Below are 144,179 nucleotides of genomic sequence, written 5' to 3' on the forward strand. Positions count from 1 at the left end.
TAAAACCACGACGGGATGACAGGCATGTATTTTTTAGGCACCCCAGAAGGCGCAATCAAGTGCTTTAGGAAAAAAAGCTACTATCCAAGGCAATGGGTCACATGGCAGGCCAGAGCTAACCCAAATAGATTAGCACCACTCTCCCTGCTGAAAAAGGAGCTTAGTCACAGTCTGTGTGTGCTAGAGGCAGAAAGCCAGAGAAGCAGGTGTGAGTGTGACTGTGAGAAGAAGTGGAGCAGACAGTGCACTTGGGATACACAAGAAGCAGAATGAGGGATTTCTGATGAAAATGAGCATGCATATGTTTGCACTGCTTTAGATCACTATTGAGCAGAACCCATCATCAGTATGGATGTATATTCTCTGAATGGTGTTTGACGCATGAAGGGGGACATTAATTTTTTAGTGCCTCTGGCATGTAAACATCTAGCAATGCCAGCTACAACAGTATTATGTTCTCACTTTCAGGTTGTATTGTAAACAAGAAGCAGGCCGCGTTATCTCCTGCAAATAACCAAAGTCGTTTGTCTTAGCAATTGGCAGAACAAGAAGTAGGACTGAATGGACTTGCAGGTGCTAAAATTTTACATTGTTTTGTTGGAACACGGCTATATAACAAAAAAAATCTACATTTGTAAGTTACACTTTCACGGTAAAGAGATTGCACTGCAGTTGTGTGGGATGAATTACTATTTCTTTTGTTTAGCATTTTGACAGTACATGTAATACAAAAGAATATAGAATGAGCACTACACATACTGTATTGTGTGTAACTGAATCAGTATTGAAAACATAGATAAACTTCCACAAATGTAATACATTTCAGTTGGTATTCTATTGTTTAAGAGTGCCTTTAATTGTGATTAATTTTTTGAGTTAATCTCATGAGTTAACTTATTAATTGACAGCCCTATCCCTTATGCATTAATTTTCTTGTATGTATTTATAATTTTGGTTTAGTTTCACAGACTTTCACAACTGCATCATAATAGGAGCATTCATGTGAAATTCCACTATTTTGACAAGACTCTTCTATTCTATTACAAAAGCCTGGTGAAGGGAAAAGTGGCATTTTAAACAAATGCCTGTTAAATTAATAAACTTTGTAAATTACAAAATCCCTGAGCACCAACTGCTGAAATACAATAACTCTGACCTGAACCTATTAAATGAATAAGTCTGCTGTACATAATTTACACTAGTATTGTGCATGAAAAATAGCTCCTGTAAAAAAAAGCACAAGATAACAAAATCTTTGTGGAAACAGAATTACTTCTACTATGGTTCACTTTGGCAGCATTGCCTTTTGCACTATCTCATCATTTTACCTTTGTTCACTTGCAGGAATTGTTCAATTTTCAGTAATTTAACAATATTTTTTCTCTTGATTATGATAAGGGATGCTTAATGTGTTACTGGTGAGCCTCTGGTGTTCCTCATTATAGTGAGTACACATGATGAGTGATAATAGCTAACATGCACCATATTAAGATACTGCAGTCCAACTCCTGGTCAGATTACTCATAAGGAGTCAATGGCACTACTCATATATAAAAGCGTATGTGTAGAGAATATACTACAGTACTTACACAGCACACAAAAGAACTGGTAATATAAAGTAGAGGACCAGATACTCAGCTGAGGTAAGAGATTGTAACTGTATTGACTCTGATGGAGCTATACTGTTTTCCCCACCTGAGGATCTCGTCCACAGTCTTTAGGGCCACTCCTGGGTACGTCTAGACTGCGTTGCTCTTTTGGGATACTGGAAATATCCTGAAATAGCAATGCTGTGTTTTTAAAAGCATCCATTATTTCCCGAAATAGTAGGCGTGCTATTCTGGAGTCCCTGTAACCCTTGTTCCACGAGGGTTAAGGGATTTGTCGGAGTAGTGCCTTATTTTGAAATTTGGTGCTGTGTAGACCAATTATGAGATTGTGTGACCAGATCTGATTGCTAGTATTGTACAACTGCATTATTATGGTATTTTCAATGCTTTTCATCCAATTATAATATACACTTTCATTTTATTTGCTTTTTAAAATCTCTCTTGCTCTTTGATCAGATATTTCATTGACCTGCCCACAAAGATGCCTAGAGCTTTTTCAGGAATCATTATTGTTTATTTAGAACCCACCTATGTGTATGAATAGTTCAATCAATCTGTTTCTTCCAATGTATATCATCATATTAGTCAACACTGAATTTCATCTGCTATTCTGCTAGCTTATTAGGTCCTTTAGAACTTTCTTAGTTTTTCCCAGTTCTGACAAAGCAAAATAATTTTTTGTCATTCACTCTTTCTGATCCTTGACGAATATATTAAACAATTCCAAGCTTAGCACAGTGAGTCTGCCCATGCTGCATGTGGCTAAATAAAAGCATATTTTTAACCTTCTGTACTAATCAGGTCCACAGTTGAATAGTGGGCCTGAGTGGTATATCAGGTTAAAATATAAATCTCTTGAAATAGAAGATTTGAACTGAAACCCACCTGAAGTTACAAATAAAACTAAGTTTAATTATCTTTATTTGTGCACATTTTCTAAGCATCATGAAGTTCAGCACAATTAGCAGTCTCGGCCCAACAATATGCACACAGTGGAAAACCATGTGGACTGCAGAAAGACTGGAGTGTGTAGCTAGAGCTTTGTGTGAAGCTGTCTAAACTAGTTTACATTCAAGTGTTTTGTTTCTCACTTTCACAAGTACTAAATTCACCCCCAAATTTTAAAATGTCACTGCATATGTTTGACTGTGCTGAGTTTGGGTTTGGGGCAGAAAAGCTAATTCAGCACAAAGGAGACACATTGCTTTATTCTCTTTTAGTTGCTCTCATTTCTTACATGTACTCAAGTATATATTTCCCACTTGAATTTTGAAACTCTCCTACTCCTCTGTTCTAGAAACTACACTTTTTTTTTGCTTCCTCCAGCAACCACATTTCAATTCTCTGACCCATCTAGTTAGCTAAAAATGTTTCAGTTGGAGAGCAGATGAACAGACGTTTTGAGGAGGATGCCTGTGCAGCTGTATGTATTAGCTAGCAGAAAGATGTACATTAAGAACCTGAGCCAAAGCTTACTGAAGTCAATGGAAAGCTTTCCACTGATTTTAATGGCCTTTGGATCAGGCCTAACAAAGCATCCCTCTCCATCTCATTAGAGCATGTCACCTCTGCAGCAATACCTGAACTCCTCTGACATAGGGCAGAGCAGCTCTTAGATATTGGCCTTCTGTTCTGTTGTCAAGCTAATGGACTAAACAAAAATAATCAAAAATAAGACACCAGTGGTGGGTGGCAGCATAACTTGCTCAAACAGAAATGGAAGGTAAATCTCCACACAAACCAGAGAAAAGTCTGATTAAAAAAGCTGTGGTAATTAATCTGAATAATTGTAATTATACAGATATTTGTAAGTAAAATCACAGTAAATATGATTCAACATAACACAGCAGAATACAACCAATCCCATATTGAATTATATATGTAATACTATTGTTTAGAGTTAAGAGGCCTGCAAGGAAGCCCATTTGCTCCCCCATATTAAAATATAACCTGCTGATATGCCTTCTAGCTCTAAATTGCAAGTTTCATAAGCACTGAAAACTGGCTGACCTACTTCTCGATAGTAATTGAAAGGGATTATTACTGACAATTAGCAAGCCAGCAATAAACTACAAAGGCTTCAATGAGTAATTTATTCCCAAATATTTTGCTAGCAAATGCAGATTTTTTTAAATTGAGCATTAGATATTTCTCATAATTACAGTATAGTCTTTGTTTGGTGACAAATATACAACAAAAACTGTTTCCCTTAAATCAGTATGAGACCCTTGATTTCATCCATGTCTAGACAAGTTTCTTATGGGTAAATATTCAATATGATGGCAGAGGACTTGGCTATATGATGATTATAATTAATAATACATCACTAGATTTCTGTGCATTGTATTGAAAAAGTAAATTCACAGGGACAAATTCTGTCTTCAGAATCAGGATTTCACTCTAAGTACATTTTCAGTGCAACATTGGGAATCTTCCGGATGAAGGGCTAATCCTGGAACTCTTATTCATGTGTATAACTGTCTTCAAGGAAATAGCTACCTTTGAAATCAGTGATTGTAAGACTGTGACAAGTAACAGCATCTGCAAAATAATTGCAAAGTATCTGGAACTAAAAGTAGGGGTACTTAAACATTGTCACTCTGAAGTCAACAAAAACTAAAGGCTTGAGCCTATACCTGTTGAAATCAATAGCAAATCTCCATGTACGATCATCTGAAGTTACAATCTTGATAAGCAGTACCTTATCTTCCACCATAAAGATAGATGTAGAACAATCAAGGTTAAAACCAGAAATTATTTTTGGGGGTAATCACTTTGAAGTCATGGTGTTTACAACCTTTTATACCAGGTCAGATTTTCCTACCACAAGAAATCAGTGAATTGTTTTGTGGAATAATTGGGATTTCAAAATAATATATTTGCTACATTTTTAAAGATTGGTCTTCATTTTTCTAATGGCATATTGTTGGGTTGAGACTTCATTGAGATCACATTCTGATTACAGAAATGAATAATTTCGTTGCACTTTGTTATTGATTGCTTGTTCCTATATGTGATGATACAAGGTATGAATAAACTGCAGCAGCTATTTCACACACACAAGATTCTACAAAACACCTCTAAGAAAAGAAATAGGAATGTTATGTTTAAGAAGTTCTACGGACCATTAGCAGTGACAGGTTTTCTTCCTCTTCCTCCCAATCTTCATGTGACATGATCACTGTCAACATCAACAACAAAGTACACAACCGTTCAAAAGAAAAAAGTCATAAATTATTTGTAGAATACGCTAGCACATGTATAAAACTAGCGTTGTTCATGAGCACTGTAGTAATCTATCTATATATTTGAGTTTGTGCATCTGTCTGTTTGTTTTTGTTTGTTCAAGAACTCCCCCTAAATAATAAGAGCTAGGATCATCAAATTCGATATGCAGCTTCTTTTTATCAACTTAAACCAAGGTAAGGGTTCGATTGTGCCAGGAGAATGGATATGCCTGCAGTTGGGATTGCTTCTCATAAAACAATACAGACAAGAGACAGAACCACCAAGCAGGTGAAAGGGGGTGCCTAGGGATGCACCCACCAGTCCGGGACTGCCCCACCCCTGACCTTTCCATCCCCCAGGCACTCTTGAGGGTGAGTGGGGAGGGGGAAGGCTGAAGCTCCCTCTTCCTCTTCACCCCAATTCAAACAGGGGCATTGCTGGCTGTTCCTCGTGGTCAGGGAGCAAGGAAAAAGAGCACAGTTTGTTACATTCCTTGTTCTGGCTGGGGAGCACAGGGGGGCAGATGAACCTGGACCTGCTTCAGCCAGGGGACATGCACTCCTCCCCCGCTGGAGCTGCAGTGGCCATAGAAGGGCACTTCTCACCTGTCCCAAAGCTGCAGCATTAAGAGAGGGCTGAGGTAGTCTTCTCTCTCCAGGGCAGCCTGCATACTGAACTCCTCAGACCCAGACCCACCATTTCCCCTCCAAAACACTAGAAATTGAGTTAAGGATCTGAGCAATGCAGGTAAATCTTCCTGTTCTTAAGTAAAGGTAAAGTTGACTTTATTAATGGCTTGACCTTCCCATCAAGGAGTATCATACTTTCCCACTTTACCCGAAAGTTCGAAATATGCTGTCCTGAGTTTAGTACACCGGTTATCTTTGTCTCTGGGAGAAAAGCTCTTACTAAATGTAATTACTTGAACCCTCTTGCATGCAGGTGGCTGTAACCAGCAGGGCCGGCCCCCACACCTAAGAGGGCCCCGCGCCCTAAAGCAGTGGTCACCAATGGTCGATCGCAATTGACTGGTCGATTGCAAGGCCTCAACCAGTCGATCGCTAGGCGTTTGGGCCCCCCACCCCCCATTTTCCCTGAGAATCCCCACTACCTATCTCCAGCATAGTTCCGGCTTACCATGGGGTGGACAGAAGTCCTGCGTGCAACTTTGCGCCTCTTCTGGGGGTTCCGTAAGTGAGCTGGCTGCTCCCCTCCCATCGCTCTGTGGCATGCCGGGCGCACTGTGGGAGGGGGCGATGGCCCCAGAGGAGGAGCACGGCGGCTTCCCTGCACCGCAGGAGGGGTGAATTGAGCGCAGTTGTTTCCCTGTGCTGTGGGGGGAGAGGGGTCAGCCCCGGGGTTTGGCTGCACTGCGGGAGGGCGGTTTGGCCCCGGGGCAGGTGTGCATGGGGGTTTGGCCCAGGGGCAGGTGCATGCAGGGGTTTGGCTGCGCTGCGGGAGGGGGATTTGGCCCTGGGGCAGGCTGGGTGGGAAGTTGAGACATGACTCTGCCCTGTAGCTGGGGATTTAAAGGAGCTGTGACTCTTTTTTTATGTGCGGTGTTGTTGTTTTTTTCTCAACAAAAGAATCCTGGCTGCTGGGGCCCCATTGAAACTGTTCGAATTGTGCCCCACACTTCCTAAAGCCAGCCCTGGTAACCAGTCCCCCTCCAAACCGAGCAGTATGCTCACACACCCAGTATGCTCTATGCCCAGACAGCTCTGCTGCCCCATTCAGTGACACACCAGGGCTACAGATTCCTGTGATTCTTTTCCTCCTCCTCCTGATTCCCTTCCCTTTTCCCATCCTGTGGAGCCTGAAACTGGCCCGGTTCTAAGGTTGAATACATTGACACCCACTATCAAACTGCTGACAAGCGACTGTTTGTTGGTCTCTGGCTATTGAGTGTAATGTGGCTAAGGAAACAATGCAAGGATCTTGATACTGTCTGGTGCCATGGTGCAGGCATTATGTGGTGAAACTTCTGGAGAACACTTATTTGGGTTGTAGTGCCTACTTGTATTCAGGTGAACATTCTTGGAAATTCATGCCTGGAGCTGTTTCCTGATAGCTGTCTCAATGCTTCCCTTTCTTTTGGCACCTCTAGTTCACCACAGCCCCGGTTCAGCCCTACTTTCAAAATGCCCAGTGTATACATAGACCATTTTCCCCGTTCCTGCAGACTCAAGTCCCTCTTAAAACGTGTCCATTTATGTCTGTAATACAGTTCTTACATATTCCTAAAGACGGTTAGGTACAGACCGTGCCAAATACAGATGACACAGTTCTCTTATTGCTGGGTTGTCAATCAAAACTGTCATACTTAGTCATGCATCCTACCCATATACAATGTCCAGGACACTCAATGTATGTTATGCATAGCTCCATTGTCAGTCTTAGGGATTTGGTTTAAAAACAGTGCTACCATATATGCCACATTTTATCAGAAGTGTTTTTAAATGTGAGGCTGTAACTATTACTTTCAACAGTACCATGCTCAAAGCTTTAATGACATGATTTTTCATTTGAGAAACTACATTTAGCAAAAGGGAAAGTAAACCCTTAGTTTAGTTTCCTTCTTAAATAATAAGGGGCACTCAGCCACAGCGTAGACTCTTGCTTTGCATACACTGTAGTTTACTTGTGTGGCTATTACGCACTAAGTAATGCTTTAGCACTACATGACACTTTCACATCTGGAAAGCACTTTGCAAATATATGCTAATTTTCACAATATTTAGATGAGAGGTCATTGTTATTACATATGGACCAATGACAAAATTTTAAAGTAATTTAGGCTCCTGAAAGTGCACAATGATACCTAATGGGGGTTTTAAAAACTATCTAGACACCCAATTCCCACTTATTTCACTGTGAATTAAACACCCAGGCTGTGTCTACACTGGGCCACTTATTCCAGAAAAGCAACCGCTTTTCCGGAATAACTTGCCAGCTGTCTACACTGGCCGCTTGCTTTTCTGGAAAAGCAATGACGATCTACTGTAAAATTGTCAGTGTTTTTCCAGAAAAACTATGCTGCTCCCATTCGGGCAAAAGTCCTTTTCCGGAAAAACTATTCCGGAAAAGGGCCAGTGTAGACAGCACAGTAGTCTTTTCCGCAAAAAAGCCCCGATCGCGAAAGTGCTTTTCCGGAAAAGCATCCTGCCAATATAGATGTGCTTTTTCCGGAAATACTTATAATGGAAAACTGTTCCGTTTTAAGCATTTCTGGAAAAGGGTGCCAGTGTAGACGTAGCCTTGGGTATGTCTACACTGCAGATGTTTTTTTTGAAAAACGGCTGTTTTTCTGAAAAAACTTCTCTTACGTTCCACACTACAATCGCGTTCTTTCAAAAGAAAATCAAAAGAACAGAGGGATTTTTCTGGCATTGATAATCCTCTTTCTATGAGGAAGAAGCCATTTTCCAAAAGAGCTCGTTCAGAAAAAGGCATGCGTGGACAGGGATGAGGGAGTTCTTTCAGAAGAAGAGGAAAAAGCACAGGTGCGTTGGTGGCCATTCCATCCATAGTAATCACAATTTAAATGCAAGATAGCATCCATTCAATGTGGACGCTATCTTTCGAAAAAGCAGATAACTTTTTTAATGAGCTTTGGCAGTGTGGACGCTCTCTTTCAGAAGAAGTTTTTTTGGAAGATTTATTCTGGAAAAGCTTCTACCATAAGAAGCCTGCAGTCTAGACTTAGCCCTAGATACTTCTGAATATCTCACTAGGTGCCTATTCACATTTTGGCCTTTTAATGTGCCAACATGGCTTTAAACTGTGGCTGAAACTGACAACTGCTATAGTATGTTTCAACTCCATTGACACCAGTGGAGTGGTACTAGCATATGTCAGCATTGATTGTTGGTTCAGATAAGCGACTTCCCCAGTAAGTAACAGATCTGGGATTAGCAAGATCTCAAGAGAGCCAATCTTCTATTCCAATCCTAGGTCCAGTAAAACACTTTTACTCTCAATTCACATGTGCAAAGGCAATCGCTTTATACACAGATGGGGCTATTAAGATTTGGCTGATTTGGTTCAATTGATTATTTTAATAAAAGCTGTGGCCAATTTGACTCCCTACTGTCTGTCTTTATTTGTGGCCTGTTACTTATGGTTTTCAACATATTGGTTCACAGAACATGTGTAATTTCATAATTAATCAAACTCAAACTACTAATTTTTTTTGATTCACTAATGCAGAGGTATGGAAGCCATGGAAACCACTTTGTAAAAAAGAAACAACAACCACACACACATACTTGAACAAATGGGGGGAAATGGTGTATTTAATTTTGAAGCAGGAGAAAGATTGGAGATCTACCCTCTCTCCCTTTATCACCTCAGGATCCTAAGAGAGAGATTCACATTGAGAGACAGATCCCTTTAGGGTGCAAGGGATACTGCATTAATTTTGGAGTTTGAGGTACTTCTCAAAGAGTGTGAAATGTTCCCTGGCTGCCCCCCCCCCCCGCCCCCCCTCCCCAGTGTCAAGTTCAGAGTGATACTGGACTTGGAGAAAACCACATATCATCTCTCCTCGTTAGCTAAAGTAAAATTTTAAGTTGGCAGTGAGTCAGAGACAGAGATGTTGAGGGAGAAGAAAAGGGCAAAAAAATAACCTGGGATAAAGGGATGAGCAGCAACCTGCTCCTGATGGCCTGAAGCTACCTGCCTCCAAAACAAAACAACCTAAACAAATAGGGTTGCCAGATGTCCGGTTTTGAATAGGACAGTCCAGTATTTGAGCTTTCTGTTTGGGAAACAAATTGAGGAAATATAAATGTCTGGTATTTTCTAAATAAGATGTAATGTAGATTGTGATGTAATATCAAGTGTGTCTGGTATTTTTGTTGAAAACATCTGGCGACCCTATAAACAAACTTATGCACATGACAACACTGAGGCGATTTCAGACCTGTTCAGAGTAGGGATGTTAAAATGCGTTTATTTTGGTAAATGTGTACCTGCTGAAATTTTCAGCGGGTACAAGATTACATGTGGGAAAAGGCAGCTGATACAAAGGTAGCAGCGCAGGTGTGGGGAAAAGGGGCAGGTAGCTTTGAGGGAGCTGGTTTATAAGACTAATACAGAGCCAGCAGCCCAGGGGCAGGAGACTGGGGGGAGAGTGGCTTGCATGTAACTGTGAAGGTTAATGGGTGAGCACAGGCTCATTGGTTAACTGTTTACTTGTGTACACTATCACATCCCTAATTCAGAGTTGAGAGCCTCTGCCAGAAACACAGCTTAATGCCTGGACAGGCCGTTGTACAGTCCTAGCAAAGTATGCTGCACTGTAGATCTTCCCAATCTCTGACAAAAGAGGAAATGTGCCTTAAATGGCCTCCTGCCTTGTGAATAGCAGCACTCAAACACTGAACAGCCAGAACATACAGTATTAAACTATGTAAGAATACACTGTATAAGAATATAAGAATATCTAGCATTAAGAAAATACATATTTTTAAAAGTCTTCTTGCCTTTAGATAGATTTATATAAGTCTCTAATCTTTACAAGAATATGTGATTATTGAAAGTAAGCTGGAATGGGATCAAGTGATTTTTGTGTATTGCCAGAACCCCAAAGCCTTTCTAGCAATTTTTCATCATTTTGTTAATTTTTGCTAATATGACAGTATGTTATTAATATAATTGTTCTATTAAAAAACTAATACACACTATTAATATATTATAGTGATGAATTACTAACAATAATCTATCGCCAAAGGGAAAAATTGACATAATTAATGCAGTGTTGTTCTTGTACATAGTAATTTGTTAATTCAGTACAAAACATTCAAAGAAAAACTTAAAAAAAAAAAATTTTTCTTGTATGTTTTTATCCTGTGTTTACAAAGACTAGACCAGTTTGAGGACAAGAAGCTGAACAACTGCGTTTTCTCTGATCAGTCCTGTAGACATTCTTGCTTTCGTGCTAATAATCTAATCTTGACTGCATGATAGGAACTGGATATTATCTTTTTGAGCAAAAGATTTTTTTGTTACTATTTTGGAGTATCACTTTATATTGGTCTGTGCAATGCTAGATCATACTGAATAAATACACTACAACATTGGCAACTATTTTATCATGAGAGAGTACATTGTCATACTGCATTCATTAAGGCAGTGTTAAGTGACATATGGATGTACTTTTTGTGTGCACTTTCCAAATACAAGCAAAGTGTCAAAGAAGCTAAAATAATATAGAAAACAGTGTTCAAGTGTACTGGCCATCTGAAATTGCACAGTGCTCAGATTTGGGGAAGAAGGGAAGTGTTGGAATTCTTTTCACGTAGGGTTCATGCTGAGGATAAAAAAGGTTGTGAAATTTTTCCTAACTCTACCCACAAAATAAAGTGCACTAAAGTATATTGCCAAAATGAGATGCCACACACAGTAGATTTGAAGTTGTTCAAAATGTGATCCCGTTTGACAAGCGCTTACATGCTTTTTCCTTACAAGAGGAGACAAAACTCCTAATCAACTCTGTAAAGCCACAAGTCCCTCCCTTAAACTCGCCTCTTTTGTAAAACATACAGTAAAGTACAACTTGATAATGGTTAGATAGGTGGAGAACTATGATCATTACTATTGACAGGCTAATTGAGCACAACCTAATATATATTTATTACCTCATCCTCCCCATCATGCTGGCCTACCTATCTGACTCAGACATCTGTTAAATCTTGTTAGTTGAATGTTAAGCTTCCTGGAGCTAGGAACTGCCATTTATTATTTTGTATTTGTTAATAATAATAATAATAATAATTATTATTATTATTATTATTTTATTTTGTTATTTTTTTTTAATTTATTATTTGAGTGCTGCCAAGCACAACCTGTAGGCTTAGGCGCTACCATAATATATGTTAGATAATAATTGTGCAATCATTTATAGGACATAGTGAACCCTGGTGAACTGAGAGAATTTTTTACTACTGAGCACAGGTGTAAATGACTACAGAAGAAGCAAGATGCTGAAGAATCTGGCCCAGCGTGTGAGAGCTCACACTGATTGTTCAACCTAGTATCACCATATATAGGCTACATCTATACCGCCCTCTCTTGCGCAAAAAAATATGCAAATGAGGTGAAGTGTGCAATATCTCTGCCCATCATTTGCATAATTAACGAGGCTCCGTTTTTGAGCAAGAGGCTTTTGCACAAAAAGGAGCCATATATACGACTCCTTTTTGCGCAAAAACCCCTCTTGTGCAAGAGCCGTTCTTCTGCTTTTTTTCAGAAAGAATGGCTCTTGCGCAAAAGGAGGGTTTTGTGCAAAAACAGAGCCTCATTAATTATGCAAATGTGGCACAGCAATATTCCACACTTGTCTCATTCGCATATTTTCACGAAGCATACTGGAGCAGTTGACAAAGGCTTCCCTTGTCGACCGTGATGCATCTAGACTGCCCCGGTGTGTCAGATCAGCTGATCATCGGCCATTTTTATTTTAATGAAGTGGGGATTATTTAAATCCCCGCTTCTTTGCCTATGCTGAATAAACTATTTTACATGGCTCCATTGATGGAGCTATGTAGTCTAGACATAGCCTAACTGTAGAAGTTTATGTTTGGAAAACAGTATATTTTGTTTTTAAATTTGGTACATAGAAAAAGGAGACTTAGATTATTTTAAACCAGAGGTATCCTGGGAAAACTCCGCCACGTCCAGGAAATGCATCTGCTCTTCCAACATTTTTTTGTGGAAGAGCAGACGCACTCTTTCGGAAGCCCTGTCTTCCTCATTTCATGATGAAGAAGGGCTCTTCCAAAAGAGGAGGCTTTTCCGAAATTTGGCCCAGTGTAGATAGGCCAAATTTTGGAAAAGCCTCTTCAGAAAAAACAATCGGAAAAAGGTACGCAAATAGTCCATAGTCTAGACATAGCCTGTGAGGTGGAGAGAGTCTGTTGGTTGACCTTAGAAGTTTTTTGGTCAGGTTAAAAATGTTAAGAACATTGTTGGTTCTGCGAACAAATTAAGCTGTTTCCTGCTATGTGATTCCTTCTGTGTTCAGAGACCCAGCACGTTTTTTTGTAAATAAACAAACAGTGTCAAAGAAATATTTCATTATCACCAATTGCTACTCCCAGCTAGAAAAACTTACGATACCCCACATTTTTGGCTAGCTGCTCAGGCACAAAGGGATAACAGCAGTAATACAAATGCAATTTAATTTGTAAATGCATTACATGTGGGAAGTGGGTATGGGCATCTTAGGGTGCATCTACACTGCAGGGCTTACCTCGAAACAAGTTACGCAAATTGAGCTACATCAATTGCGTATCTTATTTCTTACTAGTGCATTTTGAAATAGGGAGTGTCAACACAATACTTATTTTGAAATTCAGCACTCTTCCTCCAACTTCCCTTGTTCCTCGTACAATGAGGCTATGTCTAGACTGCATCCCTTTTCTGTAAAAAAGGAATAAGGGATCTTTCGGAAAAGGCTTTATTTTCCGAAAGATCCCCGTCTAGACTGGCGTTTTTTTCCGGCAAAGCTCCGAGCTGGAAAAAAGCGGCAGCCATGTTTATGCAAATGAAGCAGGGGGGATTTAAATCCCCGCTTCATTTGCAATTGCGATGTGTCTAATTTGCATCCCTTTTACGGAAAAGGGATGCAGTCTAGAGACAGCCTGAGGGTTACAGGAGTCAGAGTAAGAAGTCCTTCAGCTTGGCAGTATTTTGACACATTTTGGAAGCAACTGTCTGCTGTGTAGATGCGGACTAAATTATTTCAGAATAGTGTTGCTGTGTAAATGTACTCTTACACTTTCAAAGTTCAGGAGAAACTTGGTAGGACTATGGATGAGTAGAAGACAAAATGGAGTCTTTGTGAAAACATGAGGGGTAGTATTTGTTATGGGTATATGGTCAGTGAAGTGTTCTGAGAGCAGCGCCAATCAGAATAGATGGGTTGGCATAACAACTATAGAGTTATTTAGAAATAACTATACCATCTTCACAACAATCTCCCTGCTCTGTATGGCTAATCAGAGCCCCACTTTAAAGTTATTGAGCCATAAACTGTACCATTGCAGATTAATAACTTGTAAAACAGCCCTGTGTTCTCACTGGCTGAAAACATTCCAGATTCATATAATAAATATTCATATTCCTTGTTTGTTTATTGTGAATAGTTCTTGCCACGTCCCTGCATTCAGAACCTTATAATTAGGGCTCATATACTGTGACCTTTTATGCTAAGTACTAGCCGGCCAAAATGAATTTAAATGGCCACATTTATAAACCTCACAAAAGGGGATTATTATAAAATCACAGTCCATTTTGGTCAATTTCAGGGTCATAGGATTTTAAATATTGTAAATTTCATTATTTCAGTTATTTAAATCTGAATTTTCATGGTGTTGTAATTGTAGGGATCCTGACCCAAAAATGAACTGTCAGGAGGTCAGAAGGTGATTATAGAAGGGGGTGTAGTACTGCTACCCATGCTTCTGTGCTGCTGGTTTTGAGGTGCTGCCTTCAGAGTTAAGTATGCAACCAACAGTTGCCGCTTTCCAGAAACCCAGCTGTGAAGGCAGTGCAATAAGGGTGGCAATACCATAACCCCCCGGCAACTCCCTTTTGGGTCTAGACCTCCAGTTTGAGAAATGCTGATCTCCCCTGTGAAATCCTTATAGGATAAAAAGCACACTAAAAACCAGATTTCATAGGGAGTGGGAGACTAGATTTCACAGTCTGTGATGCATTTTTTATGGCTGTGAATTTGGTAGGTACAATTTGGTATAGTCTATGGTAGTGATGGACAAGCCAGGCTAGTGAGTGGGCCTCCTTGAGTGGCCCTCCTTCATCTCAGTTACTAGATTAGCAATTCCAAAACATAATGAATTGACAATAGAGCTGGGTGAAAGTTTTCAGCTGAATTGTTTTACTAGGAAAAAAAAATCAGAGGCAACAAAGTGTTTTGACATTTCAGTTTGAACTTTTTGAATATTTTGACATTTCAGTTTGAACTTTCTGTTTAAATAAAATTGAGAACATTTCTAAAAAATAAAAAAGTACAACTCTCAATCTAAATTAAATACTTTTCATATTGGGTCAAACAAAATTATTTAATATGATCCCAAATGATTTTTTCAACTTGTGAATTAGTTAATAATTTTTAAAAACTTAATTTTCATTTTGATTCTGGGACCAGATGGCATTCACCCATGAGTTCCGAAAGAACTCAAATGTGAAATTGCAGAACTATTAACTGTGGTTTGTAACCTATCCTTTAAATCAGATTCTGTACCTAGTGACTGGAAGATAGCTATTGTGATGCCAATATTTAAAAAGGGCTCTAGAGGTGATCCTGGCAATTACAGACCAGGAAGTCTAAGGTCAGTATCAGGCAAATTAGTTAAAACTACAGTTAAGAATAAAATAGTTAGACACATGAATGAACATAGTTCGTTGGGGAAAAGTCAACATAGATTCTGTAAAGGGAAATCATGCCTTACTAATTTACTAGAATTCTTTGAGGGGATCATCAAGCATGTGGACAAGGGGGATCCAGTGGACAAGGTCCCTCATCAAAGGCTCGTCAGTAAAATTAGTTGTCATGGGATAAGAGGGAAGGGCTTCTCATAGACCGATAACTAGTTAAAAGACAAGAAATAAAGTGTAGGAACAAATATTTAGTTTTCAGAATGGAGAGAGGTTACTACTGGTGACCCCCAAGGCTCCGTCCTGGGATCAATCCTGTTTAGCCTATTTAAAAATTATTTGAAGAAAGGGGTAAACAGTGAGGTGGCAAAATGTGCAGATGATACTAAATTGCTAAAGACAGTTAAGAACAAAACAGATTGTGAAGAGCTTCAAAAGGATCTCATAAAACTAGGTGACTAGGCAACAAAATGCCAAATGAATTTTAATGCTGATAAATGCAAAGTAATACACATTAGACAAAATAATCCCAACTACCCATACTAAATGATGGGGACTAATTTAGCTACAACCCCTTGTGACAGAGCACTTGCCCTGCACTGGTCCTTTAAGGGCAAAAACCCACCCCTGAATGAGGCAGTTGTTGCTAATGAGGGCCCAGCTGAGGCTCTATAAAGAAGGGCTCCTGGAAGGAAGGGAGAATTTACTGCTGCTCTGAATAGCGAGCAGGAGGGACCTGATTGCTAGGGAAGCAGAGCAGTGTTGAGGCAGGCAGGCAGAGCTGGGGAAGCTCTGACCAAGTTAGTATCCAGGCTGCAGGGCCTGAAGCTACTACGGCTGTAGAGAGGCAGCCATGGCAGGCAAAAGCAGCAGGTCCACACCCTTTTGCCAGCGATGAGTGGCCGTTACAGACTGCATTTTGCTCGGAGGCAGGGGTTAGATGAAGACTAGCAGTGGGTCACTGAGGCAAGGTGGGTACAGGGGAACTGGGTGTTCCCTGGGAGGAGAACTGGATGCCTCTTTGGAGGGGAGGACCTTGGCTTGCAAAGCTGGATAAACATTCTCCTCCCCACCTTCACCCCCCCCCCCCCCGAAGGGGGTGCAGAGACACTGGAGTGGGCACTGCTGGAGGGGAATGTCCTGAAGAGGATACTGTGGTCCAAGAATGACATGGGTCTGGACTAGAGAGGGAAGCAAGAACACAGGGAGACATCAGCTAGAGCAGTGGTTCCCAAACTTCTCGACATTGTGCCCCCTTTTTTATTTTTGAAAAACACCCCCCAGTTTGGGAACCTATGAGCTAGAGGGAGGTGTCCAGTGAGTTGACAAGCTAATTCCCAGGGCTACCAGCGGCAGGTGCTATGGTGGTGAGTGAGACCTGAGACATCCCTCAAGAGACAGATCTTGGAGTCATTGTGGATAGTTCTCTGAAAACATCCACTCTGTACAGCAGCAATCAAAAAAGAAAACAATATTTGGAATAATTAAAAAAGGGATAGAGACTAAGACAGAGAACATCTTATTGCCTGTATATTAATCCATGATAGGCCCACATTTTAAATACTGCATACAGATGTGGTTGCCTCATCTCCAAAAAGATATATTGGCATTGGAAAAGGTTCAGAAAAGGGCAACAAACATTATTAGGGGTTTGGAATGGATGCCATATGATGAGAGATTAAAATGACTCTTCATTTTAATAAAGAGGAGATTAATGGGGGATGATAGATATCTATAAAATCATGACAGGTATGGAAAAAGTGAATAAAGAAAAGTTATATACTTGTTTTATAGCACGAGAACTAGGGATTACCAAATGAAATTAATTGGTAGCAGGTTTAAAACAAACAAAAGGAAGTTTTTCTTCATGAAGCACACAGTCAACCTGTGGAACTCCTTGCTAGAGGATGTTGTGAAGACCAGGACTTTAACAGGGTTAAAAAAAGAACTAGATACCTTCATGGAGGTTAGGTCTATCAATACTTATTAACTAGAATGGGTAGGAATGGTGTCCCTAGCCTCTGTTTGTCAGGGGCTGGAAATGAATGACAGGAGAGGGATCACTTGAAGATCACGTTTCTCTTCACTCCCTCTGGGGCATATGGCATTGACCACTTTTGGAAGACAGGATACTGGGCTAGATGGACCTTTGGTCTGACCTAGTATGGCTGTTCTTATATTCTTATGACCATTTTAAAATGATTTTTCTTTTTCCAAATTGCCAGTGAACCAAAAAAATCTGTTATTCATGAGGCTCTAACTGAGAGATTGTTTGTTTGATAGCTGAAAATTGTATAGTGTATTTTTATTGTTCAGTGAAACTAAATCACAGTATGTTCTTCTATAATGTCTTTTGATTGGCTTGCAATTGTAGTATTGTTATGTATAAGCTCTCTCCATATCAGCAGTAAATGCAATTCTTGTAATATTTTATACTGCTACAAAGCCTTCCCTTTGAAAACATCCAGTTTAACAAACAATAATTAAGTCTCACAACACTTCTTTAAGCGAGGCAGGTCATTATTTCCCATTCTAAATCTGCAAGGAAGAAAAGTAGATGTGTGGCTAAACAGAATTTTGAGCCTGCTCCTAGCTCTTCCACATTGCTTTGGGTGTGAAACTGGTGAACTCATTTCTTGATCCTGAAAAAATATGAGCATCTTTTGTGGGCTGCTGAGTATTTTCAGGTCTTAGTGTGGTCAGTGGGAACAGTAAGTGCCCAACAAGCACCCTGGCCTGAAGGAAGCATTTAGCAGCCCTAATCTTCTCTGTCTCAGCTCCTTGCATGCTCTTTGTGAAAGACCCTTCCTAAAACATGGGAATAATACAAGTGCAGTGAAGTCTTAGAGGGGTAGCCTGTGTTAGTCTATAACTTTAAAAATGAGTAGTCTTGTAGCACCTTAGAGACTAACAAAACTATAGAGCGTATCATGAGCTTTCATGGTCAAAATCCACTTTTTAATAGGGTAGCCAGGTGTCCGGTTTTGAACTTAACAGTCCAGTATTTGAGCTTTCTGTTCGGGAAACAAATTGAAAAAATATAAATGAGGAAAATATAAATGTCCGGTATTTTCTAAATAATTTGTAATGTAGATTGTGATGTAATGTCAAGTGTGTCCAGTATTTTTGTTGAAACCATCTGAGAACCCTACTTTTCAATGAGATGATTGTGTGCATGAAAACTCATGATACTGTATGTATTTGTTAGTCTCTAGGTACATATCTATAATGTGGAGCTATTTCGGGATACTGGAATTATTCCAAAATAGCTACTATGTGTCTATTGAAGCAGCCCATTATTTCGTTCCACAAGGATTAAGGGGAATTTCAGAATAGTAAGTTATTTCAAAATGTGGTGCTTTGAAGACAGTGCCAAATTATGAAATAAGCTATTTTGAAATAAACTACGCAATTTGCGTAGCACAAATTGAGTATCTTATTTCGAGCTAAGGAAGGTTTGTAGATGCACCCTAAGGTGCCACAAGACTTACAAGTGCAGTGAGTAGGATACAAGTACTATTATTTGTAAAGCAGTTTAAACTCTTTGGTCAGTGTTTAAAGGCAAAGTAGTCATCTTTATAAGAATGATGGATGCAGCGGGGGTGAAGAAAACCATCTTTTCATAAAGTGCTAATATTGTCACTACTATCATTAAAAGTGTCGATACTGGGCTATTTCCAGTTCCCTCCCAATGAAAAGCAAATTGAACAGACTCAACTTCTCCTGGATGCTGGGCAAAGCAATAAGAAACTTTTCCTGTGCAAGTTTACCCCTCTACAGCCCCCCCACCCCAAGTCCCCAGCATGCAGCTATCTGGTAGCGGGAGAGGGTGGGGTATTTGCAAAATGTTTAAAAGAGTGGGAGACAGGTGCCGCTTAAATAAATGCCTTCCTCTCTCCTACTGTGTGCTTGCTAAGGACAGGGGATACTGGCCTGGAGACTTTCAGCAGCAGTTGACAAAAACTTTGCCCAGTTCTGAGATCAGAGAGTAGCCCAATGGCAAACTGGAGTATAGTGCAGCCCTGTAAGCTGCTCCTGGAAAAGGAAGGGACTGGGAAGCAGAATGAGGGCCCTGGGGAAACACCTGGAATTGTGAAAGCTTTTGGTGCTCACCAGAGGTGAAAGTAAGCGGGTGTGCCCTGCTGGCAGCTTTGGTACCAGCTGTGGAAAAAGCCAGCAGGGAGCTATTTAAAGAGCTGGCTGGGTCCTGGGTTGCAATAGGACTATGCCTGCAAAACATTCAAAATTACTTTCACTGCTGCTGCCCACCCCGGAGGACACTGTGATTGCAACAAGCAAAACTCCTTCTTCTCTGAGTCTCCACAGACTTTGGACATGTTGGGGGGGGGGGGGGGGGGGGGGGAGGAGGGGAGGTTGGAACTGGCATTAAAACGAACCCAAGAATTTGCCCCCTCCAACCCGCCCCCGGCAATACTTGCCAAAACCAGCTCTCAACACCCTGGTTTTTTTTAAAAAGCCCCACACGGACCCAGGGTGGTGTTGATGGGAAATAAATAAATAACTGGCTGCCTGAGTGTGTGTGCGAGAGAGAGGCAGGTTCAATTATCTAAACAAAGAAATCATGGCGGAGTGTTTACACTGGGCAGCCCCAAAGACTCTGGATTACGGGATTTTCCTTTTCAACCCAAAAGCAGCGGCGCAAAGGAGTTTGCAGCCACCTCGCCGTTTCCGGGGTAAGTGTGCAAGGCGCAAGGGGTGAGCCAGGGCCACCCTCCGGGAGCGGGACTGGGCCCCGGCCCCACCCCTCGCTCCCGCCGCCCCGCCTGCTGGCCCCGCCGGCTGCCGTGCCCGGGTTGCTCTGATGCAGCTGGACGCGGTGCGGGGGGTGCCCCCAGCGCACCGCCTGTAGCCTGGGGAGAGGCGGGCAGGCGGCCCCCTCCTCCCCGGCTCGCGGAGATCAAGGCGGCAGCAGCAGCCGCCGCGGCTGCTTCCCCTCGGAGCCCCCTTCCCGCCCCCCAGCCGGGGTCACACATGCCCAGCTCTGACTGGCGGCGGCTCCTCCCAGCTGAGCCCCGCTCCCCGCCCGCTGCAAAAGGGCTCTGGCGCGCTGCCTGGTGACCTGTATGGCGAGCGAGATCCCAGCGCGCCACCCCCAGCCGTGTGGGTCGGGGCGAGTTGTGCCTGAGCCAGTTGGCGGGGAAAGAGGAGTCTGCCCAAGGGCCAGTCCCGCCGGGAAATGTTAATTCGAGGGTCTGGGTCAGAGCAACATCTTGTCTGCTTTGCCTCCTCCCTCCCTTAAATGTCAGTGCCTCGAGAGGAAGTGAGGGCACTATTCGGAATGCTGCAACTCTGGATGCATCTGGGTGCAGCAGTTTTGCAAACGCTTGGAACCAGCGACTGGATCTAGCCAGGTTTTGGTCCCCTTCCAAGCACTCAAATGATGCCACCTAAGTAGAGAACATGTTTGCCCACTCCTACTACCCCGTAACAGTCTAAATACTGATGTGACCCAGTGCAAATGAGGCAGAAAAACTCAGATCTGGCAGCTCCACTCTGATACATTTTTGGCTACAACATCAGAATGATATTTTTCAAAGACATAACAAGTGCTACTAACTACCCTCTCCGCACTCTCCCAAAAATCTGAGTGCAAAGACTCTTAATTTGGCACCTGTATGCTCCTGGTTCTGGCTGACTAATGGATACCTACTCCCCAGTTTTATCATCTTCTAATTTAACACATATGCTGCTTATCTTAGTCCACAACAATCATCCTGATGTCAACATATGGTGGATTTGGCAGGATCCAGGTGTTGGAACTAGGATTTTCAGGCAGTGTTGCATCTGTATGTGTTGTGGGTCCAGATTTTTTTTAAGAGCTGCAAAAATACCTGTTTAGATAGTGGAATTTGGAGGACTGGAATGAAAAATGGGCTGGATCCTGGTTTTGTGGTGCTACTATGAACTTGTAAATGGAAGCAAAGTACCAACTTCAATAATATCTGTGAGTCTACTCCTCCAAGCCCCACCATGTAAGACTGGGCCCTGGTTCTGCTCTTTTTGGGAGAAGACCAAATGTAACTTGCTTTATCCTCCTTTGATGCTACTACTTTTGTAGAAATTTTGAAAGTCAAAAAGCCGAGTGATTTCAAAATAGTCTGGGTGTCTGGAGATACCATTCCTGCGTCATTATCAAGGTTCTTGGGGACTCTGGAACTTTTCAAACCTATGTGTATGTCTGCACTGTGGGCTAAAGTCGAGTTAAGGTATGCAACTTCAGCTATGTTAATTGTGTAGCTGAAATCGGAGTACCTTGACTCAGCTTTTGATGCCGTCTACACAGCAGGAAGTCGAAGAAGGATCACTCTTCCTTTGACTTCCCTCACTCCTCATGAAATGAGGGTTACAGAAGTTGGAGTAAGAAGTCCTTATTTCAAAATTATTTCAAAATAACAGGCTTGCAATGTAGATGCTCACTCTGTTATTCTGAAATAACTTAAGCTATTTCAAAATAAGCATGCAGTGTAGACAGAGCCTTTGAGACTTAAAACTACAATGCATTTGCTTTTCATACTCCTCTTGCCCTCCATATTTTCAGTTGTGTTAGCAGATAGCAAAGATGTTTGTGTTCAGTATCTTACTCGCAGTTCATGTTCTCCCATTTGAACCTGCAAGGAAGTCATAAAGTTGAACTGGTTTCATCATGTATTTTGATGGCTATTTCTATGATGCAAAGACTCCCAGTTATACAATTCTTTATTGTTGTTACAATTGAAATCCTTGTATTTGAATCAAAATGGCGATGATACACTAGAAGAATTGGAGACTATGTGAAAAATGGAAATAACAGGGCACATTTTAATGTGAGTTTTAAGAGATCTTGCATGAGGACTGAAGGCCTGAGTAGCACTCCTATTGACTTCAGTTGGAGTTGTGTGTGTAGCATCCTTGCTAGGCTGGACCCTTAGTGAGAACTGCAGAATTTGGTAACATGACAGTATGTGCAGTCTACATAGCAATCTTGATTCTCAGTTGCACAAAAGTGTAGACATGAAGATTAGAGTGAAAACTAAACCATGTAAAAACGAATGTTGTACAGTGAGATCACTGGAGAAAATGTGTTTTCATGAGTTTTGGAGGCCACTGCTTAAAACCCCAACAAAACAAATAACCCTCTGCCTCCCAAAATAAAGTTCTGCTGCATTTACTTTTTGGCTGGCTTTTTGTGAAAAAGACTGTTGAAGGGAGTGCTTGTACTCTTTCATGGGCCCATCTGTTGTCCCTTTACTTAGTACTTGACCTATTGGTCCTAAACTTCCTTCCTTGTCTAGGCTTTTAATGGAAGGACTTTTTAATGGAAACACATTGTTGGTTCTTAACTGCTATTTTTGCCTTAACTGCTATACTGTTGTGGCTGCTTACCAGAGTGTCCTGTAATTACAATGCTACTACTATGTCCTATAGCCTGGAGTGGTGGCTGTCTGATCTGGTCTGAACTGCTACTCTCCTGCCCTCTTATTTAAGATCAAGCAGCAGTAACTTTTTTCTTCATTCAAATCAGATTGAAAATTCAGATTTGTGTCAAGCAGCTGTCCTGCTATGAAGTTGCTCTTCCAAGTGACTCATGTTTGCTTTCAGCTAAAACAAACATTTGAGTTCTAATACTTAATAATCATAATCACATTGATATTCATGATTCCCCAATCTAGCTCTGCATAGATGGGGATAATTCTAAGAGGCTAACAAAACAATCACCACAGTTTCAGGCTTCAGGATCAGTATACTGGCTAGCAAGACAGCCAGGAATTGGGTATGCTGCGAGGTTGATATGGTGCTGGCATTTTTGGGAAATATTATGTTATCTCTAAGGTTGTCAAGAAGCTCTATTTAATTAGTGTACCTGTACCCTGAAAGAAAAGGCATCCAACCCTAACAACTGCTCTTTCCTCTTGATATGTCATGAAAACCATATATTGTTCTTTTTTTTTTTTAGGGTAACTGACTTTTTTTTTTTTTAAATTGATAACAGGCTTTGGCTACTTGACCAAAATATTCACCCCGAAATACAAACAAAATGTTAATATAACTACAGCTTTCTTCCATGTAAACTTATTGTTTGACATAGCTCGATAGAGAATTAATGGATGTATTTTCTTTTGTTGTGCATATTTGTAATTTTCAAGTTGATGAGAGTTAACATGTGTATTGAGGGAAGACTAGATCTCTCAAATGATGTTGAATCTGTCTCCATATATGCTGCATATACAATAGATTGGAACGCTCAGACTAGCACTGGACAGTAAGATGTTGTGACATGAATATATATTTTTGAGCTCTGCACAAAATGAGGATTTCATGCATCGGCAACGTAGTGTGACAAGTTGTATCCACTGTGACCTTGTACTTCCAGTGCAAAGTTGTGTAATAATATATCCTGCTAAATTAATGCACACAGTAAACAGGCCCTATCTCATTTTTATGTTAATAATAATACTTTTCAGTTCCCTAATGCCTTTTATGCTAAGAACTCAAAGTAAAATATAAAGCTCAAGTTGCTCATACTTGTAACACCTGTGAATTTTTTATCATTCAGAAGGCAGCTGGAAAATGTATTAATTATTGATTATTGTTGATTCATCACAGTGATGATAATCTGATTTCCTCCCTGTCTCACGTTCAATCATTGCTTGTTCCAGCTTTTAAGATTATAAAATGTTACTTTATCTTAAGGAAAATAAATGCTTAGGCTCAGCCATAAGGGTTAGGTCTTTGTCCCTAGATTCTGTTTTCTGGAAGCAAGGAATTGGTGACTGGGAATGGATCACTTGATGATTACCTGTTCTCTTCATTCCCTCTGGGGCACCTGGCATTGGCCACTGTTAGAAGACGGGCTACTGGGCTAGATGGCTATTCTTATGGACTATATGGAAAATAGGTGATGAGATGATTATGTGGCTGATGCATATGATACAGGAAAAATGAATAGGAAAATGGTCTGGGGGCAGGGTAGGTAAATCGTGTGTGGCTGGTGTATACCTCATTGTATTGAGTATGGATCAGCATGTGTACCCAGGGTCATGTTATCAAGGCTGATAGTGTACTCTGTGCAGGTAAAAGCTGTGAAGGTTAGACAAGGGGACAAAAACAGATTTAAGGTTGTTCCCCTTACCATGAAACACAGAGAGTCAGATTTTAAAAAGGGCTGAGTCTCTGCCTAGCTCTGCCCTCCATAAGGTTAAAGCTTAATTAACTTCAGCTGACTTCAGTGGGAGCAAAGTCAGGCCAATGATAAGAGCTTTTGAAAATCCCACTCCCTTGAGTGTCTTTTAAAGTATGAGTGTACCTTTGAATTTCCTGACTTTCTGACATTTTTTTTTCTTTTAAACTACAGGACAAGATTAATATTTCAGTACTACCATTGTAAATGGAGATGAGATGAGAATCCACCCCAGTGTTCTTAAGAGCTTTTGCTCCACTGAGGTCAATGAGGTAGCATGGGCTGTAAATTTATCACAGAATTTTGGCTTTAAGTTATTAATACATGTTTACAACCTTAATTCCATTTTAACAAAATGTTTTGTGTAGGAACATTTGGAGCCGTAGCATCCAGCTAAATTATCACTGCATTTATTAAGCACAAACAAAGCATCCTCGTAATGTTGTGCAGAAACAACTGACAGAACAGAACGCATTACAAGAAACTATCTTTTTCATTAAGTCTGCAGAAAATGAGGATTTAATGCATGGGCAGCACAGCCACTCCCCAGAGGTTTACTGCCCATAATCCCACCTTGAAAATGGCTCCACAGTAATTATTATTACAAAATGGACACAATTTCCAGTTTTGGCATGTATATTTCATACATAACTAATTGCACTGATAGGAGGCGAAGTATTCTTCTTCTTTCTGCAGGATCTCCTCGTTCCAGCCATGTAACTATCTTAACTGTCCCGTATGATTTCCAGTCTCAAACCGACAACTCTCCCCATTGGCCTATTTTGTCACAATAATGTGGAGCATGCATGGCAACTGCTCTCACTTCGATGTGTTCAAACTATCCCTGGACATTAAGATATTATGACATGAATATATATTTGTGAGCTTTGCACAAAATGAGGATTTCACGCATAGGCAACATAGTGTGACGAGCAGTATCCGGCATGACCTTGCAAATGCCGGCAGGGCTCCAGAATAAACAGCTCAAAAGTGCAAGGAATACAGCAGACTCTCCAGTCCTGAAAAGAATCCCACAGTTTTGATACAGTCCCACAGGAAGGTGGGCAGAATTGTTCTTGAAGGTTACTTTACTGAGTTGTACCTGCAGATGGCTACATTTCACAGGCCTGGGCACTTCATATTCCACATATCTTTTAGTAAGGGAAGGTCCCTTTTACAGAAAGTCCATGTTAATGAATGGACCATGGAGAACAGAAAATCCCCTGCATAGTTAGAGGATTTTTATAGACCCTTTTTGTTCTCCAAACTGAAGTTAGCATGGACATTTCCACCCCCTCCCCCCATGTTGTACTTTAAGTACTGCATGGGATCTTTTTTGGGGGAAAAGGAAAAACATCACATTTATTGGTAATACTGTACATATAGCAATGAACACTTATCATCTGCATATGATATATTACAGTCACACACTCACCTACACACACAAGCACACTCTGTCTTCTTGTTACCACATACTTGCTCCCCACAACTGCACTGGCCAGATGAGTTTGACGGGGGGTGGGGGTGGGGTGGGGATGGAGCCCGGCTTCTGTGGATCTATATCTGTGCTCCCCTATTGAAAAGATGAAACCTGGCGTCCTCCTGCAAGATACCTTTGATTTACAGTAGCTCCCCTCTCATGCAAATCTATCATCTTATGCATATGCAAAATCTGTTTTATCATATGCATATGCAGTTAGTCTTCCATGGCACCTTCTTCTGGGTGTTGTTTTAATGCTGCCACGTTCATCTTAAAAGAAGGTGCTTCCAAAAGCAGGCACTTGTTGCTGACTCCCAAGGTCCAATCTTCTTTCAATGAGTCCACTTAACAGGTCTTCTTGTCCTTGGATCTGGCTTTGGACCCCTCTCCAACCTTTGCAACTGTCTGGAGCTCCTTGCCTTTGATGCCTTATCCATTCACACCCCCTTTATTCAATTGGACAATAAGTTAAGTAAAAGGAGAGAGATCTATTCAGGTATAAAGGCATTCTCTTTACCTTACAGTACTTATTTTTAGAGGCTATTCTACCAAGACTTAATACCAAAGACATAATACCTGTACAAAGTTTCTGTATAAAAGAACTTGATACAAATTTTAAAGACTTAATACAGAGATTATATGAAGTTGATCCCCCACACATATGAAAATGTTCAATACAGAGATTTATGAATAATACAGACATTTATCTACACCGTCCCCTTCTTCCTTCACTACTTGTCCCTAACTTTAGGCCTAGAGTCTTCCTTCTGTCTTTGAATACCTTCTGATGTGGCACTACAGTCCTAGCATCCTTTCTCCTGAATTTTGGTGACTGTGGAATTAAAATAGTGAGTCCCAAAGCACAATTAGGTTAGGTTTGAGCAAACCAGAATGAAGACAGAGATGCTCCAGAATCTCTTGGTCACATGAGATATGGCTATTCAGAGACTGAGAGTCACCTAGAAAGACTTATGAAAAAGTTACGAGGGCAGAGGAACTTCTGGTGTGTTTAAGAGGGTTTTTGGGAACCTCATTATTAACATTTTTGCCATCCTGATTGATGGAAAGTTCGGGATGATTCCTTTCTCTCTGATAATGAAAAGGCCCTTTCAGGATACACTGAGTCCATCTGCAACAAAGGTGATTTATCTTTGCAGGTCATGAAAATACTTCTATAAAGCAATTTGTTTGTTTGGTTTTTGTATGCACAAGAATGTAACAATGGGGTCAGTATTTTGAAAAATCTTCCAACTAGTTAATACCCTCAATTCCTATGCAATCTTTTTTGAGGAAGACTTTTCAAAATATTGATCCTATTTGATGTACTCCCCATTCTGCTTGGGTCTTTAGAGACTGGCAGTAAAAGGACAGTCCCTACTCTAGAGGGTTTATTATCTAGGTTATGACAAAATGCTAAGGGTGAACAGGACACATAAATACGGTTAAAAGAGTAGAGAGAAATAAGTTATTGTATGCTAAGCAGAAGCATCAGATCAACACATGCCCTAGCCAATGTCAACTGGTGGTTCTTGGTAGATATTTTGGCCACGGTTCAGGTTGAGTCATTTTGCTCTATGTGTATTGGCATTATTTTGCACCACAGCCTTGTTCTACAGAATCTCATCTTTCAACATAACAGAAAAATAAAAAGCAACATGTAGCTGTTAGGTTAGCTGAGAGCACCTTGAAAGCACGCACCAAAGTAACTATCTGAGCGCATTTGTGGAAACCTAAAACATTAGCTCTCCGAGGTATGGTCTGTGCCATTCATCTCAATAGCTGCCAGCTCAGTTGCCCAATTATAAGACTTCAATGTCAACATTGTTAGCTGTTTCGCTGCCCATCAAAGTATGTAAGAAAGGAAAGGGCAAATCACATAATTAAGATTTGCATAATTCACTTTGGGTGTCGGATCATTTTGGTATCATGAGTGAAAGAGCCAAGTTCAAGGAGTTTGACAAAGCCCAGTATGGTATCCGAGCATGTTGAAGGAGGAGCCAATCCCAGAAGTCTGTTATATTAATGCACTATATATATTGATGGAATATAATTGGCCCAGACAGTCAAAGGTGTTACCATAACCCGGTTACTATCCAACTTTAAACACTGTTAAACCAGGTAAGGGTTTTGGAATACAGAGACCTTGTCCTGCTTAGTACTAGGACAACTATGCCATTGCAAATTCTTTTATTTTTTTATCAAAGAAACAGAAAAACAAGAGAAAACAATTACAGTATTTGGAATGTAAAGTATTAAGTAAGACTTTCATTTGAACAATATTCCTTGTTCCCTTTTTTCTTCATCTGTTGAGGTTTTAGATGGGAAAAACACCCTGACACTCTCTTAGACAGTATTTAAATAAGGCAATAACTGACTTTTGGGGCAAAAGAGAAACAGTTGAGTAGGTTTGGAGCTGTTGCCTTAGAGTCTGCTCCCTTTGTCTAGAACAGTGGTCACCAACCAGTAGATTGGGATCTACTGGTAGATCTAGGAATCTCCGATAGGTGATCTTGTCGGGTTTGGCCACATGGCTATCAAGTGCCAGCACTTCAGCTGCTCCTCCTCCCCCCACTACTGAACATCTCTGGCCCTTTTCTTAGAGGTGTTCCCCCAGGAGCCTCCTGTTTGCCAGGCAGAGCTGGGAAGGGAGAGGATGGGTGCTGATGTCAAAGTGCCCCCTTCTCCCACCCTGAATTGTATCTCCACAGAGCAGAGAGGGGGCACAACAGGACTAGGGATAGAGCAAATTTGTTAGTTGCTTTTGGGAGTGGTGCAGGGCCAAGCCAGGGGTGAGCCTGCCTTTGACCCACTGTACTACTACCAAGGAGCCATCCGAGCTGAGCAGTATCTAGCTGGAGCAAGCTCCAAACCCCTGCCCCAGTCATGAACCCCTTCCTGCACCCCAACCCCCGATACACCCTCCCAGAGCCTGCACCTAGAAACCCCTGCATCACACCAACTGCCTGCCCCAAGCTCAGCTCAGAGCCCTTCCCACACTCCGAATCCCTTACTCCCAGACCAGAGCCTGCACCCCAACCTGCTGCCCCAGCCTGGTGAAAGTGAGTGAGGATGGAGTGAGCAGGAGTGTGGGGCTTCAGAGAGAGGCAGGACAAGGAGCACAAAGGAAGTGGGGCAAGGATTGGGTTTGAGGTAGATCTTGGATTGCACTTAAATTAAAAAAGTGAACTCGTGTGTAAAAAGGATGGAGATTACTGGTCTAGAAGCCAAGGGGAAAAAAAAAGAGCGAGACACAAATGCATACAAAAGGGGAAAGATAGAAAATGCAGGTTGTGTCTCTGCTGTAGACTTTCCATAGAGGGACAAGGCTCTGGGTTGATTTCAGCCTGCAGCACCTTCCTGTAGGCTCACAGCCTATCTGGGGCCTGGCCATGGTTCCTGGCCCTAACCTCTCTTGGGAGGAAGACTCTTGGGTGGTGCCAGAGGTCCTGGGCATGGAGGACTGGAGTTAGGAGGGGCTTCTGGTTTTCATGGCACAACTAAACCCTGATCCTGTTTTAAGTTAAGGTAAGAGGAAGCTGCATACCAGATTTGGTGTCCTAGCTCTTGCCATGTAGGAGGAGTTCTTGAACAAATAGACTCTTAGACACACAGACAGATGCACAAATCTCTAAAATTTATCAAACTAGATTTAATGGTGATGCTGATTACGCTTTTCAGGATAACCTTTGATGCTCCTTCTTTGATAAGTGGCATCCATTGTAGGTTTTTCTTGCCACTGTGAAGGTTGTTCATACCCAACTGTAAGTGGAAGTGTTTCTGAAGTATGTAGAGCTTTGTATATAGCAGAAATATCAGAAAGTTTAAATTACAGAGCCAGATACTGCAGCCTGTGTCCCCACTAATTTGAGATCCATGTGGTACAGCTGAAGGTTAACACTTGTACACCAAAGGAGGGAGGCCTATTTGGGTATGTCCATACTGCTATTAGACACCCACAGGTGATCCAGGCTCGCTGACTCTGGCTCGTGAGGTTCAGGCTAAGGGGCTGTTCCACTGCAGTGTTGATATTTGGGCTCAGGCTACAGCTTGAGCTCTGGGACCCTCCTTTTTTGCTGGGTCCCAGAGCCTGGGCTCCACCTTAAGCCCAAACATCAAGGCTGTGTCTACACTGGCCCCAACTAAAGCTCACAGGACTTGGGCAAAGAGGCTGTTTCACTGCAATGTTGGGCTACGTCTACACTGGCCCCTTCTTCGGAAGAGTCATGCTAATTTCTAACTTTGGAATAGGGAAATCCGCGGGGGATTTAAATATCCCCTGCGGGATTTAAATAAACATGGCCACCGCTTTTTTTCCGGCTTGGGGAAAAGCCGGAAAAGAGCGTCCAGACTGGTGCGATCCTCTGGAATAAAGCCCTTTTCCGGAGGATCTCTTATTCCTACTTCAGGAAAAGGGCTTTATTCCGGAGGATCGTGCCAGTCTGGACGCTCTTTTCCGGCTTTTCCCCAAGCCGGAAAAAAAGCGGCGGCCATGTTTATTTAAATCCCGCGGGGGATATTTAAATCCCCCGCGGATTTCCCTATTCCAAAGTTAGAAATTAGCATGACTCTTCCGAAGAAGGGGCCAGTGTAGACGTAGCCCAACATTGCAGTGAAACAGCCTCTTTGCCCAAGTCCTGTGAGCTTTAGTTGGTTGTATGGACAAACTACATTTTCTAATTGCAGTGTACACATGCCCTTACAGAGATACTAAACCACAGATTACATGCCATTAATACCAGTGCCTTACAGAAACAGGAAAATCACCTACAAAGATTAGTCTGTGAATGGGGCTCTACTAAACTCATGGTCCATTTTGGTTAATCTTATGGTCATAGGATTTTTAAAATGATAAATGTCATGATTTCTGTATTTAAATCTGAAATTTCATGATGTTGAAATTGTAGGGGTCCTAACTCAAGAAGGACTTTTTTTGGGGGGGAGGTAGGTGTGTGGCAAGTTTATTGTAGTGCTACCCTTACTGCTACTCTTACTTCTGTGCTGTTGCTTGTGGCAGTGCTACCTTCAGAGCTGAGCAGCTGGAGAGTGGCAGCTGCTGTCCAGGAGCCTAGCTCTGAAGGGAGAGCTGCCACGAGTACCAGTGCAAAAGTAAAGATGACATAATATGGTGCTGCCACCCTTACTTCTGCTCTGCTACCTTCAGAGCTGGGATCTTAGTGAGCAGACACCACTGACTGGCTGCCCAGCTCTAAAGGCAGCAGCACAGAAGTAAGGGTGGCATAGTATGTTTTTTCCACCCTTACTTCTGTTCTGCTGCTGGCAGGGTGCTGTCTTTAGACCTGGGTGCTCAGCCAACAGCCGTTGCTCCCCAGCAACTCTGAGGTCAGTGCGGAAGGGTGACAATACCATGATTCCTCTGCCTCTCCCTTTTGGTTCAGGACCCCAGTTTGAGAAACTCTGGTCTCCCCTGTGAAATCTGTATAGCAGGAGTGGGGAACCTCCAGTGTGCCGGCTGCACGCAGTTTGTCAGAGAGAGTCTGGTGGGCTGCCAGTGGCTATTTGTTTAGCTGAGCATCTTCTGGCATGGCCATTCACAGTGGCTGCTGTTTGCTATTCCTGGCTGATGGGAGCTGTAGGAAGTGGCGCAGGTCAGGCCACCACTTACTACACCTGCCATTGGCTGGGAATGTTGAACTGCTGCCACAGGGAGCTGCAGGGCTCTGTGTGTGCCGATGCTTGGTACACAAACCATGTGCAGCCTGTGGGCGGGAGGTTCCTCACCCCTTGATGTATAGCATAGGGTAAAGGCACACAAAAGGCCAAATATTTCATGGCCTGTGATGTGTTTTTCCTGGCCATGAATTAGGTAGGGCTCTATCTATGAAACACCAACTCCTTATTTCAGTGACAGTATATTGTAGATGCTGGTTCCAAAACCTGTGAGATGGAGACTCTCTTTTCAGGGGTACGGAGGCACCCATCTGTCGCCCTGACATGGCCTCTTGGGAGGTATGCTGCCTGCCAGGGGCCCGTATCTGGGACGTTATGGAGGCACTGTCAAGGATTTATCCAGCCCTATAACTACTACTCCATGCTACTCATCCATATGGGCACTAATGATACTGCAAGGTGTGATGCTGAGTAGATCAAGAGTGACTACAGAGCTCTGTGAGTATGGGTGAAGGAGTTTGGAACACAGGTAATATTCTCCTCAGTCCTTCCTGTCAAAGGTAGGGGCCCAGGCAGAGACAGGTGCACCCTGGAGGTGAATGCCTTGCTGCAAAGATGATGTTGCCAGGAGGGCTTTGGCTTCCTCAACCATGGGATGCTATTCCAAGAAGGACTGCTAAGCAGGGATGGGGTTCACCTTTCAAGGATGGGGAAGACCACATTTGGATGCAGACTGGCAAACCTCGTTAGAAGGGCTTGAAACTAGGTTCGACAAGGGTAGGTGACCAAAAACACAAGTGAGTGAAGAACATAGAGAGCTGGGAGATGGGTCGGAAAGAGGAGAGAGCATGGGTTATAATAGCAGAGAAAAAGGAGGGGCAAGGAAGAACTGGGAGGCAAGGTCAAATCAGTATCTTAGATGCCTATATACAAATGCAAGAAGCATGGGTAATAAGCAGGAAGTGCTAATAAATAAACACAACTATGATGTTGGATCACAAAGACTTAGTGAGATAATACACTTGATTGGAATATTGGAATAGAAGGGTACAGCTTACCGAGGAAGGATAGGTGGAGAAAAAAGGGACACATTTGGACTGAGGTGGAGATGGATGTAGGAACCAGATGTGTTGAGAGTCTCTGGGTAAGGTTAAAAGGGGTAAAAAACAAGAGTGATGTTATACTAGGGGTCAACTACAGACCATCTACCCAGGTAGATGAGGTGGATGAGGCTTTTTTTAAACAACTAACAAGATCATCCAAAGTGCAGGATTGGGTAGTGATGGGGCACTTAAACTATCCAGGCATCTGTTGGGAAACTAACACAGTGGGGCACAGACTATCCATTAAGTTCTTATACTGCATTGGAGACAACTTTTTATTTCAGACAGTTGAAAAAACTACTGGGGGTAGGCAGCTTGGGTGAAAGTGATCATGAAATCACAGAGTTCATGATTCTAAGGAATGGTAGAAGGGAAAACAGCAAAATAGAGACAATGGATTTCAGGAAGGCAGATTTTGGTAAGCTCAGAGAGCTGGTAGGTAAGGTCCCATAGGAAGAAAGACTAAGGGGAAAAATAACTGAAGAGAGTTGAGAGTTTTTCAAAGGGACACTATTAAGGGCCCAAAAACAAGCTATTCCACTGAGTAGGAAAGAGAAAGTATGGCAAAAGAACACTTTGACTTAACCAAGAGATCTTGCATGATCTAAAAATAAAAAAGGAGTCATTTAAAAAGTGGAAACTAGGGCAAATTACAAAGGATGAATAAAAGCGAATAATACAAGTATGCAGGGGAAAGATTAGAAAGGCATAGGCACAAAACAAGCTCTAACTAGCTACAGACATAAAGGCTACGTCTACACTGGCCCCTTTTCCAGAAGGGGCATGTAAATTTCATGAGTCGTAGTAGGGAAATGCGCGGGGGATTTAAATATCCCCCGCGGCATTTAAATAAAAATGTCCGCCGCTTTTTTCCGGCTTTTAAAAAAGCCGGAAAAGAGCGTCTACACTGGCCCCGATCCTCCGGAAAAAGCGCCCTTTTCCGGAGGCTCTTATTCCTACTTCAAAGGAATAAGAGCCTCCGGAAAAGGGCGCTTTATCCGGAGGATCGGGGCCAGTGTAGACGCTCTTTTCCGGCTTTTTTAAAAGCCGGAAAAAAGCGGCGGACATTTTTATTTAAATGCCGCGGGGGATATTTAAATCCCCCGCGCATTTCCCTACTACGACTCATGAAATTTACATGCCCCTTCCGGAAAAGGGGCCAGTGTAGACATAGCCAAAGGGTTACAAGAAGACTTTCTATTAATATAGTAGAAGCAAGAGGAAGAACAAGGAGAGGGTAGGTCTATTGCTCAGTGATGAGGGAGAAATTTGGCAATGGCAGAGGTGCTTAATGACTTCTTTGTTTCGGTCTTCACCAAGAAGTCTGATGATGAAGGAATGCCTAACACAGTGAATGCTAGTGGGAATGGGATAGGTTTACAAGATAAAATAAAAAAACAAGTTAAAAATCACTTGGAAAAGTTAGATGTCTGCAAGTCACCAGGGCCTGATGAAATTCATCCTAGAATACTCAAGGAGCTGCTAGAGGGGGTATCGAGCCTTTAGCTACCATCTTTGAAAAATCATGGAAGATGGGAGAGATTCCAGAACACTGGAAAAGGGCAAATATAGTGCCGTCTATAAAAAGGGAAATAAGAACAACCCAGGAAACTACAGACCAGTGAGTTTAACTTCTGTGCCAGGAAAGATAATGGAGCAGGTAATTAAGGAATTCATCTGCATACACCTGGAAGATAATAGGGTGATAGGTAACAGTCAGCATGGATTTGTCAACAACAGGTCATGTCAAACCAATCGGGTAGCTTTCTTTGTTAGGATAATGAGTGTTGTGGATAAGGGAGAAGCTGTTGACATAGTATACCTAGACTTGAGTAAGGCATTTGACATGGTCTAGCATGAGCTTTTCAATAAATTAGGCAAATACAATTTAGATGGGGCAACTATAAAGTGGGTTCATAACTGGCTGGATAACCATTCTCAGAGAGTAGTTATTAACGGTTCACAATCTTGCTGGAAAGGCATAGTAAGTGGATTCCACAGGGGTCTGTTTTCGGACTGGTTCTGTTCAATATCTTTATCAACAATTTAGATATTGACATAGAGAGTACGCTTATTAAGTTTTCAGATGATATCAATCTGGAAGGGGTTGCAATTGCTTTGGAGGATAGAGTCATTATTCAAAATGATCTGGACAAACTGGAGAAATGGTCTGAGGTATATAGAATGAAGTTTAATAAAGACAAATGTAAAGTGCTCCACTTAGGAAGGAACAATCTATTTCACACATACAAAATGGGAAGCGACTTTTTAGGAAGGAGTATTGCAGAAAGGGATCTAAGGGTCATAGTGGACACTGTTTCCAAAAAACCAAATATGATTCTGGGATGCATTAACGGGTGTGTTGTGAGCAAGACACAGGAAGTCATTCTTCTGCTGTACTCTGAGCTGGTTTGGCCTCAGTTGGAGTATTGTGTCCAACTGAGGCATCACATTTTAAGAAAGATGTGGAGAACTTGGAGAAGGTCCAGAGAAGAGCAACAAGAATGATTTAAAGGTCTAGAGAACATGACCTATGAAGGAATACTGAAAGAATTGAGCTTATTTAGTTTGGAAAGGAGAAGACTAACAGGGAACATTATAGCAATTTTCAGGTATCTAAAAGGGTGTCACGAGAAGGAGGGGAAAAAAATTGTTCTCTTTGACCTCTGATGATAGGACAAGAAGCAATAGGCTTAAACTGCAGCAAGGGAGGTTTAGACTGGACATTAGGAAAAACTTCCTAACTCTCAGGGTGGTTAAACACTGGAATAAATTTTGCCTAGGGAGGTTGTGGAATTTCCATCTCTGGAGAGATTTAAGAGCAGGTTGGTTAGACATCTATCAGGGATGGTCTAGATGGTACTGGGTCCTGCTGTGAGGGCAGGGGACTAGACTCTATGACCTTTTGAGGTCCTTCCAGTTCTAGTGTTCTATGATTCTAAGTAAGGAAATGAGTATTTTTCTGATTTCCTATATTGACAACATCTTTACAGTAGACAACACAGATTATAGTAAGACAACCAGCTACCCAAAGGCTTCGCTACACTGCATCAGAATATATTGACCCATGCGCAAACAGCCTCTTAACGTGACCTATGGAACCTCGATAGAGTATTGAGTACATGCTACCCATTTTAAAATGGTTGTGATTATGTACTGACAGTAGCACTATCAAATAAATAAATTATACATATTTTTAAAATTTCCGTAATTACATGTTTACCCAGTAGGCCAGCAAAACTCTGTCCCAAGGAGCTGTTGCAAACTGAGTAAATAATACATGTTTTAAAGTCCATAATTACATATTTAAACGATAGACTATCGAGGAAATAATGCACATTTTAAAAAGTCCATAATTACATATTTACATGATAGTCTGTAAATTCTGTAATTACTTATTTACACAATAGACCATAACAGCTGTTACAGTCTATTATAGTAAATCTCATAGAACTATATTATGGATTTTTTAATTTAAGGAAAGTAAGTAAATTTAAATAGAAAATTATATTGTAAGTTTTAAATATTTACCATAAACCTGCAACATATAAAATAAATAATAATAAAGGTAAAAGACAAGAGTGACAATCGGTTATTCACATTCTTATCCTTTCAATTATGTACAGCTTGTGCTGGAGGCTGGGAAGTTTGGACTGGATTTATTCACTAATTTCAGAAGTTCTTGATTCAGATGGCTGAAATCAAGCATGCAACATTATTTTAACATACCTTTTGCTTTATGAGCATCACATGGACAGTCAGCTTGGTTAGGCATTTAGTATCCTAAATATTCTTGCAGCCCAGTTGTACTCCTATTAAAGTCAATGGAAAACGTCCATCAATCCCAGTCAGGAAAGCATTCCTATAAAGGATAACATTTAAGTATTAAGATCTGTTGAAGCTAATTTGACTTGAGCATATTCTTAAAAATAAGCATATATTTAAGTACTTTCCTGAATACAAATGAACTCAAGAATGTGATTAAACGCTTTCCTGAATCAGGGTTGCTATCTTCAATGAGGGCAGGATTAGCACTTTAGTCATATATGGCTTATGCATGGACCATGTGTTCTTTATTTTTCATTCTGTGACACTCTCTGGAGAAAAGCTTATGATAAAGTATATATCAAATATTACTGCTTCTTTGAAGAGTTTCATGGATTGTGAATTCATCTAATGTGTTCCATAGTTCAGCTGCTGAATTTATTCCTCATGTTAAAGACTGGATCAATACACCTAAATGAGACTTCTGTCCATAATTACTACTAAATAGCAAGGCTAAATCAAGTAAGTGTGAATCTGACATTTAACTGTGCTGGACTTTATACATTGAGTAACAAAACAGAGTATGAGGGAAGCCTTTGATCTTTTTTGTTAGATGGTTTCATTAAGATATTTGAATTAAGAGAAGTGAAGCAGTTTACATTCAGACATATTTTTACTTTAATGACATATCCCCATACATTGCAAAGAAAGTGCAATCTCAGACGTGTTTATTGATATCACCTGAAATATGCATTTGCACCTTCACAGCAGAGTTGTGTATAGTGTTTCCCATAAGCAGAGTGCTTGTTGACTGCCCAGGAGAGATTCAAATGCTGCCCAGCTTATTAGAGAACGCCCACAGCTGGCAGCATGTGTTTCTACTAGGGATGAAAAGGATTAATTGATTAAACTGTTATGTGGTAAGTATCCCCTTACCAGGTGATGCTTACCAGGTAACCTGTTAACCAGTAGCCCAGCTGGGCTGGAGTAGCTCACCACCCATGGGATCCCAGTTAACTGGTTAAACTAACGTTTAACTGGTTAACCTTTTAAATGGGAACTCACATCCCTAGATTTTTATAGTGATGCACATCCACACATACCTCGGAGCACATAACATTTATTCCATATAGGGACCATTGGTTGTCTAGTCATGTACGTGACTAAAAATATCAGATAAGGGCTGAAGGAGTTCATTCTCCTTGACCCTAAAAAGGAACAAAACAAGCTTTGACAAAGAGAGATCTCTTTATACGCTAATCAAAAATAAAGAGCTTCCATCAACAGGTGATAGATTTTGTTGACATCACCACATTCCATTTATCTCTGCTACTCTTGGTAAGTGTCATCACCACCCTTCCTATTGACACCATTGTACACTCTTGAGCAAAAAGCCAGGAATTTCAAAAACAGTATCAACATGAATCCATTTTAAAAGGCCGAAATACTAGTGTTCTAGGCAACTAAACACTCTAGGCCCCAAATCTCCACTACTGTATCTCCTTGTATAGCTATTCACAGCTGTGCAAAGTGGGTGTACAACACTTCCATTGTGATTTGGTAGCATTTTATGTGTGCTTTTCACAGCTGGAAATGATGACATGGGGAGGAAGGCTGGGGAGAACCAGGTGTACAACCAGCAGCATATGATAATATAAGAGGCAAATTCATGTATATTCAGAGCTTGATGTCTTTTGCAATCTCCATGGTAAATATTTTTAGCCCATAAATAAAAAAGCACAAAGGGAAGAGAAACATGAAGTCCACTGATGCCTAGTACAATGGAAAAATGTTAAACAACTTAATCTTTATACAATATTGCCACTGTAAAGTTGACAGAGGCCAAGTCTACACTGGCAAATGACAATGCAGTGAACCAGTTCCCCAGCGCTGAAACTCTAAAGGTGTCCTGTCTGGTAAGGCAGTTAGAGTATGTCTACACTTGCATTCCTCTTTCTAGAGAGGAATGCAAATGCAGCCGAGTGAAATTGCAAATGAAGCACGGATTTGAATTTCCCAGGCTGCATTTGCATAATCGTGTCCGGGTGCTATTTCGAAATACCCTTTTTCGAAAAAAGAAATACAGTCTAGACGCAGTTATTTCGAAAGAAAACCCTTCTTTCGAAATTACCCTTAAACCTAATTTTATAAGGAGTAAGGGTAATTTTAAAAAGCGTTTTCTTTCAAAATAACCAGCTCTAGACTGTGTTTCTTTTTTCAAAATAGCACCCGGATGCGATTATGCAAATGAAATGCGGGAAGTTCAAATCTGCTCTTAATTTGCAATTTCGCTCAGCTGCATTTGCATTCCTCTCTAGAAAGAGGAATGTAGTGTAGACATACCCTTAGTGTGCATTATGGGCTAGCCTATACTAACTCCTACCGTTGAACTAATCTACATGCTTACCGCAGTGTCTTATATGCAGTAAGGTCAGCTGGGGCTGCTCTCCCATCAACACCAGCTGCTCTTCTCATCCTGGTGAAGTACTGGCATTGAAGGCAGAGTGCTTTGTGATCAATTTATCGTAGCTAAGCAGATGTTATAAATCGATGGCTTTTGGATTGATTGCTGCAGCATTGATCCCTGGCTTAGCAGAGACAAGCCCTAACTCTGCAGTGCTGCGCTCTAGGTAAAGCACCTCGATGAGAAATGTAGAGCATGCTGTGCTCTGGATACAACCCTGGGTTGCCAGTGTGGACACTTTAATTGTTTGCTGTGTTGTGATTGGCCTCCAGAAATGGCCCATAATTCCTCAAGTCCCCCCTGCTCTTTGTTTTGAACTCTGTTGGGTATCCTACAGACATATGCATATCTCCTTTCAAAGCTCTGTTTTGGGACAGCCTGCATGCTGTGCTGATCTGCTCTGCTCTGGGACAAAGAGCAAACCATTTCAGTGGAATGCTCTTGCTGTTGAACACAGAAGCAGGCAACTCTGTGTGTGCATGAGTGAGAGATGGCTGTGCAAAGAGCCGGGGTGGGAGCCGTGGGTGAGGGGAGCTGAAATGTTGGGTTTCCCTCCTTCTCCTGACTAAGAAGGGGGTTGTTTCCTGCCACTGTCTGAACTTAAAAGACAGCATGCTGACATCCCCAAAATACACTGTATCCCCCCCACCCTGCATATTGTGACTGCATGTCAGGGAGCCCCCGACCCTGCACCCTCATCCGCAGCCAGATGTGACTCTCCACTAGCCAGTGGAATAGAAGGTTTTATTGCTTCTCAGAGATACAGTGCAGCATAGGCTCGATGTTGAAATTCGAGCCAGGGCAGACAGCCTTAGTCCTCTTGGGGGGAAGCACCTTCACCCCCTTCCTTGGTCTAAAAACATCTTCCTTTCCTCTAGCCCAGCAGAGACTGGCCCAGCTCCCAGGCCTTACCACCCAGCCAGGTGGCCATCCCTGCCTTTCTTCCTTTGTCTCCCTCTGCCTTCTTATCTGCTCAGGCTGGGACTGGATGTCTGGGCCAATACATATGTGGAGTGAATCAAACAACACAGACAGGAGAGAGCACTGGGTTACAAGACAGACAGCACCCCCATTACATCACAGGGAATGTGTATGTGTGTGTGTGTGTGTGTGTGTGTGTGTGTGTGTGTGTGTGTGTGTCACGCTCTCCTCCTTCCCCTGCACTTCTGTTGAAAAGCACTTATCAATGTAGTAGGATGATCATGGAGCAATGGGATTGGGAAACTAGCATCATGTGATGCTGACTGCCCCATGCAACATTGCAAACCCTTCCCAAAGCCCCCTGCAGCCAGTTGCACAGTGAGATAGGTACCAAAATGGACTGCAGTGCAAAAGCTGCTAATGTGGACATGCTCCCCCATCACAAGGAACACAGTGTGAATACTCAACAGCAGTTACCCTGCAGCGCTCTGTGAGCAGCACTGTAACTATGCATGCTTTACATCTGTGTAGAGATAGCCAGAGTCAGTGTCTGTGTTTTGTCAGTCCCTTAAGTGATGAATGTTTGAGTTAAAACTGTCCTGTGGTCTGGTTCAATATAAACATACACCTGTTGTTTTTGAAATATTTCTTAGCTTTGCACTTGATTTGGCAGTCTTGACTTATTTGCACCTATCCCTTTAGGATCAGAGCCAATGAGGTGAGCCCTCAACTTCCATGGATCTCAGCATATCACAGAATTGGGTACTTATGGTTGTTCCACCTTTGTGTCCCTCTTAATTTATAGAATACCCAGCTTCCTCAGGCAGGCATATTACGTACTAAAAACTCACCTATTGCTAAATACAGATTTTGCATGAATGTATTTGATGCAGTTTTCTAATGTCACTTTCACTGTTATTCTGACCTGAGGTTTATGTCATCCAGAAATAGAGGCCTTCTGCAATGAAAGTTATCTTGAAGGACAGGGCTGGATTAAGACATGTGAGGCCCTAAAATATGTCATGTTTAAGAGGCCCCACAATATTACCAAAAAGTAATTCTAACAGAAAGGACAATGAAAATAGAAACAATAAAGTTTTACATTTGCATATATATGGTTACATAGGCAAAGATGCAACTAAAAACTAGTATTTTTTTTTTTTTTTTATAATTTAGAGGTACCTCGTAATCTGAGGCCTGAAACTGTAGTTTACTTAGCTTGTGCATAAATCTGGCACTGGTGATAGATAGTTTTTCTTTTGCTCACATATTGGGCAAAAGCCAAATATTGAAAAATCTCCACTAGGAGGCAGTGCAGGGAATATTGCATGTACAAAGCAATCAAGAATTGGTATTTTATATTGTCCAATAAGCAATATTTTCAAACATTTAATTTTTGTGAATTTTCTGTACCGAATTTAACTTGTCAACTATCAATGAGTAATTCTATCAGGAACTTTCCAGAAGTTCGGATCCCAGCAGGGATGAGGCAGCCCTTCCTCTTGAGGTAGATAAAATTAGTATCAGCCAATTTACTGTGTGTGTGTGTGTGTGTGTGTGTGTGTGTGTGTGTGTGTGTGTGTGTGAGAGAGAGTGTGAGAGTGAGAGAGAGAGAGAGAGAGAGAGAGAGAGAGAGAAAATGAATGAGAATTTTGGAACAGATTAAAAAAATTAAGTTCTTTTTGCTTTCCAAGGACATTAGTGGTTCTTTAAAAACAACAAGGAGTCCTGTGGCACCTTAAAGACTAACATATATTTGGGCATAAGCTTTTGTGGGTAAAAACCACTTCGCCAGATACATCTGATGAAGTGATTTTTTTAACCACAAAGCCTATGCCCAAATATATTTGTTAGTCTTTAAGGTGACACAGGACTCCTTGTTGTTTTTTTTCAGACACAGACTAACACAGTATCAGAGGGGTAGCCGTGTTAGTCTGAATCTGCAAAAGCAGACTCCTCGTCGCTTAGACTAACACAGATAATCCTTTGAGATTAGAGGTTCTTTGATGCTTTTTTTTTCCCACAAGAAAAGGGGTTTGTCCTGCAATCCTTTGAGAGAATTTCCTTTCTTCTGACTGATATGCAGTGTGATGTGTTTGGGTTGTTTATAGCCTTCCATCATAGCTCAGGGCAGCTGCAACTGTTTCACCTCTCAATAGTCCAGTAAGGGCACTCACTCTCAGACTCCCAGCTCCCCAGCTGTGGCCTCTCCTGGATGGAGATACACCTCCCTCTCCCTGTTAGATTGGGATACAGTGTTTCCAGGCTTCACAGTCTGCTGCCCACACAGTGTTCCCTCTAGCACAGTGGTTCCCAATCTTTTTTTATATTGCAGTGGCAAACTCATTCAAAAACTTGGTGGACCAGTATAGAAACATTTGCATATTCATTATTGTAATTCAGTTGTTTGCATATTTTTGCATGTTCATTGTGATAATTAATTTTAAGGAGTCATATGTTATTTTGCATGGCATCTGTACACACACAATAAAGGGGGAAAATTTGAGGATCTGAAAACAGACCCTCATGTTTCCTGCACAAAAACTATCCTGGTAGCACAGTATGTTGATTCATGACAATAGCAATGAGTTAAAACCATAAGTTAGCTCTGGTTTAAACCATTCACATAGAGGTTTTAGGCTTAAAAATGCAATCACTTGGAAACAGACACGCTGACATAAGTTACCTTGATAACTATTATTCTGTGTTACTTGATCATTTTCCACTCTTATAATTCAAACATTTCTGAATAGGAGAACATTGCATATGGGAACATTAACAAGCAACTGCCCGCCCACCCGCCATGCAGTCATGGTTGCAGTCCCTGTCGGCCAGAGCAGCCACCCACTTGCCACACTGCTGTGCAACTCTACTTAGGAGGTGGGTAGGATATAAATTTTCTTTGCGTGCACCAGCATGCCGCTCAGCCCCGTGCTGTCACTTACTGGCCTGGGTGTCTGAGTGCTCTGAGCTCCACTGGAAGGGGAAGCAGAAAAGCAGCTCATTGTCATGGCTGCCTGAGCTTGGCAGGATCGTTGATGGGGCCAATGCTCTCTCCCATCCACCCTGCCATCCTACAAGGGCCCCTAAGAAGCAAGGACTGCTAGATTCCTGTTCCACGCATGTGCTCTATGGCTGGTTAGCACCACTGCTCTGGATCTCCTGGAGCGCCTTGTCCAGGGCTGTGAGGCATGAGACATGCCCCCGCATTCCCTGTGCTGCATGCTACTCTGGCCCGCACACACAATCCGTCCTAACACAGATCCCCAAAGCACCCACCCGCTGCACCCCTCACCGTGCACTTCTCCAGTGGGCTGTGTTGAGGCAGTGGGGTGTGGCCTGGCAGCGTGCCACAGCCCGGCAAGCAGCAGTTCATGGCCCACTGCCGGTCCGTGGACTGGTGGTTGGGAACCTCTGCTCTAGCATAGAGAGGCTGCCCAAGCAGAACTTGCTTGGTTTCTTTTCAGAGATGGGTAATCAGTGCAGTTGCTATAGTTATAAGGTACAACGTAGTACTTCCTGTGCAAACCTACTTTATTCTTAGTGACAAAGCATTACAGAGAAAATCTATTAGAAACAATAAACCTACGCACATGCTAGCAAACTTACCAGACATCATCCTAAAGTGGACTCTGTAGTTCAACTCCTCTTTCCCCCCAGGACATTTAGGGGGATCACAAATTCATGACAGCTTCAGCTCAGAACAAGCACACAGTCTTCTATCCCAGGCATGGCTGTATTTAAGTGGTAGTGCATGCAAGGCTGTTTCTCATAGTTGCCAAGCACTTGCGAGGCCTGTTATCTTCACTAGGCATTTGAAGTACTCTCAGTATCTCTGAGGGACAGGCCCATATTTTGTAAAGGACTTCGGGATTGAAATGTGCTGTGTGTAAAATATTATTATTGTTATTACTGTTTTGTGTTGGTCCTGATTTGTGATTGAAGAGCAAATGGTGGCATCACTTGGCAGCTGTAGTGTCAAATGTACTTTTTGTCAAAGATAATTATTTATTTTATATTCACTTGTTAGTTTTCTTTTATTGCTTTTTTATTATAATGGAACTTGAAGACTGAGACAGATTTCCTCCCCGCAGTGTTAACTGCAGTAAGAGGTAACATTGTGGAATGTAATCTATTGCTTCTTATAATGATAAATATTTCCAGGATAATACACAGTGGAACCTATATGTATAAACTCGTCTACCCTGACTATTAGGATAAAGAGGTGAAACTAGAGCTTATTAGTAGGGATACATCAGCAACTAAATGACTCCTTACTGGAAAAGGATATCCCTCCTGCCCCACAATTCTTCTATTATTTACACACCTTTCTCATACAAATTAGGGTAAACTAGTATTCTGTCTTCAACAAGATCATACACAGCTGAGATGTAACACTTTCGTTTAGGCAAGAGAAAATTAATCATAAATATCTTTCCACTCCATGCTTTTTCCTTGTATATTTCATTTAAAAATCCTGTAACTGCTTTACAAACTTTAATTATGTCGGCCTAGTAAGTATGCAAGCATGGTATCACAATGGGTCAACATTCACCAGTTTTACAGATGCATATGGTGAAGTACAAAGAAACTAAGGGTATGTCTATACTACACAGTTTTTAGTGACACGGTTATGTTGACACAGCCCTGTCCTTAAAAATCAGGCAGTGTAAACAGGGTTTGTTAGAACTTTTGCTGACAAAAAGCTTCCACCCCTTAGGAGTAGCATTTGCTTCGTGGGCAGGAACGTTTAGCCTAGATCGTTGGGAGGAGGAGGGTTTAAGCACCTCTGAACGACAAAAGCTCTGTTGCTCTATTGCCAATGTAGAGAAAGCCTAAGGACTTGTTTCCACTATGCCAGAGAGGGACGCTGCAGCTCTTAATCCACTGGCCATCAATTTATCACATCTGCTTAGATGTAATAAATTAATCTCTGAGCACTCTCCTGTTGATGCTGGTACTACTCCAGGATAAGAAAAATAGACATCATTGATGGGAGAGCACCCCCACTGATCTTACCATGGTGTCTTGTGTACAGTATGTTGACTTTAGCTATGTTCTTTGTGTAGCTGAAGTCACATAGATTAGATTGACCATGGGGACTAGTGTAGACAAGACTAAGTGACTTCCTGAAGGTGGTACAGTGGGCAGGCGGAATGGCCAGTCCAGAATCTAGGCGTATCTTAGCTCTCAGCCCAGTGCTCAGATCAATCATGCATGTTCACACTTTGAAAAAGCTAGCAACTTTTTCCTTTCTTAAATGTATACTGAGCGATTGATTTGATGGATTTCAGAGCTTAGGAAAAAAATGGAACTTTTACTGTAGTGTTGACTAGCATCAGAGGCAGTATGGAGAGGTGTTTGAAAGCAGCCTCTAACAACTATGCTAATGGACTTCAAACCTGACCTGCAAAACTTCTTCAATGAAAGTTTGGACCTCCCTAGTTCAAGGACAAAAAGGGGAATTAGGCTGTGGTTAACAAGTTCAACTGCTTTTCTATTGCATGGAGTTTTAAAAAGTATGAGGAAAAAGTCCTGAGGAGGGGTAATTTGAAAGCTAATATGAGGAACAGAAGGAATATCATATGAGGGGAAATGACTGCATCTAAGCATTTTCCATATCAGCAGAGCGGAATACCAATGGAGTGCACACCTGTCAAGTCACACAGGTTATCCAGTCAACTAAAGGTTATATATGTTTAAGAAAGAAAAATTAGACTAGGAAAGAAGTGTGAAGATTTTTAGGAAAAAAAATATTGTAATTGTAAATAATGGACATCTTCATTTCTTTCAGGGCTATCCAATTTCTTGTGTAATAATTCAAATAAATTTAAATGAAATTCAATGCAAGTATAATGCTGAAATTGTTCTCTCTTTTGGAATTATTGTGGAATCATAACATAGGTCAGTGGTCTCCAACCTTTTTACACCCAAGATCACTTTTTAAATGATAGACTAAGCCAAGATCTACCGCCCCGCCCCTTCCTCGAAGCCCAGCCCCTTCCTCGAAGCCCCGCCCTTTCTATTCTCCTCCTCTCCATCACTTGCTATCCCCAATCCTTATACTGCTGCTTTTTTTTTTCTTTTTTTTAATTCTTCTGTAGGAAGAGGTTTTTCCAACATTTGGCCTGTCTAGACTAGACCAAATGTCAGAAAAAAAACCTTCTTTTGGAAGCCACCTTATTCCTTGTGGAAAGAGGAATATAGGGGTGACCAAAAGAGCCTGTTTGCTCTTCCACTAAAAAAGCAGAAGAACAAACGTAACCCTGGATGCAGAAGAGTTTTTCTGGGATATCTCCAGAATCCTGAAAAACTCCTGCAGTCTAGCTGGACCCTTGCTGTGTTGAGACAGGATGTGTAGTCTCTGGGGTGGGAATGAGGGATTTGAGTGTGTGAGGGGTGAGAGGTGCAAGCTCTGGGAGGAAATCTGGATGCAGGAGGAGGTGGAGAAGGGGACGCAGGCTCGGGGAGGGGGCTCCAGGCTGGGAAGTGTTGGGATACTAAGCAAGCCACAGGCTTGCGGATGTGAGGGTGCAGGAATTTGGGTTGAGATATGTGAGGGGCTGAGGACAGGAGGTTCCAGTGTTTGATAGGCTCAGATCTAAGGTCTGAGGAAGGGGGAATGCAGGAGTGGTTGTGGCCAGATGGGGGCTTGGCCCCAGTTGGGGGTTTGTTGACCAGGCTTCATTTTTAAATAAAATACTATGTTAAACACAAAAACTTTCTGCATTGTCTTTGTTTATGAGAATGGCAGGGAACCTGCCTTGAGTCAGGGGTCACTGACCCATAGAAAAGTCATTTGGGAGCACTGGGACACAGTACTAGGGAGGGGTGCTAGTGGGTTCTGGGGCAGGGAACAGGGTGCCAGTGAGGGCAGGTGAGAGGGAACAGGGGGCCAGGAGGGCGGGGGACAAGTTTGCTTTTGAAACAGTGGGTGTGCTATTCCGATGTCCCTGTAAACCTCATTCCATGAGGATTAAAGGACATTTTGGAATAGCACTCTATTTCAAAATTATAAGCTATTTCAAAATTAATTCAAAATAAACTACGCAATTTGTGTAGCTCAAATTGAGTAGCTTGTTTCGAGGTAAGGGTGCAGTGTAGAGTCCAAACGTTGTCCATTGTGAGCAAATGTGAGTAATTGGTCACCAACATGAGGAAGGGCTTCCTAGTTTGGTCCTTAATTTAAGTTTAGAGCACTAGCTTAATTGGAAAGCCATAGGAAAAATGGGCAGTTTAGTATAGTAATATCTATGATGAACAAGATCACATTTTTCTGAACTTGAGCCTACAGTTTTTACAGATGTAGCCATTTGCACATTAAAACATAAATTTTATCTCATACATTGATGTCTGGCAGATTTGCATACTCAAAAACAAGCGTTTTTGCATGAAAATTGTTGTACATCCCTAACCTGCAGGTAATGGGTTGATAACTGATTTAAGGCTGACTGAAAATTTGGCACAGTTACAGTCTGTTGACATCACTAAATTTTGTGATTGCATTTGCATTCAGTGAATGGAGTTACCTCTATCACTTCCGTGATAGCTCCTGTAATTCTTCTGAATGCCATTATAATAACTCCTCTATCATTGGCACCTTTTAATGATTCATAAATTCCTTGAATCCTATGAACAGACTCATGGAAAATTATAATAATGCTATAATCAGGACACCAAGCTAGAGTATAGCAGAAACTTCTGCTGCCTGACTACCTCTAGCCTTCCTTCATTGCTTAGCTAAATTGTTCAAAATGAGGTTTTCACTACAATTTGAAGAAAGGAACTCTCAAGATCAGCGCCAATGCCAGTAAAGGAGACCATGCTGAAAATTAAAAAGCAAAATAGACAATAACATGTAACAGATTTCAAATAGAGTACATGCAAGAGCATTCACTGTGTAACAGATACATTATTATCCACACTGTAATTTCTTTTTCCTTTTCCAGTTGTTTGTTCATTTTAGCTGGTAATTCCCCCCCCACCACATTGCATCTCCTACACAGCACACATATTGCACATGCACACTCTATGACAATGGCATTTTGCATGTACTCTTTAGTGGAGTGGTTAAATAGCTTTATTTGAAACACAAATGGTCTTGTGTGAATCTGGTCATGTGGCAAATGTTGGCTTTTTCAGCACTCCTCATGCCCTCATTTACCAAGACTAAACCAGTACTATATAACTGGATCCAGTGAAAAGTCATAGACATGACAAGAATCAATGATGCTGAAATATTAGGGAGCAGGGTCTGTAATTCTTACTATTTTTCTAAGTAATCTTTTGAGGAACTAGATCACTGAGGAAATTGGTAACTGGCTATGAAGTCTCTCACCTCAGCATGTTTAAATCCATCCCAGGCAAGTAGTGAGTAAAAACTTGTTACCATCTGGCAGATGTTGGATGCCATGTGTGATATAAAAATTAGTGGTATCCTTTACAGGTAGCAAACAGTGTTTGCTGGAAACTGAGCAGTTGGGCGGTCACCCAGAAGAGATTCAAATGCCACCTAGCTGATTAGCAGAGCACCCACAATTGGCAGCATGTGTTTCTTTTGGTGGTGCACATCTGCACATGCCTTTGTGCACATAACACAATTTATTCTGCACATGGATGGAAAAATGAGAGGGAATATTGTACTGCCAACATCACAAAAATCATTATCGTCCATGGAACCTTGGTAGCACTTTAAGCACAGACATCAGTGATTGGGTGGACATGAAGAGTTGACTCCCCTCTCACCTGTTAAAATGGACCCTTGGGAACAGAGATAAGGAACATTATTTTGTAGGGAAGTTTGCACTGCCAGTGCTCCTGGTGAATCTGCTCTTAGATAAGAGAGCTGTCAACATTGCATAATTCATAGACTGCGAAGGCATTGATAAAAAAAGCTTTCATTGAAAAAAAAAAAGTTTAGCTTTTAATTATTTCAAAAGCACTCAACATTGGCCTAACCTTGTACCCAATAGAGTTTTACCATCAGTTTCAGTGGGAACAGCTATCCTAAATAAGCACTTTTGAAAATAACACCTTTAGTTTATTCTCTCTATGCACATATAACTCTTGTTCTTTTATACCAATTTATGTAAAACTTCTTTAGCCAACAGCAGCTGCAACGGCTACGAATGCCATCATCTGTTCATCCAAGGTGTTAGCTTTATCAAAGAATGTTTAAGAGTACAGGTTTTTAAAGGCCAATGCTGATCCCCAACAGATCCCGGGCTCCACTAATGCAGCACTGCACAGCTGATCCCAGGCTCAGCTGTGCGGTGCTGCCACTTTGAAATGCTGAGGTGGCATTTCAAAGTGGCAGCACAGCATGGAGCCCGGGGTCAGCGGAGGACTTTGAGTCCCCTGCTGACCCTGGGCTCTATGCTGAGCTGCTGCTTTGAAATGCACAAGAGCCCCCTCCAGGGACTCTTATCCATTTCAAAGGTAGCACATGCGAGTAGCTTGGAGTCAGCGGGACCTCCCGCTGGCTCTGGGCTGCACCCAGAGTTCCGCATTGCTCCTTTGAAATGTACAAGAGCCTCAGCAGGTGGCTATCAAATAGGAAGAAGGAGTGGGGATGGGGAAGCCAGTCTTCAGCGCTGCTTGGAGGCACCAAGTCATCCCCCCAGCTTTTAGAGCTGCCAGTCGGTAATCCTGATTCTTATACGTGTATCTGAACATCCTATGTTAGGAACAAAGAAACGTGGATTCTTTAAAATCATACCTCTCTAATCTAATAATTGAGTGCATCAATAAAACTGGATAAAAAATCCCAGCTGACAAGGGTTCCCTAAGGTTCTGTCTTAGGAATGGTGTTGTTTACTGTATTGATATTCAGTAATGTGGAGAGAAATGTGAACAGCATTTATAGATAAAGTACAACTATTCAGATTCATTAAGATTTTTATAAGTCTGTGAGGAACCTAACAATGCTAGATGAATGAGCAGCATCATGGAAGATAAAAATGCAGGCAAAACACAGAAGAGAGTATATAAATTTCTCTTACACGTTGTTGAGTTCTAAACTAACTGTTATCATTTGGAGAAAAAACAATGTGAATCAGCTCAGTGAAAACCTCTATTTGATATGCAATGGCAGTCAAAATAGGGCTTGATTTGACCTCCATTGAAATCAATACTAAAACTCTCTCCAGTTTTGGTGGGGAATGATCAATCTCTTAGGAGGATAACAGAGAGAGCATTTGAATACTGAAAATATTATGATGCTATGGGTATAAAGTGGCTAGTTTGAGCTCATTCTGTGCCTTTGCCTTTCTAATCTTGCCCCTGCATTCCTGTGCTGTTTGCCTATATTCATCCTTTGTAATTTGTCCTACTTTCCATTTTTTATATGACTCCTTTTTTATTTTTAGATCATGCAAGATCCTGTGGTTAAGCCAAGGTGGTCTTTTGCCATATTTTCTATCTTTCTGACACATCGGAATAGCTTGCTTTTGTGCCCTTAACAATGTCCCTTTGAAAAACTGCCAACTCTCCTCAGTTGTTTTTCCCTTCAGTCTCGATTCCCATGGAAACTTACCTTCAGCTCTCTGAGCTTACCAAAATCTGCCTTCCTGAAATCCATTGTCTCTATTTTGCTGTTCTCCCTTCTACCCTTCCTTAGAATTATGAACTCTATGATTTCATGATCACTTTCACCCAAGCTGCCTTCCACTTTCAAATTCTCAACCAGTTCCTCCCTATTTGTTAGGATCAAATCTAGAACAGCTTCCCCCCTGGTAGCTTTTTCAACCTTCTGAAATAAAAAGTTGTCTCCAATGCAGTCCAATAACTTATTGGATAGTCTGTGCCCCGCAGTGTTATTTTCCCAACATATATCTGGATAGTTGAAGTCCCTCATCACCACTAAATCTTGGGCTTTGGATGATTTTGTTAGTTGTGTAAAAAAGCTTCATCAACCTGGGTAGGTGGCCTGTAGTAGACTGCTAGCATGACATCAGCTTTGTTTCTAATCCTTTTTAGCCTAACCCAGAGACTCTCAACAGTTCCGTCTCCTATGTCCATCTCCACCTCACTCCAAGTGTGTTTATTTTTAATGTATAAGGCAGCAACACCTCCTCTCTTTTTTCCTGTCTATCCTTCCTGAGCAAGCTGTACCCTTCCATACAAACATTCCAATCATGTGTATTATCCCACCAAGTTTCTGTGATGCCAACAATGTCATAATTGTACTTATTTATTAGCACTTCCAGTTCTTCCTGCTTATTTCCCATACTTCTCACATTTGTATATAGGCATCTAAGATCCTGATTTGACCTTGCCTTCCAGTTTTGCCCTGACCCTCCTTTCTCCCTCCCATTTCCGACCCATCTCCCAGGTCTCCATGATCTCCACTTACCTGTGGGCTTTGCTCACCTGTCTCCGTCGAACCTAGTTTAAAGCCCTCCTCACTAGGTTAGCCATTTTGTATCCGAATAGGATCTTCCCCCTCCTCGAAAGGTGAACGCTATCCCTGCTTAGTAGTCCTTCCTGGAATAGCATCCCATGGTCGAGGAAGCCAAAGCCCTCCTGGCAACACCATCTTTGCAGCTAGGCATTCACCTCCAGGATGCACCTGTCTCTGCCCGGACCCCTACCTTCGACAGGAAGGATCGAAGAGAATACCACCTGTGCTCCAAACTCCTTCACCCATACTCCCAGTGCCCTCTAGTTGCTCTTGATCCACTCAGTGTCACACCCATAGGCATGCACACAGGGTGTGCCGGGTGTGCCCAGGCACACCCTAATGTCTCGGACTGGCTAGCAGCTGCTGGAGGAGGAGGGGGATTTGACACTGAGTACCAGAGCCCATCACTATCCCTGTGGCCATCTATGGGGCACTTTGGGGGCAGAGAGCGCGCATGCGCGGCGGAAGCAGCTGGGGCCAGACCAAAGACGCCAACCCGAGCCACTTTTTCACCCCAAGCCCCGCCTGGCCCAGCAGCACCGCGTGGCACTCTTTCTGTGGCTGGGGGTGCCTCTGCCCGGCCCGGCAGCACTGCGCATCGCCCCGTCCCCGTCCTCAACTCCTCCCATCCCGGCAGCACCACTTAGCGCCCCTTCTGCGCCCGGGGCCGGGGTTCCAGCCTTGGCCCTGACCCAGGCCCAGCAGCACTGCGCGGTGTCCCTTCTATCCCTGGGGCCGCAGCCCCAACTCCAGTCCCGGCCCTGTCCTCGGCTCCGACCCCGGCCCCAGCCCCAGCTCCAGCCCCATCCCGGCAGGAACGCGCGGCGCCCTTTCTGTACCTGGGGGTGCCCCTTCCTGGCACAGCCTAGCTGCACCGCGCAGCGCCCCTTCTGCACCTGGGGCCTCGTCCTTGGCCCCACCCAGCCTAGCCCGGCAGCACCACGTGGTGCCCCTTAAAGTGATGAACCCCAGACTAGGGCCCGGCCGGCCTGTAGCTTAGGCTGGCTCTGACTCCAGCCTGGCAAGCTGGAAGGCAGAAGTCGGTTTAGCCTAAGGTAAGGGAAAGGGAAAGGGAGAGGGGGAAATAGGCAGGGGTGGGAGAGGAAAGAGGCCTGTGCTGAGGGGAGGAGGGCAGGTCAGGAGAAGAAAGGGGAAGGCACTAAGGAACAGGGTCAAGGAGAGACAAATGCCAGGGGGCCAAGTGAAGACAATAAGGAAAAGGGCAGGAGGGGAGGTGTCAGTGGGAGGGAGGACAGGGTGATGCTGGGATAGGAGAGGGGAAGGGCATTGGGGATTTGAGGGGGAGGTGGATGGGGAGGTGCTGGGAGAAGGCTTGAAAGAAGGGGTTGGCATGAGGAAGGCTGAGATGGAGCAAGACGTGTGAGGGCACAGGGACATGAGGGGAACGGGGGTAGAGGGTGGTGAGGGGATGGGCATCAGGAAAAAAGAGGGCAAAGGGGAAAGAGGCAATGAGGGAAGGGGGAGCAGCAGAAGGGTGCAGGGCTAAGGGACGTTGCAGGTGCAAGGGGATTCTGGGGGTAAAGGAGAAGGGCAGACCTGTGGTGCTGGTCCCTCCCCTGCAGGTGAGAGAGGCAGGGCAGGTGTGTAGAGGGAGTTGTTAGGAGAGGGGATGAGGAGGGGTAGCTCACATGATCAGAGTGGGGCTACTGGAGGAGTGGGCACAGGGGGGAGAGAAGGGCTGGTGGAGGGGGGTAGGTCTCAGGAAGGCTGAGGACAGTGAGAAGAGCAGGAGTCAGGAGAGCAGAGGAGGCCAAGGGGTTGTGGGGCAGCAGGCACGAGAGGAGCTGATGGAGCAAGGGGAGATTTGGCAGCAGAAGGAAAAGGTAGCGGTTTATAAGATATTTATTAATAACAGTGGCACATCCAAACAAACCACCTGAACTCGGTACTGGTTCACAACACAAAATTCATTCTGCTCATGGGAGGAAACTCTTAGAGGGAACACTTCAGCCTCTCTGTCCCTGAGTTAATGTCACACACATTGAGTTAATGCAACTGCAGGATAGTTGCATAAGGGGGGTTTGGTGGGGTCCAAACTAATTCCTATTGGTAGGAGGATAGTGGGAAAAGTCCTTAGAGGGGGGTCACATGACACCTTTTACTTCTGGTCATGTGTCCATCTTGCCCCGAGAGTGTTACCTCTAGAGGTGTGGCCAATGGGAGTCAGGGTGTGGCCAATTGGGGTTAGGGGCATGGCTAATGGGGGTCAAAGTACATTTAAAAAAAATTATTCAGGTGCACACCCTAATGAAATGTGCTGCACACACCTATAGTCACACCTTACAGTATCATTAGTGCCCACGTGGGGTAGTAGTCAGAGGGCGGGATAATCCTCGACAATGTTTCCGTAACATCTCAGATATGGGCCCCCTGCAGACAGCATACCTCCCGAGATGAAATGTCAGGGCAACATATGGGTGCCTCTGTCCCCCTCAGAAGAGAGTCTCCGACTGCCACTACCCTACATTTCCTATTCACAGTGGTGGCAGCAGACCTCCCAGCCTTGGGGATATGGAGCTTCTCCTCTTCCGGTGTAGGGGGTGTAAAAAGAAGAGCATAACGGTTTCCTAGTACCACGGAGGGAGGGTTCGGAGCAGGGGTGGAGCAGTGTCTGCTGCCAGAAGTAACCAGCTGCCACTGTCCACCCTGAGCGTCTCCTCCTCCACTAGTGGTATGTCCACAGTCCTGTGTACTGGGATAGCTACCTCAGCTGTCTCTTCATGAACACGGTCCAGGAATTTCTCATGGATGCGGGTGCTCCTCAACCAAGCCACCTCCTCCTGTAGCTCTGCCACCTGCTGCCTGAGAGATTCCACCAGCAGGCACCTTTCGCTTTGGATGATCTCCCCAGCCTGAATATCAATAAGTGGGAATTGCAATCCACAGTCCCTGCAAAACCACACCAGGGTCTGGGTAGAGGCATCCATGCTCAGGTGCTCTGTCTGGCTACAGGGGCCGGGGAGGAGACAGAAGCAGTGCTGGCACAGGTGTTGCGGGTCTTCCTGACCATCGTAGACCTCCCTCTGCCAAACTTCCTCTCAAACTCCCCTGTCTGCAGCTCCTGTCTGCTTTGCTCCTTGGTCGTTCTGCCATTATCAATACATCGATAATGTATCGATCTCTGGATTATGTGATAGCAATTTTTTGTCTCCATTATTCCCAACATATTTATCTTATTTCAGTGAAAACAGGCCTGATCCAAAGCCAATTAAAGTTAATGGAAAAACTGCCATTGAGTTCAGTGGGCTTTGCAATAGACCCTAAGATTTGAGTGCCTTCATTATGCCAACAGAACAACATATTACCCTAAGACAGAACAAAATGAAATGTAATAGGCTTAAGTGTGATGCTTCTTTTCACGTGTCCCACAATTTGGGGTGCTTTATAAAGAATTGTTCATTCTTCTTAATTTTTCTTATTCCCAATTCTCCTCTCCCTGACTCATGTGAAAGCCAGGAATAAGTCATTTAGAGTCAATGGAGTCCTACAGTTTTTACTCTAGTGTAAATGAGAGTAGGATCTGGGCTGGTATATTTAGTGATTATGCATTTCAAAGGCAGATTCTTTTTTCTTATTGTTTGCCACTTGGTTCATTAGCATAAATTTGTCTACTGTGAATGTCTTTTCTACGCCCAGGCTTTTACTTTGTCTTAGTTAAGTTGTGTTGAATTTTATTATTTTCTTTTTCATTGACTGCTCTACCAGTTTTTATCTCTTCAATGTATTCTATCACCTTACTGATTGTTCCCACATTTACTGACCTTGTAGGTTAGTCTTTTATGTGGAAATCTATCAGAAGCTTTTCTGAAGACGGTAGAAATTACGTCTATAACTTCCACTGTGATCAATAATTTTTAATTCTTTTTAAAAAGGGCTGAGGGCATTCTTAGATATGATCTTCCCTTGTGAGGCCAACCTAGCAATTCCTTTTGCAGTTACAGCAGCTGTTTCCTTATTCTCCTTTGGAAGAATAGTGTTTCAAGGATACTACACAGATGTGAAGTCAATCTTAGTGGTTAGTAGCTTCTAAGATGGATTTAATCTTAATGACGTTGTAAGAATCACGGTCCTCTTTTCAGTCCAGCTCATATTTCCAAACAGGTTTTAAATATATTTGTTTTTCTTGTCACTTCTGACATACCCATCTGAGTTAATTCTGTCTGTCCCCAGAGTTATGTCAGCCTTCAGACTTTCTAATTTCTTAATGACAATTCCAGTGTATTACTGTCTTTTTTTCAGTATTCTTCCTCCCTCAGGAAATTTACATTTGTGTCATCTATTTCCGCCCTGGTTTCTGGACAATAGACAGTTCATTGTACAAGCCATGTCTACTTCTTTTCCGAAAACTATCATTACCATTTTTAGGTGCTCCTCTTTCTCCTTTTGTGACCTTAAGTTCCTTATGTAATTGAACAGAAATAATCCTGCCTCACAATATCCTAACTTCATGTGAGCTTTTCCTTTCATTTTGTACCTTACTTTCCTTATCACTTTGTTACATTCTCATAACTTCATGCTACAATCCTTCCAGTTTTCCTATCTGACTTTTTTTTATTCCTTAAATATGCCTTTTCCTTACTATATTACAAACTGTTCTCATTGCTGGATGGCACACATAACCTTTGGGCATATGATAGCTGATTTCATCACTTGTTCATTTTCTTTCTCTTTCCTTTTCATCCTGTGCTGCTTCCCATTCAGTTTTATCCAGCATTTCCTGAGATTCCTTTTGCTGAGAATCAGAGTTTTTTAATTTGCATTTTGGGTTCATTGTAATCTTGGTTAGAACCCTGACTAGACTATGAACAGTGCTGCCTTTAGATGATTCCCAGCTCTCTGATGCCTGCTGAGTTTTCTTTCATTAAAATCATAGGTAAAGGATTGATTCCTATTGTCACTCTGAGGTATAGGTGGTGCAATCTAGTACTTGAAACAGGACTCTGTCCTGCTGGTAAGAGCAGAGTCCTGGTGCAAAACTGGAGGCATGGTCAAGAGACCAGCCAAGTGTTGGAGCCAAAACAGAACCAAAGGTTAGAACCAGAATCAGGGTCAAGATGCCAGCCAATGTTCAGGACCAGGGGTTAGGAATCAGGAGTTTGGAAGCAGGCAAAGCCTAGAGCTGCCATGGAGTAGGCAAGAGTGAAGGAACACTATCCCTGATAACGCCACTGCACACCTGGTGACTGAACTTTGTGACTGTCCTTACCCACAACTATTTTCAATTTGGGGACAGTTTATGTCTTCAAGTCAGCAGTATAGCTATGGGTATCTTCATGGCCCTACAATATGCCAACGTATTTATGGCTGACTTGAACAATGTATCTTCAGCTCTCGCCCCCTAGTACCTTTACTCTACTTACGCTACACTGATGACATCTTCATCGTATGGACCCATGAGAAGGAGACCATTGAAGAATTCCAGAGGGATTTGAACAACTTCCACCCCACCATCAATGTTAGCCTGGACCAGTCCAGATAAGAGATTAACTTCTTTGACACTACTGTACAATTACATTATGGCCACCATCATATACTGGAAACCTGCAGACTGTTACACTTACATACGTGCCTTTAGCTTCCATCCAGGACACATTACCAATCCACTGTATACAGCCAGGCCCTCAGATACAACCGGATTTGCTCACGGACAGAGACAAACACCTACAGCCGTGGTCACCAACCAGTAGATCGCGAGCTACCGGTAGATCTCAGGGGCTCTAAGAGTAGCTCTTGAGCCCTCTCTGAACTGCGTGCCTGTGCAATACATTTACATTAGATTTCCTCATTGGAGGAGCAGCTACTCACCAAGCAACAACACTGGTGAGTAGCTGTGAGGAATGGTGGGAGCTGGAAGGTCAGGAGGGCTGAAACACCCCAGCCAGCTGACTAGCTTTCACAGCTGGAGCTAGGCGCAGCCTCCCTGGGCTGAGAGCAGGGCAGCCGGGAAGGAGGGAAGAGAAGCAGCTGCCCGGCGAGCTGGCCATGGCGCTCAGCCAGGGTGCACCACGCTTCACGTGGGCTGGCACAGAGGAGAAGCTGCCTGGCCTGCTGGTTGTGACGTTCAGCCCAGAAGAGGCTGAACCGTGCTCCAGCTGATCGGGCGGCTTCCCCTCTGCGCCTGCCCACGTGGAGCTTGTTGGCACCCTTGCTGAGCACCATGGCCAGCTGGCCGGGCAGCCGCTTTTCTTCGCTCCAGCCCGGCTGCCCTGCGGTCAGTCCGGAGGAAGTGCAGGTTGGAGGCTGGTGTAGGGAATTCCCTGCCCCCAACCTTGTTCCCTCTCCTCTGCCCCAAACTTGTCCCCTGCCTTCCTGGCCCCCCGTTCCCTCTCACCTGCCCCCCCCTGCAGAAACTTGTCCCTCAGCACCCTGCCCCCCCTGCAGAAACCAGTTCCTTCTAGAGCATGTCTCCTACTACAGAAACCTGTCCCCCTGCTCCCCTCTGCAGAAACCTGTCGTCCCCCCGCAGCACCCTGTCCCCTGCTGCAGAAACCTGTCCTGGCACCCTGCCCCCTCTCCCCTGCCCTCACTGGCACCCTGTTCCCTGCCCCAGAACCCACTAGCACCCCTCCCTAGTACTGTGTCCCGGTGCTCCCAAATGACTTTTCTATGGGTCAGTGACCCCTGACTCAAGGCAGGTTCCCTGCCATTCTCATAAACAAAGACAATGCAGAAAGTTTTTGTGTTTAACATAGTATTTTATTTAAAAATGAAGCCTGGTCAACAAACCTCCAACTGGGGCCAAACCCCCATCTGGCCACAACCACTCCTGCATTCCCCATTCCTCAGACCCTAGATTTGAGCCTATCAAACACTGGAACCTCCTGCCCTCAGCCCCTCACATATCTCAACCCAAATTCCTGCACCCTCACATCCGCAAGCCTGTGGCTTGCTTAGTATCCCAACACTGCCCAGCCTGGAGCCCCCTCCCCGAGCCTGTGTCCCCTTCTCCACCTCCTCCTGCATCCAGATTTCCTCCCAGAGCTTGTACCTCTCACCCCTCACACACCCAAATCCCTCATTCCCACCCCAGAGACTACACTTCCTGTCTCAACACAGCAAGGGTCCAGCTAGACTGCAGGAGTTTTTCAGGATTCTGGAGATATCCCAGAAAAACTCTTCTGCATCCAGGGTTACGTTTGTTCTTCCGCTTTTTTAGTGGAAGAGCAAACAGGCTCTTTTGGTCACCCCTATATTCCTCTTTCCACAAGGAATAAGGTGGCTTCCAAAAGAAGGTTTTTTTTTTTCTGACATTTGGTCCAGTCTAGACAGGCCAAATCTTGGAAAAACCTCTTCCTACAGAAGAATTTAAAAAAAAAGAAAAAAAAGCAGCAGTATAAGGATTGGGGATAGCAAGTGATGGAGAGGAGGAGAATAGAGAGGGCGGGGCTTCGAGGAAGGGGTGGGGCAGTAGATCTTGGCTTAGTCTGTCATTTAAAAAGTGATCTTGGGTGTAAAAACGTTGGAGACCACTGACCTACAGGATCTCCCTCAGGCATTCTTAAAACTTAAATATCCATCTGGGGAAGTGAAAAAACAGATTGACAAAGCCACACAAGTACTCAGGCATCAGATTCTTCAAGATAGGCCCAACAAACAAAATAACAGAACACCAATAGTCATCACCTACAGCCACCACCTTAAACCCCTCCAGTGCATAATTAACAATCTACAGTCTATCCCAGAAAATGATTAATCACTCTCACAGGCCTTGGGAGACAGGCTAATCCTTGCCTACAGACAACCCCCGAACCCGAAACAAATTCTTTCCAGCAATCACACAGCACACCTTCATCATACTCTGCCCCTGCAAATAAACTCCAGTGCCAACTCTGTCCACACATCTACACATGCGACATCATCACAGAACTTAACCACATAAGCCACCACATCAGAGGCTCATACAACTGCACATCCACTAATGTGGTATATGCCTGTGCAGAGTCGAGTGCCATCAATGCCTTTCTGCCATGTATATTGGCCAAACTGGAGTCTCTACAACAAAGGATTAACGGACACAAATCAGGTATTCGAAATGGTAACACACAGAAACCTGTTGGGAGAACATTTTAACTTGCCCAGTCATTCATTAATTTACTTAAAAGTGGCTATCCTCTTGCAGAGTAATTTCAGGAACCAACTAGAGAGTGAGTCTGTGGATCTGGCCTACATATGCAAAATTGGCACATTTCCACAGGGACTAAACAAAGACATTTTTTGGATAGGACATTATATTCAACACCCAAATAACATCAAAAGCTAAATATTGGGCACTTATAGCCCTCTCTATTAGCCTCACTTACCACGGACACTTTAATTGACAGGTTTTTTTTTTCCCATCTCCCCTTGTTTTTTGCTATATATTTTGTACTTCTGGCCCTTTGCTGCACTCATCTGACTGTCGGTCAGTGGGTTGTGTCCATGAAAGCTCATAATACTGTATTTTTTTGTTAGTCTCTAAAATGCTACAGGATCTTTCTTTTTTTTTTTTTTTTTTTTCATTAGGAAGTAGGTGTGTGGTACAGCTGCAGGCATGGAATGCAGTGAGTGAAAAAGAAAAAAAACCTAATGCTAAAGCTTAATATACTAGGTTTGGCTCAAGATCCTCACCACGTGCTCCCAGCAACAGGGCTGACCAAATTTCATGTCGGGATGTCAGAAAAGTCAAATGACTGTTTCTTTTGTTGCCTTAGGTGAAAGAAAGAGAAATGGCTAAGGAGTGATAACTTGGAATGTTTTTGCCCTCACTTTTATAGTTCAGCCACCCTTTGCTAAGGTGCTAATATGCTTTGTTCCTGCCCTCCTCTTCTGCCAAAGGAATGGCCATTTTGATGACATAAGAGCAACAGGCATCACCTTATGCCTTAGCTTTGAGAAACAGGATTACCCACACCCCAAACTTGTCTGGTAACACATTTTAGTTATGATTTCTGCTTATATTCATATCTTTACATATAATGTTGCTATGTACATTTCATCATGATATTATTGACCAGTGAGCTGTGATGTATCATTTGAAAACTAATAATCTTTGCACAAAATATGCCTTATTTCAGTAGTGCATCGAGTGTGTAAATGGTTCTGTTTGGTCACAATGGAGAATGGAAGTTTGATAATAGAGGACTTCAGCATAGGAGACAAAGATAAGATCCAGTGGCTGGAAGCTGAATCTAGCTAGACCGAGATTAGAAATAATTGACAATTTTATTAATTGTATGGATATTCAATCACTGGAACAAATTAGCAAAGGTTGTGGTGACTTTTTTTCTACTGGAAATTTTAAAATGAAGATTGGATTTCGTTTCTAAGAGATCAGCTGTAGTTCATACAGGAATGTTATGGTTTGTGTTTATGCAGGAGGTCAGACTAGATGATCTCAATGTTCTTCCCAATTTTATAATCCATGAATTGTTTAAGGAAAATCCCGTATCTAGTTTACAGACATCACTGACTGATTACATCCTATTGAAACAAACTTAATGTTTGTGAAAGGTGTCGGATTGCAAGGACTGGAAGTTTGTTTATCCACAGAAAAGGAAAACACAATAATAGCAACATGACTTTATACCTGGCAGTTGTGTTACCATACTGACCTTCAGCAACTGCCTTGCCTGTAAGGGGAAAAAGTAGTTTAATTTCTATACTCATGCAACCCTATATCACTCTGCTGAAATCATCAATAATATTTATTATTGTTGTAATGTTGGTTTTTCCAGTGATGTTGTCATCTGTTAACTTGGTACAGGAAATTACTCTGCCAAGAAGCAGTTACAGAAGCAAATTCATGCTGACTAATGACACTCTGTACAGTCAAAGGGATGTAAAGTACCAGTACTGTACTTGTTTTTAGTTACCAGAGCTATGTCAAAACTCAGGAGAAGTTCATAGAAATATTAAAGTTAAAATGTAATGATTTTTTTCTAAACAGATCTCAAAGCTTGCTGAATGAAAAAAATAATTTCAGTATATTCACATATAATAACACAATCATATACAGTAGGTTCTCTTTCTGCACTTTGCTATACAATGTTAATGACTGGCACTTAAATACTTTACAAATTGAATTGCACTTGTGTGAAAAACTGGATTGATAAAATAAATTACTATAACTTGTAGGTTAAAGTTTTGGTTCTGCAATTGTAGCTGTTACAAATTACCTAAAACCCTTTTTATATTGCATTTCGCATGGCTATATTTTACAACTACTCTAATAAAAAATTCTATACAAAAGTTGTTTGATATTAATAGCAATCATTAACAACTAGATAGATTCTTGTTAAGTATATTTGCAATACATTTAATCTTATTAAACTCAGCTCTGAGTTGTTTCTTCCAGATATTGTAGGTCTTTATGAAGGTAGCAATATAAAGTAGGGATTTCAACCATTTTCGGCCAAGAATTAGGTTTAGCTTAATGGATCAATTCTTTTCTTATTAAACTGAATTTGACCAGTGCCAAGTAATACATTCAGCATTGATCTTTGTCTCGCCCTGCTGTAGCTTGCGTTCTCTTTATGTACATGAAAAATAAGGTGCCAAGAATGAAAACAATGCCTGTATAATACAAATATAGAATTTTTCACAGACTTACATCCTGCTTATCATTTCACTTTGTTATTAATGTCTTGTTCAATGCTTTTCAGAAACTTATTAAGAAGCACTTTTATTTCCATACGGGCTCTTTTCCCTCTTATTAAAAAACAAAAACAAAGAAAACTCATACAAAGTACATCACATATTTTAAGGTTTTGCCTAAGTATGTTGGGCCCCTTTCTACAAGCACTCAATTTCTCAACCCATTAAGGAAGGGAACCACTAATACAATCTGAAGAGGTTGTCTTTGGGGCTTTCTTTAGAAAAATTGTTGATATGTGAACATTGGCAATAAAGTGAAATTGGCAGTAAGTTATAAAATAGTGCCTTCCAATGTTCCCTCTAACTTTTTCCATCCATATGCAGAATAAATTTTATGTGCACCAAGATATGTGCAGATGTGCACCATCAATAGATAAACATGCAGGTGGCTGTGGGTATTCTGCTAATCATCTGGGTGGCACCTGAATCTCTTCAGTGGGGCCACCCAAGTGTTCAGCTTACAGGGAACACTGGTGCCTGGTAATGATTGTACGTGGAGATTACCAGGGTGCCAATTTCTCATTTAAAATCACTGTTGATCACTTATAAATCAGACATGCATATTATTTCTAGGCTAAAATTTGTCGTGAAATTATGACTCCATTATCCTTTTTGCAATCAGATAGATGTCCATAAAGCCCCATTTAGCTGCCCCTTTAGAAGTTAATGTGTCAAATGTACATTCAGTACTATGCTATGTGCTATGCTTTCTTGTTCTGGCTCATGGTATCTAGGTCATAGACATGACATAAGTGCCCAAACCAATTCTCAGTGAATTTAAATCAGGTATAAATACACTCTGAATTCATAGACTCATAGACTTTAAGGTCAGAAGGGACCATTATGATCATCTAGTCTGACCCCCTGCACAGTGCAGGCCACAAAATCTCACCCATCCCTCCTAGAATAATCCTCTCACCTATATCTCAGATATTGAAGCCTTCAAATACTTTGAAGACCCCAAGATGCAGAGAATCCTCCAGCTGTGATCTGTGCCCCATGCTACAGAGGAAGGCGAAAAATCTCCAGGGTCTCTGTCAATCTACCCTGGAGGAAAATTCCTTCCTGACCCCAAATATGGTGATCAGCTAAACCCTGAGCATGTGGGCAAGACTCATCAGCTAGACACCCAGAAAGTTCTCTATAGTAACTCCTATCATCCCTCTATTGACCTATTTCCCACTGATAATGAATGGTCAATTAGTTACCAAGATCATGTTATCTCATCAAACCATCCCCTTCATAAACCCATCTAGTTTAATCTTGAAACCAGATAGATCTTTTGCCCCCACTGCTTCCCTTGGAAGGCCGTTCCAGAACTTCACTCCTCTAATGGTTAGATACCTTCGTCTAATTTCAAGTCTAAACTTCCTACTAGCCAGCTTATATCCATTTGTTCTTGTGTCCACATTGGTATTAAACTTAAATAATTCCTCGAGGAAGGTGCCAAGGGGTCATGAAGGAAGCACTGAAACACAAGGAGCCTGTGCCTTGCCTCTGAAAGAGCCGCCCTGATTGCTCCTTGCAGGGATGTTGCAATAATTTGTACAATTGGGGTGCCGAGAGCCACTGTATCAAATTGCAAACCTGGTATGTGTTGGAAACAATTTCAAGCCACAGGACTTGGCAGCAGCCCCAGGACCCCTTGTTTCAGTACTTGTGTCTCCGGGTGCTATGTCTGCAGGAGGTGAAGTCTGGAGGTTTACAGTGACCAAGGGACATGGGGTAATAGTTATTTTCTGCTACTGGTTGAATTTCTCTGGTCCAGCAACATCTGTGGTCTGGCATCCTCAGAGACCCCCATGGGAGCTTTGGGGTTGGAGCACTCGGGGGAGAGGGGGAAAAATGGCAGCAGAATCATCTCAGATCTCTGGACATGACAGCCCTAACAGTCAGGAGTCCAGAGTCTGTTGGCTGGGAGCCCAGTGGCATGGGGGCTGGTGGCTGGGACCCCAGTGGCACGGGGGCTGGTGGCTGGAAGCAGTGCCTGGCATGGTACAGGGGCCAGCCAGCAGCCTGGTGACAGTGGGGCCACCAGGAGTGAAGCTGGGATGGCAGCTCAGACCCTGGCAGCCAGTAGTGGAGTCAGGTTGGCATCTGGAAGCAGAGCCCATCATTCGGGAGCTAGTGGCAGGAAGGGAGCCTAGAGGCTGGCAGCAGAGGGCTGGCATTGACCTCCCCTGATCTGGCAAATGCCCTGGTTCAGGACCACGCAGGCCCTGACGGTGTCGCTGTGGCTATCCTGGAGTTACTCAATTGCATAGCCCAGAAAGATGATTGGGCCCTAGATGACTGTTTTGAATATTTAAATAAATAGGTTTCTTTAGCCTGCTTCCCTTCATCTGTTAAATTTAAGAACCTTTTCTTGGTATTTTTTTAAAGTTCATATTAGTATAAATGTAAACACAGGAAGCTTTAACACACACAGGATTCCAGATTTAGATTCACTTGCCTCAAAATAAGTGTACATAATATGTCTACAGATGGGGAAAGATGGTGGCATGAGCAAAAGTCTACAGAGTTGCTGAAACATGACACATGCTACAGAAACCCTACTTTGAAAACTGGTAAAAGTCTAATTGAGATGCAGATTCTCGTGTTTAATTGACATTGTTAAATATCTCCTCAGTACTCTGCAATGCAGAGCTTTGCACTTTTCCTTTTTTGCATTTGTGCAAGGCACATCCCTTTAAGAACATTCCAGTCTGTCAAATTCACAGTATGCATGGCTTAAAACTGAGGATCAATTTTAGATCCAGACTTTTTCAAGCAAATGAATGAGCTACTATAAATCGATAATGCATTTGTATGTAAACAAAGGACGTGCATTGCCTAGACTTTTAACCCAATAAATGTCAGGCCCACACCTCTTCAGACAAAATATTTAATTTGTTAACATGCATTTTTATGGGGTTTGATATCCTATTTCTAGAATCTTTCCAATTTATACATCTACAAAGGTAGACATACAACATTGAAGGTTATGTCAACAGAGACCTAATTCATGTGACTGTATATAGAAGCTGTTTGCTGTAAAGGGGTTTATAGTGATACAATTAGACCAATCTTTTCAACTTTCTTCTAGGCTTCTAATTCTGCCACAGATATCCATCCTCCTCAGTCACTTCTTATGCTTTTCCCCTTTGACAGTGAATATATTATCACCATCCTCTTGAATAATGGTAGTGCCCATGACCTAAAGAGGAAAACTTAACCATGGTCTCTAAATCAACTGTATACTAGTGTACATATCTGTGTACTTAAAATAGAACAGAAACTTTGGGGGACATGATAGGGAAGATTTCATTAATTTCGTTAATTAATCCATGAGCCGGGTTAGAAATAGTAGCTTGCTATCAATCCAAATCAAACAATGGTTATTAACTATTATTTAGGCATTTCAGATTAATTGCAAAGATTCAGTGATGTTTTAATTTTAATAAAATTTCAGCTAAATTTTCCTTCAGTTTCCCCTTGCTTTTCATCAGCAACAGTACAGATGATCTATTTCAATATACAGTATTGAATTTTGTTAAGGGAAGATATTTGTTAACATTGGACACATCAACCTTACCCACCACAACAACTCCACAAGATGCATGAGGTAGCCAGGCATCTGGGTTTCAACTGGAACAACCAATAGAAAAGGGATCCAGTCAGCACTGCTGACCAGGCTGCTAAAGTCCAGTTGGCTGTGCTGCGGGGCTCATGCAGGCTAGTTTCTGTCTTTCTGCTCTGTCCTGTGGCCATCAGGTCCAGCTCCTAGGTGAGGGGACAATGTTCTCTATGCTTTGCCCCTGCCCTGAGCACCGCTTTGCATGCTCTTTAACTGGGAATGGCAGCCATGGGAGCTGTGCAGTGGCTCTTGCAGGTGAGAGCAGTGCACAGAGCCTCTTGTTCCTCCTGCCTAGGAGCTGGATCTGCAGGGTCTGGATGGAAGTTAGGATGCAGGAGGGGCTCAAGACTAGGGCTCTGGGTTAGACGGTGGGGTCTGAGAGGGAGTTAGGGACTTAGGATGTGGGAGGGAGCTCAGTGCTTGGGCCAGGCGTTGGGATAGGGGACACTTATCTGCAGGAGCTCCCATTTGGTGGTAATGTGGGAAATAGGTGACTTTGTTCTGCCTTGTGCTCAGCTGCAGGTGCTGCCACCCACAACTCCCATTGACCATGAATCATGGCCAATGGGAACTGCAGGGGCGGAGCCTCCAGGCAAGGGTAATGCATGGACAGAGCTCTCTGTCACTTGCGGCTCCAGAAGGGAAGTGAGGGGGAAGAACAGCAATTCATGGAGCTGCCTTCTTCCCACTCCAGCCAGAACACAGGTTTTATGGGTGGGGCAGAGATGTAAAGAGGAGCAGGTTGCTGCTGTGGCTGTTGCTGCTTATAGGTATATTTCAGCTGAGCAGCTTAGAGTGAACCCTGGCTGCACCATAGCCGGAGCCCTCACCCTCCTCTTATAGATGAATCCCCTGCCTAAATCCATAGCCTCCTCACACACTCTAAATCCCTCAGCCCTACATCAAGCCTAGAGCCAGCTCGTGCATTCTAAACCCCTCATCCCTGGTCCCACTCCAGAACCTGCACCCTGATATGGAGCCCCTTCCTAAATTCTGACCCCATTTCAGAGCCTGCACCCCCAGCTGAAGCCCTCACCAGCTCCTGCACTCCAACCCTCTGAGGGTGAAGGTGGTAGATAGTGAGCCACTGAAAGAGGGGGAATGAATGTAGTGAGCGGGGTGGCAGGGGGAGTGAGGTCTCAAAAGGAGTGAGGTCTTCAGGGAAGGGACAGAGCAAGGGTGTTTGGGGTTGCCAATTTTTTAATCTCACAAATCCAAAGATGCCACTCTTCTCTGTAAGAAGACACATGCTTCTTGTTTTACACACAAATGAAAGAGACAAGATAAACTGAACAGGAGGAAAACAGTCATGTTTCTCTACTCCTGCGAGAAACCTGAACCAAAAAATTAAAAATTCTTTGCACAATATTTTAAAATTCTGCATATTTTATTTCTTAAAATAAAGCAATATAATCACATTGGTTTCAAATTTTTTGGTAATTTTATGTAAACTGAAGTATAATGGATTGAACATGGAATTGGGGAGCATTGAAGGAAATCCCCTCTGATGGTAATGTAGTTAGTATTGCCCTTTTACTTCTAGTTGTAGCAGCCATATGCAGCCATATGCTCAGAGTTACACCAGGGGCAAGTGAGGGGACTCAAACTCACAATTTATATTGACTATCGACCATCTCCAGATAGGCTGGTAGCAAACAGTTCTTGGACTACATTTTGATAGGAAATTTTTTCAGTCCAAAAATGTAGACCAGTTCTAATCACTAAAGTACTACAAGCATTTATAAAGCCATACAATTTTTTTTTATCAATAGGCTTCTCTGTACCACTCTGGCAATGTAAAAGATCCTTAAAAAATTCACACCTGCTTTATACTCCTGAGGGAATTCACTAAGAGCAATGGGAACAATTCACTAAGCAGGCAGACTACCACATTCTGCTCTGCCTGAGAGAACAGAGCCTGCCCCACACCCACCTCTTCAGAAATACCCCAAAGCCCTGCCCTACCACGTTGAACATTCCACAAGCATAGTGTCTCTCTCTTTCTTTCTCAGACATGCATGACTGCCCTGGTCCCCCTACTCCGGCAATGATTTTACGTCTCTAATAGCTGCTCTGGGTGCTCAAACCAACCTGCCTGCACTACTGAGAAGGGACTCATGACCACTTTTGCGACTTCCCTTTACTTCCCCTTCAGAAGTCATTTTCCCATGGGGGGCTATGAATTCTGTGCATGTGCAATGACATAGAATTTCCTCAGGAGAAGTGTACATATCACACCAGGGCATGTGCGCTACCTAGATAATGGAATAAGTCCCGGCCTGGCTAGCTCAATTATGTAGGGGAGAACAGAGTCTGTTTTCAGCTTGGTGTGACATTACCCTACTTCTGAAGTACAAAGTTAGAATTTTGCCCTTTTGCAAATTCAGAGGCTTAGCTACCAGCCAAGGGATAATAACAACATTTTTGTTCCTGAATAAATTGACAGATCATTGGATCAACCCAGACAAATGTTAGTTGTCTCTCAATAGGCAAAGACTGAGAACATAAAAACACGAGCCGCCACACTGTTCGGTTTCCAGCTTCAAGGCTCGTGGGTAGTGGCCTTTATTGTTACTGCTGTAGTCTCTGATTGATTGGTTCCTTATAAGCCAAATTATACTAAGAGGGCTATGGCTGGAGTTGGGTACAAAGTACAGGTGCACAAAAGAGAATGTGCTCTGAGAGCAGCATGTTCTCCCAAGCTAAGTTTAGGGAGCATGAATGTTTTTGGAACTGTGTGGGGTTCCTAAGAGGAAAAGAATCCTTATGCCCTAAGAGATGTGAATGATTAAATGGTTACCCAGTGAGCATCACCCTTAACTGGAAGCACTTGGGCAGGAGCAGCCCCTGCCCATGGCACAGGGTTTGGCAGAGAAGGGGTGCTCCTGTTCCCTGCCCACCCCCATTTAATCAGTTAACCAGTTAAACGTTAAGTTTAACTGGTTAACTAATTAAATAAGATTTTACATCCCTATACCGTAATGCATATGCATGCAAAGGCCAGCCATAGTAACTGTGTATATTAGACAATGTTTGACATAAGTTGTCTGCCAGCTGTTAAATTATTCTTTTCTTGTGTGTTTTTTTATCTCAAGTTGATACTTTACATTATCATAATTCTGAGGTATTTATTGCCTAAATGAATGACCTTTAGGGTGACTTCATTATCTCAACATCCTCCTTGGAATCTTGCATAAGGTTATATCTGAATTCAGTGTTAAGATCAAGTTTATGCAGATGAGTAGCACAGTATGCTAAGGAACAGATGTAAACATATAGACAAAGAAAGACAGGCAATACTACACAGATAATGATTGCAGAGCTAACGAACGACATATATCAAGGTAAATGTGAGAATAAAACTTGACTGATGTATGATGTCATCAGTATCTTCTGACATGTGTACAGCCTTAATCAATCTGCATGTATATGTCAAGATGTTTTAAGCAAATGTTCATCGGAAGATAGGGCTCTTGCAAAATGCCAAATTGATGTTCCTAGAGACTGGAGTCCAAGACTGGCAATCCAGTACAGGCAATGTGCCTCATCCCTGAGCAGAAAGATCTTTCCAGTAATGCGAGTAGGTGTTTGTGAGTAAAACATTGTCACACTTTGAATACTTGCTTCTGAACAGTTGCTGACCGGCAGTTAGGGCTAAATTTTCAAAACATCCTCTATTTGTGTAGGGCTCAGCAGTCTAGTGTACAAATCCTCTTCTACCTGTGAGATAAAATTTGCATTTCCAAAGTCTATTCACACTTGATTTGTGCTCGGTTTCCATGGACAAATGAGTTTTGTTTATGTAAATGTTGTCTTTTGCACACATTAGCTATGGTTTGCAAAAACTGCTTGTGTAGGTAAATGCGTATCATACAAAGGGTGGTGTTTTGCCCTTTTAGGATTACTCTGTGAAAAATATGTATACTAAGAGGACTATCACATGAGATATGATATTAATAATACACTTATTAATGGGACAATGAATACAACCAGTACTAGGAGCTGCACCAATATGAATTGGGACAGTTACAACTTCCTTAAATAATGACCTCTCTCAATTTTCTTGGGCCTCTTAGATATACTTGCCTAAAGGAAGATAAAGCCAATAGAGCAGCCTTAAAAGAGGTAGGGGTGTGTGTGTGTCTGTGTCTGTGTCTGTGTGTACTGTGCATAGATGCAAATGCTTGTATGTATAGAGTTTTCCCACTATAGTTTTACCATGTTGCCTTTGCAAATACATAAACGTGACTGTAATATTTTATTCTTGATTAACACTACTGCATTGTTAATCAGTTGTAAAGGCATTATACATTTGATCACTATACACACACACACACACGTGTGTGTGTGTGTGTGTGTGTATGTACATATGCATGTGCACACACACTCTCATATGTAGGGTGGGCTCTGAATTAAGGATGTAAGCGACTAGTAGACTATCTGATAAGCAAAAGCTTATTGGATAGTTGACTAGTCACTTCTCTCCCCCAGCCCCCCCCCCCCCCCACTGCCTCTGCTAGGCAGCAAGGGGGGGAGTAGGAACTGGTGCTGGAGGGAGCCAGCTAAAAAGCTGGTTCCCCCCAGCACTGTTTCTGCGGGGTGCAGGGAAGGCACAGAGGTAGTGGGGACCAGGCACAAAGTGGGAATCAGCTGATGCTTTTAAAATGTATTAAGAGCTCACCGGCTCTTAAAATATTTAAAAATCAGAAGAATAGCAGGAGGGATCCGGCAGAAGCTGGGACAGCTGATTCCTGGCTCTTGCCAGGTCCTTCTGCTGCGCTCCAGTTTTTGTACATTTAAGGATGCTGCACAGTGGGTGGACCTGGTGCCAGCCAGGAATCAGCTGTCCGGGCTCGCGTTGGGTCATCCCCCCCCCCCCCCCCCCACTGTGCTTCAGCCTTTTAAATGTATTAAGAGCCTACCAGCTCTTAATACATTTAAAAGGCAAAGCTGTAGCACGGTTAGCTTCTGGGGCTGGGAGCTAACCCCACTGTGGCTCCCACTCTTATCAACTAATCAACTAGTCTATGGAAATCCATCGACTAGTCAATTAGTTGATTAAACTAAATTTAACATCCCTACTCTGAACTCTCTTTAGTTAAGGAGGATGGTAAAACACTGGAATGAATTACCTAGGGATGTGGTGGTTTTTAAGTCCCGGCTTGACAAAGCCCTGGATGGGATGATTTAGTCAGGGTTGGTCCTGCTTTGGGTATGGGATTGGACTCAATGACCTCCTGAAATCTCTTCCAACCCTATGAGTCTAAGGTTGAAGTTAGCGCTCAGTTAAATACATCCATAAACTTAAAACAAATCCAAATATATTACCTAGGGTTGCCATACGGTTTCAACAAAAATACCAGACACACTTGACAATACATCACAATCTACATTACATCTTATTTAGAAAATACCAGACATTTCTATTTTCTCAATTTGTTTCCCAAACAGAAAACTCAAATTCTGGACTGTCCGGTTCAAAACCGAACACCTGGCAACCCTAACAGTACCTGAAATGGTAAATGTCCAATATAATCCAATAGTGCCCCCCCCCCCCATATTGTAGCTAGGGAGGAAAAAGTCTCCCTTGCACAGTTCTAGATCCAAAGGATTACTGTGAGGAGGAGAGGCCTTGGCTGGGCCAAATGTGATTTCCTCCCTCCCGCTGCCGCAGTCCGTGCTGTGAATGCTGCTGGGTTTACCAGGTGGAGGCTCTCACTGGCTCTTATTTACATTCCTGTTTTGATTGTAAGCTCTACAAGGCAGCCAGTGTCTCTTTTTTATGTTTGTACAGTGCCTAGGACTATGGTGTCCCCAACTCAGTTGGGGCCCTTTAGGCATTACTGTGGTATATAATACTAGAAGACTTACCTCGTGTTTCTTGGTTCCTGCAAGGCAGGGGGCTGGTGGTGTGGGGGGTTCAGGAGTCAGGGTAAGGCCTTGGATTGGGGAGGGGGGCAGGGCAGGAGGCTTGAACATGGGGGGTGCAGGAGTCAGGGTGGAAGGTTGAGGAAGGGCTCAGAGCAGGAAGTTGCAGATGTGGGGGGGGGGTGCAAGATGAGGTTTGGAGGGTGATGAAGGACTCATGAAAGGCAGTCCCATCTGGCAGGGCCTCCCATTTCCAGCCAGTGGGGCCTTTTCTCCCCCCCAAGTTCCTCCCAGTCAGCAGGGGCCTTTCCTTCTGCTCTAGCCCCTCCAACCCCCAGCCAGCAGGGACCTTCCCCTCCTCAGACCCCTCTGCCTTTCCCCCCCCCCCCCTCCAGTCTCCCTCAGCTGGTAGGACTCTTTTCTCCCTCCCTCCCCTTTCCAGCACTGTAGCCAAGGGCTGGGGTGAGATGGGTTTGAGGCAGAGGGGCTACTTACCAGTCTGACGGAAAGCAAGATGGTGAGTCCCAGCCTAATGATCACTCTCTCTTGCTGGTGCAGCTGGCTCCAGTGGTCACTGTGTAGAATAGCTTTCCCCTGTGCTCACTGCCCCCAGTGATCACTCTCTGTATCACAGTCCCTTTGAACAGCCCTGTCCCTTTCCATGTTATGGAAAACAGTCCTATTCCAGGCACTTACTATTTTCCTGGAACAACTGAACACTGACCTTACTTTAAGTTAGGATAAGAAGAAGTTGCATACCAAATTTGGTAGTCCTAGCTCTTACTATTTAGAAGGAATTCTTGAACAAATGGACTCACAGACAGATCTTTCTAAAAAATATAGATAGATTGTTATATGATGACAATAGTAGAGTTTTTTTAATAATCAGATCAAAATAATAGCACTTCATGCAGTTGTTTAACTGAACTGGTTTAATAATCATGCCTTTAGTAAAACCAGTGCAGTCTATATTTAGATAAGCCCTATGTTCATCAGAGGAGCTGTCATGTTTAGAAATAGGATGGGGTTAGAGTCTTCACTAGTCTTTATTCTTGACAAATTTTTCTGGAAATCCTGTTTTGAACAATCTAGGTTCCAAACCAGAATCTGCTGAATTCAATGATAATTTTGTGTTTGACTTCAGTAGAAACAGGATTGGATCCCTGAACTTTTTATAACTTTTCATGTTTGAGGCTTTTTAAATTTAAATTACTGCTTCTGTGGGATATTTTAATAAGTAAACAATACATCTCTAATAAGTGCATATTACTTTTCATGTTTCACTTTTCACTTTTTACCTTTCACCTTTTCTGAAAATCAAGAGATGAATGATTTGTGTCAATCAAACTTGCTTATAAAATGGCCATTTAAATAACTATATAGCATCAAGCACTGTATTAAAGTATGTTCAACAATTTTAAAACAATTACATATCACTTACAATAATCATCAAACATAGTCTTAAGGGCAAATATACATTGTATATTTTTCACATAGATGAATAAACTATTCTAACCACTGGGTGTCTGACAAGGAAGTGACTGATTGCTTTTACGGTAGTAAACAATAGGACTGCAAACATTAAAAAAATCACTAGACCTTGAATTATATCAAAATATAATTGGAATAAAATAATTCAGAAGATAATTGTCTTGCTACTAATGTCGTTTACATGGATAGCTGTGCTAATATTGTTTCCTTTGTTGCAGAATTAGCCAGTTTAACCCTGTAAATGCCAATATGACCCCAGCACCAAGAATGGTTTCTGTTTAAGAGGTCAGGGTTTTTTGTTTTTGTTTTTAATGTATTCCTTCTAAAACATCATACATAACAGTTTATCTCCATTATGACCTACACTAATATCCTGTTGCACTAATTAGAGCATATCCTGCAACACTTAAGGTGAAGTGCTTTTGAAAATTCCATTAGGTACCTATCTCCAGCTTTAAATGCCTAAATACCTTTGAGAATCTGACCCTTGCTCACTTGAATCATCCTTGAGTAGTTCCATTGGAGTCACAAAAGTAGTAAGGTTTGCAATATTTGGTTCACCACTCTCTTTTGGACATATACTGGTTCTAAGAAAAATGTTCATTTTTAAACATGAAAGTGTTTCTGTATCCCGTCTTTTAGATTTAAAAAAGCCTTACCATGGGCTAATCTGTCAAAATTCTAGATTGTTTACTCATGAGCTGATAACTAAGCACATAAAGTTAAGTGTTGCCAGCAAAACATAATGCCCATAATGCCCTTTTCAAAGGTGATTCATTATTTTCAGTTCCCAGACCCCTTGAAGAGGCATGATTTTCAGGAAGTGTTTAGTAGCTACCCTCTGAAAATCAGACCCCTTCCTAATATTCAATATACAGATATGTTGGATACTTGAGATATTCTGGAGGTTCACAACTTTCATGACAAGTTATTCATTTAATTGAATCTCATGATATTTGGTATTTTTTCTTAAAACTGCAACTTCTGAAGCAGAATGTCCACTTTCAGTTACAATCAGAAGTAAGTTTCTTGTTCTCATGACTGTGGAAAAATAAGGATAATAGATTTGAAGGCAAGGAGACTTAGAGTTTATTATTTTTAAAAAACTCATGATGCGGGCCCAATTTTATGTTTGTGTTGGGAGATCTGACTCATGATTTTTAAATGCTTGGCATTGACACACATTATGGACATCATGCAGAGGACTAATGTATATTGTAACTACATTTTTCTCTGGCATTACTAGTTGAATGATTAATAGGTTCACGCTAAGGCCAGATCTATACTAGACCTGAAAGGTTGGCTTAAGGCACACAACTCCAGATATGTAAATAACGTAGCTGGAGACGACAGACCTTAAGCCAAGTTTGGCACCATCTTACAGTGGGAGGTCAACAAGAGCAAACATTCCAGTTAGCTTCCCTTATTCATTGCGACTGCGAGGAGGACCAGTGCTGACCAGAGGTGCCCTCACTGTTCGATTTAGCTAACTCAAACGCCAGAACTGCGATCTCTGGTGTGTAAGTATAGATGTGGCCTAACTCTGCTATCAGAAGAGGGTAGCGCTGAGCAGAAACAGAAAGGGAATGAGAAGAGTGATGAGCCCTGGAATTCAGGCCTGCTAATCCTCGTGCCATTTCTCTAAGGGCTATCACTGGAAGTTTTATAAACTACTATCTTAAAAATCAATTTTCAAAACATTACAGCCAAAATGACATTTTGAAGTAGTGCTTGTTGACCTGTTTAGACAATATGCCTTATCCTCAGGAGATTAGCTTTTGTAGATCATGCTTAAATTAGCTAATTAATATCAAAAGCTATGTGGAATTGACTAACAGGTAATTTAATCAAAAGATAATTAAAACTATTGAAATTAATAAATTATTATTTAATTATTAGTTAATATTGTAATTTTCAGACTCTAAATTATTCTGATTAAAGGTTTCTCTCATAAATACCAGTGAAAATTAATTACAAATTAATTTAATTTACTGAAACATTTCCATAATGGACTTCCAGCTATTCTTGTGTTTTGCAATAAATAAGCAGAAGACCTAACACATGATTGTATCTTCTTGCAATCTTCTTGAGATATTTAAACCTAATATGCTTGTGTTGCAAATGGAGGGAATTTCTATGAAAATGTACATGTTTAATGTTATGGGAGTCCAACTATTAAAAGAAAAAAAAAACAGAGGAGTTCAGCTGTAGCCTTTCTAGCTGGCTCCATGGTTTGATTAAGCAAAATCCATTCCTGATCAGTATCAGTTGAATGTCCAGAAAACGTTGAAGGTTTGCCAATATGGAATGTTGCCCTAGGCTTTGGCTTTCTTTTCTCTCATCTACCTATAACACATGGCATTATATACGACACTCCAGATTAACTTTTGGGATTGTTCTAAATCAGCCACATTGGGATTACTAATGGGTATACAGATTTTGCAGCCTATGATAAAGTCATAATGTCTTTTCAAATAATACAAAAAGAGAAAAAAGAATTGAGGTTAGTTAGTCCTTGAATAAAGAAAGACGACTAAGGAGGTCCATTGTGGTTTCTGAGGAAGACTAAACATGCCTTGTAATTGTTATACACCTCACTGCAAGGGTGAGATTCCCCACTAATTTGTATTTTATCTAGCTTTGTACACATGTGCTTAGTGAGAGTAATAGTCTATCTGATTAGAACACGAGCATTTAACACCCATTTAGCATTCACGTGTCACAGTGGAAACAACTGCACTGAATACAAGGCATTGGAGAATCCGATCCTGACCAGTAAGATCCTGACAAGGGCAGTTAGGACTAAGGGTCAGAGCAGCGTCAACCTGAGGCTGGGAGATTCTAAATCAGGTTTCAAGGCCTGGCTCAGAAGGTGAGTTCTAAATAGAGGTAAGATTGAAGTCAGGAATTCAAATGCAAGGAGCAGGAATGGTCATGACAGCTTTAGAAGATCAACACTTGTCACTTCTTGGAATGCACCTTTCAGTATTTATTGGGTGGTGGGACAATCCAGAGCCCTGAGGCTGCTGCCTGTTAGACCCTGTAAGGTGGGACTTTGCGTGATCTGTAACCACATCAAGCCTTGGATGTGACACGGTCCCTGGGATACAACCTATAACCATGAGACTGCTGTGCCCCCTTAGTTCTCTATCCTTGACTGTCTCTCAAGTGCTATGTCAGTGATAAACAGCAAACCCCTCCAGGCACTGTTATCACTCAGCCATCAGCATGTGGAGACCCACCTGTATAAAGAGAGGCACCAGCAAATCACCCCAAACTTCAACCTGGCCTCCCCCCTTCCAGGAAACATACCATCTTAGACTGCTCAAGACTCCGTTAGACAGTACAAGCTCATTAATTAGTTTGCTGTTTCTCAGCTTAATAGATGTTACAGTTCTTAATATGCAGACTGAATTCCCTTTCCTCCTGGGACCAATCTCCCCAGTTCAAAGTCTTTGTCTCACAGGTGATCCTCCAGGTGTGGAGATGGGTGGGGAGAAGAGAGAGGCCAAGTGATGATGTCACTGTCTCTCTCTTATGCTTTTTTCCAGTTGTTAGAAAGAGCCTTGCTGTGACATGTGGGTTAGGCAGCCCCCATTACACACATACCCTCTCTGTGGAGACTCTGGGAGGGCCAGAGTGGATTCTCCTTAATGGGCCATCAGAGCCTATTTGTCCAGTATTAGTTGCTGCCAACCTCACAACAAATTTCAGTAACACGCCCACAGCAATATGTCATGTCAGATACAGTGGCAACACACATACCTGAACAGAGTAGTGCTGTTCAACAGATCATGACTTCTCAAGTGATACCTCACAAGGCACACTTTGTACAAAATATATGATCACATCATAGTGATGAATATTGGGGCTCCAGGGTGCTGCGTTGAGGTACAGAGTGTCACAATGGGGAATGAAGTACAAGCTGGTTATAGCTGCCACTGGATAGCTGCATGAAGGCACCTGTTGCCTGGCAACTCACGTGGCCTGAATTTGCTACCCATGGGGCTTACTCTAATGTTCTTTCCTTGGTCTCTTGCTTTGTAGGCTGTAGCAGTAGCACTTAGGAATGATACCTTGCTCTTAAATAGTGCTATTGATCAGTAGATTGCTAAGCACTTTAAGAGAAGCTCAGTATTGTTATCCTCATTTCCCAAATAGGGAAACTAGTGCAGGGAGCACAGAAGTGATTTCACGTGGTTAGCCAGTAGGCCCGTAGCAGAGTCAGGAATAGAATATAGGACTCCTGAATCTCATTCTAGTTCCCTAGTTGATAATTCACACTAAGGAGAATCTCATGTTGTTCAATAGTTAGTCCTGTGCTCAGTTACAGAGCAGCACTGAGAAGCTCCAGAAGAAGCTCTGTGCAACCTTCCACAGCTAACTTCATCTCCATAATTATTGCTTAGCATTATGCCTACTGTTTGGTTTCACATAATCATTTAGGACTAGAGTCTGATGGATCCTTCTGTAGGGGTGTTGGGAAGCATGCACCAGAGGTTTTTTCCTCACTGTGTGCCCTTTCTCTTAGGTCTTTGGCAGGAGATGGAACCATAACACCTCACCCTTTCTGTACCAGCCAGTCTTTTTGGTCAAAACAAAATAATTTCACCTTCTTGAATAAATAGTATATCACTCTGAACCAATTCAGCATTAAACTTTACCTTGATACATTGTTGCATGGGGAGTTGTAGTTTAAGTTGCCCCCTTTCTCTCCTAGGAGTCAGGCGGTCTGGACTGACTGCATTTCCCATGATGCACCTGCAATCATGATGGTGTTGCATTATGGGAGATGTAGTCCAGCCCATAGGAAAGAATGGGGGCATGAGACACCACAGCATCATCTTCAACTGGATGCAATGTAATGCCACACTGATTCAAAACAAAACATTTTGGTTCAGTTCAAGGACCTTAAATAATTTCACTGTAGGTCAAACCAACCGAAAATGAAATATTTTATTTCATTTTTTCTAGAAATCAAATATTCATTGAAAAAATTTGATTTTTGCCCAAGCTACATTTTCATTTAAAAAGTAATTTTGATGGGATAATACCTGACCAGCTCTAACTCACAGCTGCTCTGCTTGCATAATTCTCACCAATATTACTGGCAGAGATACTTAGTGCACTACACTGAGTACAAGTTATGCTTTCTATTGGTTCTCCTTCACTGGATTTGGGCTTGCGGTCTCAATACTCTCAAGAGGTCACTTCGCTAATGAAATTTAAGAGAAAGTATTGTGCATTTAATTTTGATTATATTCTTTATTTTATCTAAAATACGTTTTTAATTGCACTATTTCTGGGAAACTAATGAGGGAAAAAACTTGTTTCTGAAAAATTGAATCACAGCTGTAGTAGTAGATAAGACTGACATTCAGTTCTTAGAAAGAAGCAATCAATGTTGAATGTATCAGGTGAGTTCATTTCTCTTGCTCTACTTTAATAGCTTATAAAGAAGATTGATTAAGTTCTTGTCTGATAGATCAATAATGAAATGAAACTGAGCTTCCCTCCTTCAGCATAGATTCGTCAGATGCTAGGGATGGAAAAGGAGCAGAAAAATGGTGCCAACTTGAATAAAATAAAGGTTTTATAAAGAGATGCATGAATATCATACTCTTTATAGAGCACATAACGTATATTCACCATAGACAATTCAGACCTGGTTTGTTCTTCCATACCAAAGGGCTTGTTTCCCTGTCTTCCTTGCACCTTAAGTAGCTTTTTACTTCTGTGTAAAGTGGGTGTAAAATATTACTACTCAGAATACACCCTTTTTGCATGTGTTTCAGTAATGAAACAGGCAACAGTGCAATGAAGAATGAGGTCTCTAGGTCTCAACCAAGTATAAGATTGGTAATTTAAAAAAAAAAATCACAAATTTTGGATAGACTTGTAATCTTTAAATCATGGCTATAAGTAATGAAGGAACAGGAATTTTTTTTACAAGATTCTTGTTTTTTTCCTGCCTGATCAGGATGCAATATCAAGAGAACTGCAGTATGGTATTCTATTGCTTCTGCTTTATGTCCAGGCAGGAAGTGCAGAAGCGCACACACAACTGAAATGAAAAACTAAACTAAACCTTTTCAATCATCAGAAGACATTTGAATAAAATCCAAAGGACAGGCAATGGAGAGGGCCCATACTTATTTTGTCAGAATCCATTCATTTATCCATGACCGTAAACCAATTATTTTGATTTTTCTACAGGATATCACTCTTCATAGCAACACTTTTTAGTGTTGAGAATAATACACAGATTGTCTACTTGTGTCATGAGAAGGGGGCGAGAAATGGATTATAGAAACATGGAACAATGGGAGGAGGTAGGGAAATTGCTAGCATATGTTACATGTGTGACGTTAGCAATGCCACAGCATATGTTAAATATAAAGTCAGCTTTTACTCCTGTTTTATATGGGTATTTAAAAGTTTACTGTTGAAATAACAGTATCTTGTGTGTTTGGCCATGTTTCTCATTTCCTTCTGTCCTTGATGCCTTTTTATGAATATTTCCCACCCCTGTGCGGAAGCTGCAGGTTTTGAGATGTGAGCTAATTTTACAAAGGAGACTACTTTGCTTAACATAATTTGAGCATTTATCTAATTTAAATAACAAGCAAAACCCAGACAGTACATGTAAGATAGAGTAAAATATGTGTGTGTTACAAAGATATTCAAGATGCTAATTATCTGTAGACATTTCTAATTGAATAAATAATTGTCCATGTTTCTTCTTTATATGTTGTTGGTCCTCCCCAGCATAACTACAAAAGACCTCTTTGATATAGGTTTATACTTTGCATAGTACCCAAAGTTGACAAGAACATTTTGCTTTACTCTAGAATTCCTGATACACTGCCACTTGCATGCATAGTTAACTTAAATCCTATTGAATTATTATTGATTTTCATTAATAGTGGAGGTTTCTAATACAATTTAATAGTCTGCTTGTACCAGCAATTTCAATTAGATCATTGATAACAGATCAAATAGATGAGCTGCTTTACTTTTATGTTTTGTCTTTTCAAATTAACTTTCATAACCATAGTCGTTAGCAGTTGGGTGGGTGAGTCACTTTGGACCAAACTCCGTCCAGCTTTGTAATGATATACAAGCACTGGGAGAAGAAAGAGCAAACCCATCCTTTTTTCACCCTTAAGCCCCTCTCCATTTGCGCTCAGCATTCAGAAAGCACAAAGCCTGTTGAAGTTTAGTACCTCCACTAGCACTTGATTCTCTGAAGTGGAAAGGGAGGGATGGACATGTGGCTACTTGCTAGCGGCATTGGCCCCCGTGGGAGGGCATGCAGTACTCTTAAACAGTGTGGCAATGCTCTGTGCTCTGTTATTGGCTGTGTTTGAAATCCTCACTTGGGTGGTATGTGGATTCTTGACACAGTCGTAAATAGTCCTGCATATCTGCAGGGAAAGGATGCAACAAGCTCTGTCCTAAATCTCCTTGCAGGAGGGGCCAAGTGTTGGCTCTGTCCAGTGCCCCCCCTCCCCCATCTGATGAGCACAGACCTGAGGAGCCTCAGCCCCAGGTCCCTGCTGCCCATTACTCCAAGTCCTTGCTGCCTGCCTCTTCCCTACACAACCCCGCCTTCTCCTCGCTTCCACCTCTGCCCCCAGATGGTTTGCTGTGCGGATGCAAGTAAAATCCAGATCGCAGATTGTAGATCAGATGATGAGTTGAGCCTGGCAGATGTAGATGGGATGCAGATCCATATTTTTTTATCCACACAGGATTCTAATCATAAAATTGTTAAAATCTTTCTTTTTGAGTGTATACATAATGCTTTATTTTTCACCAAAGTATTTGAACTCAGAAAAAAAAATTAGGAATCTGTTGTGTAGAAATTCAGTTTTCACAGGTACTTCCATTTTCACCCATACAATCAGATACTGATTCAGAGGAGAAAAATCTTTTTTTCTCTTTCCTCTGAACATAACCACCTGTGGGTCAGATGAAATAATTACCTATGTAATAAACTTTGCTAAATGTATATAAAAGTCACAGAAATCCTAAATGTGTATGTTTGCTGAAATTTCTGTAGGCATGGATACAATCAATTTCTAACTTCTGGTAGTGATAGAGATTTTATTTCTCAGTGCCAATTGTTAATTTTTTTCTTTCTTTGTCCCTCATTTGTTCAAAAGCAATATAACCTCTACTCAGGAATTAGGAGCATCTCAAGATTCTGGGAATGTTTAATATCCATCCATTTCTTCTGCAGCTTCTTAAAGATAATGGATTTAGGTTCACCCGTTACTGGCAGGCTGTACTGTACATCTTTCATATACTATTGTGAAATTAACTAGTCTCATAACCTAAAACTTAAATACAGGTAGTCAGGCAGCCTCGAGATCTGAGTAGTCCTAAACCAGTGATCACCAACCAGTAGATCAGGATCTGCTGGTAGATCTAGGAATCTCCGATAGGTGATCTTGTCGGGTTTGGCCACATGGCTATCAAGTGCCAACACTTCAGCTGCTCCTCCTCCCCCCACTACTGAGCATCTCTGGCCCTTTCCTTAGAGGTGTTCCCCCAGGAGCCTCCTGTTTGCCAGACAGAGCTGGGAAGGGAGAGGATGGGTGCTGATGTCAAAGTGCCCCCTTCTCCCACCCTGAATTGTATCTCCACAGAGCAGAGAGGGGGCACAACAGGACTAGGGATAGAGCAAAGTTGTTAGTTGCTTTTGGGAGTGGTGCAGGGCCAGGGCAGGGGTGAGCCTGCCTTTGACCCACTGTACTATTACCAAGGAGCCATCTGAGCTAAGCAGTACCCAGCTGGAGCAAGCTCCAAACCCCTGCCCCAGTCATGAACCCCTCCTGCACCCCAAGCCCCTGAGAGACCCTCCCAGAGCCTGCACCTAGAAACCCCTGCATCACACCAACTGCCTGCCCCAAGCTCAGCTTAGAGTCCTTCCCACACTCCAAATCCCTTACTCCCAGACCAGAGCCTGTACCCCAACCTGCTGTCCCAGCCTGGTGAAAGTGAATGAGGATGGAGGGAGGAGGGAGTGAGCAGGGGTGTGGGGCCTCAGAGAGGCAGGACAAGGAGCACAAAGGAGGTGGGCAAGGATTGGGTTTGAGGTAGATCTTGGATTGCACTTAAATTCAAAAAGTGATCTCGTGTGTAAAAAGGATGGAGACTACTGTCCTAAACCATGGAGTTCACTGGATCGGGGGGTCAAGGCTTCTCTGGTCCCAGTGCTTAATATTATCTTGTGCTCTGAGCTTTTTCTCCCTGTAAAATATACTTGGGCTTATCTGTTGCAAGTAGTCTTCCACCCCCAAAGCATTCTTGTGTTGTTACTTTGTCCTCATTCTCTTGTTTGTTAGTAGTACAACTGTCAGGGTTACTATCGTTAAGGTTAAATATTGAAATAACATGGTGCAAATTCCCCTTTCTTGGGTAGTGTAGCATCCTAAATTTCCATTCGACTGAATGAAGTCATTCACAGGACTCTAAAGTTGTCATTTGCAATGGTTACTTAAAGTGTTGCCACACTCTCAGCTACAAGAATTGCATTTCTGAAAGAAAAGTGATGGCATGCAATCTTTATGCCATCATGAAAGCCAGTTTATTTCTTTGGCATGTTTGCTCCTCTGTACCTGTTTTTCAGTCTTATTTTCCAGCAGCACTGAATATTTATCCCGATGAAAAACTAATCCTGATGTATAAACATTAATTTCATAGGAATTAGATGGGAAAACTGTAGTCTATACTTTCCCCTTCTAAATTATTTGCAAACCAAATTTACAAAGGGGCTATAAATCCAATTCAAATAGAACCTGAGAGTAAATGTTTCTCTAGTTAGGGATTTTCTTACTATAGGGTTGTGATAATTCTTTACAAATCATAAAACAAAAACAATAGTATTTTTTGATAATGCATCACTCTGTCTCTGAGACTCTAAGGCTACGTCTACACTGGCCCCTTTTCCGGAAGGGGCATGTAAATTTCACTAGTCGTCGTAGGGAAATCCGCGGGGGATTTAAATATCCCCCGCGGCATTTAAATAAAAATGTCCGCCGCTTTTTTCCGGCTTTTAAAAAAGCCGGAAAAGAGCGTCTAGACTGGCCCCGATCCTCCGGAAAAGGGCACTTTTTCCGGAGGATCGGGGCCAGTCTAGACGCTCTTTTCCGGCTTTTTTAAAAGCCGGAAAAAAGCGGCGGACATTTTTATTTAAATGCCGCGGGGGATATTTAAATCCCCCGCGGATTTCCCTACGACGACTAGTGAAATTTACATGCCCCTTCCGGAAAAGGGGCCAGTGTAGACGTAGCCTAAGAGATTTGTTTGAGCTGTAGAAATGTAGAATGGTTCAGAATTCTGTGAAAGGTATAGCAGGATTGCTATTACAAGGTTGTATACTCATAGAATCAATACTTTTCTAATTAAAACTAATGGGCTAAATCCAGAAATGTGCTCTGTGATAGGAGCACCCCTCAGGATTTGACCAGTGATTTTTATTGCAAAGTGATTATACTTTCATGCTATCAGTATTAAAATAAACCTTATCTCTATCTTAAATATAGAACCATTTAAAATAATTTGATAAAACCAGTAGTTGACATGAGTTAATTTTGGACCAGATCTAAGTGGAGCTGAATTCTTGCTAAGTGTTTGCAACTTCCTATAGGAGTTTCACATGCTCAGTGCCTCTATTCCAATATAACCATGATAATGTGTATAGTATTATCATACCCAATGCTTTATTGCAATAATTTTACATTTTTGTTCTGTAGAAGAGTTGCTTATAGAACCATAGAAATGTAGGCCTGGAAGGTACCTTTCAGTCATATAGTCCATCCCTCTGTGCTGAGGCAAGATGGACCTTCGTTGCCTAGGAAACATTTTTGTGGTTACAATTACTTCAGACTAAGAAGGACAGTGAAAATGTTTGGCTTACCTGAACTACACTTCAAATGCTTGCTCATGCCCATTCCAGTTAGGTGTACACATACCACATGCACCATTGTCTGAAGGTTTTTCCCTAGTGGTATCTATCAGGTCAGCTGTGGAGCCCCTTGGAGTGTCACCTTCATGGCAGCATATATAGGACCCTGCCAACCTGTGATGGTAGTTAGAGCAGCTCAGTCTCTTGCTTCCTGCAAGTGCACATCTAGTAGTCTTTCCTTACGGTCAGTAAATAGGTGTAATAGTTTCTTATTAGTGTTTAGCAATGTAGCCAGTGAATTGTTGGATCCCCCTTTTCTATCCCAGACCAGAACATGCCTTGGTCCTAGGGATTTAAGCTCTGCAAGAAGTGCCTTAATCCTATGCCACGTGGTGATCCACATGCCTCCTGCCTTAAGTACCTTGGGGAGAGTTGTTAAGTGGAGAAGTGCAGGACCAGCAGGGGATTTAATTCCAGAAGAAAGAAGAGAGACTCTCACCTGAAGCTCCTCCTAATGGAATCAGCAGCCTCCGTTTACAGCACATTGGCGTTGGTGGGAGCATCATCACCAAGGCCCAGATCCAATATGGGGCACTGATCATAATCACCAGTGTCACATAAGAGACAAAAGGCAGAAAGGGGCTGCTCACCTGTGAGACTGCCAGGACGTCTGAAAGTTTGTCAACAAGCATCGCAGCTATGAACTCCAGCTCCAATTACTCCTCAGAGTTGGAGGCAGAATTCTATGCCTCCAGGTGGAGCTGGTACTGATCCAGATCCTGGCACCACTCCCAGCACCGCCTGTGAGGTGACACAGCCCAACAAGTGCCACCTATATCATGGCCACCCCAGTGGCAGGGGCTTTACCATCAGGCTCATGGCCAAGGCTGAAAGATGACTTCAGAGGCTTCAGGACCCTGTGGAACCCCGTCTGCTACATAAGTCTCCTGAGATCTAGGGGTACAGCTTGAGTCTAGGGATAAGGACCTGCAGCAGTCCAACCCACAGATTGGGACTGTTATTGTGCCACCCTCGGTAAAAGAAGTAACACTGCCGGTGGACATACATGAAACTGCCCCAGTGACCACCAGGGAACAGAAAGGGTAGGAGGACCTGATTCCTCCCCAATCATCTTCCTCATCCTTAGCAATGAGGCAATGATGGGTACAACTGCCTCTCTGCCTGCAGTGGACATCAGGGCCCATTGAGGCCTTCTTAGAAGGATGCATCAGCACTTGAATTTACAGACTGAGGAGGTCAGGGAGGACTCGGACCTGAAGATGGACCAAAGGACCCCCTAGAGTGGCCTTGCCTCTTATTAAAACCATTATAAACACCTCTAAGATGCTCTGGCAGACTCCGGCCCCTGTTCCACCAATGGCAAAAGGGGCAGAATTCTAGTATTTTGTGCCACAGAAGGGGTACAAGCACCTCTTTCCCCCTTCCCCAGCACATTGGTGGTGGATGCCATCAGTCATAAAGAAGAGCAAGGACAAGCGGATCCCACACCAAAGTCCAAGGAGCTAGACCTCTTCAATCAAAAGGTGTGTCCAGCTGCGGGGGCTCCAGTTTTGCATTGCCAACCAGTTCCCTGGCAGTATGCTTCCCTGTCCAAGTTCCAGGAGTTGTTGCCTATGGACTTCTGCTAAAAGTTCACTGCGATACTGGAGGAGGGGGAGGCAGTAGCCCAGACCTCTTCCCAGGTGGCCCTGGATTCTGCAGACTTGGCAACATGTACCATGGCCACTGCAATTGCTATGAAGAGAAGCTCGTGGCTTTGGGATGTCAGGGCTTCTGGCAGAGGTCCACAATACCATCCAGGACCTACCTTTTAACTGTGCTGGCCTTTCCACCAAGCAGATATTCTCATGATTATGCTGTCTAAAGGATTCTGGGCAACCCTTAAATCCCTACGAATCCACACTCTAGCACCACAGAGAAAGCCCTTCAAGCCTCAGCCTACTCCTCGCTTCTACTTTGGGAGCATGAGGCAGGACTTCAAATAGATGGTGGAGCAAAAACAACGGGAAGTAGCCATCACAATCCTCAGCCCCGGGCCAGTGCTCGTCTAAGCATTCCCGGTCTCTAAACCAAGGTATGCATGGGGATGGAGCCCAGCCCAACTCCCAGCTCCCTTTCCCCCCTTTATGCCCCACCTTTGCAATCCTGGGTCCAGATTTCCTCTGATCGCTGGGTCCTGAGCACAGTAGAGACCTTCACCGCATCCAGGTCTGTTCTTTCCAGCCCTCTCATCCTTTTTTTCCCATTTCTCTTTAAGGACCCTTTTCATCCTTCTCACTTTAGGGTGAAGTTCCTCAGGAGTTCCGGGGCAAGGGGTTCTTCTCCCAATATTTCCTCATTATCAAGGCCAAGGATGGGCCGAGGCCTATCCTAGGTCTGTGAGACCTCAATGCTTTCATAAAGAAAGTGAAGTTCTGCATGGTCTCCTTGGCCTCCATCATTCCATCCCTCGGAGGACTGTTACGCCACCTTTGACTTGAAGGCTATGTATTTCCATATCTCCATTATCCCAGCCCACAGATGGTTTCTTTGGTTTGTGGTCAGGAACCACAACTACCAGTTTATAGTGCCCCCATTCAGGTTCTCTGTTGCCCATTGGATATTCACAAAGTGCCTGGCAGTTGTAGCAGCCTTCCTCTGCAATCATCAAGTTCAAGTTTTCCCATACCTGGACAACCTGCTCATCAAGACCAACTTGTAAGCATAAGGGGAGGAACACTTGGTCCTTGCTCACACCACCTCTCTCATGTTAGGCCTTATCCTGAATATGCCCAAGTCCACACTGGCCCTTACGCAGAGATCAGAATTCATAAGGGCTCTCTTGTATTCTACTCAAGCCAGGGCATCACTGCCAAGTCCCATTTCCAAGCCCTCATCGTGAGCCTCTACCAGTTCCCCAGAACCACAACGCAGACAGCTGGTCACAGACACCTCAGAACTGGGCACTGTCAGAAAACAAGACAAGTGGTCCCAGGCAAAGCTATCACTGCATATCAGCATCAGGGAGTTGAGGGCAGTCTGTCTGGGGTGCCAGATAGTCCAAACTCACTTTGACGACAGATTTGTGTCAGTACTGATGGACAACACCACAATGATTTTCTATATAAACAGGGTGGTGCTCGTTCCTTTGCCCTGTGCCAAGAAGCCCTTAAGCTGTGAGATTCTGCCTCCCCCATTCAATCCACCTCCAGGTATCATATCAGCGGGGAGCTTAGAATGAGCTTCCTTGCATTGTGTTCCACAAAAACAAGATGTAACTGAGCCTGCACCTTGCATGTCTCCGTAAGAGATTCTCCTGGTTTCGTATGAATCAGGACATTTTCCTATTGTGTTCTTTCCTAAGCTGCATCCAATAACAAAGAATGCATGCTCCATTTCCTGGACATTCCGTGTGCTCTGGCCTTCTGTATCAAGTGCACAAAGTCAGTCTGGAAGTCTCCACAGCTCTTTATCATTATAGCAGACAGTATGAAGAGGCTTCCTGTCTCTTCCCAATGCATCTCATCCTGGTCATGTCGTCCATGAGGATGTGCTACAATTTGGTCAAGACTTCAGCCCCGGCATTGATGGTATAATCTACAGGAGCTCAAGTGCCTTCTGCTGCATTCCTAGCACAAGTGCCCATTCAGAACATATAAGAACATAAGAATGGTCATACTGGGTCAGACCAAAGGTCCATCTAGCCCAGTATCCTGTCTGCCGACAGTGGCCAATACCAGGTGCCCTAGAGGGAGGGATCATGACAGGTAATCCTCACGTGATCCCTCTCCTGTCACTCTCCTCCAGAGAAACAGAGGCCAGGGACACCATTCCTACCCATCCTGGCTAATAGCCATTGATGGACCTAACCACCATGAATCTATCTAGCACTTTTCTGAACCCTATTAAAGTATTAGCTTTCACCGCATCCTCTGGCAAGGAGTTCCACAGGTTGACTGTGCGCTGAGTGAAAAAAAAACTTCCTTTTGTTTGTTTTAAACCTGCTGCCTATTATTTTCAGGGCAGCTGTGTGGTCTTCCATCCATACCTTCACCTCACATTGTGCAATCACTTAGTAGACTGGAGATGACAGGGCCAATACCAGATGCCCCAGAAGGAGGGAACACAACAGGTAATCCTCACATGATTCCTCCCCTGTCACCCATTTCAAGACAGAGGGTAGGGACACCATTCCTACCCATCATGGCGTGTGGCTCGCACATACCTAATTAGAATGGACACAAGCAACATCTCAAAGAACAACAGTTACAAAAGGTAGGTAACTTTTTTCTTTTCATCTTGAAGTGTACCTTTCTAGTCCAATTAATTAATATTAATGTTGGGCCAGATGTTATTCTAGGAGGGAGAGAAAGTCCTGTGTGGGGGCAGCTGTGGGAATGGGCAAAGATTTTAGCTCTATAGTAGATTTCCAATGTATGTACGTACCTCAGCATATCCTCAGATGCCCAGTATCTCCATATAGATCCTTGATGTGCCTTCTGGCCAAAGGAACAATCGCTCCTGCAGAGTTGCACTCTTGATGGCCACCGATCTGTGTCTGCATAATACCTCCCTCCCTGATGTGCGTTGCAGTCTTGAAACAGATACTAGTGGACTTCATAGATAATGTCAATGCTAAAGCATTAGCTTTCCCTGGAAGCCCTATAGAGCCCAGACCTGTGACATTTCCAGCAGAAGAGCTTCTGCAGGATTCCAGGAATAGGGATCCATGCCCCACTGTGTGTGATACTGTTCACATCCCCTGTCAGGCAAGCCCAGGAATTTAAATTTGCTAATTCCACATCTGTGGCTGCATTGAGGAAATGTAGGAACAAAATGACAAATTAACCTAACAAAGTGTCTTAACAAATGTAATACTAGTATGCCATAGCTGTAATGAATAATTGTCATGCTTTTAATTTAAGTCGCTTATTCCAGAGAACTCTGATCACTGTACAGAAAATAATCTAACAGCAGCCATAACCGGCACATCTATTGTTCTGTTCAAATAATCGCAATAAGATGATGGCAATAATGATGCTATTCAGTTGAGCTTTGCAAGCCAGAGAAATACTATGCTTAAACTTACTGCTGAATAGAGTGCCTGGAACAATAAATAGTCATTCAAACAAGTAGAAACAAAAACTGTGGAGAGAAACTGTTTTGGAAAGGCAAACATTGAAAACTACAGCGGATGTGCTTACACATTAGAGAAAATGTGCTTTCAGTGTTGCTTGCTATAGTAGAGTGGGTTTCATTATGAAACTGTTCGTAGATCAGAGCTAAAACATGCAACCCGAGGCTTTGGTTGGCACACTGGAATTTTATTTAATGGATGCCTCTGCCAGCGTAATGATGAGAACTGCTGTGAGCTCTCAGAGCAATACCAACTGATAAGGGATATTTCTGTCTCGGATCCCTATCCTGCAAAGAGTTATGCACATGCTTAACTTTATGCACTGTAAGTAGTCCCCGCGGTCTCCTCAGTTTTTGTAAAGTTAAGCCTGTATATAGTCTTGGCAGGATCAGGGCATTACATACATTCTTTAACACTTCCTTTGAAAGCTAGCAGAGCCATGCATCAACTTCATTGTTGGACTGCTCTGTTTCTACGTTGTGCAGCCCTCCAAGTGCTACAGAAGGGTGGCCACAGACATACTGGAAAGGAGACAACTGCTAAGAATTAGGCAACACATGTGCTCTTTTCTCTGAAAAATGGGCCTTTTAAAAATATATATATAAATCGTAAAGAGATGCAGAGCCCAGTTCTGCTCTGTTTGTATAGAACTTCTAATGGCTTCAGTGGGAGCAGAATTAGGCAAAGGATGTGATTTAAAAGCCCCCAGGTTCTTCATATCTCACTGATATAGGATGGTTCATGCTCTTTTTTTTTAAAAATGAATCATAATTATAAAATGAAATAACATTGCCTTTGGTACGTTCATTACTGTAGTTACTGTGGCTCTGATACTGCGCCTCTTAGTCAAGCAAAATTCCCATTGACATCACTTGGGGCTACGTCTACACTGGCCCCTTCTTCGGAAGGGGCATGCTAATTTTGAACTTGGGAATAGGGAAATCCGCAGGGGATTTAAATACCCCCCGTGGGATTTAAATAAACATGGCCACCGCTTTTTTTTCCGGCTTGGGGAAAAGCCGGAAAAAAGCGTCTAGACTGGCGTGATCCTCCGGAATAAAGTCCTTTTCCGGAGGATCTCTTATTCCTACTTTGAAGTACTTTGAAGTAGGAATAAGAGATCCTCCGGAAAAGGGCTTTATTCTGGAGGATCGCACCAGTCTAGATGCTTTTTTCCGGCTTTTCCCCAAGCCGGAAAAAAAAGCAGCGGCCATGTTTATTTAAATCCCGCGGGGGATATTTAAATCCCCCGTGGATTTCCCTATTCCCAAGTTCAACATTAGCATGCCCCTTCTGAAGAAGGAGCCAGTGTAGACGTAGCCTTGGAGATTACTGGTGCAAGGACTGCAACAGGGCCCAGCCCTAGGTGCCTGAACTGCGATTAAAAAAAAGAAAGCTTCAGCTAGGGTAGTAAAATATGGTCTGTAATTTAGTGCATATGCCAGCAGTGTCTTTATACGTATTTAAATGAAACGCTTACAAGTCTTGCGTTGTACCTACCATGAGGAATACATCAAAACTGTGTTTCAGAACATTTTATGCAGTAACCACACTAAAACACTCAAAGGTGTACATTACATTAAGATAACACTCTTTTAGGGTCATTGAAGGCATCTGGCAGCGCTTTGTATCTCACAATGCACTTGAGACATTTATCTCACACTAACATATGTTTGTTTGTGTTTTATTATCTAATCATAAAATGGCATTTAAAATTGTGCTTTCTTATTAGCTCATAAGGTCATCTGGCCACACACATAGCTGTGTGTGTGAAATCCACTCAGCCCACCTCTGCAGCTGTGGAAGGGCCAAAATGCAGAGGAAATGCTGGAAATGCTGTGCAACATATGCTACCTAGCTCCAAAGTGCTTTTCCACAGGAACAAGTGGGATCAAACAGGGTGTGTGTTTGCCCCCTGTAGCTATGGGATAGCTACAGAGGTGCCCTGTCGCTTGACTGTTCCCCTGCACCATGGTGGTGTCACTTGTCCACAGTCCATTATGAAGACTCTCTTTGGTGTATAGGGTGGTATTTTTCACCCCACATCAACACCTAGAACTTTATCACTGGTGTCATTGCACATAGCTACTAATTTTACAAAGATCTGCACAGAATGCTCCTGTTCTGTAGGAGTGTTACCTACGTAGGGAATGCAGGACTGGGAAAAGAATCAGAATACAAGCAACTAACAAAAGGATTCTGCTGGAATAAATTTAGGGAAGAGTGAATGCTTAATAAATATTTTGCCAGTATGTTCTAAATTTATGTTTTAAGCCCCAATGCTACTAAAGACTTTGGGGGTGATGGGGAGGCTTTTGATTTCAGTGGAGGGAAAAAGGATATGCTTTCCTTTGCACTGTCAAGGCATGTGTGCTGTAACATGCTTGTGTGTGAATTAAAGCTCTTTCTCTGTAGTCTTCCTCCAACAGGAAAACCATAATCCTCTGACCACCATGAACCGTATCATTCCTATTATTAAACCTGGGGAGAGCAAGAGATGGACTTTGAAATCACAAAGATTTCAAAGTGAGAGAAGGGCTCCTTAAAATGCAGAGATGGGACAGTAGGAGGGAAATGCAGAGAAAATCACATAAACTTTACAAGTGGAATGAAGAGAAAGTGTATCCCAATTCAGATCAACTGCACTCTCCATGTCATCCCTCTCCATGGTCCAGCTGGGCCACCCATACTCGGGCCATCAGCTCTCAGCCATCATCTCTCTCAGGTGGAGACATACACTTCTCTACTTCCTGACTAGAGTATTCCCTGTTGGAAGCTTGGAATTACAATACATATGCAAATTCAATTCAATTACTAATGGGCTTAATCAAGATATGGGGAGGTGGACCCTTTATAACTGAAGGTGCTAACGGCTTTCTGAACGGCATTCTTCCGGCTGTACCAATCTGTCCACTGACTTTGATCAGATTTAGCACCCTTTCTCCTGATACTTTGTGTAGAGGTAGGGGGATGGGTGACAGAGCATCTATCTCGCCCCCCCTTCTCCTGTTTATTTCGAGTTTTCTTATCCCCCAGTCATAACTCCGTTCATCTGAAGAAGTGGGCACAAAAGCTCATGATACCATCTACATGTTTTATTAGTCTATAAAGTGCTACCAGACCATTTGATTGCTGTTTTTTTCTGTAACAGACTAACTCGGCTACCCCCTGAAGCTCCTTAAAGTAGAGTGTGAGTGATGAGATAGATGAGTCCCTGGGGTAGGGGTGGGCAATTGAGGCCCATGGGTTAGTCCCCACACTGTCACATTTACCTGCCCCTCCACAGGCATGGGGGATCACAGTTTCCATTGGCCGCAGATTGCCATTCAGAGCCAAAAGCACTTTTTGCGGAAAAGTGTCCGTGCCACTCTAGACGCGGTTTTGCACAAGAAAGCCCCGATCGCCATTTTCACGATCGGGGCTCTTTTGTGCAAAACAATACTGCGCTGTCTACACTGGCCTTGCGCAAGAGGGCTTTTGCCCGAACGGGAGCAGCATAGCATTTCCGCAAGAACACTGACAATCTTACATGAGATCGTCAGTGTTCTTGCGGAAATTCAAGAGGCCAGTGTAGACAGCTGGCAAGTTTTTCCGCAAAAGCAGCTGCTTTTGCGGAAAAACTTGTCAGTCTAGACGCAGCCAAACATTTTCAAGAGAAGAGCATGACCAGGCCCTAAAAACAGACAAAGGACAAGTAACTGTCAAGAGAGCTGCTTTAGGTCACTGGTTCAATTCTATCCCAGGACGTTATACCTGATAGTTCATTGCCCTTTTGAAGACACAGGAAATTGATGGTCTAGACCAGCGGTTCTCAAACTTTTTGGGCTCTAGAGCCCTTTACATGCGTAAAAATTTATGCGGCGCCCCAGCGGTCCACTGATTGTATGTGTTGTACCTATCGATGTTTCCAGTTTGTCAACCTCACAGAGCCCCTGGAGATGTCTGGGCTCCACGGAGCACAGTTTGAGAAACACTGGTCTAGACCCACTAGGGTGCCATTATCTGTGTCACCATTCATAGTCTTGTTAATAGTCTCAGCTCGGAGGCAAAGAAGTAAATAGGTATAGAAACTGAAATGCACTCTTTTCCACAGGGATGTGTATGCCCTCCAGTCTTCGGGGGTACATTGACAGAACTGGAGGTAGAAGCATGTCCTGCCAGTGACCATGCAGTATATTTTCTGTGGCTAGAATTTCTCTGCATATTCAGTTTTGAGAGGGGAGGGTGGGAATGGGAAATTGAGAAAGTTATTTGGACAGAAGGAAGAAGGGAAAGAGGTTGAAAGAGAGAGGGCAGAGATTTATATTGCTCTCAGATCATATATGGATCGAGAGATGTCATTGTGAGAGCTGCATGTAGAGCATTAAAGAGTTCAAACCTGGGGAATGCATCCAAATCAAGAAGGTCTAAGTGAGATTTTTTTTCCCTTTTAATGCAACAGAGTCAAAGTAACTTTGTAATCTGTCAAGAAAAATTGTGGTTTCATTTTAGAAAATTCTATTTAAGAAAATGGGATTATTTCTGGAGAGCTTTAAAGTATGCTGCCTTGGAGTTTAGTCTTTTTAAAGTTCTCTCATCTTTACTTTTGAGACATGTACAATTGTCATTTTATTTCTTGAGCTTACACAATTTCACAACATTACCTTTTAATTCATTATACAGTATTATGGAGCTGTTGAGGGAGACATAGCAGCTAGATTCATTTGAAATTCTAGGACAAATAGGCTTTAAAAAGCAAATGCATCCATTTTGACACTAATTATGTGTCTTTTCCACATGTCGTAGTATCTCATGTCACAAATTGCTCTCATTTGCTTCTCAGTGCAAAATGTGTGAGAGACGATGAGTGCAAAATGATATGCTTTAACCAGGTATAGAACAGGTCTAAAATCTACAAGAGGTCCTTGCAGCAAACAAAGCAAAGATAGTTTAGAAATCAAATTCTTAGACATGCAAAAGATAAAGACACTTTCAATGTATGTATTAATTATTGACAGAATCTAGATGTAGGTGTAAAGAACATTTCAACATGCACAGAAAGCTGAAGTAAATATTACAGGTACCTGATTAACGTTGCTCTTTCAGGTTCTTTGAGATTTAAATCCAGGAATGATACAGCTAGTTATGCATGTGATACCGATGGTTGGATAACATCTCTAAAAGATGTCTATCCAAGCTGTTTTTAAAAACAATAACAACCTATTGGAGTTAAAATAGCTTTTCTCACTCTACACCTTCTCCACCACTTAGGCAAACACAAAAGATTTGAGTGAATTGGAGAAATCTTGTGTTGTTGAGCTACCATTGGTGATAGAGAATGGACAACACTAACATGGCTCTTGTGTACCTAATCCTGTAACAGTATCACAAGTCATTTGGAACCACTTGGTGTTTCTGGTCTTCTCCGCATAGAACAGTTCTTTCACTGGCTAGAAGTAAAAATGGGAGAGATAAGAAATGTACTAAGAATAGCTCATTAAAATTAATGGAAACATTTGGTTTTTTTATTTTAAATATACTACACCCAGCCTGCTTACATTATACATAGGCATCTTTAGTATGTCAAAAGAATTTTAAACTGCAAATTTTTTTTTCACCTGTGCTGCAGAATTCAAACCTGGCATGCTTTACACGTAATGTAGTTTGACAGTTCATTTGAAATAAATGTGCCGATAACCCTTAAAAGTGGTAATAAAATACTCTTTGCTCTACTGTACAGATGATTAATACCACTAAAGTAATTAAATTCCATTAGGCTGGGGTTCACGTACCCAAGGAATTGGTGCCAGGATTTAGCAGATCTCCAGTGAGGACAAAAGACTAATGCCTTTTAAAGCCATGTTTCACAAGTAAAATCCCAGGAAAGTCTATATTAACTTAGGACATCTGCTTGTTGTGATTGTTGGAGCTATTGATGCATTGGATCATTAGCAGGGTAGCGTAAACTACTGTTTTCCTGTTGACAAGGATCTCTCACCAGGAGCTGCTAGCTTTCTGCAAAGGGAGAGAAGCAAAGCAGGGCAGCCAAGCTGGGTCGTATGCATGGGCTTTGACTTACAGAATTATTGCTAACTGTATAGTCTCTGATGGTAGGAAACAGCATTTTGCCCCCAGCCATTTTTCCCAAGATCAGAGCCAAAGTAACTCTGTCTCCTGCTGTTTTGTAGCTGTAGATTCTTAAAGACTGGCATTATTGTAGTCGATGAACAGTTTGCCCCCTTTCAGATGGCTGCAGTAATGACCCACAGGGGAGGCAGTGGTTAGGCAGTGCTGACAATGTGACCAGGTGCTGCAACATAAGCATTTCATTAAATATTGAAGCAATGGTTTTCAGTTACAGTGGCAAAAAGGAAATTTGGTCTATGTCCAAATATGTGGCTATTTTTTTTCTTTCAACCTCTTCTAATCACATTATTTTTTGCATGACCTTTCTGCTGCTAATTAGCTGCTGTCTTGAAAAGCATTGTGGGTAATATATCTAAGGTAATTCAGCATTCCACTTTACACAGTGGTAATCATTCTTAATGTATGAATGATTTATTTACTGACTATTTTATTTGCAATTTTAAAACATGCAAACCATAAAGACACTCTTATTATTACTATATTTCAGATCTACCAAAACATGAAAGGAATTTAGGTTTTTGTAGAAAAGATACATGGCAGGGACTGGTATCATCACTATATAAACCACTATAAATGTGCAATGAGGGGATGAGTGCAGAGTGTGTCATTAGCAGGTGCAAAACAGGTCTAAAGACTCAGTCCTATCATCATATAGCTGGGCATGCTGCCTTTTGTGTGTCATAAAATAAGCTACTCTAGATGAGTGCAAGAGATAATATGACAAGAAACATCAGTGCTTACTGGTATATATATATCCATGGGTCTCCATGCTGAATCAAGCCCTGCATTAGAAGAAAATCAAGCAAATCCTCAGCTATAAAAACATAAGCACTATAACCATTCTTTGAATACATACATTCATTTGAGAATGTAAATTATCAAAACAATACCACACACATTATCTTTGCACTTTATGTTCACATGTCCTTGCCATCCTGTTTTTAAAAATGCATTATTCCCTCTCCCTATGTCTTTTTGTATGGAAATACTTGGATCTTTAAAAAAAAAAAAAAAAGTTGAGACAAGGCCTTGAGAACATTCTAATACTTTAATGTACAGCCACTGCATGATGCAGAATGTAAAACTGAACAGTGGACAATGCTCTACTAACTTAGTAACTAATAGACTGAAATAGGTGAGAACCAAAGACCGAACTTTCTACTGATCAAAAGGATGCATTTGGCATCTGTATTTCCTTCTCTATTTTTAATTCTCGCCTGTTCAAAACACATATTTCAAATTCTCTAAATTTCTGCTAAGTGGGATCTCTTTCAAGGATTGCACATAATTTTGTCGTCTTCAATATATTTATTACCCATGCTTTTCTCCCATACAGATTGTTCTGTAAATGAGAAGCTACATGTTAAGGTGTTTTTTCTCGTTTAAAAGGAACTTAAAGGTACCCCCATAGACAAAGACATATTTTTAGAAAGACACATTGTTACACAGAAAAATGAATAAGCATATGTCATTTAATTATGCATATATTTTAAATATATATTATATTAGAATATCCTTGTTAGTATATGTGTGTGTACACACCCTGAAAAAGTCTGATTGAGGGAAGGATCTAACTCACAAATGATTATTTACCCATTTCCGGCTTGATAAGTGTCCAGTTAGTTGAGAAATTTTTACATATTCTATTTTAAATACTTTACATGTCATGATAGCATTTTCCTAATGGTAGCAGAGGTAAAGTACTTGTAAGAATGACGGTCCCCTTCTTTCTTGTATTTCTCTCTGAGAAAAGTCTTCCCTTTTATACATTTTAAAGAAAGGAAAAATTACCTCTTGTTGAAAAAGGAGAGAAAAGGGGGGAGAGAGTGTTTGAATCCATCAGTCCTTACCTCATCAAGATTGTTTAAATCCATTATGTTCTTATTTGATATTCTGTTGCTTACTTAGGAGGCTGAAAATTGGCTGTTGTCCTGAGAAAGTTTAATATAAAAAGAACAATTGGTTACGTTTTTAGGGTTAAACAAATAATAAAGAAATCATAGAACGAGGTCTTTTCTCTACCATGCTTCAGAGCAGAAAAGCTGATTTGCATACAATATAAACATTGGAAAAACAAATTTGTGATACTTCTACAATTAGGTTCATTAAATGATGCCTTCCTGAGATGTAATAGGCCTGATTCCATGCTTACATAAACAAGTGAAAATGTGTGGCATGTAATTTAATGGAAACAAATACAATTACACTGATACAAGTGCAAAATCAAGAACAAGGATTTGGGTTTTTACAGAACATTTTCAAAGATTCCACATAATCAAAGGGAAAGCAGCTGGACAATCTGAAGGTTTTCCTTTTGTTGTTGTTGGTTTTTGTGTTGTAATATTTGGATCATATGCATTGATGTGTCTTGCCTTGGTAATTGTAACTAATAAGAATACTACTACTGCTACTGGAGCCTAATTCACCACTGCATGACTCTATTTTTACAGTGGTGTAATTCTGCCAAAATCAATGGCATTACACTGGTGTAAAATGACTTGAGTAACAGTGGTGAAGCTGTCCTTTTAAGTTTGAGATCGCTTGTGATTTGCTATGGTTATGGCCTATAGCCTGGCTACATAAGACAAAGATTCCAATCTTCTATTTATGTCAGGAGTTCTCTCAATATTCCTTTTTATTGATTATAGAATAGCCTTCCATCTCTTGATTGTTGAAGAAGAAATATTCCAATTTTCTTTTCTGAAAGGTTGAAAAAAATTTGGTTTATATCTGAACTAGTCACAATTGTTAGGATGCATTTTTATAAAGATGTTAACAGGTCAGCAGAGGGACATACAATGCAGTGTGTGTATAACAGTCAAGCTTTTGTGAGATCTCATAATGGTGCATCAATCCTATACCAAAATAAATCACACTCTGAACCCCAATAAAACAGTTAAAACCGGATCCTCTACTTTACCTTTTTTTTCCCTGTTATCTTTTGCTGTGTTCTTTTGAGACTTGGAAACTCTGACTAGGATCAAGAAGGCTAGAGTTTAGCTTTCTTCACACCTCCGTAGGCCGCTACAAATCACAAACAGAAAAAGGAAAAAATGATAGGACTTTGTTACCTCTTTGTTGTAGGAGTATCACTCTTCATACACCGTTATCAAGTATCTCCACAATAATGGATCAGTCATAATGTCTGTACACCTATTCTGAGTTATTCACCCCTTTTATGTATTAATAAATGTGTCTGATTGCAATGGGAAAGGTTCCAGGAATCTTTGTAGCTGTCTATTTCAGTCCGTGAGAAGAAGCCAAAATGCAGATGTTTTTACCAGACAAAGACATTTCCCATTATTTATTGTATTATATCTCATTTTAGGATTTGGGACACAGAAGCAGATACTAATGGTTCTAAGAACCAAAGATTATGGCATTTGTGTTGCTCTATAAGAAAACAAGGAGAGGGGACCAACACTGCTGTAAAACACAGAAACTTCATTTTGGTTTTAATGTCTCACCTTGTGTGCATGCCTTTTTAGCTCTTCTGTAATAAACTTCCAACGTTGATGAGTTATGGATGTGAAGAAACCAGGGGGCTGTTTTTTGTCTCAGGGTGCACGTTTGCCGCTTTGCCATTCTTTTACATTTTCATTCTTCATGCTGATGAGTCAGTGCAGATTTATATTACCATGTTATTATGGATAGTATAGACTGAGTCTCCTTGAAAGTAATGGCATGTGATTGCTTACCCCATTACTTTCAATGGGACTAAGTCTATGTCATCCTTTGGGACTCAATCCCATTGAAAGTAATAGTCTGAGACTGCCCACATCGTTACTGTGCTTTAAATTGGATTGAATTTATACTGATCTGCAGAGGCCTGCCACAAAAGCCTCATTTTTAAGACATAAACTTGATAAAAGTTTTTTGTCAGTGCATGGAAAGTTTAACCGCTAGTTTAAAAAGTGTGTTTGTAATTATTGAAAAGGTCATTTTTTATTGTTCAGGCTCTTTAACATTTGCCCCTTAACTGTTAAAGAGACCCCTGGAGGAACACTTATGTGAAATAATTTCTCTCCCTTAATTCTTCCTTTAATATTGTTCTAGTTCTTTTAGAAAAGATGCTTTTGTCACTTTTGCTTGGTACTTTTGCAGAGCACTCAAGTAGCTAATGTCGGTGACTTTTCATTTTCTCAAACCTTTGAAATATCTCCTTTTTTAAATGCACATAAATAATAATGGATTACTTAGGAAGGAAATTATCTATTGTTCCTACCTGCATGGAAGAATCTTTAATCCTGTTAGCATAAAGTACAAGCCTGGTAAAAACATTTAAGTTACAGAAAAATAAATGTATCTTTGTGTAGCAACCCTTTCTCTGAATCTAATGTTATAGATTTACTAAGTTTATTTGGAACAAGAGCTTTACTTATTCCTTTATTAATATGAGCAGCTAATATTGCTTTAGAAACTCACAGTGCATTTTTATATTTTTATGCTGCCACCAAATGCAATGAGATAAACATGCAATTCATTCTGAAAAGATTAATGTTATGATGATAATGCATTGGCTAAAACTGAGTAAAATTCTGATTTTACTTAAAGTTGTGATTTATCCTAGGAAAAGTTGATGGATGAAATGAGCATATTTAGTTTAGGATTCAAAGAGGAGTACATGTTTCTTTTGTTTGTATGTATATATATATATGTGTGTGTGTGTGTTTACACAATCAGTATCATGGAAGAGATCTGTATATGTCTTTAGTACATATGCCATTCATTTCTACCAAATCCATACTGTAGAATAAAATATACAGTAGCTACCTTATTTAATATATAATGCATCATACAATATCATATAAGAATGAACCTATCCTTTTAGGAAATCACCATGACATAATTCATTTCAAAACAGATCACAGCCCCACAGCTATTACTAGTGATTTAGTAATTGAATCAGCAGCAGCATTTCATACACACTCATATTTATTAAAACCCTTCAGAAGCATTTGAACATATTCCAGTTCGATGGAATGAATGAAAAACATGCCTTTAAGGGGCAGTGTGTACTTTGTTTTTTGCTTATTAGAGAGATTGCTATATGGACAAGTGTCCTAGCTAGTCATGAGTCACTGTAACACAAAAAAATAAAACAAAATATGCTCACAGCCACCTAGCAAAGCCATATTCTCTACTTTCTCTCGTGTATAATAATAGAAATATTCTCTCATGTAATCTTATCTATAATAAATATGAGCATGTTACGTATAGATCATGTGTATATAAGAATTTTGTATATACACACACATCTATACATTTGCATCTTTATATATTTTGTATGCTAGCTATGCACTTTATTACACTTATTAGTTTTTCATTTATTACTGCAGTAATGCCCAGAGGTCTGACTCAGGATTAGCGCTCCATTGTGTTAGGTATGGTATAAACACAAATGAGGAATCTGTTTGTAGAAGGCATTTTTTTTATATGTTTGCAGGGCGGTTGCTATCAAGTGGAACCCCGGATATGAGAGTCACCAGGTGGGTGAAATACCTTTTTTATTTTTTTAACTAACTTCTATTGGTGGAAAGGACAAATTTTCAAGCTTCACAAACCTCTTTTTCAGATCTGGGAAAATAACCAGTGTGTCTAAAATGTGGGGACAACTTGTCAAGTCTGAGGGGCTCATTTATGCTGTAGGAGCCCACTTAAATCTACATTACATTTACAAATATAATATTATAAATAGATGAAGTAATATCCCTGGCCAGCCCCTCAATATAATCATAGTTTAGTTAGGTGATTTCTTACAAGGGTTGTGGCAAAGAGGGATCATGAGGCACTGCAGTATCTTGTTAAATCTAAATATTTTGCAACTACAGCTTCCAGCCATTGGATTTGGCCCTATTGGGAAAGTAAGTTTCACTTGTCTAAGCCAAGGTTTTGGTTGTTGTTATGTCAGCACAGTAGCATTCTCTTCTCGTCCGTCAAGGAACTTATCCTTGGCCGGATGCCATTATTGACCTACTACTGTTTCCTTCAGAGATCCAATCCTTGACCCTGTTATTGCCTTCTGCAAAGCTCATTATTGAGTTGTGTCAAGCTGAGGGAATAACTTTCAATTAATAATTTATTCAGTGAATGTATCCTGTTTTTCTGCATATAGGATATCCCCATTCAGATTGTGATTTCCTCAACTGTGTTTCTTGTTTGCATTTATTTGACTAATGCTATTATAATCTATCTCCCCCTCCCCCACAATGATTTGACGGTGAATATTTTAAAAGCAAGGTTGGTTACTGAGTTGTAATTGGTTGGATAAGTCTCTCGGCCTTTTAAAGGATAAGATCATGTATAGTTTCTGTTCCTTGATTGTATGAGACCACATGCACTCCTGGCATGAAAAAATGCACAAGTGAATTTATGATTCTGCAAATGTTTATGGGTGTGACAAGTAGCCCGCATCATTTAAAGACAGTCAAATGTTTGTGGAGAGTGACTCCAGAACGGTGCGAAATAGCAAAATAAATTCATGCAAAGAGGCTGAACAAATGTTCACTGAAATTGAATTGTGCTCTAATTGTGGCTCAGTGAATTGCAACAGAGTACAGCTAACTATGGTAAATTTATATACCCCATCCTATTAGTGTAATTGCCTAAATATTAATTTTAAAAATTAACATTAGAAGAATTCTTTAATATGAAGTTATCTAAGGATAGGGATGTACCACAGAAACTCAATTTGAATGATATTGCAATTGTCCATATCAGACTGAAACTGTAGAAATTACTATATAGGGCTCCATTTAGGAAAGAATCCTTATTCAGTAAAACAGGAAAAGGAAATGCTTAATGCTAAGCATGAACTTACACCCCATTAGAGTCAGTGGTTCTTAAGCACATGCTTAAGATTAAGTTCTTTACCGAATCAGAGTCAGCAGTGGAGTCACTCCCTAAAATGACAGTAAAAGCTAATAATCTAGCAATACCATATAACAAGCAATACATGGCATTCAGTGCACATCTTAAGATTTTCAACTTTAACAGTGTATTTATCATACACTTCATAATTCAGTAAGTGTAATCGGAGTTTAAATAATATATTGAGGTGACAGTTGTCATAAATGTATATTCAAAGCAAATTTTGAGATGTGGTTTCAACAACAATACTTTGTTTTTGTTGCTGATTTTTATATATGATCCATGGAAATTTTAAATTAAGGTAGGTGTCACCTTTAATTTATTGTTAGGTAGAAAGCACACTTATTTTGTACTCGGAGGATTTATTCAACTTAACTCTGTAATTGCTAGCAATATACAAGCTCATTATATTACAATTTAGTGCATTTAGCACCAGCTGTTATGGAGTTAATGGGAGAGCCAGTAGAAAATGATATATAGCACATAATGTATTTAACATGGATGTGATCATAACATTAAAAATACACCTTCTTTGAATCTACATATATGTACATTTTAAAATTATTGTACATTTATTTATCTGTGCAATATTTTAAAGGATAGCTGAGTTACCTTACAAACCACATTATTTGACATAATGTGAAATCTTACATCCAAAATACTCTAAAATACCGTGTGGTATAATTATTCTCTAACATGTTAGAATAATTATCTTATAATAGATCATAGTTCTCGCTATATCTATCCATATATGCCAGATAAACTCCTATCACAAGAGGAAAGTTGCAGTTCTTTTAATTATTATCTAGGACTTGAGAGTAATGTGGGAAAAATTGTTGAATGTTCTTCTTGGTGTATTAAAGGATGATCTGTGAATGATTATTACTGTACATTTTTTTAAAAACACAAATAAGTAGACAAACCCTTTTAATACACCTAAAGAGGGTAATACACCTTACAAACTCTGGTAAGGGAAAAGTCAGATTAAAAAAAAGAAACTTCTACTAACTTTCACAAATGTTCAGACACACAAAAATCAGAAGTAAAAAATTGGTCCCTTCTCCATAGAGGGAGCCTCACTGAGGTGGATGAGACACAGACTTTTCAGGATGAAACCCCAAATACAGACAAGTTATTGTGATACAAATTGTGCAGCTCTGTCTTCATGTTTACACTGTTTTTAAAGAGTAGTTGCCATGGTAACATAGCATTTCAATATGAGGATTAGAGATTAAAAATCCGGTTTCTACAGCACTTGAATACCCATCTGTACATACACTTCTGACATGAACTCTTAGGGTGCATGAAATGTGTCTATTTTTTCTAGTGTTCATAGAATGCATGTTTTGTTTTTCATAAGGATTAAATCCCAAATAGTTCTCTCAAAATTAATATTTTTCCCTGAGACGAACACGATTCTTTTAAAAAGGGGAGATAAGGTATTCTTATTTTAAGCAAATATTAACATAAGTATGAACATCTATATTTTGACATAGGTAAACTCAGATGGTTTTTGAAAATTTGCCCTATAGGAAGCAGTTGTGCAACCAGTAGATTTCCTCCTTATTGCTGATCCATTCTTCCTGTCTAATCTTCACATGTATTTGTACTGTATCATGATTTCTGAGGCCCTGATTCATCCTTATTCAAGAGAGTATTTATGAATTTAGGTTCCATTCAGCGATTCCAGAGGAGCTCAACAACATGCCTGACATGCTCTCCTGAAGCAGAATCTAGGTACCTTTCAGAAAGCAATCTTTCATGTTTTAGTATTATTTCTTCTTTCTCTCAACAAGTGGTAAAATGTTCTTCATCTTGCTTACTTTCATCCATCAGGATCTCTTGATTGGGATATTTTTTCCATTTCTGTACCCATCTTATCTTTCCTGCCCCAAACCTCGGAGGAATTTGAGGTATAGTGAAGAGAAGATTTTATACATTGTCCTGAATGTGGCAGGATTTGTATCTTTTTGAATACTTTATATTGGTCCAGGAGTGAACAAAGCACTATATGCCTTCCTTTTCTTCACAAATGTCACTTTTTCTGAAACGTTCCACTGTTACTCTTGATTGTATTTGCAGTATTGCCAACTCCAAGCATTCACCTCTTCAACCTATTAAGTTGCATCATGAGGTTTAGCAACTTAACTTTTAGATAAGAATATAAAGTAAGATTCTAATGCAGTTCCTTCAGTCCTGAAACTGGAAGAAGAACATCAGATGTTGAGTGCTTGGGATAGAATCTGAAGGTTTGCAATATCATCAACACCTGACTTTCAAAAATCTCGAGTCAGGCTCCATCAGTCATGAGATTGGCTTAAAAATGATGGTTCTTTTAGTTTCTGAACTTTGCAGGCTACACCAGAGTCACATTTTCCATCTTTTTTAGGCTAGAAACATTAATTCAAAAAAGTGTGGGACTGGGTTTCTCTGGTAACCACCTGACTCCAGGAGCTGGGCATTAAAGAAACCCCACAAATATTGTGGGACTGCATTTATTATAGTAAATTCTGGTCATGGAGGACAAGATGGTTCCTAGAGTGGGCTGAGCCTACCTCATTGTGGGCTTTGATGATCAAGACCTGGACTTTGAATTTGGTTCAGTATACAGTGGGCAGCTAGTGTGGTTCCTGAAGTACCTGGATGATGTGTTTGCATCAGCTTGTCCTGCTTTGCAGGCAGGCAGGCTGCCACACTTGGTACAAGCTGGAGCTTTTCTGGACATAATTCTTACATGAAGAAGTTTACAGTGCATAAAATCATATTACCAGATTAAAAATGTTTTCCTCACCAGACATTGAGGGGTTCAGTCTGGCTTCTGGTAAGACAGATTTTATCTGTTTTAATTAGCTTAAAGTATGTTTTCATTTATCATATTGTGCTGAGTACATCTAGTACTGGAGGCCTGAAGAACATGGTAAGATATTGCACTTAGGTTAAAACAAGGAAGAGCTAATTAGAAACAGTGAAATAACTATAATATATTAATATTTATGTTTTATATTATGTAGGTTATAGAAGTTGGGTTAATATAAAATGGTACTTAATAGAATTGCTAGAGCTGTCTGATAACATTTTCATACAGTGGTCAGGGCATTGAAAAGGGATTTTGCTAGAAATCTACATTACAATAAAATGTTTCCTGCTGTGAGAGATTGTGCAAATGTGGGGGGGGGGGGAAGCCCTGGACATTTTAGTGTCATTCCCTGTTGTTTACATAGGAATGCTATTCCTTTCATGTTCTAGTTCACTTGGAAAAGTGCCTGTCAGTAATGCAGAATGACATGTATTTTTATGTCTTTTAATGAATGCAGTTCTTTTATTTTTATTGCTTGAAGATCACAGAAGATCTTTGCATAAGGGTGGATCCTGCACCATTGAAGTCAATGGGAGTTTTGCTGTTAGCTTTCGTGGGAACAGAATCAGTGAAAAAGGGTTGTCTTTCCTTATAATGACTGGGCTACATTATTCCGTTTCGAGGTGGCAACTTGGTCCACGGGATCCTTTTCTATGGGAGAGTGCTCCAGGATTGATGTTTATTCCACCCACATAAAGTTTGTTATAGCATTCAGGTTCTGTACTGGCAGAGTGTAGAAATGTTGGTGAGTGTGCGGTGAAATCCAGTTTCCTGACTAAAGCCACAAGTTTGCCTATAAACTAGAAAAAGTAGCCAGAGCTCCTCTGGGCTACTTGCATGAGGTGTTGGGACAATGGGATCTGCATTCGCATTTAAGATTGATGGCCCTCTTCTAGTCTCCTGCTTTGTGGCTTTCCACATCACCTGGGGTTGTGCAGACATCTACTCTCCCTGCAGTCTCCCCATTACAGCTCGTATGGAGGCTTAGGTAGTTCCGAGGACCTTGCACTGGCCCACTGCACTAGGACTCAGTTTCTCCCTCTGATGCTAACCTTGGTCCATGAATGGAATCACTGTACCCTATTTCAGTTGCCAGATGTCCTTTGTTCATACATTCCTACTCTCTCACATCACTAAATTAAATTGGACAGTTTTTGTAAATGCTTAATCCAGAAACTGGATTTGCCAAAATTCAAATTAATTGGTGGTCACTCATCTAATTACCCTATTCCCAATGCCCATCTTACTTCCTGGAATGTATATATAATAAGTGTAGAAAATAAAGACCGCTAAGATTTTGACTCTTAAATAGCATTTCTGTGAGTAAGTGGCAGAATCCTGACTTCGGAGTTTTCATTTGCTTTTAAGAATTTTGATAGTTCTAGTTTGCTGGGACAGTGAATACATTTATATATAAATGGATTATTTGCTATTCATATTTGCTGATTCTTGAGCAATTCGAGGACCTTTCATAAAATGTTGTATTCCTTCGAAGAAATAGTATCTCTCCGAGTAAAAATGTGGAAGGTAAACATGGGGATGGTTCCCACAATTCTTGCCAGAAAAGCACAGAAAAAACACTGTTAACATACAGGCATCTTTGAGACTTTTGGGTCCGCCTCAGCTCTCAGGAACCTGTACCTCTGTGTCATACAGTGTCAGTGAATTAGACCAGTATTTTAATTTTTGGCATGCACATGATCTGACCAAGTGATTATAAAGATTTAGATCTTAACTATTATAATCTAAGCAGGTTACTAGCAAGTGTTTGTAAATTGGGTATATATTGATTTGTCACCCTGCCAGTACATACCTATTCTATGTTCCACTGCCATTTGTATAAGCAAATGTTATGTTATGCTTTCAATTGTTATTCTTAAAGATTGTTTTTAAAATACTTTTTAAAAAACAGGTTATAGGGTAATATAATTTTTCTTGACATTTAACTCATAATTTTTCGAGATTTTCTGTTTTTTTTCTGTATAGTATTAAAAGAATATATTAAATAAAGTAGTAGAAATGTTGAAGCACAATAATTTTACTTTTCTTAAATACAGTAACTAGTTTATTTAATAATATAACATGGTTTGAATTAGTTAAAATGTGTTAAAATTTCAGTGCTCTTTTGAACGTTCATTCGGAATAGCACATAATGACTCTATGTAATATCAAATTTGGACTTGTCCAGGGCAGATTTTACATATTTATATAATCCAAATAGTTTATTGCATAGTAGTGTAACACCATTCAGAAAAATAGAAAATTAGGAAAAGTATGTCTATATATGTAAACAAACTGTAAGTATACATGCAATATAAGTACAATGTGTATATATAATACGTAGAATAGGTGTACTGAAATTTTCTTATAATGTTCAAATTATGGAGTAATGTATATAGTGAAATATAATATGTGTTATAAATAAAGAGATATATTCTGCTCTGGTTCTGGATGTTCATAATTAGAGATGATTTTCAATAGATAATTTTTATAACATATGGAGCTCAACTATGCTTAAAGTTATCAGGGTCCAGGAACTCGTTTAGGACACTTGATGTGTGCCTTGTGTTTTGCTTGTTGGGAACCATGTTTTGTATAATGGTGTATTAGGTCAGCGCAAAAGTATATTTTAATGTTTTTTATATCCGTGTCAGTTTTGCCTGAGAACAAGGACTGTATAATTTATCCCTAAATCTGTTAAAAATAAATAGCTTTTTTTGGTTTAATGTAAAATTAGAATGAATAAACATAGTAAAGCTCAGACTCATCCTAGTGGCTGTTTGAAAATTCCATAGGTGCGGCACAAAGGAATGACCATCATTTCAGTGAAAAATGTGCATAGGTATTTTCAACAAGGAATGAAAAGCAGAACTAGAAAAGTGAAATAACAATAGAGTTCTTTCTTTCTTTCTTTCTTTCTTTCTTTCTTTCTTTCTTTCTTTCTTTCTTTCTTTCTTTCTTTCTTTCTTTCTTTCTTTCTTTCTTTCTTTCTTTCTTTCTTTCTTTCTTTCTTTCTTTCTTTCTTTCTTTCTTTCTTTCTCATTGCATTAAAAAGAATAAACCGATTTTCTACATTTCCCCCCTATTTTCTTGTCATGGATATATTAGCATTACATGATGCATACTAATTATAAAGTTGGCTGTAACAAGAATTCCTCTTGTGAATCCATTTAAGAACTGATTGTTTACTATCTTTTTCTGTAAGTATAAAATTTTAATTATGCCACTGACAGGAACTGTGCGTGATACAGTGCTCTACATTTATCACTGGGAGAGGGCCAGTTGCAGAGCTGTTTGACTTTGGAGAAATCCTGATGCGTTTGCAATGTTGAGCAGCAGGTGCCACATTATTATGTACAGAAAAGCAATTAGGAAGCATATTGGATGAATGGGGAGTGCATTAATATTAGCAAGTACATTTGTCAGTGGTTTTGATGCGAGTCTTTTTCTTTTCTTTATGCAACATTAAGATTGTGGCTCTCATAAATTCTCCCCTTAAATTGCCATCTGTTCCCTTGTCATGCAGTAGTGAGGTAGAGAAAAGTTTTCTTGACAAAATGAAAAGAATTTCTTTTATTTAAAGTAGAAGCAAAGGAGCTTATACAAAGTAGGAGAATTGTAGGTTATGTAATTGAGCTTTGCATGTGTTAAGTAATTACCTTTGAATGTAACATTAACTGTGGAATAGTCAGATTTTTTTCCCCAGATTTCATTTTTCAATCATTTACCGTGTTTTTAAAAATACAGTATGAAACAATTCTAACTAGATTATACTGGATTCTTATTCTGCAGACGTTATTTATGCAAAATGGGAATTTTGCCTGATCAGTGTTTGCAGGCATAGTCCATTGGTCCATGATCAGACAAACATAGGAGACAATCTTCTCATGTTACCAGAAGGGAAAAATATGTCAGAATTTAGTTCCCATTTTGAAAAAGGTAATACTGACTTTGGTGTTGTCAATAGCAAGCTGCTCAATGTCTTAATGGAACTTGTTGAACTCTCTGTGAAAAGCTTTGAAATATTTCTTTTACATTCAATTTTATTTTTATAACAGTTTCTAAATTTCAGCTTATTTTTCTTGCAAGGTGATTTTTGAGGAAGACTCTCCCCAATACTATGGCTAGCTTGCTGACTGAGAAGGATGCCGAGGTTTGGGAGGAAAAATGGAATATGGAAAATATTTGTAAAAAGCATAAATATACTTTTCTGGAGAGAGAAGACAGTGTAAAATGTTTTCGGGTATCTCTAACTCTCATAATTTATCAATGTACCTTTGTGGCAGAAAAAAGAACTGGTAGATACCACTGATGTATCTCTATATTTCATGTATTGGGTCTGTTCACCACTGCTCCATCCCTCTGGTTTTACCCTGGTAGAAATCTGTTGACCGATGGATTCACATGGGTCTAAAACTGAAGTAACGCAGTAGAGAATCAGAACCATTGTCTGAATCAGGCATGGAGTTGTCATCTAGGTCCAATCTTCACATGCTCTTCAGTTCTGTGTGAGTGCCTAGCAGTCAACCTCTGAAAATCAGTCCTGCTTCAGAGCCATATCAGTAGTGGAACTTAACATCTTTTCCTTCTGTGTCTTTCCTCTTCTCCCATTGAGCAAATTCTTCAAAGACCAAGGAGATCTGTTTTAGAGATAACTTGAACTAAAGAACTGGCAGCATGAGTTACAAGTGGCAGCAGCAACACTCCAGTGATACTTAAGAGTCAGCTTGTGAATCATCAGAATATAGTATGTCCCAGAAACTGATTAGAAGGTGGGCTTTGTTGTCTGTGTGTATGTGTCAGCGAGCGAGCGAGAGAGATGGAATATGAGATGAAGATAAACTAAAGACTCTTTAAAGAAATCTAAAGAGGTAAAACTATGAAATCACAGCCATGAGAAAAATGGGAGTTTCTGATTCAGCAACTATGTACTCCACTTTGGTTGTAGCAAACCTGAACATATTTTAAAATCTTGGCTATCAAGAGCCCTTCCTATATTTATAGACATCCAAATCCAAGTCTATAGTATTTGCTGTCTGTGTAAAAATGATAGCTACCACAGACAGTACACCCACAATTACCTCACCCCAAATTGCACTCTAAATAGAGACAGCATTAAGAGCTCATTAACTTTTCATTCTTATTTTTAATCGTTTTCCTCTCTTGTACCTGCTGTTTCAGGGTTAAATTCAGGTAGGTATGGCAGTTCCAAAGCCTGTTCCCTCTGAAACACTTAAGCTCTTGGCATCCTTCTGTTGGATGGTATTGGTATGAGAACATGTGTGAAAGAGCTACGCAAGGGCGAAGGGGTATTACATCCTGGGCTCAGTGCAGATCAGAGTTCATTGCTGTTGACCCCAAACTAGTGTGAGAGAGCTGCTGAGGCTGGGTTTAGTAACATTTAACTTGTTTAAAGACAACATGGAATGGCAGCAGCTACTACTTCAGACCATATGTTGGAATAGCAAGTGCGCTCTGCGTGGGAATGGGGCATTGCTTTCTTGGTCTTATGTATTTGAAGCATCTGTCAGTAGTTATCTCTGCCTCTTGCACAGGCTTCCTTATTCCATCTTTACTTTTCCCTTCACTTCGTTCTGTAGTTTCTCCAATCCTGTGATATAACTGCTTTAGTTACTTCCCTACAAGCCTCTTTTTTCCATTCATTACTTTTCAATTTCCCATGTTCACACACATTTTTTTTAAATGTTGTGGGCCAGATCTTGAGCTGGTGTAAATAGCTGCTGCTTGATTGAGATCAGTGGGACTACTTGAATTTGTACTTGCTGAGGATTTGGAGGAGCATATTTATTGTTAGGGGGCCAGAATGACCTTCAGTCATAAGAGAGAGACAAGTGTTAGGACACCACAGAGCCCATCTTCAGATTTTTAGGTTTTCCACGTTCTTGGTGTGTTTGAGATAAACGTTTCATTCTATGTACAAACCTACTAATCTGATGAAGTGGGTTTTACCCATGAAAGCTCATGATCTTGTATATTTGCTAATCTCTAAAGGCATGTCTACACTAGGAAATTATTTCAATACAACTTATTTTGAAACAATAACTCCTAAATAAACTATTTTGAAACCATGTCCACACCAAAACGCAGCATCGACATAGCTCAGAAGTATTTCAAAATAGCACATCCACGCTGATTGGCACCTATGTTATATTGAAAGCCCCTGGAAACACTCTAGGGAGGGCGGTCATTTCCAGAATCTGCTTGTTGAGACACGTGCCTCTCTACAGTAGCATCTCACACACCTCTTCTCCACTGCATATCTGCTTGTGGGACACCAGACTCATGCCATGTGCTCTGGTTGCCCTTGCAGATGCCACAGCACTAACAACATGGAGCTGGAGCTGCTGCAAATGGCTTGCCTCCGTCCTCAGGCAACAGGACACTTGGCTGAGATCCACCATCCCGTTGTGGAAGCTCGCCATGTCAGACAGCTACCACTCTATTGGGAACCAGTTTGGTGTGGAAAAAATCTGTGGTCGGAGCCATGCTCATGCATGTAGTCAAGACCATCAACACCATATTGCTGCGGAGGATCGTCATCCTGGGGAACATCGATCTTATCATCGCTGGCTTTGCTGCCATGGGCTTTCCCATCTGGGGGGAGAGGGAAGGGGTGGGGGAAGAGGGAGGCCATAGACAGCACCCACATCCCTATCCTGGCCTCTGACCACCTCAGACTACATAAACAGAAAGGGGTACTTTTTGATGGGTTGCAGGTCCTGTTGGACCTCAAGGGATGGTTCATGAACATTTACATTGGGTGGTCAGGGAAGGTGCACGACGCCCATATATTCCGGAACTCAAGCCTGCTCTAGAGGATGCAGGCTGGTACTATTGTTCCTGACTACACCATCAGGGTCAGGGACGTGGACATACTCATGTGCATCCCAGGTGATGCAGTCTATCCCTTGCTTCCCTGGCTGATGAAGCTCTACATGGTCAGAACCCCACCAAGGAGAACTTCAGTGCCTGGCTCAGCAGGTGCTGCATGGTGGTGGAGTGTGCCTTTGGCTGCCTAAAGTGGAGGATCAGAAGTCTCCTTACCCACCTGGACCTCAGTGACCACAACATCCCCTACATGGTGGCAGACTACTGTGTGCTCCACAATATATGTGGGTGTAAGTGAGAGACTTTCCTGCCAGAGTAGGGGGCAGAGGCTGATTGGTTGGCCAGGGCATATGAGCAGCCAGTCAACAGCGCAATCAAGAGAACACATCAGTGGGCTGTGCTCATCCGGGAGGCCTTGAAGGAGAATTTCAGCCAAGGCCACCTGTGAGACTCTTCCTCATCCCTCTCCACAAGGAACCCCTGCATTTCCCCTTTGTGCCTTTCCTCCCCCACTCCTCTCTTCCCCTGATTTCCCTTCTCACTTTTCCCTTCTCCTGCAGACCAAATAAAAAAGCCTTTTTGTTTGAAGAAAGAACTCTGATTTTTTTATTGGGGAATATACAACAAGGGAGGGACTGGGGAAAAAACCTGGAATGGAGGTGAGAGGAGGGGGAAGAAGAGGGCATAGGGGCTCATGGATGAGTCTGGAAATGGCACCTGCCTCAGGTTCCTCAGAGTGGTTCAGCTACCTTGGAGGTCCCACTGCCATGTGTTCAGAGACCCTGGGGGGTGCTAGGAGGAGAAGCCAGCAGGGTGGGCTTAGGTACTGGGAATTGGGGGGAGCAGGAAGTTGGGGGGGCTGGGAATTGGCAGGGAATTGGGGGGGCAGGAAATTAGTGAGGTAGGGTGGAGAGGTGGCTGGTGGCCTAATTCATACATGGGACCATACGCTTTGTGACAGACGTGGTGGAGCACATGGCCTTGTGTTGGTGCAACAGCTGCTCCTCCATGGCCTTCTGCTGCTCCCAGTCAGCCCGGTGCTCTTCTCAGTCAGCGGTCTGCTCCTGGCGCTCCTCATTGAAGCCCCAGATGAGGGACTAGAGGCAGGTCATCTGGTTTCACAGCAGGATCTCCTGGAGTCAGGAAGATGGTATTGGTGGTGGTGGACTTGCAGCTGACCCAGTTGTGAAGAACAGTGGCAAGGGCAGTCAACCCAGAAAACACTGTGCATGAAGCCTTGCTCGAATCTCTGAGCTGACACCGCAGGTCTCGGTTAAGATAATGGCAATGTGATTCGAGCAAGGCCATCTGTTGCCTAGACAGCAGGCACTTTCCTGCATGGGCATCTCAGAGAAACTTTGTTACTCCCGTGTCCCAGGGACAAGCAGGCATGGGAAGATGCTGGTCAGGGCAGGAGCTTGAGGGCAGGAGGGAGGGATGGGGTGGCTTTCCTTCCTCCTGTGTCCCACACAAGCCAAGTCTGGAACTGCTGGCATCCCACAGAGAGAGAACTTTTATCCCTGTTTGCTTGAGCGGCAAAGGGGTGTGAGTATGAAGCGGTATGAGTGGCAGAGGCTGCTTTCTGGGATCCCCTCTTCTTCACCCACATGCATAGGCTCTTATGTGACTCCCAGGCTGAGCAAGGAGCACGCAGCCCCTCACAGCCCATCACCTGCCTCCTCATGTGTATAGAGGGAAAGTGATGGAACTCACCTGAAGTGCTTTCCCTGGGATTGCCCAAGCCCTGGGAGCCATTCTGGGAAGGGGGACCAGTTCCAGGCTGAGGATTAGCTCCTGGCTGGTCGGCATGGTGTCCTGGCTGGCCTGCTCCTCCTCCTCCATCTCTTCCTCCTTGTCCTGCTCCTTCACAACCTTGCCCTTGTGGAGGCTAATGCTGGGTATGGCCTGGATGGAGTCAACATTGATGGGGTGAAGAGGTGGAGCACCACTCCCAGGATGGCATCCAGATGCTCATAGAAGCAGCAGGTGTGTGGTGCCGGCCAAGAGCGAGAATTTTGTTCCCTGACCTTAGTGCAGGCCTCCCAGAGTTCTTTGATTTTCATGTGGACCTGGTCCTGGGTCCTGGTATGTCGTTTCTATGCCAGGCTGGTAGCCATCTGGCCGTACACATTGGCATTCCACCCCGATTCAGATATCCTGGATGCCAGTCTCTTCCCTCCAGACCTTGATGAGATCCAGGATCCCTGCACCAGTGCAGGCTGGTGCCCTCTTTTGTCCCTGGCCAGGGACATCAGAGAGTGCTGTGGGGGTGTTGGCAGCTATGAGGGGTGCAGAGAGAGCTCTGGGCTATGCTTTGGCTCCCAAAATTAGTGCTGTGTGGCTTGGGGCTAGCAGGGTTTTCCCTTCTGCCTTTCCCTTTAAACTCTGCAGGAGAAGGGGAGCATTGCATTGTCAGGGGTGTGGCTAGAGCAGCCAAAAGTGTAGCTGTGAGAGGCCTGTGTAGGCCAATTATTTCAAAATAGTAGCAGCTGAGCTTCCACACTAACACTATTTTGAAATAACAATTTTGAAATAAGTGTTATTCCTTATGACGAGCAGGAGTTATTATTTTGAAATAACCAACTTGAGTAGACCAGGACTAAGGTGCCACAGGACTACTGTTTATAAAGTTACAGACTAACACAGCTTACCCCTCTGAGACTAACTACATTAGATCATTTTGTGGCTTGAATTCTGAGCCATACCATGACACTCTGGACAAAGAAAAATGATCATGTTGATTCTTGTAGATCTGCCAGCCATTTGTTAGGTTTTTAAAAACCAGTAATCAAGTGTTTCTGTTGACTTGCTTGTGGGCTTGAGCAAAGGTGGATGGAGTTACTCTTTAATGGCATGGGTCTTAGCTTTCTGAGGGCATTTATGAGCCATTGTTCCACTTCCCTAGGCATTCTCCCTTGTATGGTAACACTAGACTCTTTGTTGTCACCCTAATTGTTCATCGTGCAAAGAAGGCCACTAGGAGAACTAATGAGGTGATAGGGGTTGTGATGCATTCATTGTGTTCATTACACAGAGTTCTGTATCCTCATATCTAACCCAGCCAGGGTGGTGGAACAAATAATGTAGTATCCACATGACATTAGACTTAGATGGAAGTTGGCAGGCTACAATGTAATTTCGGCACGACTGAGATGTAAGGTTGGTGAAATGGGAAGAGTTGTTTGTACTTGATTGTGATAGAAAGTGATGAAGGTTGGTGGCACTCTGAAGAGTTGTCTGAACTTACATTTATGCCTCTAAGGCTATGTCTAGACTGCAGGCTTCTTTCGAAAGAGGCTCTTTCGAAAGCATCTTTCGAAAGAGCCTCTTTCGAAAGATCACGTCTAGACTGCAGGCGGATCTTTCGAAAGAGCAATCCGCTTTTTCGAAAGAGAGCACCCAGCGGGTCTGGATGCTCTCTTTCGAGGAAGCCCTATTTACATTGAAGAACGCCTTCTTTCAAAAGAGGAACTTTCGAAAGAAGGCGTTCTTCCTCGTGAAACGAGGTTTACTGCCATCGAAAGAAAAGCCGCGTTCTTTCGAAATAATTTCGAAAGAACGCGGCTTGAGTCTGGACGCAGGGGAAGTTTTTTCGGGAAAAGGCTACTTTTCCCGAAAAAACCCCAGAGTCTGGACACAGCCTAATTGAGAGATTATGAACCCCTTTTGGAAATCTGCTGTAGGTAGCCCTTACTCAAGCAAGTATCCCTATTGACTTCCGGTAAAAGAGTTGGCAGGATTGGACCCTAACTATAGGACTGTGTTCCTTTTTAATCCTAAGGAAGCAGACATTGTTTTATTTGTTTCTTCAGTCTAGTTACTTTCTCTCATCTACATTTCCGTTTCCATGCCCTGATTCTGGGCTGTCGACATCATGAGATATTTCTATGCAAGGATATGGAACTAGGCCCAAAATGGTTTTCTCTTGTGTGATAGATTATATCAAATTCTTCCATTACCTTCCTTAGATCTTTTATTATTTTTATGTTTGGGCCACAATAAGTCTACCTTAAAGGTTGTTTCTCTAAGGTATCTTCAATCACTATCTAACCTTTACACACAACATAAGGCTATTCCTTCTCCTTCTGTTCCATTTAATTTCTTCTAAACAGTGCGTATATCTCAGCATTTGATTCTGCTTTTTAAAAAAATTTTGTTCCAGTAAACAACAAAATTCTCTTTGGGTGCACACACTCCTGCTATTCTCTTTTTTAAAAAATATTTCTGAAGTCAGGCCATTGTTGATTTTCTTTTTAGCTGCTGCTTCCTTTCCTGTTTTACTGTTTTCTTTATATACCGTTCTTTGCCTGTATGTTTTCTGATTACCCTATTCCACCAGATTAAACAAACATTTACCAGTTTGTATCTTCTCTATGTCCAGTACTTTGACACACCTTCAGTTCAGAAGTAGCCCCTCATACATGAGCAGACTACATCTGTTCAAAAAAGAGCCCCAATCCAAACAAAATTTATTCAAATAACATCGATAGTTGCAAATTCATTTGAGATTCATGTGGATGTCATAGACTATGAGTTACAGTATAAGCATCAGTTAATGGATACTCACAGTAAAGTGTTCCCTATCAAATAATACATCACCTAGCTACATAAAGTGGTTTATATATTTTTTTCTTCCTCTATGATTTCAGCATGGCCAGAGAAGGTATCTAACAGTATGATTGCCTGGATTTGTAGGATATTTCTTTTGCAACCAGCACTGCATAATGTTTTATTAATGCATTTTTAAATAATTTATCTTTAAACCATTGTTTAATGGATATATTTTTTATTTAGAATTGGATACTCTAGGAGGTAGGCTTGACAGTTCCTGTTTGCAGTCCAACCAAATTTCTCTTAGGAACATTATTTTAGCAGTTACATAAATAGTAAATTTGTAATTTTTCAACTCTATCTTTAATTATAGGGATTATATTTGAAAAAGATTAGTGCTGATATTTATCAAAAAATATTTTAGACTGTACAAATAATATATAATTTAGCTTACTTCATGCATATACCAATTTATAATGTATACAGATTCTTAAAAAATGGCATGTAAAGTTAAGCCTAGATTTTCAAAGGTATTAGATACTTCACTCCCATTGACATTAGCCAGTGGACTAAAATGGGAGGCCTAGCCCCTTGAAACTCCTTGTGCAAAGAATCCTAAAAGGCACAATCTCTCCAGAACCTTCTGGCATGAGGGAAACACCCCTCTGCACCAGCCCTTCTGATGTTGTGCCTGGCTAGTTCTGTAGGTATGTAATTTGGGGAGGAAGGGAGTGTCTTTGTATGCAGCTTGTGACCTAAGGTGCAATGTGGGAGGGAGTGGTCCCTCTCCTTTAGTGCCGAGATGGCAATCAAAGAATACAGAAATTGCCCTGTTGGATCAGCTGTGTGGTCCATGTGGTCATATCCTGTCTCTGACAATGGCTGCTACCAGATGCTGAAGAGAAAGGCGCAAGAAACCCAAGAATGGAAAAATATGGCGGGGACCCAAGCTGACACAGTTTGTTTCCTTTCTAGACTCATAGACTCATAGACTTTAAGGTCAGAAGGGACCATTATGATCATCTAGTCTGACCTCCTGCACAGTGCAGGCCACAGAATCTCAACCACCCCTCTTAGAATAATCCTCTCACCTATATCGAAGATATTGAAGCATTCAAATACTTTGAAGGACCCAACATGCAGAGAGTCCTTCAGCTGTGATCTGTGCCCAATGCTACAGAGGAAGGCGAAAAACCTCCAGGGCCTCTGCCAATCTACCCTGGAGGAAAATTCCTTCCTGACCCCAAATATGGCGATCAGCTAAACCCTGAGCATGTGGGCAAGACTCACCAGCCAGACACCCAGAAAGTTCCCTATAGCAACTCCTATCATCCCTCCATTGACCTATTTCCAACTGATAATGAATGGACAATTAGTTACCAAGATCATGTTATTTCATCCAACCATCCCCTTATCATAGAATCATAGAACTGGAAGAGACCCCAGAAGGTCGTCAAGTCCAGCCCCCCGCTCTAGGCAGGACCAATCCCATCTAAATCAACCTGGCCAGGGCTTTGTCAAGCTGAGACTTAAATACCTCTAGGGATGGAGACTCCACTACTTCCCTAGGTAACCCATTCCAATGCTTCACCACCCTTCTAGTGAAATAGTTTTTCCTAATATCCAATCTGGACCTCTCCCACCACAACTTGAGACCATTGCTCCTTGTTCTGCCATCTGTCACTACTGAGAACAGCCTCTCTCCATCCTCTTTGGAACCTCCCTTCAGGAAGTTGAAGGCTGCTATCAAATCCCCCCTCACTCTTCGCTTCTGCAGACTAAACAGACCCAAGTCCCTCAGCCTCTCCTCGTAGGTCATATGCTCCAGCCCCCTAATCATTTTGGTTGCCCTCCACTGGACCCTCTCCAATGCTTCCGCATCCTTTTTGTAGTGGGGGGCCCAGAACTGGACACAATACTCCAGATGTGGCCTCACCAAAGCCGAATAAAGGGGAATAATGACATCTCTGGATCTGCTGGCAATGCTCCTCTTAATGCATCCTAATATGCCATTAGCCTTCTTGGCTACACGGGCACACTGTTGACTCATATCTAGCTTCTCATCCACTGTAACCCCCAGGTCCTTTTCTGCAGAACTACAACTTAACTGGTTGGTCCCCAGCCTGTAACTATGCTTGGGATTCTTCTGTCCCAAGTGCAGGACTCTACACTTGTCTTTGTTGAATCTCATGAGATTTCTAGTGGCCCAATCCTCCAATTTGTCTAAGTCACTCTGGATCCTATGTCTGCCCTTAAGCGTATCTACCTCTCCCCCCAACTTAGTGTCATCTGCAAACTTGCTGAGGGTGCAATCTATCCCCTCATCCAGGTCATTCTACTGTCCTACCTCACTTGTACACCTGAGCAGGGAGTAGAAATAATCTGATCTAGCATGAACAATGCTGGGTAATTTAGGGACCATTCCTTCTTCCATTGAAGTCAGTGGCAAAATCCTTGCAAAATCATTTGCAGCCTTTTTGTCATTAATGTGAAGTAGAAGGAATTAAAAAGTGGAGTAACAATGTGATTCCAGTTGGCTATACATACACAGTATATATCAGAGTTAAATGTACTCATTCCTCAGCTATAGGTCTTCCAGAAGATGTCTCTTTCTCAGTGCAATTAATAGAGTTTCAGAAAACTGGTATTTACCCTTTTTATTCTCCAAACATCTTAATTTTAATTTCTGGATTCTTGTGCATTGCTAACTGTATTTTTCTTACTGTCCACTTCAAGTAGTACAAAATAAGATGAGTGTTACATTTTTTAAAAAGTAGGTTTTACTTACAATTTGTGCATAATTCACTATAAAAACAAGAAAATACACTATTATTTTCTTGAGTATATTTTTAAATTCAGACACACTGAAAATGTGTTCTATCCTTTATATTTTTGTCATGACCAGTCATAATTTTTATTTAACAAAGTATTTGACAATATGAAAGTGTAAATATTCACCATAAAACCCATTGTGTAACTTGGCCATATCTGTACTAAAAACATCTTCTCAAAACAACACTTTGATTAGGTGTTTCTTTAAGTTTTAAAGGCACATGCTGCACACATCAAAGTAATCTGTGAACTTTAGAGTATTTACCTTGTTTAATGGGAAATGTTTTCCTCATTTTTTCCTCTGTGACTTTTTTCTACTGCACAATGTTTCTGTGTTCTTTTTCTATTTAAAATTTAAAGAGCTACATTTGGGAGAGGAACAATGTAGGTAAAAGAGACCCCTGGAGTGTGTCTGATGTGATAGTTCTCCTCTGTGCCACCATTTTTCCTCCTGCTGGGGAAGAGCTAAATGATAGTGCCTTATACCTTACTGAATAAAGCCTAACATAGTTTCCTGCTGTGAGCATGTGATCAGGTTTTATGTTTGATTTTTTTTTTGCACACAAGTACACTACTGCAAGCATGTCCATAGACTAGGCAAGCACTTCGTATGGGAAATATTGTTGAATCAGATGTTAAATTAGCCCTGATTAATTGCACTATGCAGGACATTTTAGAGATCTTCCCTTTCTGTGTTCAGAGGCACCAGAGTCCTTTTGTTCTACCTGTTTTTGGTTTCACATGATCAATTTACTTATTTACAACTATTTTGATCTATGCAGAGGTGTGGAAAGATGTGTTAATGTGTGTCACTATCAGGAAACTGAACTCTATACTATAGTCTGATCCTGCAACTCTTACACGCGCATGTAATTCTTATGTCGTCCTAGTGACATCAGCAAGAATCAGGATGCCAATTGTTACAAATGCAGTCTGATTAGTATAGACATTTATACTATATATTTCTTTTATAAGGGATTGTATGTAGTTTATATATTTAAAAAATGGCCATTAAAATATTATTCTACTCATCCTCTGAGCAGAAGATTTAACATTATTATGCCTATTATGAGTAAATTCTTACATAACGATCAAATGAACAAATACAAATCTTATTCTTAATTTGAATGAAAATATTGGAGCAACTGATGTGAAAGCTGAGACTTGCTGCCATATTCTTTGAGGGTGTCATGATATCTGTTAAACACCCAGAACTCATAACATCCTAGGTTTGCTGAACAGCAGGGGAAAAAAAAAAAAAAGGCCCTGAAGGAATACATGCAGAGACAAAGAAGAAAAGGTATTTTATTTTTAGTGATCAGATGGCATTATTGTTTAGTGGTGTTTAGTGGTTTGGAATATGAGGGGAGGAGGGGAATAATTTCTGAATAAATGGGTATCATCTATAGTCACCAAGGAGGCCAGATTCTTTTAGCATCATTGACTCTTCTGCCATGGGCTTCCGTGAGAGCAGGACTGGGTGCTTTAACGAGAGAAAAGCAAGCTGCTGTCATGAAAGACTCCTGATTCTCAGAGTGAAGCAGCTTGCCCCCTGCAGGCCCACGGGATCTCAGTGAGTGCCATGACTCGTATGTGCTGTTTGCCAGGCTTTGTATGATACGCTCGCCGAAAGACATCCCAAAGTATAAATAATGTTGTGAATGTGACACAACCTTGTCAACAAAGGCTAGATAATTCATAATCATGACCAAATCATGCTCATCTTATTTTCATTTCATGAATTCAGCTCTGTTTTGTGGTGTCAAAACATTAATATTAGTTAAACATGATTTTTTTTTCTGTGTGAATTTTCTTCTGTTATATTAAAAATAAAAGGGCTTTCATAGAAGGTTATGAACTGCATATTAATTAGGAATGTGCAGCCTGGTTGCTACTTTGAATCAGAAGATAGAAGTATTATACTGTATTCAGAAGTCCTGTTTGGGGGAGAAATAGAAGGTTCAGATTTTGGAAACCATTCAATGGAAAGAAATAGCATGTGGTCTTTATGATTTTACACCAGAATAGCAGCAATAGATATCGAGTGCACTAACGGCTCAATCCTGACTTCTCTATCTGCATATAGTACTTTGCAGGATTGGAACCTAAATAACCCTCTGAAAAGGTTAACTGGTGGCTAGAATGATATATAGTGGCTGGGGAATGAGACAAAACATGTAGTGAGTCTTAGGAGTCACTGTTCAGCAATGCTCATTGTCCACCAACTAAAATACTTAAATGCTTCTTTTGCTGCTGAAGGAATATGTATCATGCATTACTGGCAACAGAATAGATGATGACACAACACAGCAACAAGTAGAAATGGTGGCAGCAGAAGCATCAGAGCATTGGGTGAAAGGGGACACTGTGGCTTTGTTAGCAGGTCTTTAGTACAAACACAATCTGCAGACAGAGAGGAGGTGGTGACCAAATGCCCAAGTATTGGAGTGTGGAGCAAAGCCACACATCAACTAGAGTATAAAATGATTTTCCAGTACTTTATCCCTTGTATAATCATTTAGACCTGTGCACAGAGAGTGCTCAGTGGGTATAAAGCCATTCCTCAAACACAAGGTACTCTTTTACACTGAGGTTGCACTCGTGTGAATGCCTAAGTAAGGTGTCAGTAGCTGAGAACCAGGCTCAGAATGTGTAGACCAGGCGAGGTCAGATTCACCGTGGCATGAGCACTCAGTGCCACACACAACAGCATATGCCTTGTCTTGACTTGGGAAAAGTTACCTAGATTCCATCTTTCCTTGTTTTGACACAGAGGCAGGCAAGGGCACAGTAGCATAGTAACATGGTATAATTCTCATTTTCTTTTTATGATTCAAGCTAACAAATGTCTGAGTGCTAGTTTGAGCAAAATACCATGTAACATGATCAGTGTCTTTCTGAGTTCTTCCCTCACTTGCCTTGAGACAAATGCTTGATATACTTGATTCAAGTGAGAGAAGGCATCAGCCGTAACACAAAATATGGGCAGCGGGTATAAGAGGCAGTGGGAAGCATTGTCTTCCCAAACTGCCAGCCCAGCCCCGCCCACATGGTGCCCCCAGAATGCCCCCTGTTTCAGCACTGTCCCTGGGCTTCAACCACGCTGAGGCTGGGGACACCGGGGCAGTGCACCCTGCCTGTGCTGGAGGGCAGGAGACTGGAGATGCCTGCCTTCTCCGTGCTCGGGGGCTGGAGAGGCTGGAGCCGTGTGCTGGGGAGGCTCGCTCAGGGGGCTGTGGATACCTGTACAGTAGGTGGTGTTATGAGGATGAGGATGGGAGTGAAGGAGCTGTAGTTCCCTGTCATTGGGCAGTTTCTCAGGACTGCTACTGCTTTCTCAAGAATTCTGGGACTCAGTCCAATGCACGTTAGAGTCAATGGCCTGACTTCCATTTAATGACTTGAATGGGAGTTGGGCCCAGGCCCTAGGTCTGAGCTGCCAGTACTGCAGGTGTCATAGATGCAGCAACCACTGCCATCGCAGTAACATCAGTTAGATTTGAAGAGGAATCCAGATGTGGGTCCTGCCAAGACAGGCTGCAAACTAGGGATGTTAGATAGCGATTAGCTGAATAGTCCTATAACTGCATCAAATATTATCAGTTACATGACTAGTTGATAGTCCCAGGGTGCAGGGCTGGCAGCCAGTGCACTCCCAACCCCACTCTCGGGGAATCCCTTGCCACCTTGCACTGCTGCCTGTATATCAGCACCCCGTGCAGACCAGGTCCTTATTCAGACTGGCTCCTGCCTGCCACCCTGTGCTGCTGCCTCTGATACAGAGGCAGCACTATGGGGCAGCAGCAGCCCCTGTCTGTGGGGGCCCCCCAAGCTCTCTGCAGACAGAGGCTGCACCGGCATCCTATGGAGCAGCCTCTCTCCACAGCAAGCCTGGGCCTGCAGCGGACAGATGCTGCTCGGCAGTGTCCTCTGACCCCCGCCTTCATGCTGCTTCCCCTGATAGAGGCAGTAGTGCAGCAGGGGGCAGGTGGCTCCCCCCTCGCACTGTCTCCTTCCTGCCCCCCTCCCTGCCTCTGTGCCTGCTTCTCATGTGTACTGGCTCCCACCTCTCCCCCCGCTTGCTAATTCAGAGGCAGCAAAAGGGGAAAATGCGCGTAGTTGATAAGATTAACCAATAAGCTCAGGCATATCAGTTAATCGGATATTTGACTACACTATGACATCCCTGCTCTAAACAAACTGATAGCCAAAGTGTCTATGAAAACAGTGGCCTTTGAAGTACTGGCATCCACAGCAGGAAACTGGGATACAGTAAAGGCAACATAGCTGATACAAGAAAGATTCATCCATCAGTGAAGAGATGAGTTCATCCTTTATTGTGGAACAACAGAATAAGACTCTTTCTAGTGCAACCATTTTCCTGATGAATAATTATTCTACACATTCTTGGTTCTGTGGGGTCCTGTACAGCAGTATATATAACTATACTTATTTCACATTTGAAGCCCAGAAATTATACCATGATCCTATCCTCCATTAGCACAGCTAGCAAATATAATAGTCTCTCTCTTGCATCACTACTAGTGTTTGCTTGGCGGATATGTTCAGAGCCTTGACCATAACATAGCAATGATACGTATTGCTTTTACTGTGTGCTGTGCTGTGTTGTGCATCACACTCTGCTTTGCTGGGTATGTCTACATTTAAAGTAAAAATTAAGGCCAGTCAACATCATTAACAGCCAGGAATGCAGTGCTACCTGGTTCCAAAAATGACTAACTGCAGTGCAGAGACTGAGAGCAAAAGCGGAGAGCTGTCATGTCCCATAGGTACAGCTGAGGAGTGTCTGAGACTTTGCATACTAGTGAAGACTGCTAGGAATAGTCCAGGGAGGAATTACCTTCCCTTTACTGAATTTATATGGGAAAGTAAATTCTGTCCTGTTTACATGGGAAAGTTGCACTGGTGTATACTATCTTAGTTTTTAGATGAATATAGTTAAATTGGTGTAAACCCCTTTGTGGATACTCTGACTTCAGTTTTAGAATGCCTTCAGATTATCTGGAGAAATCCGCCCCCAACTTCCTTAAACTAAATCCAAGAAAACCACTATTGTACTGCAATAGGAGTGTTTACACAGCGTGACTATATAGATGTAAATTCTCACCTTTGGTTATACTAGTGCACATTTCTTATGTAGACAAGCCCAGACTTAGCAGGATCTTTCCTGCTGTTCCAAACACCTGTACAAATCAGTTTTCTTACCCACTGTCATCAGCCCATCATGATTATGGCTGATGCCCTAGAAGCATACTCAATCTCAGTCCATGAGGAGGGGCAGGACTGCTGGGAAGTACAGAGGGGAAAAAGCAAGGAGTGCTGTTCCATCAGGGGTCCATAAATGGGAGGTAGATAGCAGTAGGTTACAGACTGACCAGAATTGGGCTACCGTATCTGGAGTTATCCAGATTATTAATTGCCATTATTTGTATTGTGGTGTTGCCAAATCACAGCGCAGGGCCCATTGTGCTAGATGTTGTACAGACACACAAAAAAAGACAGTCCTTGTCCTGATGAATTTCTAATCACTCTTCCAGTCCTCCCTACCAGGGGGAGGGGCTAAGAAAGGCATAATAGATACTACTCTAGCCTCGAGACTACAGAACCCTCTTGGGAGGGGTTCTGCAGCTGCTCTGCAGCTCAAGAAAATGATTCCTACCATCAATTTTACTCTCTTGCATCTGTTCAACACACCGATCAATTGAGCGGAGTGGGGGGTTAGTACTCACCTTTGCTTTTAGGCATCCGTTTTTGGACACACACGGCTTGATTTTTCAGAGGTTCCAAGTGTCTGCAGCTGCCATTGACTTCCAGAGGAACTGCTAGTGGTCAGCAGGTCCTAAATCTGTAAAGTTGAGGATAGTTTTGATATGAAAGACTGTGTTTGTGTGTGCGGTAAAAGTCAACATATCCCCACTCAGAGGAGGAGATCCTTTCCTTGTTTGGCCCAGTAGGTGGGGCCAGTGTGAGGACATGTCATATTTCCCATATAGAAGGCAGTGACTCCTTTAGAAATGCTCTTGTGCACTCAGTATAGCTGTTCCAGGCACTTCCTAAAGAGTAGTTTTTTTTGACCCACTAGACTGTAGCAGTTCCAGACATGCTGCCATGGCCTGCTATGTAAAATCCCTCTCATCTTGTCCCCAATGAGATAACTGATCAGGTAGCCCACAGTAGTTATCTCAGAGATCTTCTCTGCCCTCTCTATTCTTAGAACCCGTCTGAAGTCTTAGTTTAAAATGAGCACACTTGCAAAACGATTTCTAATGAAAATCAGCATCTTTTTGATTTTTGTCTCCATATCAAGTATCTGGAGCATTCATCTGTAATACAGACAAATGACAACCTGCAGAGAATGCTGAATTTCACAAGTGGAAAAAAGACTTAAACCAGTGTGTGGTCATTACTGATTGAGGCCCGACTGTTGGACTGAACTCCTGCTTTCTCAGAGGCTGTGCATTAAACCTGCTTTAATTTGGCAGGTAGGATATCATTCTGGCCAGTAGATGGGTGACAGCATGAAGTGCCCAGAATATATGTGGAGGCTCTTTTTTGAGACAACTAAACTCTCTCTTTTTCATGCTTTTTACTTATGAAATTAAAAACTCACATTTATCCTGGTCACTCTGTTTTTGTTCTCTTCTCTTTCCCAAACTTTTCTTTGTATTCTCCTATAAACCTTTTTGTTCTTCCTATTTTCTTCCTCTAGAGATTTCCATACCCAGCTCTTCCTTTCCCTACAGTTTAATGGATCCATCTTTTATCTCCCTTACAGCATCACTTTTCCTTTATCTGGTGCTTTCCTCCCAATCCCACTCTCCCCTTTTGCTGTCCTGGTCTTCACTCCCCTCTCTTCCTGTGCTGGCCTGCTTTCCCCTTTAGCATCTGCTGCCCAACATCACTGTCTCACAGTGGGAAAGTGCAAAGCTTGACATTTTTCCTGTGGCTGCCTCCTGTTCTTCTCACTTCTCTCCTTCCCTTGGCAGGACCCAACTCTCTACTATCCTAAACTAATGCCACTTCTAGTTGTAACATCTGTGGCCCTGGTATTTGTGACATCATGCCAAAGGCCCTAAGATTTTGTAAGTAGTCCTGAGGGCCAGAAAAATCTTCTGAAAGCTTGTGTCTCAGGCCCTCTTCACAAAGTGTCTCAAAGTATTATTGTCTAGTCCTGATGGGGCATGAAGCATTACACCTGAAAACTATTCCTATTGTCTTTTAGTGACAACAGTCTAGCAACAAACATGCTGGTAACTGTTCCCACAACTTACTTGCTATATGTCTGCACATTGACCTGGGCATATCCACACTAGCTTTGATGAAGAAAGTAGCATACAAATAGCATAGTGTATCATAGCATAACATAGCTGCAGCAATGCAAAGGATGTGAGGCTGTCTGTCTTGTCTGAACCTAGCATCTTGCATGAGTGTATACTTGGGGTGACTATTGTCTTCCCCCCCCCCTTTGTGCTGCCACTTGATCATAGCTAGAATGGGTATGTCCCCAACAACTGGTAATCCCATTTTGAGTTGGACGGGTAGACATACCCTTGGATCTAGTAAAAAGAACCTAATTCTTTTTATTCTATTATCTGAAATGAGATCAGACTCATTTAATAAGAAGTCAGTAGATCATCAGAGACCAGAGTAACCAGTCTGAATGTGGAGGACAGAAATTTATGTTTGAACAGTATAATCTTGAGTATCTATCATCATAATGCCTAGCTCTTCCAAAGTATGTTCATCAGCAAATATCAAAGTGCTTTATAAAGGAGGCTGTTATCTTTATTCCCATTTTACAAATGAGAAACTGAAGCACAGAGAGAGGAAGTGACTTGGACAAGATTACCCCCATGAACCAGTAGCAGAGCTGGGACTAGAACCCAGGTTTCTTGAGTCCCAGCCCAGTGCTCTGTCCAGGAAAAGATTGTATACTGCCTACAGGCATTATAGTATCTGTAGAGCCCTACAAATCCACAATAGCCACAGCTCATTTTTGTGGATACTGATGTGGATATAAATGTTATGTCTAGAACCCTGTAAATCTGCTTTATATCCGTGGGTGTGAATGCGCATATCCACGGCTCATTTTTGTGGATACAAATGAGGATGTGGATATAAAATTTTGTATCCACTCAGGGCTCCTAAGTATCTGAGCTGATACTATGTGAAATCAAGTAGCAATTGTAAAGCCCTTAGTGGTCTTCATTACAGCTTTGGTTCATTTAACTGTTTTTGACATTATAACTCTGCTCAGAGTAGGGTTATTTTTGTTTGGTCAGCTGGATAGTTGATTGATTTGTGTTTTTGCTTGTTGTGGTTTTCATGGAGTTTGGTGGGAACTTTTATTTTGTTTCTTTGCAAGGGGAAGAAAAGATAGGTATTTATGTTTGTGTTCAATCATTCTTCTTACAATGGAAAGAGTTTATCAAACTGGAAGATTTTCCAGCACTTCCTAAAGATGTGGTTAGATTGTATTATATTCCCCTCTGTTTTATAGAGCAGGAAATTTCACATGAATGACATGTACCCACCAAATTCATCATCTGGATTTCTACATGGGTATAAATCACAGGTCCATAGGCATCATTTTCTGGACCAAAGGAAGAATGAGTAAAATATCAAATCCAGATCAGGATGCTGGTTGATTTTTTTTATACATGAGGAATGTAGGTAAGGGGTGCAGAGCTAAAGTTACATCTACATTGACTTTTCCTGGATTGGATACAAGATGGGTCCTGCTGTTTCTTTATAAGGTCACTGAAGTGTTGTAGGATTTGAATTTACCCAACCATCTTTTATTGTCTTTATGCCTAAACTCGTATTATGTTAGAAATCTCACAGGTAGAATATTGAAAGCAACAAGTAATTCTGAGAAGAATAATGGCCTGTTTCTGCAATAAATATACCAACCATATTATGTGGAAATCATTCTGAGCCTCTCTCACTGAATTTAATTTGGTAAAAGTTTCAGTCTTGTGTATAGCCAGGAGTTTGTTTTCAGGTAATAATATATTTTATCATCAAAATATTTGTAAGATGATTGTGGGGTACAATTGAGGCTTTTTGTTTTTTTTAAGTATCATTAAAAATGTGCAATAATGGAGACTTGATTAATCAGGATGATGATAGGATTTAAGGGCAGATCCTCAGCTGGTGTCAATTTCATAGCTCCTTTGACGTCATATATCAGCTGAGGATCTGCAATTAGATCTTTCATCAGCAAGTTTGCAGGATCAAATCCAGTCCAGGTCTTAAGTTCAGGAAATTTGTAACCATCTGATAAGTGTTCTGCGGTTTAAGTGAAAGAAGTCTGATAGGGCCTTTCCAATTCCAATGGACAGATGTCTGCATTGCAATATGCACCACTGCTGACAGCAGAAGGGCCAAAGTCTCGAAAGTGTAAAAGACTCTGAACTCTTGGTTTAGACCCTAGACTATGAACAAGAGGAATTTGTTCTTTACTAGTATGCATTTCTTTTGACAAAGGGGAGGATGTTGTCCTTACAGGATCCACAAATCTGTCAGAGGCATGGGGCAAAGTACAGGTAGCACACTGTGCTCTTGGATGTGAAGTAGCAGAAGGTTGCTAATAAATATTCTTTTGGTCACCCTTTTGTTTGCGTTAAAGTAAAGAGGGCTGTGAAGGTGAGAGAGGATGTGACATGCCCTTCTTTTATTTTTTCCACCAAGCAGCCCAAAGTACACTTTATTCATTTCACTTGCCTTAATTTTTATCAGGGCCCTTTTCGATGTGTAGTTATGCACTTTTTGTGTAATTATAAAATAGAAACACGTATAGCCTCCCAACCATGCCGTAAGATAAAAATGAATAAAAGTAGAGAAAAAAGAAGACAGTAGGGTTGTGAGATCAGATCCTTTATAGTCTATTGCCAGTCGTTTTTGTTGAGAGGGGCAGGCTTGTTATGCAATCTAGCAGAGACTTAAGTGGAACTAGATATTGGTGGAAAGGGGCAGGTCAAAAGAGCACAAGCAGAGAAGATGTGGTGGTTGGTCAGAAGGACCTTGGACTATGGTGTGATTGGGAAGCACAGAAGGTTCTAGAGGATTGGAACAATATCTAGTGGGAATGTCTTCCAGAAGATGTGAGTAATAGAATGTGTGTAAAGGTCTAGGAGTTTCTGGATGGGACATTAAAAACCGTATAAACGGGGCTGAAATTGCAGAACAAGATTATATGATTTATAAAAACAGGCCTAATAGCAGTAATCTGTAAACAAACAAGCAGAGTTTGTTATTCTCAGAAATTATATGTGGAGACAAACCAAAAGCATGTGAGTTCAATTAATTATTCCCATTTTGTTCACGTTTGTGCAGGGTCCACACTTCCCACAGTGATGAATCTTTGCCAGTCACCAAAGTGCTCATGGCCTCACCCATGCTGTCCAGGAGATAGAAGCTCTGGCCTCTTGCCCCTCCCCTCTATGGTGTTTCGAGGAGGTCATGGGGTCCCTCCACATCATCAATGGTTCTAGGCCAGGTGTGGGCAATAATTTTCCCAGAGGGCCACTTCATGAATTTGAGTATGTGATCATGGGCTGGCTCCAGCCTTCCCCAATCGCCCCCCCAGAAAGGGCGGGGCCTCAGGCAGAAGGTGTGACTGGATGCTACAGAGAAAGAGAGAGAAGAAGAGTGTGTGAATGTGAGAGACACATTCTGTGTGTGAGAGAGACTTTGTGACACAGATTGAGTGTGTGGTACAGAGTTGGGAGGGTGTGTGTGGTGGTGTGTGCGTAATAGTGACTTGTGTGTGTGGCACAGACTGGGTGATAATCATCTGGGTGGGCCAGAGAAAAATGCTTGGTGGGCCGGGTCTGACTCTCAGGCCTGATTTTTTCCACCTCTGTTCTAGGCAGAAGTTCTACAGCTGAACAGAGTGTGAGCGAGACACACGAAAGAGTTTGGGGATACAATGTTGTTTTGTTTATTGTAGTTCCTTGGTCATGGTAAGAAGAAAGCAGCTCACTGTGTTCTTTACCCGTGCCAATTAATTCAGGCTTTGGTAGTCTGGGACTCTTCCTGCTTTAGATTTTAACCTTCAAGGCAACTGCAGAAGAAGCTTCCAGAGGAACCAACAGTCAAGTGCTGTGGGTAAAAGAGAAAAATGAAAGGGATTGAAAGACACAGTGGCAAAAGGAGTTTTGGAAGTTGTGTACATTACAGGCAGTGACCCATGCTCTCAGTGATTCTGAGACAACTGAATTTTCTGGGAAATCCACCCATTCTTAGCTGCCGATTTGTGCTTCAAAATGTGAGTTTTTCTTGTTAGAAAAAGAAGATACATCTAGTGTTTTAATTCGGGAATTAAACCTTCTAAGTATGAATTGAGTGTAACCAAAGCAGCACTGTCTTCTGAAACGTGAAGATAGTTTGAAACGATAGCTTAACGAGGCACTGAATTGCCTTCACTAATCATAATAGGCTGTTACTTATGAAAACGATGTTGATTGTGGAAGCTAATTGGGATGTTATTAGCTATGGTACTGCTTATCATTTTTACATACATATCAGGTTAATATATTTGTCCTGCAATCCCAAATTATCTTTCCAGACTTTACCAGGTACCTAAAGCCAAATAATAATAGTAAGAACTAAGTTTTTGCATGACAACTTGCACTGTGCAGCTATGCACTATTAATGCAAAAACTCTCTGGCACACTGAACACTGAAACTGAATAAAGGAGAAAATGTGCTGGCTCATGGAGCCACCTGCCTCCCCTCCGCTTCTGGCCTCTCTTTGCTGCCCCTGCCTGCCTTTTATGAGAGGCAGCAGCACGGAGTAGGGTGGAGGCAGAAGAGTCTGCCACAGAGCAACCTCTGTCCACAGCAGGCCCAAGCTCACCTCAGACAGAGGCTGCTCTGTGGGATTCTGGTGCAGCCTCTGTCTGTGGGGAGTTTGGGACCCATGTGGACAGGATCTGCTGCCACTCCATGCTGCTACCTCTGATACAGAGGCAGTAGCGTGGGGTGGCGGGGCACCCTAGGAGTGGGGCCGGGAATACACTAACTGCTGTCCCCACGCCCTGGGTAATATTGAATAGTCGTCTAACTGCTAACATTTGATGCGATTGCATGATTATTCAGTTACACAGTATCTAACATTCCTACATTACATCTAGCAGCTTAGCTTAAGGCACACAACTTCAGCTATGTAGAATACATAGCTAGAGTCATTTTACCTTAAGCCGAGCTTGGCGGTGTCCACACAGCGGGAGGCCAATGGGAGCAAATGCTCCCATCAGCTTCCCTTACTCCTCACAAAAGGAGGAGTGTCAGATGCTAGTCGAGGCACCCTCTACATTCAATTTAGAAAGTCTTAACTTACTGCAATAGCAATCTTCCTTTTAGTGTAGACAAGGCCTAAACTGTAACCTACTGTAACACTATTTAGTTCTGGTCCACCTAGTGGTGTTACGCTATTCAATTTCTTGATGTTAGTACTTTTCAGATTCTTTTAAAATTAAAATGAAAAGTTTCAATAAGTTTGGAGGGAACACTTTTTCTGTACAGAAGCTTCAGAGGGGTATCTGAGTTAGTCTGTAACTGGAAAAACTGAAAAAAACAATGAATAGTCTGGTAGCACCTTAAAGACTAACAAAACGTAGATGATATCATGAGCTTTCATAGGCATAACCCACTTCTTCAAATGACATCTGTAGAATGTCGTCATCTGAAGAAGTGGGTTATGCTCACAAAAGCTCATGATACAATTTTAATTTACTTACATATGATTTACAGATCTGAGCATGACAATTTATTTTCTTATATGACAGTGATGAATCATGCATCAAAGTTGCAAAACTGTATACAAATTCAGTAAAAATAAGGTAATCAAAGTTTAATAAATGGAAGGGGTGAGCGCTGAAGACATTCCTTTCCTGAGCCTCCATATATTGTAGGCCTGACCCTGCTGAAAGTGAATGTTACTTAGTCTGAAGTCAGTTAATCACTTTTGAAAATTTTGACCATCAACTCTTCAGTCCACTGTCAGTGCAAAATTGAATTATCTTCAGCCTTAGGTACTGTAATAGTTTGTATCCCCTCTTCCAATCTTCCAAGAGAAAAACATCTGTGGAAAAGCCATGATTGTCCCAACCTCAGTTTGGACCACTATTTTGCTTTTGGTTGCTTTGTGTATGTGCCTGTTTTCTTACTTTCTTTGTGCGCCAGTACTTTATACAGGTTCTGTGAGCCTTTGTCAGTTTCATTTGCCAAGCTCCTGATTTTTCATTAATAATAGTAAATATTAATTTTCAGACTTCTAAGTCTTGTCTGCTTTTCTAATTAATGTGATGAGGGGACAAAATAAGCTGTGTTGTAGCACTGTTGACCTCAGTGGAACTACACCAGGGATGAAGCAGCACCATGGTGCAGACATGGAGTGCATTTTTCTATAAACCTTAATTACAAAGTAATTAAACAATTTACTTTATTAGATTTGCCAAAACATGCTGTTGTGCTATTGATCCAAATGGAAAACCATAAGTGCTAGCAGTGCATTCACCTGTGTTCATAAACACTGTCTTTTGTTTGACAGCTCTGAGAACCATTGGCTTATGCATAATCCAGAAAGCTTTTTGAGACTCAGAAGGGAACCCATATAAATCTTCTTATTCCACCATAGTCAGCATGAGGTGGATGTGATATGAGGTGCTTTCACTGAAGGAAAAATTCCTATTCTGGTATAACCATGTGGGAATATCACCCTGCAATTGGAGGCCGAGTGAAAAATTGCCGTGTGAGGTATTCACTTTTCGTTCGTTACATGTTTAGAAGAGCTGGAGTATCTGTTGCCCTCCTCTTCCCAGCTGTGAATTTAAATAGGCCAATTATTAATGTATCAATCTAAAAGCCATAGAATCACAACAGTGTAGAGCTTGAAGGGAGGGAACTCAAGAAGAGATAAAGTTCAGCCCTTGGGCTAAGGCAGGACCAAGTAAACCTAGACCATCTCAGACAGGTGTTCCTTAAAAGCCATCAGCATTGCACAGGATCCCTTGAAACCCTGTTCCAGAGCTTAGCTATCTTTAGAGTTGGAAAGATTTTCCTAATATGTAATCTAAATCTCCTTTGCTGCGTATCTAAACCCGTTACTACTTTTCCTATCTTCAGTGGACATGGAGAACAACTGAGAATACCTATAGTCCTAAAAGGTGGTGCAAGCATTGGGCCTTATCTTGAGAGATGTCTCCACTGAAATTGATGAGAGTTGCCATGCAGAAGGCAATGGAGATTGAGCACTCTAAATATTTCCCACGGTTGGGACTTCACACATTGCTGAATGTAGCCAGCTTTGTAGTTGACATTTAACTTTAGGATTGCAGAATGAAACTTCTTGACTTGGACTTTGGCCAGAGCTCAGGGGCTAATATTCCTACTCTAGTGTAAAATCTATAGAAGCGTTAATGACTACAAGTGGCCAGGACCTTGGTTACTCTGAATATGTCATTCAGAATACAGTACAGTGGCCACTGGTTTCTGGGCCATTGTTTTCATACCAACTCATAATGAATCAGACCAACTGCTAACTCTATCAGAGCTTCCCCCCGCCTCCCTAAGCACTAACCACTTGCTTTGCGGGTGGAGAGCTAGGAAATTCACAGCCTGAAGTTACGTGGTTGTAGATTATTACTATAAACTTATTTATACTTCAGTGCAATCTAATGGCAGCCAGTAATTGCAAAGGACAACTCTTGCCATTCATGGGGAGCACAGAAGTTTTGGAGGCAAGAATTTGATATCACAGATAATTTCAGACGACTCATGATCTTGCGTGTCAGCGTAATGTCAGGAAGTTTTATTCGTCCTCATCACGCCACAGTAGCTAAGAGAATGGAGTGTGATGTCCAAGTTTTTTTTTTTTTTGTCCAGCAAAACATGCCTCCGTGCTGGGACACTGCCATCAACTGAAATTTATTGCAGTCAAAAGAATCTGGGCAGATGTTAGAACACTCATGCTATCCACAAGCCAGGGGGTTCCTCTGTTTATTATTTCCTGTCTGCTTGGCACATTCTTGTGACATACAACAAACCCCCATTATGAAGGATTATATGATGAGGCAACAAGCATGTGAAAGATAGCAACCAAATAGTGACTCCCAATTACATGAAAAATTACTATAATCACCCCTGCTGTAACACCCGTCTGTTGGCAAAGTGGTTGATCCCCTTGAAAAGCTTTAGAAGACCCCACTGTATTAAATAAAAATCTCTGTTCTGTGTGTAATCATAAAAATTAACACTGTCACTTTAAAAAAATCAAATTGGTGTCCTAAAGGGAAACCTACTAAGCTGTGTAAAGTAGCTATTATGAAAATGTTTAGCCTTTTGAATGTATTTCAGACAGCGTTTGTGTTGCCAGATTTGTCAGCCAAAAACTCACTAAGCAGATTTGTCAGTAGCTGAGGCCATAATCTGTAAAACAGACATTGGCACAGAGATTAAAGATCAAGAGAATTATATAGTTTTTGTTACCATATGCCAAGATTCCTTTTTTTTATTAAGTTTATTTTGTGTGGGCTGTGTCTTAAGGCTGCTGCTTTCTCTGATTTGTTGTTTAAAACCGTGGAATTTCCTGCCAGAAAAGGGGAACTGTTCTACTCATATACTTTAGGCTCTCATCGATGTTACCATGTGTGTCTCTGAGGTTTGTGTAATGTTTGACAAAAACAAGATTGATATCATGTGTCTCTTGCTTCTTTCATGCAATATCTGTATTCCTCTAGGACTGCATCTTGGGAATTCTTCCCAAACTGTAGTCATGCTGTGGGCCAAACAAGAGTTTGTGAGTTCGGCACTGCAGGCTGGAGGAATCTTGTGTGTTTAGTAAGTTCTCAGGGGACAATGATCCACCAGTAGTTGAGATGCAGTATTGTATGCTAGGAGCTGAAATCTCTTCATATAGTAAAGTCCTGGCCCTCTTGGAACTTCACTTTTGTCATGGGATGCTTTCAGCTTCACTTAAACAGAGGGGGCAGAACTCCATTAAAATAACAGGCCCTGACGACAACGCTTTCCATGTAATAATAAGGAGAGACACTTATACCATCAGTAAGCGGGTCAGCTTTGAGCTCCACAATGGAGAAAAGCACAGTGTTCAAGGACCCAGACAGCAGGACAGGTTTGTGGGACAGGGAAAGGGAGACCCACACTATTCAACTTCATAAGTGTTCTTCAAAGATGTGTGTATTTGGGCTTGTTCGTGGCCACTTGCAAACTCCATTGTCATCCCCAGATTTGTTGCTGCTGGAACAATTGCTGATTTTTTTTTCTTCAGAACCACTGAGCAATTTGTCTCAATTTCAGACAATATTAACCATCCAGTCACAGATAAATCTATCACAGCACTCACAAGTTGTAAAGATGCATGCTGCTATATATTCTTCAAAAGAAATTGTGTTGTTGTTTTTAAAATGGCCTTAGCCTAAGGCTCCATCTGCCAGTTGGGACTTTCCACAGCCCACAAAGGGCCTCTTTCAGAAGGGGAATAAGTTGGTTGGAATTACAGAACGTAGCACCTGGATTCTACGAGCAAGATCTCCTGCTTTAACATACCTTTGTGACAAAACAACTCTCTATCTTCCTTCCCTGTTGTTAGGAGCTAGTGTTGCTGAGCTCATGAGGTATCCAGGAAAGTGGGAAGTCAGTCTCCTGCAATAATGAGAGCCAGACACTTAACAGCAGAAAATGCACGTTCACATTTGCAAAAAGGACAGAGCCTCCTATTTGTTGTTTTTTAAGTTTTTCCTGTTACAGACTAACTCGGTTACCCCTCTGAAACCTCCATCTTTTGTCATCAATGCAGAGTTTTGTGAAAATGTTTCCAGTGCTGCATGATAGTGTTTCATGATTACTTTCACTATAGAAGGGCAAAGGAGAAATAGGACCGATCAAGTTTTGGGTGAAAATTTCAAGTAGTCAAGGGAAGTTAGAAACACATTTCCCATGAGGATAGAGGGAAATTAAGGAAAGATATATGTCTTAAACGTCTGGATGACTTAGAAGAACCACAACGTTTCAAGTTCATGCCGGCCAAATATACTAGAGGTAGAGAAAAATCATGTCTGTTGCTTAAAAAATCCCCTGCTGCCTGGCTTGAGCCTGAAACAATAGAGTACCAATGTATAGAAGATCCTGTTCCATAGAAGATACTGAAGTCGGTAGGTATGGAGATGTACCTCTCTAGGGCTTTAGAAGATTTTTTTCTGTATTTGTTCCTCCCCTTTTATTATAATTTTTTTATTATAATTATTATTGGAGTGGAGAGTGGGTACAATCCTGTCCTATTTTTAAACTGCATCTTCTTTTTGGTACTTAGTTAACTATATATATATATATTTAAATTGTGAAACTTATTTTTGTTTGCTTGTCATATTTCGTCATGTAGCCAGATGTCTTTGGATATGTGTCACCTTGTACAAATAAATAATTGTTATATATGTATTAAGTTTTATTACAGAATTGTATAGAGAGAATGCCTCTTTCTTCCTTCCCCCCTTCCTCCTCTCTTCTCCTAGGACCTGTCTTCCTCTAATACTGGTCCCTGAGGAGTTAGCACTTTGTCTTTTTCATTGATTTCATTCCAATTGGATTGGGGAAAAAAAAACAACACAAACTCTGGAAAATATCGTACAACAATAACAATTATGCCATCAGAGAGAGTTTTCAGATTAAATTGTTGCTGACATGCTGTTGGAAAATAGTTTCAATAGTGCGGTAGTCCAGGGATGGTTATCCAGAACTAAGGGGAAACACCATCCTTGAGATCATATTTGCATCTGCATGAATGGAAAATCTCCTCATGGCTTGAAGGAATTAGGGAACAGCACAGATGGAGGGGACTATCTGCCTTGGAGACTTTAGATCTCAGCTTAGTTCTTTTGCTCATTCAGACAGTCCATTTTAAAGTGAAGGATTTTGTTAAAAGTTGGTGCTACTGATGTTTATGTCTTCAATCCATCAGGATAGCCTAGCATGGCATTTTGCACCCATACGCAATCTCACTTATCTTAAGTGGTGTTGTATCATTTGCTCTTTACACAACAAGCATCTTCTGAAGAAACCATAAAAGCATAGTGTGGTACTAATAATCATGTTTAGTCACTGTGCACAACATTCAAGGTTTAGCTATGAATCTGCATTACTGCTCTGGCAGAGTTCTAAACACAGATCATCAGGAGAAGGGGTTTTGCAAGCTATTTAAAAGGATACTGAAGAATTTCTGTACACTACATATTCCCATTCCTTTAATATAATAGGATATATAAAATTCACCCTTTAAACATGTACATGTTGCACATTAAATCTGAAAGGTGGAATATGACTTCTCCCTTGGTAACATCTAGTAGGCATTACAGCAGCGTTTGGAACAGTACCTGCACTAGTTGAGGTAACTGTGTCAGCAACATTGTCCTGTTCCATAAATATATCCTCACTTGTAGCAGGAACAGAGATGTGAAGCTCATCAATGCCATCATTAGTCACTTATTTTAGGCTCTATGTTTTGAAGAAATGTATTGTGTAGGCCATCTGTTGAACTCTAATTTATGATGAAATTACTGCAGGTTTCCAAGTTTTGTCTTAGTAGTGTTCTATGAAGGCTCTTTTTAGCTCCATGTTACAACTTCTCAGTCAAGTGTGTGAATACCTTTAGCTGCTTAGTCATGTAGTTGAAAGACACTCTTCCATACATTAGACTTTAACAACTCCATGTGAGAAGTTCAATTATGTCCTTGTGATGGGGTGAACAAGGCCCTGAGGGCCCCTCTGCTGGAGGCCCAAAGGCCTGGCCACATCCTGCCCTAGAGAAGCCATAGAGAGGTCCTCCAAGGAGGCTAGAGTGGCTGCAGAAGAAGCAGCCCATCAGGAGATACAGGACAAGACAGCAGTCAGTGCCTCTAGAGACTTCTAGCTGTGAAGACCGGGTGACTGGCTAGTTGAGGGGGTGGCAGCACTGCAGGCAACTCCATTTGATGAGACTGATGGACTATGATGGGATTCTAAGAGAAAGCCCTGAGATAAGGGCGAGGAAGCTGTTTCCAGGAGGGAAAGCCCTGGGGGCACCACTACCAGAGTGAGGAACAGACTGAAGAAATGGACTTGGCGACACAATGCAGAGGGCACCAAGATGGGCCTCTGGAAAACGTATACCCTGGAATGGGTTTGTGTTTGATTGCACACAGGGCATGTGTGACTTGTACGGAGGCTGAGCCGCTGAAGAGGCTCTGAATAGAGTGAATGCAGTCACGTGCACTGGGCTGGAGAGTGGGGGCACTTCTGAGAGGTGAGTGCTGCCCTGTTAGAGTTCTGTAAACAATATTGCTGGTGTCTGGTTTGTTGTAGCATATGCTGCATTTTGCAAAAGAAACGTTACAATCTTGTGTTATAAGGCTCCCTTTATGCAGAGCCACAGTATGACTGGAGGCGCCATGACATTTTCTGTCATTAGGCAGCCCCGCAGCTCTCAGACACTGCTGGCAGAGGCCTCAGGAGCTCCTAGCCACTGGGTAAGAGGGGGGGTCCCAAAATTTCCTGCAAGTTCCCCAGACCCTCCATTTGCCACAGGTGGCTGGGCTCCCCCACAGCTGCCCAGCCACATTGGTTTTCAGGAAGAAGGGCAGTCCCCCAACTGCAGAGGGAAGCATCAGTCCCTACCTAGGAGCCCAGCCCAACCACTATAGGTGCTGGACCCTCCTCCCTCCCCAGGCTTGTGTGACTCTTTTTTTATTGCCCATGACCTGCCCATGATGTTCATAGAATCATAGAATCATAGGACTGGAAGGGACGTCGAGAGGTCATAGAGTCCAGCCCCCCCGCCCTCAAGGCAGGACCAAGCTCCACTTACACCATCCCTGACAGATGTCTATCTAACCTGTTCTTAAATATCTCCAGAGAGGGACATTCCACCACCTCCCTTGGCAATTTATTCCAATATTTGACCACCCTGACAGTTAGGAATTTTTTCCTAATGTCCAATCTAAACCTCCCCTGCTGCACTTTAAGCCCATTACTCCTTGTCCTGTCCTCAGAAACCAAGAGGAACAAATTTTCGCCTTCCTCCTTGTGACACGCTTTTAGATATTTGAAAACCGCTATCATGTCCCCCCTTAATCTTCTTTTTTCCAAACTAAACAAGCCCAGTTCATGAAGCCTGGCTTCATAGGTCATGTTCTCTAGACCTTTAATCATTCTTGTCGCTTTTCTCTGTACCCTTTCCAATTTCTCCACATCTTTCTTGAAATGTGGCGCCCAGAACTGGACACAGTACTCCAGCTGAGGCCTAACTAGTGCAGAGTAGAGCGGCAGAATGACTTCACGAGTTTTGCTTACAACACACCTGTTGATACAACCTAGAATCATATTTGCTTTTTTTGCAACAGCATCACACTGTTGACATCACACTGTTGACACTGTTGATGTTTACTAAAAATATCTCTGAGAAAATCTGAGCCTTACTCATAGAGTAAGAGTACTTGGTATTATACAATTACAGTGTACTCTGTGTGGGTCCATGCTAGAGAATCCCAGTGCAGGACTTGGCCCTGTGTTGGTGTACAGTGAACATAAGTAATGTCTTACATTTGTGTTACTTAAGGGTTTAATTCTGCTCACTGCATCTTCCAAAGTTGATTGGGAGAAAAGTGGAATAATTTCTTTACATCCGATGGGTTACTCCCAGTATTTCAGAGCAAGGTATTGTATATGTCCCACTGGTAGTAATCACCTATTTACCCTTTCAGTAAATTTGACCTCTGGAGGGATAGATATCATATGGAATGTGGATCTCATAAGTCCCCGCAGAGAAGACTGGTCAATATGTTTATATGTACTAACTAGCAAGATAGCAGCCTTTAAAGTTAGTCTAGTGGCTTGTTTCTCAAGTGAGAAGAATTGACTTCTCTTTTAAAAGCCTTTAATCAGTACAGTGGTTCATCACACAGATGTTAGCAGTCATTCTAGGGCTCTCTAATAGTAATTTAAGTTATCCCTGCCTAAGGGCTTGCAATCAAATTATTAGACTGTTGCAGTGAGTCTTTGGATCCTGGGTGCACCTTACAAGGGGGTATTTTCTGGTATGATGAGAAACAGTAGTTTCTCTTGGGAAGCAAATGCACCATTATGGACTTATTAGGTCCTTGATTAGATCCATTACTGATTAGCAAGTAGGCTTTGCAAGAAAAAATATTGCAGTTGTTTCTGTTGGCTTCACAAAACCATTGTGTGATGAAGATGAAAACAAACCAAATGTAATAAAAGCCAATAACTTCTTCTTTGTTCAATTTAAGGCTCCCTTTTGTAAGAACTGACACAAACCATAGTTAACCCTTTGTTTACTATGGAAAAAGTACATATAGTTTGTGTGTATATTTGTACTTGTGTATATAGAAGTATCTACATATATAAGTATGTACGTATGAACACACTCAGATGTGTTTGTATTATATGTGTATACCAGGGATGTTACAATGCATTTAATTAACTGTGTAACAGATGGAAAATTCAGTAGTTACACAGTTATCAGCACGGAGTAAGGGGTGGGCAGGCGGCATAATAGCCAGCTCCTCGTATGTATCGTCTCCCAGCTTATCTTTCACCCCAAGCTGCTGCCTCTGATACAGGGGTGGGAGGGCAGCCGATGTGCACAAGGAACCAGCTTTTAAGCCAACTCCCTGCAAGTACCTTAATCCTGTGTTTAACCGTGATGGTTGATTAATGAGCATTGGTTAACCATGCACATGATTACACTTTCACATCCCTAGTGTATACACATATGTGTGTATGTGTATATATGTATATGTTATGTATATGTAATTTTAAAATGTGTGTGTGTGTGTGTATATGCATCAGTATACAAATATATCTGTCTAAATATCTTGAACATTTAATTTTGTTGTCGTTCTAGAAAATCTTAAGTGAGTCAGTGTTGTGCTTTTCCAGTGATAGGTTCAGAAGTATCTAATGATGAACTAAACAATTGTTTTTATCAAAATTCAAACTCATCCAAATTCTTGAGCTAATCTATCTTTGTTTGTCATGCCAGTTTAATATTTAATACCTTAAAAACTGAGGCATTTAATATGTGACTGAATAATTGCTGTAATTATGAAATGGATTTTTAAACTTTTTCTGAAAAGAAATTCAGCTGCGGGCATGTACTTGTAGAATTTGGCTTACTCCTTAATGAAGTGTAATTGTAGATTAATATATTGGTTTGTAATAATATCTTTTTATTGGTAGGCATTTGCTTGATTTTTCACTTTAATATTATTGCTTGGATCAAGTTCATTTCCTGTTCATGTTGATTTCATTAATAAGTCCGTAAGTATTCAGTTACACAGTAATTAGCCTTTAGTTCATTGTGATGTTATCAAGTAATCATGTTCTTGCAGTATGTTCTAAATTGCTCTATGATGGGTATGGCACTCGTGTTAGACTTTCCCCTCCAAATTCATCCCTCTGATTCAATTTCTTTGAAGTCAGTAGAGTTATACCAAGTACAGATATGGCTCTCAGATGTTTAAAAGAAGAACTTCATTAGGTAACCATAATCTTGCAAGCTATGTGTAGTAACACCTTAAGTCCGAAGGTGTCCACATTTTTGCCCATATGTGGGTCTAACAGACAACTTACTAAAAGCCAAAGGACTTAACTTAAATTTCTTAAAGATGGAATATGCTTCAGTAACTGCTCTATGGTACAGAGAAATGGCTCACAAATCTGGGTCAATGCTGTTTATGTACCATATGTATCTTGTGACTTTCTAAGCAAGACTCTTAATATTTAATAATCCAAGCATGACCTCAGAGGTACAGAGCCTTTCCTGGTAATCTGTGAACCATGTGAATTTTGATTTCAAACATTAGACTTTAATAACATCTTAAAATCTGTTCTTTTTGTGTTCTGTGGTCACAGGTTTGCAGAACTTCTTTAGCTTTGTGTGGTTTGTGACCCACTCTTCAGCCAGCCCTGCTTAAGACTCAAATGTATTTTTAGTTAAGCTTTCTCTACAAGTGAAACATTCAGCTTATTAGTCTCAATTATTATTTGACTGACTACACTTTTAAGCTTCAGAGGAGTAGCCGAGTTAGTCTGTACAGGATAAACTTAAAAAACAACAAATAGTCTGATAGCACTTTAAAGACTAACAAACATGTAGATGGTATCATGAGCTTTTGTGGGCACAGCACTTCTTCAGATGACTGGAGTGCTGGATGTCCAGAACCAAAAATAAGGAAAGGGGTGGGGAGGATTAAAGAAATGGTGTGGGGGGGAGGGGGAGGCGAGGAAGAAGCAGTGGGTATATAAATATCAAAAGGAAAGCCAAGCAGTATGTAACTGGCACCTAAAGACTGGACAGTTAAAAGAAGCAGATAAGAACCATTATGCCAACAGTATTTCATCCTGTGTTGTTTAATTAATGAATTCTTCATTGTGTTTAATTAAATATACCCTGTTGTAAATATGCAAAGTTCTTTATAGAAATTAACTATTACAGTTTAGGATGTCACTGTTCTTTGACACTGTTTTAGTAAACCAAGCCAAAGTAAGAGTCTGTTTGTTTCTGTTAAATATAAACCGTCATGTTGTGGGTGATTTGGAAAAAATAGCTTTGGTTTGGGTCACAATGTTAGGGTTTTTTTAAAGTGTTTTCTAGTTATAAGTCTGCTTTGATTTAGTCATTCCTCCTTCAAAGATCCTCAGTATTCTACTAGAAAAAGTAAACATATCAACTGTCACTGTCCTTTACAAGCACATAATTTAAGTCCATTAGAAAATTGTTCGCAATTGTTATTTGAGCGTTTTTCTCATTGTTGTCCTAATTAAATTGGACTATTCCGACATTCAAACCATAGACCTTTTAGCTTGTAAACTGAATGATTTTTATTAAGGTAATAATAGTCAGTCTTGTAATCATGGCACTCAAATTAATACTTTAAGGACAGTTGAATAGATTTTTACTGCTTTGTACAGGAGAATACAGGATTTATTATAGCAGATGTAACCAGCTGCTGTGATAGTTAAAGTAGGAGAAACAGTCTCCATTATAACTCCCTGTGTGCTACCCATGCGTATAACTTTCCTAAATAGTCACTGTTTTTGGAAAAGCCTCAATATCTCTTAATTTAGTGTGGCCTGCTCTTGAGAGCTATACTACAATAACAATACAAAGTAAAGAAGTTTGTTAATATAGTGTTATGGTTGTGAATTTAAACATACTTCACTTAGGCAACTGTTAGGATTCCCACAATATTTACATTGGACTAAATTCTTATGTATACTAGTAAATTCCATTTTTAGTTGCACAGAAGTGGCTTCCTTGAAAGTCTGAGCACATGCACAAGCAAAACCTGACTTGCCATAAATACTGTTTTGCTTAATTTGTACAGTATTAACATTTGTACTTCAGTAAACAGAGTCAAATTGACATAACTCCACTGAACTCAAGTCCATTTTATGTAGGAGAATGAGAATTTGTAAATGTTATCAATTGTCTGTGGGGCTTGATTGTGAGTATGTGATCTAGCCCATTGCTAGGGACAGTGTAATGGTGCATGCCCTTCATCCCAGTCTGGATGGGAAATGGGAAATCCAGTATTCTGCCCTGTCACTCCACTGTTAGGGTGTGTCTGGACTACAGGGTTTTTTTCGAAAAAAAAGTGGCCTTTTTTCGAAAAAACTTCCCCTGCATCTAGACTGCTGCTGCATTCCTTCGAAAGTAAATTGAAAGCATGCAGCAGTTTTTTTGACCGCGTAAAACCTCATTTTACAAGGAATAACACCTTTTTTCGAAAGTGCTCTTTCAAAAAAAGGTGCTATGTAATGCAAACTGTGCTTTTTTGAAAGAGAGCATCCAGACTGCCTGGATGCTCTCTTTCGAAAAAGCGGCTCACTTTTTTCGAAAGTACTAGCTGTAGTCTAGATGCTCTCTTTCGAAAGAGGCTTTTTTGATAGATTCTTTCAAAAAAGCTTCTTTAGAAAGAGGCTTGTAGTATAGACATAGCCTTATTGTGTGGGAGGATATGGTAACAGGTTCTTTTCCAACATCTGCTTTCTCATGCATTGTGGATCATGCTTGGGGGAGTCAAGGTACAGGGTGGAGCTATTCTCCACCCTCTCTGGCTCTTTTGCACATGGGAAGACATATAGTGCTAGCTCTGTAGTGTTACTTCCTCTCTACTCCCTGCCATTGCACA

General features: G+C 41.6%; 1 long non-coding RNA gene across 1 annotated transcript; it reads left to right on the plus strand.

The window, feature by feature from the left end:
• Positions 1-19,599: 19,599 nt before the first annotated feature.
• LOC142828064 (uncharacterized) lies at positions 19,600-107,454 on the plus strand. The gene is made up of 3 exons (XR_012902995.1): positions 19,600-19,933; positions 100,432-100,474; positions 105,194-107,454. It is a non-coding gene; the product is annotated as an uncharacterized LOC142828064 (long non-coding RNA).
• Positions 107,455-144,179: the final 36,725 nt, after the last annotated feature.

Source organism: Pelodiscus sinensis, chromosome 3 (genome assembly GCF_049634645.1).
Source record: "Pelodiscus sinensis isolate JC-2024 chromosome 3, ASM4963464v1, whole genome shotgun sequence".
In the NCBI taxonomy this organism is placed as follows: Eukaryota; Metazoa; Chordata; order Testudines; family Trionychidae; genus Pelodiscus; species Pelodiscus sinensis.